The 117,350-nt window shown below is 40.2% G+C and overlaps 8 protein-coding genes and 1 non-coding gene across 9 annotated transcripts; 5 read left to right on the plus strand and 4 right to left on the minus strand.

Annotated features, from left to right (window-relative positions):
* The first annotated feature begins 388 nt into the window (after positions 1–388).
* Positions 389–2,190, plus strand: LOC134791240 (protein FAM234B-like). Its single transcript, XM_063762220.1, has one exon. The coding sequence runs from the start codon at positions 503–505 to the stop codon at positions 1,832–1,834; it is 1,332 nt and encodes a 443-aa protein (XP_063618290.1). The 5' UTR covers positions 389–502; the 3' UTR covers positions 1,835–2,190.
* Positions 2,191–10,688: 8,498 nt separating this feature from the next.
* Positions 10,689–12,649, plus strand: LOC134791814 (bone morphogenetic protein 2-like). The gene is made up of 2 exons (XM_063762950.1): positions 10,689–10,950; positions 12,142–12,649. The coding sequence occupies exons 1-2, from the start codon at positions 10,843–10,845 to the stop codon at positions 12,613–12,615; spliced, it is 582 nt and encodes a 193-aa protein (XP_063619020.1). The 5' UTR covers positions 10,689–10,842; the 3' UTR covers positions 12,616–12,649.
* Positions 12,650–23,509: 10,860 nt separating this feature from the next.
* Positions 23,510–28,581, plus strand: LOC134791215 (zinc finger protein 595-like). The gene is made up of 6 exons (XM_063762189.1): positions 23,510–23,701; positions 23,771–24,338; positions 24,977–25,175; positions 26,023–26,112; positions 26,262–26,408; positions 28,095–28,581. Exons 1-6 carry the CDS (start codon positions 23,579–23,581, stop codon positions 28,237–28,239), a joined length of 1,272 nt encoding a protein of 423 aa, XP_063618259.1. The 5' UTR covers positions 23,510–23,578; the 3' UTR covers positions 28,240–28,581.
* Positions 28,582–28,931: 350 nt separating this feature from the next.
* On the minus strand, positions 28,932–56,720 carry LOC134791213 (coiled-coil domain-containing protein 40). Its single transcript, XM_063762186.1, has 22 exons — positions 56,597–56,720; positions 55,527–55,730; positions 54,901–55,016; positions 54,454–54,592; positions 53,809–53,895; positions 45,220–45,352; positions 44,947–45,104; positions 43,106–43,219; positions 42,623–42,753; positions 42,140–42,282; positions 36,248–36,348; positions 35,800–35,982; positions 34,938–35,105; positions 34,412–34,489; positions 33,737–33,905; positions 33,261–33,469; positions 32,820–32,939; positions 32,234–32,329; positions 31,514–31,717; positions 31,122–31,280; positions 30,377–30,519; positions 28,932–30,009 (listed from the first exon to the last, which is right to left on the minus strand). The coding sequence occupies exons 2-22, from the start codon at positions 55,722–55,724 to the stop codon at positions 29,829–29,831; spliced, it is 3,030 nt and encodes a 1,009-aa protein (XP_063618256.1). The 5' UTR covers positions 55,725–55,730; positions 56,597–56,720; the 3' UTR covers positions 28,932–29,828.
* Positions 50,214–50,317, minus strand: LOC134791926 (U6 spliceosomal RNA). Its single transcript, XR_010144372.1, has one exon. It is a non-coding gene; the product is annotated as a U6 spliceosomal RNA (small nuclear RNA).
* On the minus strand, positions 51,194–51,811 carry LOC134791540 (major centromere autoantigen B-like). Its single transcript, XM_063762588.1, has one exon. It carries the CDS (start codon positions 51,809–51,811, stop codon positions 51,194–51,196), a length of 618 nt encoding a protein of 205 aa, XP_063618658.1.
* A 79-nt stretch (positions 56,721–56,799) lies between the features above and the next one.
* LOC134791815 (intraflagellar transport protein 56) lies at positions 56,800–74,798 on the plus strand. Its single transcript, XM_063762951.1, has 13 exons — positions 56,800–56,857; positions 59,425–59,547; positions 60,192–60,375; positions 68,073–68,128; positions 68,462–68,637; positions 69,493–69,555; positions 70,036–70,182; positions 70,809–70,932; positions 71,410–71,589; positions 72,197–72,394; positions 72,719–72,874; positions 73,436–73,542; positions 74,580–74,798. The coding sequence occupies exons 1-13, from the start codon at positions 56,855–56,857 to the stop codon at positions 74,779–74,781; spliced, it is 1,719 nt and encodes a 572-aa protein (XP_063619021.1). The 5' UTR covers positions 56,800–56,854; the 3' UTR covers positions 74,782–74,798.
* Positions 74,799–84,093: 9,295 nt separating this feature from the next.
* Positions 84,094–89,529, plus strand: LOC134791214 (cuticle protein 7-like). Its single transcript, XM_063762187.1, has 4 exons — positions 84,094–84,173; positions 84,787–84,966; positions 87,885–88,118; positions 89,008–89,529. The coding sequence occupies exons 1-4, from the start codon at positions 84,162–84,164 to the stop codon at positions 89,116–89,118; spliced, it is 537 nt and encodes a 178-aa protein (XP_063618257.1). The 5' UTR covers positions 84,094–84,161; the 3' UTR covers positions 89,119–89,529.
* A 3,969-nt stretch (positions 89,530–93,498) lies between these two features.
* On the minus strand, positions 93,499–110,117 carry LOC134791216 (sodium/potassium-transporting ATPase subunit alpha-4-like). Its single transcript, XM_063762190.1, has 2 exons — positions 109,957–110,117; positions 93,499–96,432 (listed from the first exon to the last, which is right to left on the minus strand). The coding sequence occupies exons 1-2, from the start codon at positions 110,101–110,103 to the stop codon at positions 93,541–93,543; spliced, it is 3,039 nt and encodes a 1,012-aa protein (XP_063618260.1). The 5' UTR covers positions 110,104–110,117; the 3' UTR covers positions 93,499–93,540.
* Between the last annotated feature and the right edge of the window lie 7,233 nt (positions 110,118–117,350).

Below are 117,350 nucleotides of genomic sequence, written 5' to 3' on the forward strand. Positions count from 1 at the left end.
TGTGAAAACGTGTTTTTAATATTGTCGCTTTGCTTATGTTTTGTCCCTCACGGAGGCACGCGTATAGCTCATCTATGTAATACTAGGTCTATGGAAAACAGTAATAACCGAACGCATTCGTATTTTGAAGTGCGTTCTGAAACATACATTTTGATCCTAGATTTCGTCCAATCGTAGGTAACGCTAGAGAAGAGACAAGAAACAAAAATTGCAGTTTAGTTGAATGTTATTACTTAGTATAGCTTAATATAAAATAGCGCTATCCAATAAGCTATTAAGAATATTATTTGAAATACTCAACTACTTTTGTGAGAGCATCGGGCAATATACCAACGCGTTCTTCAGTTGTCATCTGTCGCGGAAGGAAACGTCAAAGTCAGCCGTATGTATTGTATTGATCCGCAGCATTTTATTTATTCATCAATGCTATACATAAATTTGCCGATTTAACCAATTCGCGCTTAAAATAAACAATGTGAAAAATACCGTTAATGTTCACGCCATGTCAGTCAATGGTAATAGCGGTATCTACGCGCCGCTGAAGCAAATACTTACCGAATCTGATTCTGATGATGAGCGAAAAGCGGATGCGACAAAAGTCATCGGTAGCAGCGATCTGGACATCAACAGTGGTCTTAAACATGCGAAGAATATCAGCTTGAGCGATATGGATGACTTCAACACAAATGAAAACACAGTAGAAAGCACCATGGACAACGTAAGTTTTTTGCAGTCCGATACCTCGGATAAGATGTCTTTTCCGCGCCGCTGCGCCTTCATAGCGTCTATTCTGGTCTGTATATTCACTGTGGTAATATTCTTGTGGGGGATTCCGTGCTCGGAGCTTAATAGTTGCACGAATAACGAGTGGCAAGACAAAACTACTAGTTGGGAGTTGCCGTACGAAGACATTGAGCTGTCCGGTGCTATACAGGTTGTGGACGGAGTCGCACCCAACACGAAGAACTTAATTTTCATCTATAGAGGTAACCATATGGTGCATGCGGAAAAAAATAACAAAATTGTGAATGGTGTGTTGTTGATTGTTGGGAACTCGGGCAAGGTTGGTTGGTATACTCGTGAGGAAAGGATTCCGACTGAAATCAACTGTCACCTTATAGATGTTAACCGAGACAAGCAGAAAGATTGCATTGTATCAGGCTCCCAAGGATTGCTGGCAGCTATAAACCCCACCTCCGGGACTTATTACTGGTACATACATAAACATGGTAATGTTTTTAGTAAAATTGTAGCTATAGACTTCCCGATTCTTATGAAAGACATGGATAAAGACAAGGTTTATGACCTGTTGACAGTAGCTACGGTTGAGCCTAACACTAACCACAACTCGTTGCTTATCATCTCCGGCGCTACGGGGAACATCATAGGTGAACCAATGACTATAGAAGACTGCTTGTCAGTAAAATTACTTACCGAGTCAGATTTGGTAAACATCACCTATCTTTGCAAAAACGGGTCTTCGGAAGCCTTCAGATGGACCTCTTATTCCGCTCTGAGCAGGAAATTGTCCAAGTTAGACCAGACAGTGGTCAGTCACGTTTCACCGATAACAAATGCTACTAAGAAGCAGAAAATAAGCTTAAAGAAAAGTATTGGGAATACGAGAGAGATATTCACTAACGGACCTGGAAAGTTGATTGTAGAGAATTTAGGAGAATGCCCAAACGACTGCCAAGTCAAGCTTAAGCTATTCTTAGGTAGGAATAATTCTACAAACACTAGTTGGGAATACACTGCTCATCACGTATACGCGATGAGACCTAGTTCTTTTGCCTTCGCAAACTCTATACGAGGATTTGTACTCAAGTTATGACAGTGGAACAGCGCACACCTGGCAAAGGGTGCGCAGAAAGTCGATGATATCCCGTACAATGTGCAGAATCATAGCCCGAAGAATACTTATGATATTTTCTACTACCGGCCCATGATTAACATTGCTTCTATATCATCATGTATCAAATACGAGAACTTCACAGCTCATGATATATCGGAACGGATTGTGTTAGTGTCATTTGATAATATGCAGACACATAATGTTAATGTAAGTCAGACGGATATCATTCAAATATGTGTGCGGGGTTCAGTGGACACTCCGACTCCTCAGCCAATATGCCAGCCTGATTTACAGTATCAGGACAACTCACTAATGATTGCAGATTTAGACGGTGACCATTCCCACGAGTTGATATCGTATTACAGTACATTTGTGGCGCCGGAAAGTTACAGTCCCAAAGACATTCCTATGGAACCTAATGATTTACATTTGACGTCGGTAGTTAGAGTTATTCGTTTAGAATCTGAATTGCCTAAGTTGTTTGTTGCTAATAATGTTTAATTATAAGAATATTATGAGTCACACCATAGAGTAATGTAAGTAAAGAAAGAGTGGTAACTCCATACATCAGTTTTCTTACCAAAACGCGCGTTATTTCGTAGTCGACATCTAGCGTCATGTAGCGGAATTTATCAGTACTGCTCGTTGACAATAGATGTCTTGGCGAACGAAAACTCTAATGCTCAACAATTTTCAGCTAATATTATAACCGGATTAATTGGAAGTCTATTTTCAACCCCTTCTGCTTATAATATTAGTTGGAAATTGTTTTAGTAGTATGTACATTTTTCGTCAGTAGCTACACTTGTGACATCTGGTGTCAAGTAGGGGTACTGATAGTTCCACTACTTGACGTTAGATGTCGACTACGAAATAACGCGCGTTTTGGTAAGAAAACTGATGTATGGAGTTACCACTATTGACTATTCCTTTAGTTATATTACTCTATGGTTTCTAGTGACTAAAAAAATGTAAGAATACGAACTCTAACGTGTGTTGCTTGACAAAAGAAGCATGTTCAGATATTTTTAAACGCATTGGACGCGCTCCGATATAACTGAAAGCGATTTTATAATTGTTCAATATAGTGGAATAGTCACATAAATCAGATAATCATGTCCGTATGACGTTATAAGCACTTGAAATGTATTTTTTACTCGCAATAGAGGAAAAAAATCCAAATGTATCAAGTTTCAATAATAAATTAGGTATCCATTTTAGTGAGATTTGTAAACCAAACTAGTCATTTTACACTGTAAATTGTATTGTAATATAATACCTAATTTTAATATTTACCTAATTTTAATATTTAGATTTAATGTTTAGTTTAGCAAACATATTAAATTGTTTAGACGACAACGGTTTCACTCACTTGAATTTTTAGTTGCAGTCGCCGCGAGCACTCGAGCCCGAGGAAGGACCCCCGAAGGGCCCGAACCGAACATGTAGCCAATAGCGACATAAAATTCAAGTGAGTGAAACCGTTGTTGTAAATTACTAAAATATAAAATGTGATCTGTAATGACTAATGATAGACAATTAAATTTAGAACATACGCCGATATACTTTGGAAAAATGATGTTTTATTCTAATCTTCTTGCAAAAATAAAAATAGGTATGACTGATATTCAAATGGGTTTGATAGTTGGAGGGTCGAATGGAGATTAAGTGAAAGGAAACATTACCGAAGGTGTGTTATATTTTCGGTATCCAAGTATAGAGAGGTTGTTAGGATCCTAGGAATGTCACATGACTAACGTGTGTTCTAATATTTTTTCATCTCTCCTGTTCGGAAAGTTCACCTTTCATAGGTTGATAGCAGGGTGGAAAATTGCATTTCCCACCCTAGGGTGGAAAGTATTTTTTTTTTTTAATTTGTACTTCGAGCAACGACTGACAGCAATATTATTCAAATAAAAGCTCTCATATTAGCTTCGGCATTTCAGACCAAGTATTATCGAAATTGGATGTCAATTGCATTGCATTATTAAGAAAAATTATACTAGTATTTAATACTTACATATATGAAATAAACATAAATATTTACTTAAATGACTATGAATGTTTAAAATACTATCATTATCATTACATTACATTTATTGATTTAGTTTCATTTTTTTTAAGGCGCATCTACATTAAGACCATTTCGGACTCATCCCAATTTAAGATCGGGTTGTCTATGGTTTTAGATTTTTTTCCGATCATATTGGCGCCAATTCCAGTCCCTAATAATTATCTTAACCGTCAAAATATTTTCTTGTGTTTCACTTTCCTCATAGTCCAAATGAAAAGTAGAGTGTTTAAGAGCGCTATTACATTTCGGCGTTGAGCGAGTTTAGGTATTTTACGCGCTGCGGCAGGCCGTGCGAGCTCAGTACGCCGATCCCTTCTACCACACTCGCACTACAATGATGGATTAAACATTCTTGATCCTTCGCGAAGCATATTGAAATCAACCATAACAACACTAACTGTACTTAACTTTTAAAGTTCTAAAACTGTTATTTGGTAAGTACGAAAATACTAAATGCAGTGCAAATGTACATAGGGGCTGTTCATAAATTACGTCATCTATTTTTGACGATTTTTGACCCCCCACACCCCTCAAATCATCCAAAAATCAAGCTTCGGATGAATCTGTTTCCTCCTACGTCATGTTACCATCATCCGATGTCCAGACCCCCCCCCCCCCCACTCCTCCCATTTGAAACGACGTAATTTATGAATAGCCCCATACTCGTACTTATGAAGGTATATTACTCGAAAGAAATTATAGGTACCTACTCGCTTATTTACATGTTTCGTCATTGCATTTGGTACCTATAGGTTGTAAAGTTTGTATCAACGAGGGTTTAAAAACGAACTGGTACTGAGGATCTGATGATGATTAAGGTGGTCACGGATACCAATCAACCATGTAGTAACATGATTAGGCTCGTTTGATTCGTCTCAACAAGATCTTTGACACTGAAGATACACAGGGTCTGATGATGGAGCTGGAAGGTGGCCACGGGTACCAGTCTATCATGTAACTAAACAACTTCGTGTTTGGGCTCGTTTGATTCGTCTCAACAAGATCTTTGACACAAGACAGTACTCAGGGTCTGATGATGGAGCTGGAAGGTACCATTACCAATCAACCATGCAACTAAACCACATCGTGTTTAGGATCGTTTGATTCGTCTCAACAAGATCTTTGACACTAGGTGATACTCAGAGTCTGATGATGGAGCTGGAAGGTGGTCACCGGTACCAATCAACCATGCAACTAAACCACTTCGTGTTTAGGCTCGTTTTATTCGTTTCAACAAGATCTTTGACACAAGATAGTACTCAGGGTCTGATGTTGGAGCCGGAAGGTGGTCACCGGTACCAATCAACCATGCAACTAAACCATTTCGTGTTTAGGCACGTTTTATTCATCTCAACAAGATCTTTGACACAAGGTAGTACTCAGGGTCTGATGATGGAGCGCGAAGGTGGCGACGGGTACCTGTCTATCATCATCAGCTCCATCATCAGACCCTGAGTAGTATCTTGTGTCAAACATTTTATTGCGACGAATCAAACGAGCCCAAACACGAAGTGGTTCAGTTACATGGTAGACTGGTACCCGTGGCCACAGTCCAGCTCCATCATCAGACCCTGAGTACTAACTTGTGTCAAAGATCTTGTTGCGACGAATCGAACGAAGCCAAACACGAAGTGGTTTAGTTGCATGGTTGATTGGTACCGGTGACCACCTTCCGGATCCATCATCAGACCCTCAGTACTACCTTGTGTCAAAGATCTTGTTGCGACAAATCAAACGAGCCCAAACACGAAGTGGTTCAGTTACATGGTAGACTGGTACCCGTGGCCACAGTCCAGCTCCATCATCAGACCCTGAGTACTAACTTGTGTCAAAGATCTTGTTGCGACGAATCGAACGAAGCCAAACACGAAGTGGTTTAGTTGCATGGTTGATTGGTACCGGTCACCACCTTCCGGATCCATCATCAGACCCTCAGTACTACCTTGTGTCAAAGACCTTGTTGCGACAAATCAAACGAGCCCAAACACGAAGTGGTTCAGTTACATGGTAGACTGGTACCCGTGGCCACAGTCCAGCTCCATCATCAGATCCTGAGTACTATCTTGTGTCCAAGGTCTTGTTGAGACGAATCAAACGAGCATAAACACGAAGTGGTTTAGTTGCATGGTTGATTGGTACCGGTGACCACCTTCCGGCTCCAACATCAGACCCTGAGTACTATCTTGTGTCAAAGATCTTATAGAAACGAATAAAACTAGCCTAAACACGAAGTGGTTTAGTGGCATGGTTGATTGGTACCGGTGACCACCTGCCGGCTCCATCATCAGACCCTGAGTACTATCTTGTGTCAAAGATCTTGTTGAGACGAATCAAACGAGCCCAAACACGAAGTGGTTCAGTTACATGGTAGACTGGTACCCGTGGCCACCTTCCAGCTCCATCATCAGATCCTGAGTACTATCTTGTGTCCAAGGTCTTGTTGAGACGAATCAAACGAGCCTAAACACGAAGTGGTTTAGTTGCATGGTTGATTGGTACCGGTGACCACCTTCCGGCTCCAACATCAGACCCTGAGTACTATCTTGTGTCAAAGATCTTATAGAAACGAATAAAACTAGCCTAAACACGAAGTGGTTTAGTGGCATGGTTGATTGGTACCGGTGACCACCTGCCGGCTCCATCATCAGACCCTGAGTACTATCTTGTGTCAAAGATCTTGTTGAGACGAATCAAACGAGCCTAAACACGAAGTGGTTTAGTTGCATGGTTGATTGGTACGGGTGACCACCTTCCGGCTTCATCATCAGACCCTGAGTATTATCTTGTGCCAAAGATCTTGTTGAGACGAATCAAACGAGCCCAAACACGAAGTGGTTTAGTTGCATGGTTGATTGGTACCGGTGACCACCTTCCGGCTCCATCATCAGACCCTGAGTACTATCTTAAGTCAAAGATCTTGTTGTGACGTATAAAACGAGCCTAAACACGAAGTGGTTTAGTTGCATTGTTGATTGGTACTGGTGACCACCTTCCGGCTCCATCATCAGACCCTGAGTACTATCTTAAGTCAAAGATCTTGTTGAGCCGAATCAAACGAGCCCAAACACGAAGTGGTTTAGTTGCATGGTTGATTGGTACCGGTGACCACCTTCCGGCTCCATCATCAGACCCTGAGTACCATCTTGAGTCAAATAAATACATATAGAATGTCAGGTCGTTTCAAATATTTTTAATCCTGTCCGGTAGTTTATTAAACTGTACCATTATAAATTATAATACTATAAAAACAGTGCTAGGATCAAAGTCTCTCGTTGCGGTTTACACGCACACAGTATAGCGTTTTACACGGCGCCCGCCGCACACAATGATAAAAAACCTCGTCGTCGCCGTTGAAAATGTGCGGAGCCGACCGACACACGTCCTGCCTCTACAAGCTCTGCCGCGGCACTGAGCTGGCGCAGCGCGCGTCATCGGTAATATAGAGTAGTTTTCAAAAAATTGCCAAAAAATTATAGTAGAATTTCATAAACACTAATGTATACCAACAGTATAAGCAAACGTTGCAGATTGCTTGAGTATGAAAATGACTTGGATATTAAGTAGATTTTCGTAGGAATTGACACTTGTTTCGGAGAGAAAATCGAGTTCGTTTTACTTTGATTTTCTCTTTCTCAAAGGTATGTAGGATAAATATAGTTTGATATGCCTAAAGTACAGGGTATTAGTAATACAAAATAGCCAGGTTTAGCAGAGTAAAATTCTCAACATTTCCAAATAAGAGCTCGCCATTCAGTGCTTCACGGGGTTTTTCGGAAACGACCATCAGAAAAAAAATCATTACTAATTTAATAAGTCCTTTTTCTAATATTTACAACGATATTTATAAAGATAAGAAGACGCTTTTACTGGAACAAGTACTCATTGTTTCTAATAATGAGCGCAAAGTCCTGAATTTTGTCGACTAGTATCATCAATTTTGCATTATTTCGACTTTTCTTGTAAGAGCGCTCTTAACTCGGGTAAAAGTAATCATCTCATCAATCAATATTTCACTTTCCACCCTTGGTTATCAATCTACTATTTAAATCTTCACTATTCATAATACGAGTACGAGTGTTCATCGTCATTAATGTAATTATCGGTTTTAAACAATATTGCCGAGAGTAATGGTATTCTTGCGTGTGGAGGTTTGGTAGTGGTTTGCGGGGTGAGGGGGTTTATTAGTAGCGAGATCCACTGAACGCGAATAATTATCCATAAAATTCTTCGCAGGATCCCATGGATAATCAGGATGCCCTTTAATACACCCTCCATCGCAATTGCAGCCGAAGATATTGCACGGGCCCTTCCCACAGTAGACGCCGACCGTCGGCTCGCCGTCGTTGCATACTCTGACCTTGCACGGACCGGGACGGACCCGGACCGGTTTGCCATTGGTGAATTCCGTGTGTCTGACGGCGAATCGTACGTGGGTATCGCACTTGCCGAATTCATTTGTTTTTGGTACGAACGAAATGGTGTGAGTGCCGCAGCATTCGCTTTTCACTTTTATGAATATGAAGTTAAGTAAGGAAAAATATATGAAAACAATCTTCATTTTTTCAACTGATCAGAAGCTACCTATTTAAATGATTGTATATGGCGAATGTTGTCTCGTCTGGCTTATATAGCAAGGTACCGTAAATAATAAATAAAACACCATTTATTCTCACAATGCCTATTTGTTCATTAGAATCGGCTTGTGTACGTAAGTATTATATATTTAGAAAACAATTCCTTTATGATAATAATATGTTTTTACTAAGAATCGCTGTTGGCGATAAGCATTACATGTCACTTTCAACCCGGACGTGTCGAAGGTTCGAACTCCCAAGATTCTTCGAACTCATTTACGGAATATTAATTTGATATTCGATGAAAAACAACGTAACGAGGAAACCGGACTAATCCTAATAAAGGATGACTCACCCTAGACCGGACCGGGGCCGGAGCTTCCAAAGCTTCGTTTTCTATGGAAAGCACCACGTGATCACCGATCAGCCGTCATAGAAAATGACATGTCCGACGCCTCGGCCCGGCCCGGCCCAGTCTAACGTGAGTCATCCTTTAAGCTTCTGGTAAAAGGGCCTAGCCAAGATGACAATCGTACATCGACACGAAACTTGTGCCTGTGCCAATTTTCGATAGAGATCGGAAGATAAGGTTGCGATTGCGACGGACCCAGCAGTATTGAAATTATTTTGCAGAGCTGACTTTTTAACCGGCTCTTACAGGCCTGCGCAAACCGACGGAGCGCAGCGCAGATCACCCAGGAGGATAATATACTCCTCGCAGCGCACACCGACGAGGTAAAATATATCCCCCGCGAGTGCCCGTCAGCACGGCGCCGGCGCCCGGCACACCAGAGAGCACTTCGGCGCACGCCGGAGGATGCCGCGGCATGCCGCCGTCTACCGCTGCGTGTACCTACTCTATCAAAAGTGATTAGTGACTATAGTGTGCACCAGTTATCCCCCGTCGTCTCAGCGCTACCCTGGCGCACTCGGGAGGCCTCGGCGCATACCGGGGGTAGCCGCGGCATGCCGCCGCCTACCGACGCATGTACCTACTCTATTAAAAGGGATTAAGACGAAACAGGAGCTGAGTTTTAAATATTTTAGGTAAATATACCCGTCTCGCTAACGGAAGCGGCACCTAAAAGTAGTGCGATAAGGACAAGGCGAAAAATCCTGCGTAAAAAATCTCAAAAATCGAGGTTTCGTACTCCTCTGTTTCCTCCTCCAAAACTTAACCAATCGTAACCAAATTTGGAAATCTAAATGATTATGAAATTATCTGTGTCGGACCGTTTTGCTTTTTTGGCTAATTGATATCAGTTTTGAATGCCACGCCTCTCATTGCGGCATAGTCAATTAGGCCATTTTGGCCATTTTTGAAGGGCTCTAGCGCCTTAAAAAACATAAATATCAAAAAAAGAAAAACGGTCCGACACAGATATTGACAATATTAATCTGTGTTGAAAAAATCATTGCTCTAGCTTCAAAAACCACGGAGGAAAACGAGGAGTACGTTTGTATGGAGAAATGACCACTCCCGTTGGCATGAGTTCTCCCCTGTCGTCCCGGCGCACTCGGGAGGCCTCGGCGCACTCGGGAGGCCTCGGCGCACTCGGGAGGCCTCGGCGCATAGCGGGGGATACTGTGACATGTCGGCGCCAACCTCCGCGGTATCCTCTACAACGTGCTCCTCGATGCCGCGGAGTAACAAATGCTTCGTGATTCTCCGGGGTCGGTCTCAGAGCATTCAAATCTATGCCTGAATGTAATTGAAATAGGAGAGATAAATTCATTGATAAATTTAAAGTGATCTGCGCTTGCGCTCCGCCGGTTTGCGTAAGCCTTAAGCCATCAAGTCAGTGTTATATGATTTTGTGAGCTTCTAAGAAGTTATCCTAATTTAACATTTTGTTTGGCGAGATATAATTATAGTATGTATAGTTGACGTCAAAGATATGTTTACATTTTTCGCCTTATTACCTACAAAGGAGTAAGGTGCAAAAGTGTAAACATATCTTTGACGTCGACTGTACAGCTATTGTATAGAGCTTAAATTTCTACGTCGTCACACTCTTGGCAACCGTTCATTCCAATTAAAATTATCGTTCACGGGTAAACCCGGATAAACAACAGATAAAATGAGTTTAATAACAATGATAATGATAAACAACGAGATGAACACAGTTAAATAAAGAGCGCTTTTCTCGCACAGATCACGCTTGCACGGCTAGTGTCACATCTTGTCCGTATTTTAATTAAATTTTCCGGGTACATTTTAAAAGAAGCCCCGGGGTCGCTATAGCCAGTACTCTTCTGGACACTCCTCTTAGCGGTTTTCCCGTTACCTTAAAACCCGAGATCCAATTCCAAATTGGCGCAGGCACTGTGCGTCCGACATGAACAAGTTGAAGATGCGTACAAAAACTTGCGCGTGCGTCGTGATTAGCGTGCTGCTTGCACTGTGTATAACTGCAAATGGTGCTCCACCGGGCCTTAAGAAACCGGTAAGTCCTTACTTAATATGCTGTTACCTCTTCACGTTTAAACCGCTGAACAGATTTAGTCTAAATTTGGCATAGAGATAGTTTGAGTCCCGAGGAAGACATAGGCTTGTTTTTATGTCGGAAGTCATGCCTAAAGATGGTGAAGAGGAGTGGAAATGAGAAAATTAATGAATTGCCTGTTAATTGGTGTAAGCATTAAAGCATATCATGCTCAACATTAGATTTTATCCAGGCGCTGTACTTTAACTACGGTACCATCCCACACTGTACATAGTGTACATCGGTGACCTTATGTCTTGTAATATTAAGGTCCAGTCCAACAATGTACAGTTAGGAGTGTTGCTATTTGTACTAATTCTACGCAGACGAAGTCGCGGGCAATATCTAGTAATAATATTAGAAAGCTTCGAGGGTTCCGTACAATTTTTTCATTTTTTTGTAGGTATTATTTAGAAAAGTCGCTGCTCTTATATTTATGACATGCATGTTCTGATGTTATTGACCATAACTTAACTAATTTAAGTATTGAAAAGTTATGCTGCTCCGAAATATTTGAGTAACTCGCCGGCTACAATTTAAATATCCGGTGGCGACTGTATACAGTCAGCAGAAGAAGTTGCTAAGCGGGCGAGGCAGTGGCGGATTTGCTGTCTTTGCCGCCCTACGCCCCAGGCCCTATAGCCGCTCCTTTCGCAACACCCATCATATTGACTACATTTTAAGTTATTTCTTGTGACCATCAGCGAATTTTTTTGTCACAATTTGCCGCCCCTAATTTATTGCCGCCCTAGGCCCGGGCCTAAGGGCAAATCCGCCACTGGGGCGAGGTGCTCAAAATGATCTTGAGGCGACTTTATTGTTAAGAGAATAAGCGCGTGTCAAGGTAATTTTGAACATCTCGCCCGCTTAGCAAGTTCTGCAGCTGACTGTACATAAGTAGTATAAGTACCTACATGAAACTAATCGTCTAACGATTACAGTCTCATAAACATAACATAAAAATTTTCTTACCATTTACAAAAATCTCGTACAGTCGCCATCAGATATATCGGAGCTCAAAAATATCTGAACACGCACTCTAACGCCTATACGCCTTGGCAATAGAGACGTGTTCAGATATTTGTGAGTGCCTTGGCTGGATATACGGCGACTGTACCCACTACTATTTTTCAGCAAGTCTTCTATTTTCAGGCTGAGAACCTAACGTATCCACTAGAAGTTCCAATGCCCTGCAACTCCTGCAAGCCAGCCGCGCGAGTCACCGCTAACCAGCCAGACAACAAGTTCGCTAGACCATTCGTCCTACTGTCTCCACCAAAGCAAGTCAAGCAAGTGACCGCAAGCATGCCAGCCCACGTGTGCCAACGCCGGCCGCTGACCGTCCAATTCGAAGACTTAGGATGGAGCGAGTACATACTCGCTCCGAACGACTACGACGCCGGCTACTGTTCCGGCGAGTGTCGGCCTCAGAACCTCCCGAACGCGACCAACCACGCCATCATACAAGCACTCGTGAACAGACTGGAGGACGCCGTCGGTGTGCCGAGGCCGTGCTGCGTGCCGACCGAGCTCGAACCTGTTGCTTTGTTATATATTTCCGAGGAAAACAATGTCGTGCTTAAAAATTATCCTAACATGAAAGTTAAGAGTTGCGGTTGCCTATAAACTACATATACCTATTGTTACCTACTAAAATATCTACATTGCGATACAGCGAGGAAATGCCGCCAGCATCCTTTAGTTTTAACGTTTTGCTATTATCGAATTAGGGGTCATCCCTTAATTACATCACACGTTTAGGGGGAGGGAGGGGGTCAAGAAAATGTGATATGTTGTGACAAGGGGGAGGGGGAGTCATAAACTTTGTGACGTCACTTTAACTTCATCAGTAACCGAAAATGTATTTAAATTATTTTATACGCTAATTATCATTCAAATAACAAAGGTTTTGAAACGATAATCGTTTTTATTCGTTTAATTTTATTTCTTAATCAGTTTGGGTTATAAAATTACTAATATTTCTTTTTTGTCATAAATATTTTGATAAAATATTAAATAAATATTTGCCGATTTCGTTGAAGAAATGTGACGTCACACCAGGGGGGACGGGTTTGCCAAATGTGACCAAGTGTGACAAGGACGGGGGAGGGGTAAAAAAACCTAGAAATTCGTGTGACGTAATTAATGGATGACCCCTTATATAGTAATTACCTACACCGTTTACCGGGGTAGGCATACCTACTTGATACCTACCTACGCCGATTTTGTCGAAATACATATGTTGAATCAATAAAAGCAATATTTTAACAGTAGATAGGTATGTGCTAAAATGTTTATGAATAATTATATACAATAAAGTCTTCAATCAATCAATTTTATTCATAATATAAGTATATAAAAATATGAATTACTCTTGGGTTGCACAATCTCCAGTACATAATTAAACAATCATAATAATTAAATGTAATAGGGCAGCTTGTGGCGAGCTGTTGGGGAGTAACGACCCCACGGACCCGAGTGCTCCCGAGAGTCGGTCAGGGTCTCCGTCTCCGGCGTGTCTTCGTCGGTCGGAGTGGACCCCAAGGGGACCCGCAAGACTCTCAGCTCCGGCTTACCTTCATTGGCCGTCCAGAGAGGAGTCGCTAGAGCTATATGCTCCAGGGGTGGAAGTGAAAGATGCATAAGACGCGAGTTGGCACAGTGTCTGGTAACAGCCACTGGGTAGAAAGCGGCGCACACCTCTCGACACCCCTGAGCCGCTCACACCGGTGTTGCTCCTGGTCGTCTTTACGACGGCAGTTTCAGGGGCCCATCTAGTCAGCGGCGAGTCACCGCCTGCCTCGATGACGGTGTTAACATTGTTATGGCAGGTGTCCGGACCTCTTTTACAATAGCCCAGTCTCATTGTCCACCCAAACATCAATCCATAGACCGGCATACTGTTCACTTTTTCTACTATAGTCCCAATGCCTGCTGAGACCGGTTCATGGGTGTCTATTGTTGCGCCTGTGAACGGGTTCCAGCAGGCGTTCTACATGACATTAAAGCTCTCCAAAGGGTCTCTACGTGTTGGATCTATATCCCCACGCAAGCCTATCAAAAGACCGGGATTTATAGGCCCGTGTTATCTAAGGAGATACAAATGTAATAATACTAACACTCCCAAGCACTCCCCTTCTCGAGATTCTTGCGACAATGCTCGACACCATTGTCTTGACTTGACACGTCAGCACGTCACCCAACTTGTTGGATTATATCCTTTGTAGATAGTCTCGATGCCTATGACTACCACCAGCGTCAAAGTTATCAAGAACGAAGAGAAGGCACTGTTGTACAATAACCCAAACCACTGTAAATACACAAAAACATTATTTCCCACTCACGAACAGCTAATAGACTACGTCAACAAAAATTCACCTACCTTTGCAACAACGCAATATTTCAGCAACCACGGGTTTCATAAGGTTTACCTCTTAAGATTTAAAATCGTAAATAACGACCACTGTCCCTGCGACCCTCCAGAACAAATCAAACAAACATTGGAACACTTATTAAATGAATGCCCAAGGTTTGCAGCTAAACGAATTAATCACGTTATAACATGTCAAAACTTACATATAGACCCTAGCAATATACAAGAAATCCTCAGTAAAGAATCAACAACCGAAAGCTTTCACGAGTTCCTTGAGTATATAGTTAAAAATCTGAAAAAATTCAACGGTACCTAATCATAATCACCAAATAGACAAACCTTGATATACCTTACCTTTTCCTTGCTTATCCAAATTACTCTTCGCAGTGCATATAGCAGGAGATCTAAGGTCCACCACCTTGCATTTTGGAGACAAAGCAAACCGCTTGGAACAGGTGTTCCTGGGGGTGATCTGAGCTGATTAAGCCCGGTTGCCAAGAGGTTCCCCCCAGCAGGTGGGCAGGGGAGGGGGGGAAAAAGTGCCTCCGGCGCGCCTCACTCTAAGCTTTATATCTGCATACATCTCGCAACTATATCAAGTTTGGTGTCTTTTTCGTGTAATTCGAGGATGAATAATTCATTTCTGTGACTAAATTTTCACTCACCCATACTAAAAATTCGAGAAATTAAAAATTCAAAAAAAATCGTTTAATTTTTTTTTGTAAATCCTCTAAAAAATTTAAACAATGAGGATTTGCTCTAGAAAAAAAATACCTGCGAATAGCCCAGTTACCCTACTATACAGAATAGTAAACTTCTCCAACATTTTTTTTTCATAACTCTGTTAAAAAAAATGTTTTGTGTCGCGCGGGGTACCTGCATTGTAAGAACGGTATGCAGCGTTTAGGATTTTTAAGTATGTTTAGATGATTTCTGATAAGTTGTTATTCTTCTGGTTGTAGATTGCATTAATAAATTACTTCTGGACGTGATATATATACAAATATAAATTAAATATATAAATGTAGATGTTGGGAAAACCTTCGCCAACAGAGTTAAGTATTATAAATGTGATAAAATTAACATTATTATTTGTATGTCTTTTCCATATCTCGGGACCATGGGGTCCCGGACCTTTGGGAGGCGTACGTGGGGCCGAAGCCAACAGCGCAGAGGCCCTTTAAGGCACTTTAATCTAAAAGCAAGGGATACATGTGGTGGATACTATCCCCGAACGCACAATGTGATACATCCGGAGATGGTCCCCGCCAGGTGCAAAGACTATTGCAGTGCAGCACTTTTGTGCTGCGATGGGAACTAAGGTCATGGGCTATAGATTTGAAAGTTGGATGGACTGGATAATGGGCTATGGGAGAGACTAGCGGACACCTGCCGTGACAATCAGTCTCAAAAGTGTAAATGACAGGTGGTGACTCGCCAACTCCTTGAGTGGGCCCCGCAATGGCCGCACGCACAATGCGACAACAGGGCAACACTTTAGAGTGGCTGTGAGGTTGTCGAGATGTGAGTCTGCGGTAGCCAGATCCCGGTAATCCGTTCAGCAGGCCGCTGGCGTTATGACATTTTACACTTCCAACCTGGAGCATAGGTCCCGCTCTTGCGACTCCATTCTGGCCGGCCAATCAAGGCAAGCACAGAGGCGAGGGCCAGATGACAGGGCCCTCTGGAATAGGGGTCCGCGGTGTCGCCACTCACCGTCAGCTCGCCACAAGCTGCCCCCGCGGGACATTATTATTATTATTGTGGTTTTGTGGGCCTTTGAGTGATGCATTGACCAGCATTGATCTATTGTGACGGCCCTTTAAGTTCATTACTAATGCCCGTTGCATCCAGAAAGTTCCAGATTCTTTGGGCCGTAATGTTTTGTACCTCATAGGGTTGCACTACGTGTCGCCCTATGTAGGTACTCCTTTTTGACATTAGTGGTCCACAAGAACAGAGAATGTGCATTGCAGTCTCCTCTGACTCCTGACAGAACCTGCATGTCGCATCTTGTTTCTTGGCAATTTGAAACATATGTTTGTTCAACTTGCAGTGTCCAGTCAGTATTCTGGTCACCGCGCAGGTTTTGTGCCTTTTGAGTCCTAAAAGCTCCTTAGCAGTTTTGCTGTTGAACCCTTTGATCAGAGCTTTCGAGTGTTCTTGTCCTTTAACGAACTTCCACCAATCGATTGCTCTCGTTTTTTCTAAGTTGCTGAGCAGAGAATATGCATCTCGTTTTGTGCTTCCACAGAACGGTTCTTCTGGGCCGACCAGGGGTGTGTCTGCGCCCTTTCTAGCAAGTTCGTCCGCTTCTTCGTTTCCGTTAATGTCGGAATGCCCTGGTACCCATCTAAGTGTAACTTTGTTGGAGTAAGCCAGTGCATTTAGGTTTGTTTTACAATTCTGAACTAGTTTTGAGTTTGACTCAAGGGATTCTAGTGCCAGCGGAGCAGCCTGGCTGTCTGAGTTGATGTAGAAATGCTGGTGTCTTAGGTTTCTATCCAGATTGATCTCCGCACATTTGTTGATGGCGAAGACTTCTGCCTGGAAGATTGAGGCCAGTGTGCCCATGCTGACGCTAGTTCTGAGCTTAGATCTCTCACCATAGATCCCACATCCTACATCATTGCCTTTCTTGGAACCATCTGTAAGTATACCAGATGTGGCTTCCCTTTTCGACGTACATTTGGTTGTTGATCCATTTGTCTCTAGGAGGTATTTCTACTGTGTACAGTTTGGTGAGATGACATTCGGTGTGCGTGTCATCAGTGGGTATGCTAAGAGTTCTATTCGCAAAAACCCAGGCCTTTAGATCGGTTAATGCCTGAGAGCGCCATTTTGGCCTGTTTAGCGTGCATATTCTGTAGACGCACTGCTTGGCCTCCTTTTGCACCTGCAAGTGGAGTGGTATGATGTCCAGCAGTGCATCTAGGGCCGCTCCCGGTGTCGAGGAGTAGGCGCCTGTTACTGTTAAAGCCGTGCGTTGCAGGCTGTTTAGAGTGTCTATTGCTGTCTTTTGGCTGGTTTTGTTACACCAGACTGCGGAGGCGTAGGTGACAATTGGCCTCACTACCGCTGTGTATAACCACATAGCAATTTGGGTCTTAAGCCCCATCTTGCTCCTGCCATTCGACAGCATGACCACATGGCCATTTTCGCTTTTTGTATAATGTTTCTCAGGTGAGGGTTCCAAGTTAACTTTTGGTCGAAGGTGACCCCTAGATACTTGACCTCTGCCGAGAACGGTATTATTTGTCCATTAAGTCTTGGTTTTGTGAGTTTATCGAGCTTCCGTTTCCTTGTGAATGGTTAAATGGCTATTACAGTCTTGCTCGGATTAATGGACAAGTCATTTTCTCTACACCATTTGAATATTGTGTTTAGAGCTCCTTGCATTAGGTTGGATATTGTGTTGAGGCAAGGGCCTTTGACGATGACTACAAGGTCGTCGGCATATCCTTGTGTATCAAAGTCTTGGCCTGACATGATTGCAAGAAGTTGGTCCACCGCTAGGGTCCATAATAGTGGGGATAAAACGCCTCCTTGTAGGCACCCTTTAGTGGTATACAATTCATGCTCTATATATAGTATTGATGGTCAGAGTGGCTACTCTGTTCGAGAGCATGCTATGTACCCATCTGGTGGTTTCGTCTACTCCCTTTGATTTCATACCATTGAGTATGGTCTCTGTGGGTGTATTGTCGAAAGCACCTTCAACATCAAGGAACGCACATAGAGCGGTTTGCTTTTCCTCTAGGGTTTTCTGCACCTTGTCAACCAGGTTGACATTTCGGCGACACGGCGGTTTTCAGTTGTGTCGCATGTTCCGGTGTAGGATTTGGTCTATGTTTGGGGACAGATTATAGCCCCTCAGCAACAGCCACCATGCCCTGCTGACTGGGGCTGGTCCAAACAACATAGTTATTCGGAGCCCATATGGACAAGCCTACCTGCGGCGGCTGCTGCTTGTTTAGAGCTTATTCGTTGCCGCTGCAAAACAAAATGCGCAGGGAGGTGCAACTGTGTTAAAAAAAACCTAAAATGCACAGTCCCATGGGCATGTAATGGCAATTACGAACAATATATATCTTATTTTAACAAGCATTTCTTGTCAAACATCTCCTATGTTAATTTTATCACATTTATAATACTTCACTCTATTAGCGAAAGTTTTCCCAACATCTTTATTCATATATTTAATTTATATTTGTATATATATCACGTCCAGAAGTAATTTATTAATGTAATCTACCACCAGAAGAATAACAACTTATCAGAAATCATCTAAACATACTTAAAAATCCTAAAAGTTGCATACCGCTCTTACAATGCAGGTACGCCGCCCGACACAAAACATTTTTTTTAACAGAGTTATGAAAAAAAATGTTTGACATGTTTACTATTCTGTATAGTAGGATAACTGGGCTATTCACAGGTATTTTTTTTCTAGAGCAAATCCTCATAGTATAAATTTTGTACAGGATTTTCGAAAAGAAAAATTAAAAGATTTTTTATAAATTTTGAATTTTTCGTATTTTTTGTATGGGTGAGTGAAAATTTAGTCACAGAAATGAATTCTTCATCCTCGAATTATACGAAAATGACACCAAACTTGATATAGTTGCGAGATGTATGCAGATATAAAGCTTAGAGTGAGGCGCGCCGGAGTCACTTTTCCCCCCCTCCCTTGCCCACCTGCTGGGGGGAACCTCTCGGCAACCGGGCTTAATCAGCTCAGGTCACCCCCAGGAACACCTGTTCCAAGCGGTTTGCTTTGTCTCCAAAATGCAAGGTCCCCTTAGAAAACGGGACCTTAGATCTCCTGCTAATAGAGTTGATCACACGATCGCTTCTTGCACTCATGCACTGTAAACACATAGGTACACTCAACACACACATAACACTTCACAACTCATCACGTACTCTACACTGAAATCTTTCCCGGATCACATAACTACACACCCAGAAACAACGCGTATACCGATAGCGCCGAGTTTCTGGGAACAAACACTTTACAGGGTGGAGGGGTTTAGTCCGTAGGCGGCTGGGAGGAAAATCTCCAACGCAGCCGAGTCGGGCATGCTGCCGGATACCGGGCGGGCAGTATCCAATGAGGATTACCTCCACCTCTGACAAAAAAAAAAAAAAAAAAGTTATCAAGAACAGCTTCATTGTGTTTGGAGCTTGCCGATGTTTCGTGAAAATACGATGGAAAATAATTATGCACTACAACTTGTACTGCGTCCTAACAACAACTGACTATAAACGTACGCAGGACGCAGTACAAGTTGTAGTGCATAATTATTTTCCATCGTACTTTCACGGAAAGGTACGAACGTGTCTTGCTATTTCAGTCAGTCTCGGTCCAAAACGTACTGAGGTTGACTGAAGTGGCATGACAAATACGAAGGTTTCCGAGAAAATACGATGGAAAACAATTATCCACTACATCTGCACTATCTGTAGGTAACCTCAATGCTGTCATGACTGGGTGCCGCCGCTTTTCAATTGGAATCCAGAGCTTCCCGTACTTTATTCGTCAAATTGATAATGCAGTCAATTGATTGAATCATATTTTTATTTAGGTACCATTACGCTCCGCGATTTTTACGCCAATGGTCCTAGCTAAATTGGTTGTTCAATACTTACGTTATGAATGTCCAATTTAGCTAGATTAGCTAGAACCCTATAAAACGGCAAAACAATCACGGAGCGTTACTGTATATTTTTGACAGTGGAAGTCCTTCATACAACAGATAAAGGTAGGTAATTGAATAAAAAACAAAACGGCATGAATAAGTAATATCTGTAGGTATATATTTAGTAGAGAAATAAATTTACATATTTTCATCTAAGACTGTCTCCAAAGCCACGCCTTGTGTACATGTAGTGAATAATGATTCATAAAATTCCTTACAGGATATTCCGGATACTCCCGATTTCCCTTGACACATCCTCCGTCACAGTTGCAGCCGAAAATATTGCATGATCCCTTTCCACAATATAAGCCTTTGGTGACTGCTCGACCATCATTGCAAATGTCGACTTTACAATAAGAAACATAAATATTTCGAACGGTGACCGCCTGAGAAACAAACTCGTTGCATCGCCCTTCATCGCAAATGCTACGGTAACTGTTTTACAGCAATCACTTTTAACTTTGATGAAATATAGTAATAACGAAATGAATAAAAGGAAAGATTTTTACCCGACTACGGCAACGCAAAAGGAGGGTTATGATTTTGACCGGTATGTATGTGGGTATGTATGTATGTATGTATGTTCATCTGTTCCCTCATAATTTATCTGGTAGGTAATTCGAACTACGAATCTACAATATAGCTCTGGATTCTATCTATCCGCGTGTTACGCGACTACGGCGATAAAAGAAGGATTTTTCAAAAGAAATTTGTTTGGCCGCTATATACATGGTGTTTTTTAATGACCTGCAAATTCAGCAAATTTTTTTACGAGATCGGGTTTAGTCCCATGGTAAAAGTTGCTTAGTATATTCACCTCGTAAAATTCGCAGTGGTCAGGCGAAGCATACTGAAACGTACCTATATATGTGACGCACCGGACTCGGTCCAAAAGAAGACACTAAAAGGGTCAGGCGTAGCCCGATGTACGTGGCGCGCTGTACGCAGTCCAAAGCCGGGCGCCTTCGGCATCCTCATACTAAAAGAGTCGGATGTAGCCCGACGTACGAGGCACGATGTACGCGGTCCAAAGCCGGGCGCCTTCGGCGCCCTCATACTAAACGAGTCTGGCGTAGCCCGACGTACGAGGCATGATGTACGCGTTCCAACGCCGGGCGCCTTCAGCGCCCTCATACTAAAAGAGTCGAACATAGCCCGACGTACGAGGCACGATGTACGCGTTCCAAAGCCGGGCGCCTTCGGCGCCCTCATACTAAAAGAGTCGAGCGTAGCCCGACGTACGAGGCTCGCTGTACGCGTTCCAAAGCCGGGCGCCTTCGGCGCCCTCATACTAAAAGAGTCGGGCATAGCCCGACGTACGAGGCATGATGTACGCGTTCCAAAGCCGGGCGCCTTCGGCGCCCCAATACTAAAAGGGTTGGGCGTAGCCCGACGTACGATACGAGGCATGATGTACGCGTTCCAAAGCCGGGCGCCTTCGGCGCCCTCATACTAAAAGAGTCGGGCGTACCCCGACGTACGAGGCATAATGTACGCGTTCCAAAGCCGGGCGCCTCCAGCGCCCCTCATACTAAAAGAGTCGGGCGTAGCCCGACGTACGAGGCTCGCTCTACGCGTTCCAAAGCCGGGCGCCTCCGGCGCCCTCATACTAAAAGAGTCGGGCGTAGCCCGACGTACGAGGCACGATGTACGCGTTCCAAAGCCGGGCGCCATCGGCGCCCTCATACTAAAAGAGTCGGGCGTAGCCCGACGTACGAGGCACGATGTACGCGTTTCAAAGCCGGGCGCCTTCGGCGCCCTCATACTAAAAGAGTCGGGCTACGCCCGACGTACGAGGCTCGCTTTACGCGTTCCAAAGCCGGGCGCCCTCATACTAAAAGAGTCGAGCGTAGCCCGACGTACGAGGCTCGCTGTACGCATTCCAAAGCCGGGCGCCTTCGGCGCCCTCATACTAAAAGAGTCTGGCGTAGCCTGACGTACGAGGCACGATGTACGCGTTCCAAAGCAGGGCGCCTTCGGCGCCCTCATACTAAAAGAGTCGGGCTACGCCCGACGTACGAGGCTCGCTTTGCGCGTTCCAAAGCCGGGCGCCCTCGTACTAAAAGAGTCGGGCATAGCCCGACGTACGAGGCACGATGTACGCGTTCCGAAGCCGGGCGCCTTCGGCGCCCTCATACTAAAAGAGTCGGGCGTAGCCCGACGTCCGAGGCTCGATGTACGCGTTCCAGAGCCAGGCGCCTTCATGCCAAAGGTTGTCGGGCGTAGCCCGATATATGCGGCGCTCTGCGTGCATTTCTGTACTGAGGACGCCCTCGCAAAAGTAATATAAAGTGACTTCAAATATTATTAGTAAGTAACGAAATCCTGACCCCAAAATTAATTAAATAAAAAATAAGTTCAAAAACTAAAACCCGACTACTGCAAATCGCGCTCTAAGTAGTCGGGTTTTAGTTTCTGAACTTATATTTTATTACTTGTTAAGGTCAGAATAAACTAAACACGTGAGACTGTTCAAGCGAGCGTCTGTATGGTAAGTGAAGAAGATAACATATTCGTATATTCGGACTCATAAACCAACGAATCATTCTATCTAAGAGTGATTTAGGATCTTGATCATTATTATCATTCTCCTCTGGATTGGAAAATCCCATGACAGCCGCTTCGTAAAAATAAAAAAAATGTTCTTACAATTGGGTAATTGAGATGCTACTAGAACTATGCTACTAAGTGGAACTAATACTTTAGTTAGCCTACTGATATGCCGAAGGAAACTTTATGCGAATGTTCCTCACAGGAAAGTTTCAGAAACTTCTCACATTTTTGTATGAGGATTGAAAATTTCCGCATTTAATGCAAATGTCCGGTGACATTAGGTACCTTATCTGGTACCTACTGGCAATACATTTATGTATTTCCCTATTTAAATAAGATTCGGGAAGTAGGTTTGTCTTCTTATGGCTTAAACCACAATCATCGGAAGCCGGTGTTGCTCGAAGACAATCATACATCGTCATTGGTAATAAGAAACCGAACAAAAAAACACAGAAAATAGTTATTTACGATACAAGTGCGGAAAAGAGGAAATTCGAAACGAGTGGCGATAAATTGACACGAGTTGCGAATTACCTATTCGCACGTCTATCGTACAACGTTTTACAGTACATATGGCCCTTTAAACTTTTGACATCGCACGAAAAGTGCTATTTTACGCACTGGTGCGGGAAAATAGGACTATATGTACTGTAAATAACTATTTCTAATGGTAATGTACTTTTAACAAGGCAGTATGGTTTAAGCCGTCGTATCGCCGGAGCGCGGATCCGCGTACGAGGAAAATATTAGAAAAAAATAATCACGGCACACGAGACGTTAATGCTTTAGCCTGTCCAATTTGGTGCAATTAAAAAAAACTCAGTGTGTCAATGTCATTGCAACTGTCAAACTGGTGGTTACCAATTTGATCATAATAATAGGTCCCGTAGCCGAGAATAGTTTCGTTTTTCTGATTTGCAGTTGTTTTAGGCTTAAATATTCAACACGGAAATCAATAGGAATGAATACTTGTAGAACCTGCCTTAAAACTCCAGCCGACAAAGATATTTCTAAGCTGAATAAAAGTGTAAAAAACGACAACAGAAAATGCATTGATATCATAGAGTTTTGTCTGGATATAAAGGTAAACAATAGTGTTTGAACTTTCATATAAGATTTATTACAACTATAACATGACTTAGTACCATTACAGGTTACAGAAGACTCCAAAATAACAACGAAACTATGCAACAACTGCTATAGAAAAATCATATCGTTTTACAAGTTTAAGGCTCTATCTTTGAAAAATGATGCCTATTTGAGGTCTCTGGAGCCACCTGGGCAGTTAGTAGACCAAAAACAATCTATTTATGTTGACGGAAATGGAATTAAACACGAGAATCCCTTGGAAATTGATGAATATGGTCCATGTATAGTTGAAGAATACAATAGAGAAATCAAAATAGAAATAGACTTTAAACATGAAGAAATAGATGGTGAAAAGTCACTCAGTGGAAATTGTAAAGAGAGGAAGAAGAAGGCCAAGAAACTAAGCCTAGTAAAAGCAGAAAGAATTAAGCCAAAAAAACTAATATGCGAGGAATGTGGGAAGACAGTTCTTAATCTCAAGCAGCATTTGCTGCAGCACCGACCGAAGGAAGAACGGAAAATGCTGCACTGCCAGGCCTGTCCAAAGGTCTTCTCGTCTAGAAGCGGTAGAAACAAGCACTATGCGGTCGCACATTTAGGACTTAAAATGAAATGTGATATTTGTCATAAAGGTAAGTTATTTTGGTTTAAACAACTTATAACTTAAGCAATTATTGATTACACTGGCAATATTAGTCTAGTCTAGCTAGATGCCAAGTAAATCTGACCTCTCTGTGTCATAGTTCGTTTTTAGGGTTCCGTACCCAAAGGGTAAAAACGGGATCCTAAGAATCCACTGTCCATCTGTCTGTCTGTCTGTCACCAGGCTGTATCTCATGAACCGTGATAGCTAGACAGTTGAAATTTTCACAGATGTTGTATTTCTGTTGCCGCTATAACAACAAATACTAAAAAGTACGGAACCCTCGGTCTGATCGGCACTTGTCCGATTTTTTTTTTAGCATTAAGAAGAACTTTGTGGAAGAAAGCATGAGAAGGAAATTTATCAGGTAATGTAATGTAGGTGTAAAACCTAAGAAAGTTTTGTGGTAAATAAATTGTCAAGCATTAATATAAAACTTTGTTTTTTCCGCATAATATATAGGACCGTACAACGCCATCTACTTCAGCTGTCAAATTCAAAGGAATATTATTTAAAAATAAGGTTTATATATACTTTAAATTGTCACCTATAAGTGACCATCATTCGCGTGACGTATAGTACAATTTAATAACTCCTTGATCCAAAGTTGAACTACTTGTGTTCCAGAGGTATCAAGTGTGAAAACGCACAAGATGCAAGTCCACAACCGGCATGAGTTGCCTTTCAGCTGTGTGTTCTGTTCAAAACGCTTCATCTCTCGGACCGGGCTCGAAGCGCATGTAGCCGGGCACACTAAACATTTCTCATATGAGTGTGACGAGTGCCACAACACATTCCGCTCTAAAATGTCCATATCTACTCATATGTAAGTACTAGAATCCCTTGTAGAAGTTAACCCTTTACCAGGCTAAGGGATATATATTTCCCACATACAGCACTTCAAACATGGGTTCTATTTTCGATTAGTAAGACTGACATTCGATTGTCATTTTTGAACTGTCAGCCTGGTAAAGGGTTAAATGCTACACACACCTTACTTAACCTTTTCGACGCCAACGACGGATATATCGGAACCGCAGGTCCAACGCCAAAGACGGATTAATCCGTCACAGACCACATAGCAACATAGACCTACGTGCATATGCATATATAAAGTTCAATTTCAGTTTTGATAGGTACTTCGGTGACGTGGCGTCCGAGTGACAGCTTTTGTGTTTGACACGACGTCGATAAGGTTAATTCAGTCGGCCTAATAAAAAGGATCCTAAATATTAGTTCCCAGATTGTCCAGTCAAATTACACATACTGATTACTGAGCTTACTGAGGGACTAGGTCGAACTGTGTAAAATTGTCCTATAATATTGACGACCGGTCTGGCCTAGTGGGTGTGACCCTGCCTATGAAGCCGATGGTCCCGGGTTCGAATCCTGGTAAGGGCATTTATTTGTATGATGATACAGATATTTGTTCCCGAGTCATGGTTGTTTTCTATGTATTTAAGTATTTATATATTATATATATCGTTGTCTGAGTACCCACAACACAAGCCTTCTTGAGGTTACTGTAGGGCTTAGTCAATTTGTGTAAAAATGTCCTATAATATTTATTTATTTATTTATTTATTTAATATGTATTTATTTAATTATAAGACTAAATAAGAACTGATTAGGTGTGTACTTTATTTACTTTTATGTCTATATTTTTATTCCAGTCGGATGGTTCACATAAAAGAAAAGCTCTATCAATGTCATCTGTGTTCAAAGGCTTTCTTCAAAAAGTATTCACTTCAAAAACATGTATGGTAAGCAAAGATACATGTTAGAACATATTACACTTTTTATGTCACTGTCAACAAAAATGTTTTTCAAATCTCACCTAAGACAGTATATTTTTTCACTTTTAAATGTAGGTATTCTAAGATATAAGACATACTGTTCGACTGATCGGCAGGTCGCACACCAAAGAACGTCCGTTCGAGTGCGAGGAGTGCGGCAAATCATTCGGCGACAGGACAACGCTGAGGAACCATCGCTTGACTCATGCGGACGTCAAGAGCTTCCGCTGTGAGGTCTGCGACATGAGTTTTGCGAGGAAAGGGTAAGGACGCCGTTTGCAATTTCGTAGTTTTTCGACCGATTGCGTAAGATTACATGGCACGATTGTAAATCTCAAACTGCCAAAGACCGAAGCGAAGAATATAATCATATTCTTCGCTTCGGTCTTTGGCAGTTTGAACAATTACAAACAATACGCTACAACAATACAACAACAACAACTTTCACTGTGCCGTGTGCGATATAACTTTTGCAACTTTGTATTTTTTAGACCATTCCAAGTTGCTTGGTGCATGAAAAGAAGAAGTAAAGCTCAGAAAGTAGAGACTAAAGACGTTGTCACTTTGTAGATTTTTGACCGCTTGTGCTTTAGTAAACAACTAGCGCCCTGCCCCGGCTTCGAACAGGTTACACAAAACCTTTACAAATTATACACTTAAACCTTTGTCAAGAGTTTCTATTGTTTTTTTTTTATTAGCTTGTTTGAGTGTCCCACTCAGGGCTCGGAACCGGATTTTTTGAAAAACTCGAAATAGCCCATTATTTTTAATTATTTTATGCTCTTTATGTATTTAGGTAACAACTTCGTATTATTAGATTGTCCCATTAAAGATGAAATAATTAACCAAAGAACGAAAAAGAACGTAATAATACCGGTATTTTTTGTATGAAGATTAAACCGGTTCCGAGCCTTGGTCCCAGTTAGGGTTGCCAGATGGTCGGGATTTGGCGGGATTCTCCCTTCGAGCAACACCGGCTTCCGACACATCGGAAGGGAGGGGCCCAAGCGATATCTCACCGTACACATTTTTCTGCCATTTTTCGCGGGGGGAAAGGTGCACACAGTCGCACTTCTCACACACTTACATACAAAATCCAATCTGTAATGACGACACAAATACATAGGAAATGACATACGTCAAAGACAAATCTTGCAAACCTCGATCTCTTTTTGTGTACGGACGAGTGACTAGTGTCACAACACGCACACTAACAAATTTTCGTTGAAGTATGTTATTGTATTCTGAGAGATGAGAAGTCGGATTTGTCGCGCGACCGATCCGCAATTTGTACTGAGCGAGCAAAATCGATAAATCCAACAATTACATGAGACTAAAATATAATATTATAATAGTGTTTGAATGTAATTAAACGTATGATATGTAAAAAAAATGTTACATGTGAAATGTAACACTTTCTTTTTGTAAATTTGATGTCCCCGACCTCTTTTTATAACAAAAAACCGAGAAACTGGCATTTTTGTGCAGCAGTGTTCACGCGCGCGTCTGGACTCGGTCTAGTGAAAAATCCAAGTGCAACTAGTTTTATTACCCGCGCTAGATTAGATTGACGCGCTAATCTTGTACCTCGGCAGAGGGGAAATAGTGCGAATGCCGCCTCCCTTCCGTGTTGCTCGAAGGATTCTCCCGATTTTTAGCATGTGTTCCCGATTCCCGACAAAGTGAAAATTGTCCCGAAAACAGCTTAACGTTATTATAAAACAATAATTTCAAGTGCCGAACTATCGTCGAGCGTAGTGCCAATAATGTACAATATAGTTGTTTTTAATACAATGAAGTACTTTAATTTGAATGGTTTTTTTCCCGACTTTAGTCCCAAAATCCCGAAAAATTTATATTTTTTCCCGATAATAGCGCCTTTCGATCTGGCAACCCTAGTCCCAGTGCTGAGCAAAAAAAAATTACCTCATGCAAAAATATCTTTCCAGGTATCTATCTGCGCACATGATCAGCCACACGAAGGAGAAGCGCTACCCGTGCGGGTTCTGCGGCGTGCGCTTCGGGCGCTCCGACCACCGCCGCCGGCACGAGTTCACCGCGCACAAGAAATTTATAAACGCGACAAACGATTGAGGACTTTTATGAAGAAGGATTAAGGTTGAATTTCCCTCCGCAGCCGGAGTTCATTGCGTACAGAAAATCTGAACGTGTGAAACGATTGAGGGCCTTTAAGCTCTAAGAAATAAGGTTGATACTTCCTTCGAGCAATGCAACGTTGCACAGTAACTACCGGACAAACGTGTCAAAGGGTTAAGGACCTTATCTCCAAGCAATAGGGTTGATATTCCCTAGCACCACCGCAACCGGCACCACCTCACTAAGCACAAGAATTAAGAGTCAATCCCAAATTGATTTTATCTCCAAGAAATAGGGTAGAAATTCCCTACGCAACCGGCATTTCAATGCACATAAGGAATATCTCGTGAAAAGATTGAAAAGACTTTCATCTCCAAGAAATAAGGTTGAAACTCTGTCCGCATCCTTAAAATTTATCGTGACGGCTAAACGGGACGTTTTCATAAACGTTCACGGTAAAGTATAATAATTACTAATGCGATTAAGATTAATTTTCTGTCTCTTATGTTATGATCTCCAAAGGTTGAAAAAAAACATATTTTTTGGTTTATTGTTTTAAGTCTCTACAAAACTGCATTGTTTGACTAAGCTATCTTATCAAATGAATATATGTATATGGTTTTATACAACATAACATAAGACTAATTTGTTGAATTATTAAGATTCTTTATAAACAATAAAACTCCACATTCCAAAATACTACAATATTTATTTGAAGTCAAAATCAAAAACACTAAGTACTCACACATAACAACTAAATGTATCATAAATATTGAGCATAAAAAATCACGATCAAAAGATGTTCAGCGAGTCTTTATCCTATGCTATTAATAGTTAAGTGTAGTTAAGGGCACAGTGGTTATCAGCGACATCGCTGGCTTCTAGCTCGCTAGTGATGCAATCCCCTCCCTCGTCGCAAATTTGAGGCATCACGCTGGGCTTCAAGATGATCAGCGAGTCTTTATCCTATGTTACTAATAGTTAAGTGTAGTTAAGGGCACAGTGGTTTCTCAGCGACATCGCTAGCTTCCAGCTCGCTAGTGATACAATCCCCTCCCTCGTCGCAAATTTGAGGCATCACGCTGGGCTTCAAGATGATCAGCGAGTCTTTATCCTATGTTACTAATAGTTAAGTGTAGTTAAGGGCACAGTGGTTTCTCAGCGACATCGCTAGCTTCCAGCTCGCTAGTGATACAATCCCCTCCCTCGTCGCAAATTTGAGGCATCACGCTGGGCTTCAAGATGATCAGCGAGTCTTTATCCTATGTTACTAATAGTTAAGTGTAGTTAAGGGCACAGTGGTTTCTCAGCGACATCGCTAGCTTCCAGCTCGCTAGTGATACAATCCCCTCCCTCGTCGCAAACTTGAGGCATCTCGCTGGGCTCGAGGATGATCAGCGAGTCTTTATCCTATGCTAGTAACTAATAGTTAAGTGTAGTTAAGGGCACAGTGGTTATCAGCGACATCGCTGGCTTCCAGCTCGCTAGTGATGCAATTCCTTCCCTCGTCGCAAAGTTGAGGCATCTCGCTGGGCTCGAACATGATCAGCGAGTCTTTACCCTATGCTACTAATAGTTAAGTGTAGTTAAGGGCACAGTGGTTTCTCAGCGACATCGCTAGCTTCCAGCTCGCTAGTGATACAATCCCCTCCCTCGTCGCAAAGTTGAGGCATCTCGCTCGGCTCAAAGATGTTCAACGTGTTGGAGATAGTCTCCAGTCTCTCTTCTAGGTGCGGGTATTCGCGGCCGAGCTTGGCTACTATGAACCTGAAAATTAAATATTCAAATTACATGTTAAAACGATCACTATATTTTATATATAAATAATGTTACCTAGGTCACGTTTTAAGTAATAATCTTAATTTTAAGATATATTATTTATCTGTTCGAGACTCATTTTTTATCTGGAGCTCGATAAGTCAGTAAAATTCATTCATAATGAATTTCAAAGTGAGCCTAATATGGATCCTTTGGGAACGCCTGTGTTTCGTCAGTAGTATTGATTGTGTGTTTGTCTGAACTCTAATAATGTTCGGTCTACAATCTACCCTCTTTGACCGAAGCTTCTATAGAAAATTTTCATATATTAGACTCACTCAAAGGCCTTTGCCTGTTCTAAAAGGTCCAGACTTACCTGATTCGTTCATTCAGCTCAGTAGCCTGCTTATACTCAGCCAGTACGGTGGCTTTAGGTTTCTTGACTCGCAGCGACTGCCGTTTCACTGCCGTCCCCAGCTCGGCGCCGAGCCGCTGAGCGCGCACCACTCGCTCCAGGAGCTATGGATGAACATAGTCCAATTTAAATATGAATCTGGTGACATGAGAGAGAAGAGAGACAACCCAGGCACTTTTAATTTGCATTATTATTCATGTGGATGCGCCTTATGTATCAGATAGTAGATTGGCACGGCATAATTTGTTGGTGTCCGCTGTCTGCCGAATATTACATCTTTGAATGAGGTATAGCGAAAAATCTCTCGTAATTTATGGGGTAAGCAATGTCTCTTTTCTTTGAGTCCTGCCATGTCCACTATGATGAGATACAGGCGACGTACAGTCGAGATTGCCTAGGTACTTTACTTATAACTGCTCTTTGGCTGCTATTCAACATGAAATAGATATGACTGCTAAAATAGCCAAATATATCAAAACACATCGTTATTTCTATGGTAACAAAGGTGTGTTACTATATATTTGGCCACTTCGACCGTCACTTCGATGGTGACTGTACTATTTCTTAAACCTCCAACCGCACTTGATCCTATCATACAAGTAGCACTGACCCATTGCTTGTCCCGCTCTGCTAGAGCTGCGTGTTGAGAGCCCTGTTCTCCGTCTTTCTCTACAGCCTGCTGTCTCTATCTACATCTAGAACTGACCCACTGCTTGTCCCGCTCTGCCGCGCGGCAGTCGCGCAGCAACGCGGCAACTTGCTCCTCGAGCTGCGCGTTGAGAGCGCTGGTTTCTTTTGTCTCTTTCTCCAACCTCGCTTGTTCTCGTTGAAGACTCTTCATTTTTGCAGTCGCGTCTGCTAAATCCTGTAAATTCGAACGAGCGAGAGATTAGAAAAAACCTACCAATTTTTTTGAATTCAATTCCCTCAAGTTTAGTAAGCCGGAGGAATTCTAGCTCTTCCAATATCTAAGTTTCAGGTTGCACGTCAGCTCTCGCCACTCTCCACATACTGTCTGTGATGTAGTACCATGGGAACTATGGGCGGCCTCCAAATAGCTTATGACTTGACCTTCAGTCCTAGACCTATTGTTTTTACCTTGGTGACTCGTTGTACATCAGCCCTCGCCAGCCTCAGTTTATGATGATACTGCGTCTGTGACGTGGTCCCATGGGACCCGTGGGCGGCCTCAAGAGCAGCCTGCGAGCGGCTTTTCTCCATGGCGGTCTCGCGGCGGGTGACCATCAACGCCAGGTCATCCGACAGTTTCTCGGCGGTGCGGCGAAGTTGGTCGCGTCGGACCTGTGCAATATTTTTTGAGAGTGGCTTGTCTTTTGGCACTTAAAAGTGTCACAGTGAATGGCATATTATATTTGACTGTCGTTTATAAGTTTATTATGGGAAGTAAGTATCATAGTTCTCTTCTGAGTGACGTTAATCAGTGCAACATTAGTGGCTGGTGGTCATTTAGTTAAAGTGTGCTGGTTCAGCAACGCAAGCAACCCTGAATTGGAAACGTAAACTCTACGTTGACACTTCACGCCAAAGGAAGTGCTGCCCTCTACAGGTCACGTACGTTTTCTTGTGCATTGTTGGTTCTGCCATCTTGTGAGCTACATTGGAAGATTAAACTTTAGTTTTACACTTCGCGCCAATAAACAGGGAGCTCCTGTGCTGCCCTCTACAGTTCAGGCACGTTCCCCATTCTGAGCCTCTTCACAGTAGTTGGCATTTTCGAGGACGGTTAAATTATTCATTCATCCATTCCAGAATCTAGAGTCGGAGAATTTAAGTGTTTATATAGAACACAGTTCTTACTTCCATCCTGTGAATCTCGATCCTCATTTGACCGATTTCACCGGCTGCGGACTTGGCGTTTTGCATGTTTTTCTTCAGTTCAACAGCCATAATACCCTGTCAATACAAAATATTTAAGTAACTAAATCTTCATGGAATCGAGGAAAATCCAAAGCAATGTCAAAAAGAAGTACCTACTTAGGGCGGCACGTATTGCAACCTTATGAGGTACAGAACATTACGGCCCAAAGAATCTGGAATTTTCTAGATTCAACGGGCATCAGTAATGAACTTTAAAGGGTTGTCACAATAGATCACTGCTTGGTCGACGTGGCAATCAAAGGCCCACTACAACCCCAGTAAAAATAATAATTTGGGTAATGGCATCAAAATGTCTTAATTCGGCACTGTAGATAAGAGAACCGGATATACGAAGAGTAAAAAAGTCTGCACTAGGGCGTCGCGAGCTGATGGGCTAGGTGGGGGGGCAGTTCATACGGCCTATGGCCAAGGGGAGGAACATACATTTTGTTAGAAATTTTGTTCTCTAGCCTGCCCCCCCTTTGCGATGCCCATGAGTCTGCAAAAGGAGGAAATAAGAAATCACCTTCCGTTGCCAAATGAGCGCTTCCCTCTGCACGCGGTCGAGGCTCTGCGTCAGGTTCATCTTCTCCTTGTCCATGCTCTCTATTGACTCCTCCAAGTCGAACACTTCCGCTTCCGCATCCTGCAAGTGAGTAATGGGTAACATGTTTGCTCGATGTTTCACTTACCGAATTTTCATTTGACCGAACGTGTTTTATTAAAAAACCGTAAAATTTCCAAACTTTTGTACAAAGCATCCTGTAAAAGCCATTGGCTTAGATTAGGTTAGATTGGTAACCCTTCTAAAAATTCAACGGTTCTTAAAAAAACGTGTTAGGTCAAATAAATTTTTTTTCTGGATTTTAATAATCGCGGGTTTAAAATTCTCGGAGACGACGTTTCACGCCAAGAAAAGAAAGGTGGCGTGAAATAAGTAGTCGACCCCTATGATCTATGGACGTACCTTGAGCTTGGCCTTGTATTCTATAGCCAGTGAATCGTGTTCAAGCTTCAACGCTTCCCCTCTCTCTCCAGCCTCCTTTCTCTCTCGCTCCAACACGACTAGTCGCCCGCGCAGCTCACGCAGCGAGCGATCTACGCTTGCGCGCTCCGCGGCCACGCTCTCGACGTTCGCTTGGATGCGCATGCTTTTTTGATCGCAGATTTGGATTTCTGGAAAGAAAAACATTGATCACTTTATCAAGTACCATTTGTGGCTCGAGTTTTAGGTTACCGTTAAAACTTAAAACTCTCCAGGAGTGAAATTAGTAAAATTACTACCTTTTGATCAGAGCCTTGTAACTCTAGAGACAGCAATTATATAATTATGCGCGTTCGATAGAGACGGGAAATGGCGGGTCAATGTACGAAATTGTTCGTGCTTATGTTCCTAACTACCTAAAGTATATAAATATACCTAAATATTGCAATTGCACTCACGCTTGTTGATGAGGTTGACGTCGGCCACCACCTTCTGGTGCTGCTGCGACAGCTTGACCACGTTGCTCTGCAGCCGCAGCCACTCGTGCTGCATGCCCTCTGTGCGCTCGCGAAGCCCCTTGATCTGCATCTCCAGCTCTTCGATACGACGCTCTTGAGGGGATTTACTCTGCATCCAGAAAAGGGTAATAATTTGTAAGTACTTTAATTAACTCATCATCTTCCTCGCGTTATCCCGGCATTTTGCCACGACTCATAGGAGCCTGGGATCCGCTTGGCAACTAATCCCGAGAATTGGCGTAGGCACCAGTAATTACAAAAGCGACTGCCATCTCATCTTTCAACCCAGAGGGTAAACTAGACCTAATTGGGATTAGTCCGCTTTCCTCACGATGTTTTCCTTCACCGAAAAGCGACTGGTAAATATCAAATGATATTTCGTACATAAATTCCAAAAAAATCATTGGTACGAGTCAAGGTTTGAACCCGGCGGGACCTCCGGATTGAAAGTCGCACGCTGTTACCGCTAGGCCACCAGCGTTTTCAAGTACTTTATACTAACTAAATACTTTTAATGAACTAAGAGCAATGAAATATTTTGTATGGTAATTATTGGCGCATCCTACACGGAAACCTCTAGATCTACATTCAAAATCATCACTCAAGAACACTTACGTCAAAGATCTCCTTCAGTGCGAAGTATTTCTTAGTGATGATATCCAGTTCTCTTTGTTTTCTAGTTGTAACCATTGTCTGAAAAGTGAAAACCATATCAAGTACCTGCTTAGAGACAAGTCTCAGAAACTTTTCAAAAAGATAAGTTATCGGAAACTAGAAAATTGTGTAACAAATAGAGTGTGAGAGGACGAATGGGAGAAGTTTACGTACTCCATACATTCCTGAACAAAAGACCATCGAAAGCAGTTTTCGTGATTGGACCTGGGACATTCCATAAAAGTGTCAGGCACGTGAAGCTATTTTTTAACACTTAGCTAATATTATCATGCCAAATATCGGCTGATATTTGGCATGATAATGTTTAGTAACTCAGGTTTAATTTCTGCAGATTATTAAGGTTGCTGCCGTACTCCACATACTCGTCTTGTACCCGACAGAATAGACGTTTTTGTGGAATGCGCAACCTGCTTCTCATACTTCTTTGTTCATCTTAAATCGGTGAAAAATTAAAGGCAGTGGTCACCTTTTGGCTATACTTCTCTTCCAGCTGATCGATCTCCCTCTCCCGCTCGCGCACCTTCTCCTCCACCCCTTCCAGCACCTTCTGGTTGCGCGCGGTCAGGCTGCGGTACACCTCGATGTCCAGCATCACCTTGGCGTGGGCGTTCTCCATATCGACTAGACCTATTTCCTGGAAAACGCGAACAATTTTATGAGCTAATGAATATTTCATGGCTTAATTTGTTCTAGAATTTCCTTGAGTTGGGTCTACAAATTCGGCACCAAAACATTTGCAGTCAGAGTTTAAAAAAAAACTTTACTGCTGTGCGACGTTGATCAGTCCACCAGTTGTGGTTGGTGCAACTGGCCCTGTGAGAAACTCTGACTATGATAAACATTAATGTTCATGTTTTTTTAAATCAATGTAGGTAAATAATTTATTTGTGTGTCGTTGGCGTAATACGTGTCGCCATTCAATTTTAGATTAAGTCAGGTCCCCACAGAAAACCAGCGCCACGGTCTGCCGCGGCATCATGCTGAGTGGGGATCCTATTTTAGCGTCCTAATCTCTTTTATGTCTGCATACTCTTCTTTGTTTTTTCATGTACTATGTTGTGAACTTGTGACGTTAAAATAAATGTAAAAAAAAAAAATATTCACCCACAGCTTCCAAATAGGAACCTTGATTTAAGAAAACGTTACAATTATTGTAGTAAGTAGGTAGGTACCTGGATATTTTTGCCATTATCCATGGATTCAACGGCCTTGTCGTACAGCAGACAATCCTGTATATTTTGCAGATCTCTGTCTTCAGCTTCTCTTTAACTAACCTCTTTAGTATCGCTCGCAGACGTTTCTGCTCGATAAAAAATAGTTTAACTAACCTGTTTCCTGGAAATCTCTCTCATCTTCTTGATGCCTTTGGCCATGGCTTCCACGGCCTTGTCGTTGAGCAGACAGTCCTGTATATTCTGCAGGATCTCCGTCTCCAGCTTAAGTTTCAACTCCGCCTTGTGGGCGTAGTCTTTCTCTGTACTCGTCAGGATATTTTGCATTGTTTTGTTTTCCTGGAAGCAAACGTTAAATTGCTGTCTGTTGAATATAGCACTTAATATAGTGCGCTAGTCTGCCTAGGCTAACTCTGCGTCGATATTGCAGTTACAAAATTTGGAAATGTGGAAAGTCTGGGAGGTCTGTCGCTTGTCAAGGTGATGCAGAGTTACCTTGGATTGACTGAATCTGAATGTATTTGTAAGTAACTATGTGTATCGTTGACAAGCTTTGCTCAGTTTGGAGCTTGCTTGATCTGTGTTAGATTGCCCACAAAGATACCATTGTAATAAGCTCTTGGTCCCTCTCGGTCATCTCGATGGATTCGGTGAGTTCATGTATCTGCGTCTCATAAGCCAGGCGCTTCGCTTCCTCCCCGTCCACTGTAAAAGTAACAACATTATATTAAGAAAACGACTTTAAAAATTACTTAAAATTTGCCATATCCATATTTTCCATCACGGTTAAGTATCCACGGGGCCGCCAACCTCTTCGAACTTCAGGTCGTCTATATTCCTCTCTATCGCTCTTGCATATTCATAAATCATAAATCATAAATAAATCATAAATCATTTATTTTTCGTGATAAACTTAGTGTACATACAAAAGTAAAATTAAATGCTTAATACAAACATAATTACAAATTGTTTACCACGAAATGGGCTCGCCTCAGCATAATGCTGACCCGAGAGTCGGCGCTGGTCTTCCGGCGAGTCCATTTTGGTGGGCCACGAACGCAGCTGTACGGCACGGCCTCGTAGAACTGAACGCAACCACTTGCGGCTGCCAGCGCCATCTGGCCTACGGGTGTGACAAATGACAGATAACCTAAAAGGCAATGCCGTACAGACAGGGTGCTAACAATAACAATTGAGAATACTAGAACATTTCAAGCATAAAACACATGGAATAACTGTGAAAACATTACAAATATTAAGATACAAACAAACAACATAAATAATTAAGACTACATACGTGATTAACGTTTAAAAAGTTACCAAACACACTGTTTACTCTGTTTACTTTACCAAAGTGAGAAGTGAAGGAGTGATCAAAAAATATCTTACCTTACATAAAAGATAGATAAAACACACGCGCAATTGTGTTAACATACAGCGAAAAAGAAAGGATATGACAGCAAAACTATACATACAGACGCATTGGGTTACTTACAGTGAGGAAAGGACATAAAAACAGGTATTTACTTTTATACAATTGCTTGCTATTTAGAACATACATATTACAATTTAATCTAAAAATATTCTATTTATAATTATAATTACCTTAATATAATTATTGTCGAGTAGTTATATTCGTCAATAATTACATTAAAAGCAACTAGTGTCATGCCTTAAAGTTTCCTGTTGCAGCTGGTGTTGTAGTGTGAATATTTTGAGTTTGGCTTTAAAACTTATAATACTTTCTAGGTTCCTGAGAGGGGGTGGAATGTTATTCCAGCAACGGGTGGCCATGTACTTGAAACTGCCACGGAAAGCAGCTGTAGCATGTCGAGGTGTTACCAACTGCACGCTGCAATAACGTGCGCCAAGTGATCTACGAGTGGACATCCATGACAACTTCTCAAAAAGATATGATGGAGATTTGTATTTTACAATGCCGAATAGAAGACCCGCTAGATGAAGCTTGCGACGGTGCAGCATTTTAAGAACACTGTGTTTATTCAAAAATGGAGTCACATGGCCTCGTGGTGGGATATTGAAGCAGAACCGGGCGCAAGCATTTTGCACCCTCTGTATAAGTCGCTTTGTTTTTGATAGGAGACGTGGACCATACACTAAATCCATATAATTTAATTTGGAAAGAACAAGAGCTTCAACTAACTGAGTGCGCAAGGTTTCGTTGATAAAGGGTCGTATGTTATATAGTACTTTGAGCCTGTAAAAACAGTTTCTAACAGATTCAGCAACATGTTTCTCAAACCTAAGTTCACTGTCCATAATTAAGCCTAAATTTCGAGCCTCATATACTCGTTCAATGGGTTCACCTGATAGGATTAGATCTCCATAAGGTCTGATTCTGTTCAGCTGATTTTTGGTGCCAAATATTAGATATTTTGTTTTAGAAGGATTGAGCATCAAACTGTTATCTGAAGCCCAAGACGCTATACTTGCAAGGTCCACATTAAGTTTTTGAATTGCAGTGTCAATTTCAGAGGGTTTACAAGTTATATATATCTGAATGTCATCTGCATAGATATGATACTTGCAGTGTGTAATGTGAGTTGTTATGTCCGCTGTATATAAGATGAACAGGATTGGGCCGAGTATCGACCCCTGCGGAACACCTCTGGAAAGGGGCATTTTTCCTGAGATTTTGGCCGGTCCATCACTTGAGGACAGCTTTACATACTGGTGCCGCAATGTGAGATAACTATGAAACCAATGCAGAGCACTATTATCAAATCCATAGTAACTTAGCTTTGATAGTAACAGGTCTATATTAATACAGTCAAATGCCCTGGAAAAATCAAGTAGCACAAGCAGTGTACACATACCCTTATCTTGTGAGCAAAGAATGTTGTCTGTGACATCAAGCAGGGCCGTCACAGTACTGCGCCCTTTCCTGAAACCTGATTGTACATCTGGTAAGATCCCATTGCTCTCAATGTAATCGCTTAATTGTGTGCATACAATCTTTTCCAGTATCTTAGACATACAGGGTAGTATGCTAATAGGCCTCAGCTCCTTTAGTTCGGATGGATTAGTGGTTTTTGGCAGTGGGCGCACAATAGCCACTTTCCAGGTGTCAGGAAAAGTGGATGTTAAAATAGAGGTATTTATCACATCAGTCAATAAGTCTACAGTATATGGAAATGTCATGAGTAGCATATTTAAATTAATTAGGTCATGTCCCTCTGCATTCGATTTGAGTTTAGACACAATTTTTAGCAAATTGTCGGAGCTAACTGGTCTAATGTGAAATATAGACTTGTTATACCTGTTGAATTCAAAGTAAGTTAACCGCGAAATACTAACTTGTGATGCAATTGGTAAGTCCAAAAAATGACTATTTATAATATCGGGGTCACTGAAAGTGGGTGGCAATTCTATATTATTTTTAGGCAGAATAGTAGATTTAAGATTTTTCCAAAGTGATTTAGGCTCCTTAATTTTATTATTTATATTGTGGTTAAAGTATGCCGATTTTTCATTGTATATAGCCTTATTTACAGTTGACTTTAGGTCCTTATAATACAGTTTTTTGCTCTCTGAACCTGTCTTATGATAATCTGCGGCAGCCTTGTCACGTATACGCATCATTAGTTTCACTGTGTCAGTGATCCAAGGATATGAGGGGCCTTTTATTATGGATGTTTTGATGGGTGCGTGCATATCGAATAAATAAACTATGTGCCTGCCTAATGCTTCGACCTTATCATTTACGTTGGGCATCGCAGACATCAGATCCCACCCCACACCACGCAAATCAGTATCAAAGAGTGCGAGATTAATATTATTAAGGGGCCTGTACAGTATAGTGTAGGGCTTAGGTTTGTTCCGCCTTATAGTGAACTCGCACATAACAATACAGTGCCCAAAAAGTGACCCTACGTGCTCAATATTTATTTTTTTGGCATTTAAATCGGTGCAAACCACGTCAATCAGTGTTTGGCTGGTATTTGTGAAATGTGTTGGCTCTGTTACTATTTGTGCTAAATTAAAGGTAGATAAAAAGTTGTTAAGCTTTGTTGTTTTAATGTCGTTTGCAGTAAATAAATTAATATTAAAGTCACCTAGCAGTATTAAATGGTCATAATTATTCATTGAGCTAATCGTGTCAGATATGGCGTCTAAAAATAGGTCAACGTCCTGCCAAGGTGGGCGATACGCTGTACCTACTACAATTTTTTTACCTTGCACAGTCATGTGTATCCACATTTGTTCAATCGTCCTATGTTTTGGATCTACGGGATGTGGTAAGTTACGAGCAGTGACATTACGCTTTATGTAGAACCCAACCCCCCCACCACGTGACCGTGGACCATGTGGTCGCGGGGTGTGACGCAACCTGCACCCCGGGAGCACAGGGGCCCGACACTCATCCCCCCCTCTCAGCCAGGTTTCATTAATAGCTAACACATCCATGTCCAATCGAGTGCAAGTCGCTATAAAATTATCGTGATTTGTGCCCAATGAGCCCGCGTTGAACAAACCGATTTGTAATTGATTTCGAGCTATCTTGCAATAAGATAAGTGGCATAATAAATAAGCGGACAGCAAGACAGGACCGGTTTTGCATTGTAAACAAGCGCGGTGATCGGGAACGAATTTAGTTTGAGGTTATTAGTTATGCAAAAGTGTTTTTCGGCGTGTAGTTGTATAAAATATGTAGGGAGTCGTGTAAATACAATAGAATGTGCTACAAAATGTAATGTGCGGAGTGTGAACATTGTGTTTTGATTAAAATAATGAGTGCAATGCGTGTATGTATTGTTTTCGTGTAGTGTGCGTTTTTCAATGGTGTGATAAGTGTGTGGCGGCAACAGGAACAGTGGCAGACAAACAATGGTGGTTGACAAGAGAACTAGCAAACTACAGGTCAAGCTAAATAACATGAGCAAACCTATCGTGAGCCAAAAACCCGATCCAGATCCAGCTCGGTGCGTATGCGGTGTCGAGGCGAACTCGTGCCCGCCTGCTGCCGTGCGAAGATTTTTCCGTCTCGGGTCCAGACGTACCGCCAAGAACGCTGCTGCTTCAGCTCCCGTGCCTTATAGAAAAGACGTCGATTGTGAGGAGTCAACCGTTCGTTGACGTAGAAGTTACACGTTCGCCCGGGGATGCCGGTGCCTTCCGTGGTGGCACCACGGCGCACCCGCGCAGCCTGCAGCAGACGGTCCCTGACGGCGCGGCGCGCCAGGCGCACCACGAGCGGTCGCGGCCGCCCTGCGGGTCCCTGGATACCTTCCTGCAGCTGAGGCGCGCGCCCCACACGCGCAGCGTCGACGATGTCGTGCTCGGTGAGTTCGACCCCCAATTTCTTGCTCAGGGTTGTTACTAAATGCACCGCGCTTTCGCCGCTACTCTCTGGCACACTAGTTATCTCAAGATCATTTAATAACAACTCCTGGTCGCGGTCATTAAGCTCCAGCCTGAGTTGCGACACAGTTTCGACGAGAGCGGCGTCAGGGGCGGCGTCATTAAATTGGGGTCTGGTCTCCAAAGACTCGACACGGGCACTAAGCGCGTCGACGCGGCCCTCGCAGCTGTCGATCCGCCTGTCGCAGCTGTCAATCCTTGCTGTTAGACTTTCCAGGGAAGTACGAAGAGCGTGTATCTCCTGGCTCATCGCACGCATCTCCTCGCGGAAAAGTCGGAGCTCGGTGACCAGCAGCTGCATGTCGGTGACACGGGTCGAGTCCATCCCGTTATCGCGCGGAGTGGTGTTGTGTGGATGCCCGTCCGTATAGGACACCTCCATGACGGAGCTGTCACCCACGGTCTCCGCGGGGCTCATAACGAACTGGGCCCGCCCGCCCCGGCACATATTTACATTATCACACCGTGCGGGCGTGTTTGTGTTGTCCATCTTAGGCTCGGCACATTTGCACTCAATACATTTCCACGAATTTTTTTGTGCCGGTCCCATGCTACTATAAACGACTTCTGCAACATTCGCACAAATAAGGTCGTACGGTTTTTGGCAGTTGCAGCAGTTCAAAAATCTCCCGTTGGTTACTTCATTCAAACATCCTCCACAGCTTGCCATTGTGAATTCTACTGTACGCCTTGGGAATAAGGTTCTAGTTCCAGCGAAAATCACTAACACACCGTTCTTGCGCACGCGCAGTTACTAACAGCTGATTCGCTGTCAGCGGGCAGCTGACCCGCACTGTTGATGTTATAAAGTTACAGTTGGTTCACTAAACACCGATTTTAAAACTGTGATTTCTTGCCACTACAACATTTGCACACCATACAATTATTTAATTTGAGTAAGCACTGATACTAGGCTACGTGTTTATATCGAATTAAGGTTCCAAAAATTACGTTTTAGTTGGTTTTTCAATAAAAATCACGGAGCGAGCGAAAAGTGCGTATGACAGTTCTGACGTTCGTCACGTGACCCCTTCGTGCGGAAGAGAAGCAAATAGACGAACGATTGAACGAAGGGGTTCGCGGTTATTTATGGCCAACTATGGCCAGTACCCACCGAGCTTGCTAATGGCGCCGATATCATACAGCAGCTTGTCTTTGTTCATGGCCAGCTCGGAACTCTTGGCCATCTCTTCCATCGTGACCTTCTTCGTGATCTCCAGATTGTTTAGGAGTGTGCGGTAGCTCTCCTTCAGGGTGCTGAAAGTGAAACGGACGTCATTTAAATTTCCAACACGAAAACGCCCTACTCTGATTCAATCTATTTTAGAATAGGTACATATTGTAACATATACTAATAACTAAAACCATTTATTCAACCCTGGCCCTGTTAATGTATAGGTCATACTGAGCAATTTTTACTATGGGACCAACCCCGAAATCACGAAAAGAGATTTGGCTGTTTCATTCATTTTGGCTGGTCTGATTTGGAAAATTTCTATGGAAGAGTATCTTTATATTCGCGATTTCGGGGTTGGCCCAATAATCTCGCTCGAGGTGATGTTTTTTTCCATTTTACTTTATACGAGTATTCACTCACTTGTAGTCGTCCCGCACGGAGTCGAACACCTTGTCCCGCTGCGAGATGTTGACGAGCACGGAGTTCCAGAGCGCCACTAGACGCCGCTTGTCCAGCTCCAAGTCTTCCAGCTCCGTCGAGTATGCTGTCACCTGGAAAGGCACATCGAGACTGTTGAAAAATCTAGTGTGTTAGAAAGGCAGCGTGTTAGAGGGAAAGGCAACTTTGAAAACTCTGAGGAGAATTGCAATTTGCTCACTATGCTCGGTGATGAATGATGTGAAACCTTCTATCTGCCACAGAAGACATCGTGTCGTACCATTCAAGTTTCTGTTTAAGATTGCTTGTAACACAATATCGCTATTCGCGGAAAAAACTAATTATAACTTAATATTCTGCAGAATGCCACCAAACATTTAAATGTTTTGTTTTTCTTTAAGCTCTAAAAATTAAATGATACGGGCAGATCATCTTGGCTATCGTTAGGCAAAATTCTAAGCGTACCCTGTCATTAATAATTTCCATCTCGTTGTTCTTGATCTCGAACTGCTTTTTGAACATCTCCAGCTTGGACTCCAGCTTCCAGACCTCGTTGCTTAGACCGTAGATCACCATGTCCTGCAAATATATAGGTATTAGTTCTTCTTCTTAACATATATGTGACGTTCCACGGGAAAAGGTACCTTATGAGGGTTTCTAGTTTCGGAGATATTAAATGTTTTGTAAAGAGGTGAAAAAATGCTCATTTTTTTTTTATTATGTGATCTGAAACCTTAATGCGTAAGGTTTGTTTACCTGTTTTTATTTTTGTTATAAGTTAGTTATAAGCCTAGTAATGTCGTCTCAGAGTTTAGTAGAAAAGGTACCTTATGGAAAAAAGATTGAAAATTCCCAAAAAAACTAGTCAATACGGGAAAAGAAGTATGGTAGAGAACTGTATTAGCATTCTGCAAAACTAATTTGATAATTTCAGTTCTGGTTGGGGCGCCTCGCAAATATTATAACCGTACATAGACCGACATCACAAATCCAAGTAGACTGCTATTATACCAAAGTTACTCTCGTCAAGTCTTTCTTAACTAGAATAATCTTCATTTGGTTTGGTCGCATGCAGTAAATCAGCCATTGGTTTGCTGAAAAATGCCAATACCCGACGCATTACCTTATGGAATATCTGAGGTCATTGAACCTCAATGCCGCTTATCTTCAATAGCAACCGAAATATATTATTGATAAGAAATAGACGATTTATACCATCTTAACCCCAAAATATTATTAGTTTATCCTAACTGTTCCATCATCATCATGCCTCATCATGTAACTTGACTACAAGGTACCTTTTCATTACATACAAATTATTGGTCTTTTTTAAGATTATTATGACGAAGAACTAATTAAATTGGGGGCAGTTTAATGTAAATTAATATTTTCTATTCATAAAAGATAAACTATAATATGATTGATATTTTGTAGTGATGTATTATTAGATTTATTTCCATAAGGTACCTTTTCGTAAATGTATGGAGCAAATACTATTATTGTTATGTAAGTTTAAAGTGGCATAAGGGGTTAAATATAGTATTTAGTTGGGGTTTTAGGATTTATTTCATTTGAATGACAGAATTTCTTTCATATGTGCTCAGAAAAATTGATTGTGTGTCTCATTAAAAGTAAAAATATTCAATTTTGTGATTTTATATGAAAAAGTCAGAAAATACATTTTCACCTCTAAATCGGTATTGTTTTTTGCTTAAACTGTCTGTCAGTGTCGTTTTCTAATAGATAAAATTTAAATCTTGAGAGCTCATTGCAATCAATCGTGAAAATGAAATAAAACTTTATTTTCAAGAGAATGGTTAGTATACACATAAATCAGTCGATATCAAAAGTTTCTATTTGCATTACAGAACAAGTCGCAATATTTTTTTAATCTCAGATATATAAGGCATTATTATTTGTAGTCAACTATGTAACTTACTTCAGGAACATAGTTTTTTAGGCGGCTAAACTTAAAACTTCTCTATCGTAAAGTTGCTCATTTCACAACATTATTTTCAAAAAATCATATCTCTGTAACTACGCAACCTAGAAGGTTGATCTTTTGTGTTATCGATAGCTTATTTATTGTAGATTACTGGGGTATGCATAACTCCATACCCGCCATAAGGTACCTTTGACCGTGGGACGTCACATATAAGTACCTAATTCAAACTTAGATTTTTAGTAAAATCCCTCCTACAGCCTGAAACTCTCGATCTTACAATCTCTAGTTTCTTGTGAGTGTGGAGTATGATGTATGATACCGTATCATATTCATCATCATCGTACATCTCTCTCTAACTCACCAGCTGTCTCTTCTCGTCGGCCATCGTCTTCTTCTCAGCTCTCATCTTGTCAGACATTCGCTGTTTGACTGTGAGTTCCGACTCTGTCTCCCCGCGCCACGCTTCCAGCTGTCGGCAGAGCGATGTCAGTGCCTCCATTTCTTCCATCGCTTCTCGTTCTGTATTAAAAACCATATTACTGAGAAATGTGTTATTCATTACTTATTACAATGTGACAGTTACGTAGGAAGTGGCGCCCTCAATAATTTTCTACAATTTCTTGTGGGACTATACCTGCGATCATGTTCTGTTCCAGCTTCTCCTTAGCTCGCTTGTAGTTCTCCGCGGACCCTTGCGCACGCTTCTCGGCCGCGATTCTGAGCTCCCTGTTCTTGGTGATAGTTGCCTCGTACTCTTCTATCAGGGTCTGCAACATTGCATCAAAGTAATCTACATATTTTGGTGCAACGATCGATAGTTCTTACGCCTGCAGTGAAAGGCACTTGCAATGTGTAAGTTGCATTGGGTTAACTTCGACTAAAGGGTAATTTTGTAAATGGCTAATATCTACTAACTCTGTATCTTTAGGTATTTAAATAAAAGTAAACAAATTCTACCCTCAAATGGCTCCTTATGCCAGTTGAGGGTAGATGAAAACATTACACGATCAAATAATGTAGGTTAAAGTTGGTCGTCCAGGCGGTTTTGTTATTGGTCGGTTAACCAATAAATGTTATAACTACCCGAAATATTACAAATTGTTCATAATTATAATAATGACAGCGTTTTACACAAAAATAAAACGCTAATTAAATAACTTACCATATTCGAAACCTAAGAATAATATTGAGAGTGGCAACATTCTGTTGTCGGTCGTATTGTCCTTTTCTAGCATATACGTCCCTCTCTCTCTCTCACATTCCCACCACAGAGCAGTTGGTTTTGACAGGTGTTTGACAGTAACCGCCAAAACAAATTTCCAAGTCATTGTCTCAAAATTATATATATTTACACCAGGCAGGATTAAAACTTTAGGTTTCGAATATGGTAAGTTATTTAATTAGCGTTTTATTTTTGTGTAAAACGCTGTCATTAAACAACTGTACCGATATTCGAAACCTAAGAATAATATTGAGACGTGTTTGTTATCGCCTGGTGGTGGGAAGACGCCAAGCCAATGTGATTATACATGTACTTATTATGTATATGTAATATTATTATATTACGAGTGTTTAATTAATTATGTAGTACATCCTTTATTTTAACACCTGTGAGGAGAGAGGTATTATGTAAAGCATACAATTTGATATACCATTATATTATGTTACTAACTTTACATTTCATATACGTACTTAATGTACTTATAAATGTTCAAAGAGAAAAAATGAGTCACCACAATGGTGCTATACTTAACTATATGTATGTGAAAACTAGGTAAAAGAAGATGAGATAAGTCAGTCTACTCTTCAAGGAGCATACAACATCTGTGATAAGGAGTGATGTAATTCAAGTATGAAAAGAATAAAATCATAAAGTACTCGAGTAGTTTTTATTATTTTATAACTCCCAATTATTAACAAATTTGATAATAATTATCTAGTAAAGTAAGCAGTTGCAGGAATATAACAAGGACAAGACCTTTCTTATTTCCAGAATCCCTCGGGATTAAGTAGACGAATATTTTAAATATTCGTTATAATTCACTATCACTACCCACAAAGTTAATATTGGGTACCTACTTACTAAAATGTGATAGGGAATTACTGAATTCCTTTAATGACTGTGAGTCAGTGTGAGCTATATACTTGGTTATAGCTATAAAATGCATTTAATCCTTTGTACGCTTTACTAACGCGAACGCGAGCGAATGTACCTAAACAAACCTTACATAAAATTGTGAAGGTTACTTTGAGAGCTTAAGCCATAACATAACACTCATGTGGGCACGCCTAGTTATGACGCTTTTTGGTGCTCTTGGCGTTCAAATGGTTAATATAGAAATGCCACAGAACCTTATCAATTATATTTGTAAAGGTGCAGGCTCATTCTGCTTATATTCATGTTTAGCTATCATCAAGTGACCTTAATTGTACTCATTAATTTCTATATATGCAATAAGAGTAGTTTACCTTATCTGGTGCCTACTAGTAGGCATAAGCTTGATTGGTTCTGAACGCTAAAGTGGTTTAATTTATGTAAACCATTCATAGCATTGCTTAATTCTGAATATTCAGTTTCCTCTTTCCAGTGTGTAAATTATTAAGAATAAGGTACTTAATTCGAAACCTTAGCTCATCGCATATGTGTTTTTAACCAAAATGCAAATTTGTGTGTTTATTTAGTGATCATACATTATGTGCAATAACTGTGCGGACCATGGGGTCCCCGACCTTTTGCCGGCCACCCGTGGGCCCAAAGCCAACAGCGCAGAGGCCCTTTAAGAGGGACCTATTTCATCCAATGCTAGTGTCAACACTTTGTCGAATCTATTTGATATTTATGTATACTTATCCTCCTTATGAACTAAGGATAATTGTAACTTTTTGATATCAAATATACGCCGAATTGTCAATTATTTTATATTTTGAAATACATATAATATTACTGGATTTGGATCAGTGTGCTTTTGAATACTATATCTCTGGCCTACTATATAGGCTAGTCTATTAGCATCCCGCCTCCTGGAAGGCAGTCTACAGACTTTTTAGATATATATTCACAGTAGCGCTAAGTGTGTGGACCTAGTTTTCCGACACTTGACTGCATGAGATTATAGTGAACATTTTTTCAGGTCTCGGGCAAGAAGGGTACCTAGATAGGTTGAGGTCCTTAACTTGTGGATTTGGTTAGAGCAAGACACAGGCGGGGTGTAAATTAATTAATCCACCATGTTTCAAGAGATTCATGTGCATTGATGCCTTCAGGTAACGCTGTTCAGACAGACTAACACTTTGGCAGAGTTTTTCCAACATATAATAAATGACTGCATTTGTTTGGGTGTACATGTTCCACACCAAAGACATATTTATATATTTCAATCCATTTTTGAAAGTTTGGCGTTTCAAAATAGCTTCGCCTTTTCGCAAAGCGTGCTCCTGTTTCTCTATTTTATTGTGCAAGCGAACAGTATCACAATGCTATAATTTTGTATAAATTGAGAACTAGAGGGTCATGCCCTAGGCGTGACCGCCCAGAAGTTGTGCTAGAACCTTTCGTGCAAACCATTCAGTGACTGTTTTTAAAAACCTTTTGTAGTGGGTACATTCCACGTTCTTAAATTTGTTAAACGTGTAGTATCAAACTATGACAAGTCATGATAAGTGAGTTAAGTGGTAACAGTATCTGGTCCGTGCATAGAAGCACTTGCCCTTGAGGTTAGGGCATGGGTAGTTTATAATAAACTTAATCCGTGCATGGGAGCACTTACGATACAGGTGGTTTAAAACTTCCAGGGTCACAATACAGACATAAGGGTGTAAAATACATAATTCATAAACGCCCGTTAGGACAGTTTTGTATATTTTATTTCAAACATGCTTGTGCAGCACCGCCAGCACATAATAATTTCCCATACCATGGCAGTCAGGGATATAATAATTAAATAGGTAGGTAACCTTGGTCATATCGTGTACATAGGTAGGTACTCGTAAACATGTTAACTGAAAGACTAGTGCTCTCGAGGCAAATATAATTTATGCAACTGTGAGCTGCTCTTACATTGGGATCATATGTATTTATTTCTAGTCTGCCTTAGCAGGCCTAGACTTCAAAGGTTTTTAGATATTCATAGGGCCGTTAAACGGACCTTTTGTACACCTTGAGCAGGCTGTTTGTTTCACACTATGAGTAATATATATTGTAAACATAGCTTATTTCAGAATGGAATCGTAAGCTCTGTCGTGTCGTGAGCTTGCCGAGCCTGATTTAATTAGAGTCCACAGATTATCTGGACCTTGGAGGATTGACCACTCCTTATTCTAATTATCAATATTCTGCCTGGGCTTATAGTCGAAATCAGCGACTAAATTTCTTAGTATTATCTATGCCGCCCAAGTTATGAGGCTTAGCGTCTCCAGACCACAATTTTATTTATATATTAGGTTGCAAAGATTTTATCATCTTTAAAATAAAAATGAGTCGAAATAGGCATGGAATCTTAGGTTATATTTTACCTTTTATGATTTTAGAAGTGTTATTGTAAATAGTAAGTAGTTTTCACTTTTACCACAGTTAATTAGCCCAATTTTGGGTTTAGCCAACAGGGTGTTCGGGACCCTTAGAATAGATTGGTAAACAGAAATGAAAACTCTAATAACGAAGCCTTGTCTATTTCGACTGATTTTTACCCAAAACAATATTTTAAACCCTTTTTACTTTCTCTAAGAGGAGATATTTACAAATTCATCTTTGTAATATTTTTCTGATTGTGGCCTACTCGCTCGCTTGTGTTATAACCATATCATTTATATTTCTGTGAATATGTCTGACATGCCTTGCGCAGGCTTACATAGGTTATAATATCATCATCAATAACTTGACGTCAGTTTGTGAACGATTCAAAGATTCTTTGGCACACCTTACGCAGGTGGAAACATGGCAGCCTTGCGCAGGCTTAGATAGGTACATAATATATTGGTTTTATCACAAATAACATGACGTTAGTTTGTAAACGAATAAAAGATTCTCTTAGGCACACCTCACGCAGGTGGAACCATAACAGACGTAGGTTTAAGAATATCATTCAAATCAAATACCCTGTGGGTAATATTCCCTTAGTTGCGGGTTCCTTGCTCGACCAGGTGAAAGGCTTTAAGCAGGCTTTAACAGTCACTTTTAGAGAGTGTCATTCACGGTGACGCGCAGATTTGTCAAAACTAAACTTTAACTCTACAGTTAACTAATATAATTTGACAATATGAACCAAACCATGCGTCTTCGTCAATGACTCAATCTAAAGATTCCCGTATCGTTAATGCCTTTCCAAATCACAGGCTTCCGATTTTATTTGAAACGTTTACAAGTGTACTATTTATGTAGGTAGGTAGGTAGGCTTAAGAATTGACCCTCTTGTATGTAGTTACATATAGAATTAATAATCAAATTATTCAAATCCAAAATAACACAAGCACATATAGCAACTACATGCAAGAGTTCTTTCCTTAACCTTTTTAGGCTGTAAGTACCTGCTAAGTTATTTATTTAAGTAGGTACCTACCTACATTTTAACCATTTTTTTTTTTATTTTTTTTTTTTTCAAAGATCTAGTTGGAGAGATATAAGTTGGTAGATAAAGAGTGAAATACTTCACGATTTCGCATGTCATTCTTGCGCAGACCCATGCTAATCTCTCTATATGTCTAGTCAGATTTAAGTTTATGTACTGCCGAAGTACTCACTTTCCTCAAAAATAAATGCAATGTTTGCGATGTAGGTTTGTTCGTTACCTTGTGTCCCTCAGAGCGGAAATAGAAGCCCCGCGAAGCGGGGCTTCGTCGACTCCTAAGCGGGTACACATTATTTATCAGCAAGTTTATTACCAAAAAATAAATTTTGCAATAAATATTATATTAACCCGGAACGGGATAAAAAGACAAATTGCTGATAGATACTTGGACAGATAAAACCTACACGTCTATAAGCTTCTACCTTCATACGTAGGTTCTACGTAACACGTATTAACTATCCGATCCTTTCGTATTCGAAAACACAAATCACTTGAAAACTGAAGGGTATGCCTCCACAGATCACCATTTAAGTATTATAATTTCAACCGTTATTACACATACACACACACAAAGATTTAAACTAACAAGACTCTGAAGAGACTTAATGTAGGTATAAAATTAAATTATAATGGTGACACGTGCACGCTTTACCAGCTCGATGTGTTTTCTAACATGTGTTTTTAGTATTTTCATTGGCATAGCCACGGTGCGCGCAGGCAGCCTTTGAAAACACTTGCACATCACTATTCCGGATCGTTTTTATTTGCTAGATGGTTTAACGGACAACTAAATTTAAATATTTATTTCGAACGGCAAAAGCCGTTAGAAACTGTTTTTCAATATACAGTCAAAACCGTTTATAACGACATCGAAGGGACTACTCATATTTGGTCGTAAAAACCGATAGTCGTAACAGCCGATGACGTACCTAATACTTATTATTACCTAAATGTGTGATTAATATACTCATCTATAAAATAAAACTAAATTTTATTTATTTCACATGAAAATTATAATAAAAAGACATTACGTACATATAATTCTCATTTTTCTACATTAACAAAATCTGTTATTTTAGTTTGTTTGAAACACTTCTGTAGTACGTACGCACTTTGTAGTTCACGCTGAATTTTAATTAAAGTATTGTCATAATTTCCCTGCATGTGAAACTGTTCATTAAAAAGAGCAATTTTTCGTAATACATTGACAGCATTGAGACCATCATTCAAAGTTGGCACTGTAAATTGTTCTTCAGTCTCTTCCTGTTCGTCATTTTCCTCTTGAACTTCTTGTACAATATCTTCTTCCGTAGCTGGTGCACAAATTGCGATAGAGTTATCCACATCAATAAACTCCTCTGCTTCAGTAGTAGATAAAGCAGGTCTTAAATTTTGGGCTAATTGAGCCAAAGAAATATTGTCCTCTTCATCATCATCAGTCACATCATCTGAGGATATTGTCAAGAGGTGTTTGAAACCTGCATGTCTAAAGCAGTTCGCGATAGTTTTTGGTGAAACTTTTTCCCATGCTTCTGATATCATCAAGATGGCATCAAGAACCGTAAAGCTTTTCTGGTCGTTACTGTCAAGGTTTTGAATTAACTTTAACACTTGCACTCTTCTATAATGAGATTTTAAACATCTTATTACACCTTGGTCCATTGGTTGCAGTACAGATGTAACATTTGGTGGTAAAAACACAAGTTTAATGCACTTCAAATTAGTAACAGCCGGATGAGCAGGACAGTTATCAACTAAAAGTAGAATTTTCTTATTGTGTGCTTTTAATTCAGCGTCCCAGTTTCGCAACCATCTTTCAAAAATTTCCGATGTCATCCATGATTTCATATTGTTTTCATACGTTACCGGCAGTGAGCGTATGTTTTTAAAACATCTTGGTTTCTTAGATTTGCCTATAACTAAAAGCTTCCTTTTACAGGATCCTGTCATATTTGCTGCAACCATGATCGTCAGTCTCGTCTTAGATAATTTTCCGCCAGAACAATTCTCTCCTTTGAACTTTAAAGTCCTGTCTGGTGTCATATTATAAAAAAGTCCGGTTTCGTCAGCGTTAAAGATGTCATCTGGTCCGTAGTCTTCGTATAACGCAGGCCACTTTTGCGACATCCATTCTTCTACTACACCACTATCAACACTGGCAGCTTCACCACTCATTTTCCCGCCGACGATACCGTGCCTAGCTCGGAAACGTTGAATCCAACTGGACGAGCAAACGAAATTTTCACCAAAACGCTGAGCAAAATCGTTTGCTTTTTGTTGAAGAATTGGTCCATTTATTGGCACATTATTTGTCCTTTGATATTTAAACCACTTTAGCAAAGCTTCCTCAATCTTCGTATGCTTCGTTGTTCTTGCTCGTTTCATTTTCAATAAATTGTTCTCAAAAAGTGTTTGAATTTTTTCTCTCTCTTTCCAAATGGTTGAAATTGTCGAGTGTGATACACCATATTCCGCGGCCAAGTCTTTGTTTGGAATTCCACTCTCAAGTTTTGATATAATACGCGATTTTTCTTCTATAGTAATTTGTTTTCTTTTTCTTTGCGACATGTTAAAAGTTTCACGAATAACTCAACAATATGTTTAGGTGCGTCTGTCTTGTGTTCGGATAAGTAACAAACTGACTGAAAAGAAATGAGAAAGCGGGCTTTGGGTTTCGATTATACTGCATACACGTGTACCGATTTTGTTTCTGAGAAATACAATAGACACTAAACTCGAGTTGTTTTTGTTTACTTTTGCGATCTTAATGACTTTAGTGTGCCAGATGTGGGAAGGGGATGCTGCCCTCACCTATTCAAATGTTTAAAATACGGCTGGTCGTTCTAACAGATATAATTCTCCGAAAATATCAGTTAAATGTAGTCGCTTAAAGAGATATGTTGTAATAAGCGATGTCGTAAAAAGCGGTGTTTTTTATAAGGCCGTCTAATAGAATTCAGCCGGGACCTTTGATTTTGGTCAATATAACCGGTATGTTGTTCTAAACGATGTCGTCGTAAACGGTTTTGACTGTAGTCAGCTAAACTGGGGTACAAATTCAAAAACTCACCAGCAGTTTAGCTTCACGACCTTCCAGATGGAAAAACAGCAAGCCAATGACTTGGAAATTTGTTTTGGCGGTTACTGTCAAACACCTGTCAAAACCAACTGCTCTGTGGTGGGAATGTGAGAGAGAGAGAGGGACGTATATGCTAGAAAAGGACAATACGACCGACAACAGAATGTTGCCACTCTCAATATTATTCTTAGGTTTCGAATATCGGTACAGTTGTTTAATGATTATTTATTTATTTGCGTAAGATAGTACAGTATGCAGAAACGGCTACCACCAGTTTTGGCGTTGACATAACGCTCACGTCTACGTAATTTACTTTCTGTACATCTCGCTTGCACTAATATGCCTGTACGAGCGAGATGCATAGAAAGTAAGTTACATAGACGTGAGCGAATATGTCAATGTCAAAACTGGTGGTAGGCGTACAGGTTGATAATGTTGATATAAGATTACACATAGGAATCAACTACCTCGTCGCATAGAGACATGCAAATAATATTGTTGTGTGTTAATTGTTTGTTTTCTTTTATTTAAATAGGTACCTAAATATACATACCATAGGTTTAATAAAACAATATCTTACCCTTTGCGCATTAGTGTCGTGGTCGCTTCTGTAGATGTTTTCCAAGTCTTGATCATACGCCAACTTACTCAGGCGCAGCTTGTCTTTCTGTCAATAAACTTTGTGTCATATGAAAAAAAAAATGTTTATTGTGTTAAACAGTACAATTTGAATACAATTAGACTTGATCAATTAATTAATCAACATAAGTGACTAAAAGGAGGTTACGGCCTTTCTGAGCTAGCTTTACTAGTTTTGTGTAAGGGTGATGGCATTCCACCTGTCCAATGTGTATTTTGTCTCACATTTTGCTTATTGATAGAGTGAGACGCAATGACATTGGACCAAGATATTGGACAAATGTAATACCGCCCTTAGTCAGTCTTCTACAATACAAATGGGAATCATGCCTACTTATCGGTAAACTTAGGGCAGACCTGAATAAGCGATCTCTTTCCTACACTCAGTGGAAAATTGGTCATTCTCATCGTGCCCATAAACATACCAGCTCTAGAGATGTTTATGTATACTAGTATCTTCTATTCCTGAGGAACTGCTTGAGTGAGGCCTGTAACTTCTGCATCAGGGGGTGCGTGGACTCGAGCACAGCTGGCATATATGGCGCCCATGTCGCGGTGTGACAGACAGAAGTATGATTATACATACCAGCTCCAGAATCTCCTCGGCAGCGATAGCGTTCTCCTTCTCCAGGAACTGCTTGAGCGAGGCCTGGAACTTCTGCATGAGCGGGTGCGTGGACTCCAGCACAGCTGGCATGGCGCCCACGTCGCGGTTCCTGCGCCATCTGTTGGTATCAAAAAACGTTACATGAGAGTCGTTATCGTAGCTAGTTAATAATCAATCACACAACAATCAATGTACCTAATAACAATCATCGCATGTCCCTAGCAGAACCGTATATCTTCACCAACTCAGTATAACTGGATCATCAAAATAGCTGCCACCGCCCTTCTACGATGACACTGGTTGGATCGCATCGTCGCCAAAGTCGGTTTTACAACTCGGCAGCTGAATCCTTCAACTAATAATGTTTTAGCTGCTCTGACCTCATGAGCATAAAGCTCTGTTCTCTACAAATGTCAGAAGACCCACTCATCGACCGCCTCTCTGCCCGCCTTCCTGCAGTGGCATTGCTCCGGAGGGCAGCTGCAGCACTTGCACAAGCCGTCTTCGAACTGCGGCGTCACGCACTCGCACACCTCTGGCTCCTGAAGACACAGTAAACAATTGACGCACGATAATGTAGAAGTATCATCAACGTCTTATAATACCTAACATTTAGCAGCAGGCCATTGGCTTTTAAGACGGATCACTCACGTAATTTTGATAGAATCCCATTCGACAAATTTCGATCAATTGGGTACAAATGCAGGGGGATCCAGGTGGAAATGGGGAAATGGCAGAAGATCATAATTGATCGAATTTGGACTGAAAATACGTGTGATGAGAACGATTTAAATTTTCGTTTATTGAATGAAACAGATCCGTTACTTTAGATACGTATTTTTTAAAGACCATATTTCTTCAAATGTTGTCAATCTCTACTGAGAAAGGCCTTATGAAAATTCAACCCCTAAGAAAGTAAAAAGGGGGTCGAAAGTGATTACCGCCAACAAACTGTTACACAGTGTGTATTTCATGATAACAATAAAAAAGTGTTTCATTTTCATCGAGGGGGCTTACTAAAATAATATTTTAGAGATGCGATTAAAGCTTACGTGTGGATAAATGAGGGTGTCATGTTTATACATGAGACAGTGCTCGTCATGGATCACGATGTCCAGATCATCCCTGGGGCACTCGCAGTGCGGGGACAGCAGAGGCGGCGTCGATTGCTTGTCTTCAGTACAACCGCAGTCAGGTGTGGATGGTCGGCTTCGGCTTGTGCCGCTTGTGCCGCTTGTGGACTGAGACATGGTGATCTATGAAGGTTTATAAAACATTTTATTTTATTTTAGATATCCCGAAGGCATAAATAGAGTAATATTCCTCAAATAGCTATCGAAATAACCTTATTACTCGTACCTACTTAATATCTTGCCTAGTGGGTAGTGACCCTATGAAGCCGATGGTCCCGGGTTCGAATCCTGGTAAGGGCATTTATTTGTATGATGATATAGATATTTGTTCCTGAGTCATGGTTGTTTTCTATGTATTTAAGTATTTATATATTATATATCGTTGTCTGAGTACCCACAACACAAGCCTTCTTGAGCTTACCGTGGGGCTTAGTCAATTTGTTTAAAAATGTTCTATCATATTTATTTATTTATCTTAATGCATAGTGCCTGTATTTTAGCAATAGCACAATTAAGTAAAACTTCGATTTGCCGTGTCTGTGGACTCAGCACATAAGCGCTGCGACAGAATTTACGAAGATAGCAATAGTAACTAGTTACAGACAGAATCTTGCGCGCGAGGTAGACTACCCGTCTTTTTTTAAGTGTAGGTATATATATTAATTAGAAAAGGACGGGTAGCCTAGCTCGCGGGCGGGATACTGTTGCGGCGCTCCTGTGCTAAGCATACTGCCTAGCGTACCTATGTAGGAACTTACCTAAGCATTACAACTAGGTGAGACACATAAAATTGCTTTAAAAATACCAATCAATTAAGGTACCGTTGACTGGCAGAAATGCCTTATGGCCTAAGTCATCCATTTTTACCCTTAATTTTATTTTAACGAATAAAAGTAAATTAAATAAATCACAATGTTATTCCTAAAGGTATGACGGGTATTAATGTTAAATGAATAATAAAACAATACACTCCTTTTTTGGGTACTTACCTACAGTTATATGAACACAAATCTTCCAAATTACTACAGTAAATAACACACAAAGAAATAATCCACAATTTTATCAAAATGATTTTCAATAGCTTCTCAACGTGCGTTTCCCAGCAACTGTTTTTGTTCAAATTGACTAAACTTTTCGCGCGAAGCGTTGCCATGGCAACGCGGGAGGCGACTTTATGTCAACAAATTTCTGTCAGGGGTGAAATTTTAGAAGTGAAACGCATGTAAAATAGTGAAATCTCGTGAAAAATGGTATGTTTTTGTATCTTTAGTACCCACTAACCTACCTCTACCTACCTACTAAGTTACTAACTACACTTCAATTGATTTAGGTAGGTACCTACTTATTCGGTCGATAATTGAATAATGGAAAGTGGAACCTGTTTCTGGGAGTTGAGCAAAATTTAAGGTCCTGGCAAGCCACCATCAAGATCCCACAATTTTTTTTCACCACACCAAATCGGAAAGGCATTCTTTGCACTTCAAAAACTTATAGCAAAGTTGCATTTTATTCACATGTGAGGCAAAGTAATCTTATGTTTGCTGGTAGAATTGACTTTTAAATGATGATTTTGTATGATAAATATTTAATAACATTCATTTGGATTTGATTTGGTTTGATTTTGTTTGATATTTTACATTTAATATTTGCTTCGGGTTGGTGTGGTGAAAAATTTTGTGTTTCTCTCGGGCACAAATTTTGTTCCCGAGCATTCCGAGCAAGCGAAAGATTCTAAAATTGAACCACGAGCATAGCGAGTGGTTCGAAAAATGGAATCTTGAGCGTTGCCAGGGTTTCAAAGGACGAGGGTTAAACAAAATTTGCCCCCGATAATATCGAACAAAATTAAACCCAATCAAATCCAAATGAATGTTATTAAATATTTATCATCCAAAATCATCATTTAAAAGTCAATTCTACCAGCAAACATAATAGTCTGTTCGAGAAACGGAAAACGGTAAAAAATAGAGATAATACTCCTAAAAATACGTATGATACCTCATTAGATTCGTAATGATGTCTAGAAAAATGTATTCGAAGCGTGTATTAGCACACAAAAAATATCAACAGTTATAAACAAAAAAGGGGGAAAAACGTAGATTTTTTTTATTTCCCTAATATCTCAGAAAGTATTAATATTTAAGAAACCAAAATTAATATTATAAAAGAGGAGGATATTTCCAATCAAACATTCCATACTTGCAGAACTGTATCTCCATTATTTATACTTTTTATTCAACGCTGAACACAGCCCTCCGCGCCTCATTTTCGAGAAACGCGCGCGGCGTGAAAAAACGATTACGTAACATTAAATCTAATTTTAAAGATGTAAATATTGATTGAAAAATATGGTGTATTTAGAACATGTCAACAAATGTAATACTTGTAGAAATTGATCTTAAAGTTATTTTTTCAACAAGTTAGGCAATTGTTAATGAACAAAATTTTCTCGAAATTCCTTCTTTATAGAAAACGAAAAAAAATGTATAAATAACTATTGTAAAATGTTGTCGCTTTCTAGAGGTCTTCTCATATACATGCTTAATAAGATCACATTATAAAAGTTTCAATAAAGTTTATACTTTGCTTAAAATAAGTTTTAGAATAACATAGAAAATTGACGAAAAACGAAAAATAAAGGTAAAATTGTAAAATATAAAACAATATTATAACCAAACTATTAATTTTTTCAGAACTTTTAAAACGTGATCTTATTAAGCATATATATGAGAATGGCTCTAGAAAGCGACGAAATTTTACAATAGTTATTTATACATTTTTTTTCCGTTTTCAATAAAGAAGGAATTTCGAGAAAATTTCGTTCATTAACAATTACCTAACTTGTTGAAAAAATAACCTTAAGATAAATTTCTACAACTATTACATTTGTTGACATGTTCTAAATACACCATATTTTTTTTTAATTTTTCAATGAATATTTAATACCTTTAAAATTATATTTAATGTTACGTAATCGCTTTTTCACGCCACGCGCGTTTCCCGAAAATGAGGCGCGGAGGGCTGTGTTCAGTGTTGAATAAAAAGTATAAATAATGGAGATATAGTTCTGCAAGTATGGAGTGTTTTATTCGAAATATCCTCTTCTTTTATAATGTTAATTTTGGTTTCTTAAACATTAATACTTTTTGAGATATTGGGGAAATAAAACGTAACTACTTTTTCCCCCCTTTTTTGTTTATAAATTTTGATATTTTTTGTGTGCTAATACACGCTTCGAATAAATTTTTCTAGGCATCATGACGAATCTAATGAGGTATCACACGTATTTTTAGGAGTATTTATCTTTATTTTTCACCGTTTTCAGGATCTCGAACAGACTATAAGAAAACAACTCAAAATTTGCATTTGATTGCTTTGCCTCACATATTAAATAAAATGCAACTTTGCTATCAGTTTTTGAAGTGCAAAGTAAGCCTTTCCGAGCTGGTGTGGTGAAAATAACTATTTACTAGCTCCTGCCCGCTTACCTTGCCTGCGTAGAGTAGGTATAATGATGATTTCCCCGGACTCCATCTTCATACCTAAGGTCGTCTAAATCGTTTCAGCGGCTTAAGGGTGAAGAGATAACAGTATATTAGTAGGGATTAGGTACCTACAGTACCTATCTAGAGGTTCTGGAGAATTTGTATGTATTCAGTTATAAGCCGCTTATTATTTAAGTAAGTAAATCTTAAATGATTTATAATGAATTCGATTGAATAAGAAAAATCTATATTATTATTTTATTTTAATGACATTTCCCAACAAAGCCTCAAGAAAAACGTAAGAGGTTTATTCACACTAATAATTCCAACAGATCCTGTCAAGGTCGAAGCCCGCGACGGACAGCCGCGCCAGCAGCAGCTCGGCCAAGCACGTGCCACAGCTTGAGGACTTCGTCATCAAGCGGGACTACGTTGGGGCTCTCACGATGCTTGAGGTAAGCCACACCGAATACATGCGCAGCTCCTCCAAACCCCAGGGGTGTCGCATATGCGTTGTCATCCTTTAACAATCCTACCGACTGCGCCATGTAATGTTTAGTAATAAAACCATTTTGTTGCTGACTGACTGAAAAATTAACTTTTACACATGTGCCTTAAATCAACATCTATCTACCAGTAAATCCGATATAGCTTATATGGCTAACCCTATGAGTTAGTTGTTCTGGGTAAGTTCATTCTTCTTCAACAGCCTCTGTATTACTTAATTAACAAATGCCGCTCGCTATCATTGTTACTTCCATATGCATTGGGTCATTAGTCTATTTTAAACAGTCTGTAGTTGCGTTCTGTTTCAAGCATACATTACATAGTGCACACTTTTTTGAAGAACTATGTACCATCAGCCGTAAAAGTGCATGGCGACTTTATCAATGGATTCATTCGTAATTTCTCATGCAATTTCGCAGTAGGTACTTTGTCCCCCTCAAGGAAACCTCGGCATTACTAACCCGTGAGCATTTGCGGGCAAAAAAATATCTTAAACCTCACAGTCTGTTGTAATTTCTATGCTCAGTTAACAGAATTCCATGTGTAGCCTGATGTAATTGTCTACATTTTATCTTCAACAAACAAATTGCAGTTCCTTAAGCACGAAGGCAACACGGAGGTGTGGCCTGACGTGTGGGCGGCGTGGTGCTATTTCCACCTCGGCGAGTATCGTCATGCACTTGACGCGTATAAGCGCGTGTTAGCGCGCAGTCCGCTGGACCCGCTTATAGCTGATACTGGGCGAATGGATCTCGCTGTCTGCTACTTCTACCTGGGTTAGTGTACAATGATGCCTTTACTACTGGGTGAATATGAGCGCACTTCTCGCCGCACACATCCATACTAATATTACTAGTGGCTCTGTGAGCTGTAGACCTCGCGAGCAGAGCTTTAAATAACATGATGCTAAGAGCTTTAAATATAGTAAATTAAAAAAAAAACAATACGAAATTTATGTGTAAAAAAATACTAAAAGTTATAATATCCCAGCATACAATTACTGGGGATCGAACCCAGACCCTCTGTGCAAACAGAAAAAGCGAACGTTTACAAACTGAGCCAAATAGTTCTTAGATGGGTTGACGAAATTTAGCTACTCCTTCTCAAATTAAAATTTGTTAAAATTAAATATCTTAATACCTCCGAAACCAGCGAAATAATTTTTCTGAATTTTTGGCCATTTAATCTATAAACATATCTCAAAAAGAAAACACTCGTATGGTACCGATACCACTATTTGTTTAAGCGCGAGCTATCACGACTCCAACATTTTAAAAAAATTCAAAAAACCGGAAAACAAAAAAAACATATTTAGACATAGAATCCAGTCACAAAATTTCACGAGATTCGGTTAAGAATTGCGACCTGTAGAGGAGAACATCCGGACATACAAAAGCAAAATGCTCCATTCGAAACGTAGACCTTCGCTACGCTCCGGTCAATAAATGCGAAAGTGTGTCTGTCTGTCTGTCTGTCTGTTACCTCTTCACGCTTAAACCGCTGAACCGATTTTGATGAAATTTGGTATAGAGATAGTTTGAGTCCCGGGGAAGGACATAGGGTAGTTTTTATCCCAGAAATCCCTCTTTAAGGGGGTGAAAAAGGGGGTGGAAGTTTGTATGGGGAATCAATAACCGCTGAACCGATTCCGTTGAAATTTGGTATACAGATAGTTTGAGTCCCGGGGAAGGATACAGAATATTCTAGAACATTCGAAAGTATTCTGGAATGTTCCACAATGATATAGAATGTTCTCAAATATTCGACAACATTCCAGAATGTTCTGAAATGCTGTGGAATGCTCTCGAATACTCTCGAATGGTCTGGACTATTCTAAAAATGTCTAGCCTCCTATACCCGAGACAGCTTCGAATGTTCCTGAAAGTGTTCTGGAATGTTCCACAATGTTCTAGAATGTTCTCGAATATTCCACAACATTCCAGAATGTTCAGAAATGCTGTCGAATGCTCTCGAATACGAATACGAATAGATATTATACCGATCGTCAGACCCCGGTGTATGCCTGCTTCCTGGACCTCTCTAAGGCCTTTGACCTCGTGTCCTACAAAGTACTATGGGAAAAGATGGAGAACATTAACATGCCCAGGGAATTAATTAATATCTTTAAGTATTGGTATGGACACCAGGTCAATAGGGTCAGGTGGGCAGGTAAAACATCGGAGGAGTATGGGTTGGAGTGCGGGGTGAGGCAGGGGGGGTTGACCTCCCCCGCACTGTTCAATCTGTACATGAACGCACTAATCGGCGAGCTCAGCAGTCAGCATGTCGGCTGTCATGTGGATGGCGTGTGTGTGAACAACCTTAGCTACGCGGACGACATGGTGCTGTTGAGCGCGTCAGTGTGTGGTCTTAGAAGGTTGTTAAGAATCTGTGAGGAGTACGCCATGAGCCACGGCTTGAAATATAACGTTACTAAGAGCCAATGTATGGTCTTTGAGGCCGGCAGTAATCGACCATTGCATGTACCTGAGGTAACTCTGTATGGAACACCACTAGAAAGGGTAAAGAGTTTTAAATATTTAGGGCACATTGTTACTGTCGACCTGAAAGATAACGTTGATATTGAACGGGAGCGGAGGGCATTGTGTGTAAGGGCGAACATGTTGGCTCGCAGGTTTGCTCGGTGTTCCAGCGACGTGAAGTTGACGCTGTTCAAAGCCTACTGCACGTCGCTGTACACATGCAGCCTGTGGGCTAATTACACGCAAAAAGCATACAGTGCACTCCGCGTCCAATACAATAACGCGTTCCGGGCAGTGATGGGGCTGCCTCGCTACTGTAGCGCCTCGGGCATGTTCGCGGCGGCGCACACGGCGTGTTTTCATACCACGATGCGACTGCGCGCCGCGTCCTTGGTCCAGCGGGTGCGAGCCAGCCCCAACACAGTCCTAGCGATGATCGCGGACAGACTGGACTGTCCTTACATCATGCACTGCTGTGACAGGCATGTAATTAAGACTGGGATAGGATAGGATAGGGACTGAGTATTTTATAGCTTTTATTGTATTATTTATTGTTTTATTTATTCCAATTATAATAGTTCAAATTCAATTTTAATTTTAATTTTTAATTTTTGTTTATATTTATTTTATTAGTATTAATTAATAGGAATTTTTAAATGATTATTTTTGACATTTGTACAGTATTTTTAGGAATGACATATTTATTATACAACTGTTGACAACCAATTATGAGCCTTGTAGCTTGAAATAAATGAATTTTATTTTATTTTTAATACTCTCGAATGTTCTGGACTGTTCTAGAAATGTCTCCGAGACCCGACACCAGGTACAAATTTTTGTAGGTATATATTTATTTAAACATTATTGCACAAAATACAGATACAATGTACAAATGGCGGACTTAATGCCTAAAGGCATTCTCTACCAGTCAACCATAGCCAACCATAACTTCAACTACTCCTACTTCTTCAACTTCAACTTCAACTTCTCCTACTTCTTCAACTTCATCTTCTCCAACCTTTTCATCTTCTTCAATTTTAACTTCTTCAACTACAACTTCCTCAAATTCTTCAACAACTCCAAGTTCTTTATCTTCCTAACCTTCTTCGACTTCTTACAAATTCTTCAAACCTCCAACTTCTTTTATCTTACTAAACTTCTTCAATTTATCCAACTTCTTCAACTACAAATTCTCTATTTCAAGTTCTTCAACTTCGACTTCTCCAACTTCCTCGACTTCTCCGACTTCTTCAACTTCTTCAACTTCTACTTCTATAACTTCAACTTCTCCAACTTCTTCAACTTCATTTTCTCTAACTTCTTCAACTTCTCTAACTTCAACTGCTCCTACTTCTTCAACTTCAACTTCTCCAACCTTTTCAACTTCAACTTCAACTTTTTCAACTTCTTGAAGATATACTTTTATTTAATATTAGTGCATACAAACTTAATACCTAGAAACAAAATAATACCATAAGTAAAACATAATAAAATAACTAACCTAAAAACTAAATCTAAAAATAAATAAAACTAATCTAAAAATAAATAATTACAAACTATCCTGCGGAATGGTGCCGTAGATGCTGGCAGCATTTCCCCGCTGTATCGCAATACTTATTCTTTGTGCGAGGAAGCTGCCAGCTCTACGATCACCAGTGGCGTCTGCTATCCTTTTGGATAAATCCTTAAATAGCGTAGACGCGTTCGGACCCCACGAGCCAAGGGTCTCGACACCGAAAGGTACGAAATCGTATTCGGGGCCGAGACCCTTATATTTGGCCTTTTTTAATTTTTCGGCCGCCTCTGCCGCCGCGCCGGCTTTTGCAGTAGTGCCGTGGAGATGAGACGGGGCTAGGGTGTCCACACAGGTGGCGTCCCACACCAGCACCCGCCCCATCTTCCACGGAACTAGTGACATTCCGTCCGGTCTCTTACCATCATCTCTTACAATGCCAGGAGGCTCGAGAAGAGCTGGTACGTTGACGCTGGCAAGAGACCGGCGGAGAATATCGTTAAGCGCGGCGTGTCTAGAGAAGCGGCCGGCGCTCCTTTGGCAGGAGAGCCCGTGGTGTCCGAGGGCGTCGACGTCAGTGCCGCAGGGGCACCTATGTGGAGCACAGACCCGGACGCCGAGTCGCAGGCAGGCCGCAACGCGCAGAGTGTGCGGCTCCAGGAAAGTGCCGGTATGCACCGACGGGAAGGCGTGCAGCCAGGCGCCGGACTCCCTGGAACCGGCTGCTAGCAGTCTGGCGCGTGCAGAACCTGTGCTGCGGCTTAGAAGACAGTCATAAATAATTTTGCATTGTATGTCGTCCCAAGCCCTTTGCGAATTTAGATTTTCGGGAAAATCCTTACCCGGGCAGGCGATGGACCAGGCGTTTTTAGACTCCGTTAAGCCAGTAATCTCATAGTTTGGAGGACAGGCCCTCAGGATTTTTCCTATGAGAGTTGCTGAACTATGAACGGAAGATAAAAACGCCGGTGTAGACACACTTGAAATTTTGCGGATCCCTAACCCACCGTGGCGAATGGGAAGGGATGCTTGGGTCCAGGACTCTTCGCTAAACTGCAAGTTCAAAATAGATTCCAAATTAGTTTTTATCAAGTCGTCCAGAGGAGTTAATAAATTTAGAAATTTTGTAAAAGGGCAGCAGCGAAGTACATACATTAATTTTGGTACGAAAAGGCAGAATTTGATAATACATAAAGCGAAATGCGGACTAATTTCGAGAAGACGACTTTCATAAGTTTGAAATTTAGAGGTAGTATCGCATGCGAATTTCGAATAGGATTCTTCAAAGATAGGAGACCCAAGGAGGCAAAGAGAGTCTTTGTCTGTTATTTTAATGTTTGGTGTAAGCAGATCAAATTTTGGTTTTATATCCGAAAAATTTAAAGAGGTGTTGTTAATAAAAAGTTCACACTTGCTATAGTTTAATTCTAGACCAATTGTTTCAAATTTTGATTTGATAGTTGAGAGATCTGACAGTACTGATTCGAGGTCGCCTCCCAGGGTTCCGTCGTCTAAGTACCAGACGTTAAATTTAGATTTTAGTTTTTGAATAATTGGATTAATAGCCAAACTGAATATTGCCGGCCCGAGAGGATCACCTTGCTGACAACCGACTTCAGAAGATAATTTCATTTTCACGGTAGATCAAATTTGTAGGGTCAGCATAACAATGCAGGAGATAGTTGTAGATTTCGGGGATATTGTTCTTTATTTCAGTCAGCAAGGTGTCCCTGTTTACTGAGTTAAAGGCGTTCCGAACATCAATTTTGACCAGCACATCACAGGGTGAATTTGAGAGGTAAGTACGTAAGGCATGGACGGCTGCCTCACAACCTCCTTTTATACCGAAACCGAGCTGAACAGGTTCGAAAAGTGGTTTTAATTTGGAAATTATATACCTGACTGCAATTTTGGAGGCGAGACGTCTTAAAGTAGAGCCAACGGCAATCGGTCTCACCCCTCCGTCCTTTTTGGTGAGTGCGATGAGATTTGCCCCGTATAGAATCGGGACTATTTCTGGGTTCACGTTGCCTGTGTACATGAGGTTGATCAATTTAGTAAGGGAGTCGACGAGACGCTCGCTAGCGTCGTCCACGGAATGGGAAGTGAGGTCTTTTAAATGTTGGGGTGAGAGTCCGTCCAAGCCTGCAGCAGAACCGATTTTGAATGACAATATACCCACAATTACGTCTCTGTTTTTTATTTGTAGGCAGGCCTGGTTTGCCGTTGGTGGGTCCAAGAAGTGCGGGGTGGTGGGACCTGGGGGATGTTTTGTCTGTAGGGCCAGAAGAGTGTCGGGGGTATCCGGCGATAGCACGTCGCTAGAGAAAAGGAGGCGGGCGGCACCTTTAAGGTCGCCGTCGCTTATTTTGTTTTCTATGTGTTTTTTTCGATCGTACATTATATTTGACTTATTTTTATATGTGGGCGGCGGTGGATTGTTAATGCAGTTGTTTTTTATTTTTTGGGTCAGGCATATGCTCGGGTCATCATCTTGGGCGTGGAGGGTGTGGTAGGGAAAAAGGAGGAGGTTGTGCCAGTCTGCGGTAGTATTGTTTTCGGTGCATTTGTTTATGAGATGAGAAAGATGTGAGGCGACAGATATTCTAGCCCCGCGGAGTATTCTTTTGACTATGGAGACATTATTTTTCAGATGGCTGAGGTGAAGGTGAAATGGAGTGGTAGGTTGGGTGGCTGCGAGGAAGGGAGGCTGATTAATTTGGCTGTTGTCTATTGGAGGGATATTTTGTGTGAGACAAGGTCTGTGGACTTTTGTTGTGTGTATATTAAGTCCTTTAGTGCTCTTAAAAGATTTTTGGCATAACTGACATATGTAAGACGTGCTATTGCCGGCAGGTTGCGTCGCGGGCTGCATTCACGCTTAATTAATATATAGAATATTGAAACAAAACGCTACTTATAAACAGAAATGGCTTATAGATAAAGTAGAATAAAGTATGAAACTTACAGTAATATGTAAAGCATGTAAAAAAATAATCGTAAATTAAGATAACACAATTGTCCTGTAAGATCTCCTGGGGTCGTGGGGTAAGGGCACCGGTCGGTCTGTGGCGAATTAATCCTTTGCAAAACTTCCAGGTCTTTTGTGCGCAGCAATGTGATTACGGTGTGTCGGAAGAGCACAGCACACTTTATAGAATAAGCACGAAGAGAAACATGTCTTAAAGATATATCTTGTTTATAAACATTTTGTTGACAACCAGCTGTCATGCCGACTCAGCAACGCAGAGGCGTAGGTATTATGTGCGCTCGGGCTGCGGTCCCGACGCGGAGGTTTCGCCGCGGATTGCCTATTGCGGTATAATCTCGGTTTAGCTAGGTACTGAAACAAGAATAGTCGCAAATATGCTGGAATAAAGTAAATTTCCAGGAGTATCTTTTAGGTTCGTGTTTATCCGTTGACAGAAGTTTTTTTTTTTTTTTTCTTTAAATTCAACTTCAACTTCTAAACTTTAACTTCTTAAACTTTTTCATCTTCTTCAACTTCTCCACCTTCTTCAACTTCTCCAACTTTTTAACTTCTCCAACTTTTTCAACTTCTCCAACTTATTTATCTTCCTAATTCTTCAACTTCTACTTCTTCAATTTATCCAACTTCTTCAAACTCAAATTCTCCAACTTTTTCAACTTCAACTTTTCCCTTTTCTTTAACTTCAACATCTCCTACTTCTTCAACTTCAACTTCTCCAACCTTTTCAACTTCTTCAACTTCAACTTCAACTTCTCCAACTTCTTCAAATTCAACTTCTCCAACCTTTTCAACTTCTACAACTTCAACTTCTCCAACTTCTTCAAATTCAACTTCAACTTCTCCAACTCGAACTTCTTCAACTTCTCCAACTTCTCCAACTTTAACTTCTCCAACTTCAACTTCTCCAACTTTTTCAACTTCTCCAACTTCCCCAACTTCTACAACTTCTCCAACTTCTTCAACTTCTCGAACCTCCAAGTGGAGGTGGAAGTGATACTAAAATATGGTTGTCTGTAAAGTCGGTTTACGGACGATAATTTTGCGTGATAACGTCATAAGAAAACATTACCATTACATTACGTAACGTTACCATGGAGATCTGTCCACAACGTTACCATGGAGATTTGGCCAAATAAAAGAAAATAATATCTTAAATTAAAAAGGGCTCAAAATTCTATCTAAAAAGGGTTAATTTTTGACTAATTAGTCATCCATTTTGGGGGTGAAAAGAAGTATGTAATAAAAAGCAGATTCGTTTATTAATTATGGTACCCAAATTACTAATTCCACGCAGACGAAGTCGCGGGCAAAAGCTAGTATCTTTATAAAGATCTTAATACACTTACCTAGAGAAAATGTGTTGGACCTAAGACATTTCCTTGTGGTACTCCAAAAGTTTCTGATTCAAAGTTTACCTCCACACGATTTTATGAAATAACGTGTATCGTATGAAATAAAAGCAAATAAACACTTCTTTTTGCGTAGGAATGTACAAGGAGTCACAAGAGGCTGTAGAGGAAGCACCGAATTGCGCACTCAAGGTAAACGAATTACCTAAATTAATGTGTATATACCTAACATTTTATCAATACACAAGTGATTAAAGTCGGGTGGGTGGTGGGTAAGAACAATGGGAAGGGATGGATACTTGTAAGGGATTGTCATGTTGTTTGTATACCTAAATAAGCTATTCTATTTCTTTTACCTCTTCATTCTTCAATAAGTAATTGTGACGAGAAAAACTTAGACAGTTCTTTAATAAAGAGTCGTCACATACCTATTGCGAATTATGTAGCAACAAGTAGCAATGTTGCACGTTCCTATAACATAATGCTTCGATCCTGCACGTATTTATAAAACTCTTTAATCCTCAGACCCGTCTCCAATTCCACCTGGCCCACAAGCTCGGCGACGAGGAAACACTCATGAGTGCGCACGCGGCACTCCGTGACGTGCCCGAGGACCAGCTCAGCTTAGCCTCTGTGCACTATCTGCGCGCGCATTACCAGGAGGCCATCGATGTTTACAAGAAGCTTCTGCTGGAGAAGAGGTATAACAGCTTTCATTCAGAGTCCTATCTTCATCACCAGTCTACGTGCCAGTGCTGCTGTGAACAACCTACAGAAGAGGGTTTGAGGTGTAGAGCTATATGTTGTCCTCGGGTTTTGAGAGTTTCAACGAGAGCTAATTCTTAAGGCTTATCTTAACAGGCATTTTAAGGTTTCTTTACGATGTTTTTCTTCAGAAGAGAGTAGCTTCTCAAACATCGAATTCATTCTAAGCTTGTTGATGCTAACCGAACAATCTACTTCCAGTGTTTGAAGCCGCACGTATTGCAAATCGGCTGGTAGTGTTTTAAAACAGTAATGGTAGGTATTTTTATAATTAACACACTACCTAATAGATAGCACTTTTATAATTAACGTTAGGATTTTTTAGGTTTCCGTAGCTTAAATGGCATAAACCGTTGCCTTACAGTCATTTTAAGTGAAGATACCTACTAATCGTTATTTGAAAGTACGAAGGTTAGATTATGACATCATAGTGGTAGAGGGCATTGCATTGACATTGTTTGTGCCTAATTATTATGTCTACAGTGCATGCCCTGCATAAGCAAATAGGTATAATGGCTATCTAAGTAATATAATCTAGTTCTTTCATAGACTTAGGATCTCGCGCTAAAGCATAGAATCTATATCTACAGATTTGAAGCAATGATGTTCATTACTTAAGTATATTATGTTTTTGTGAGTGGGAAGGACTTATCAATTATCAATAATAGTCAAACCATCTTTTTCAAGGTCTTTCAATTCCCCAACTGAAGATGAAGATACCTACCTAACGTTCATCTTGTAGCCCATGCAGTGTCTCGGCTCCGTGCTATTAATGATTATAACATTTACAGATATTATAAATACCAAGACGATGACGAAACGGATTGGATTAAACTATTGCCGTATGAATCAGGGTAACTTAAGCTTACATAGATAAACATCTATCTAATATCTACAAGGTTCTATACAACACTGTAGATGGGTCAAACACATCTTAAAAGTATTTCGACTAGTTACAGTATTTTTTTCCACTACACCCTGGTTACGCAAGCGGAATAAATTTTTCAGTAATTGAGACTCAAAAGTAATATTTGTATTTGTACCCGGATCGTGAACTTTTTTCCACAAAAGGGAGATTTTTCTAAAATAACTATATTTGGCCCTAATATTGAAATACTTAGGTATCCGTAGGCACATTATTTAGATTTAAATATAAATTTAGTAGAGTCATAATCATAGCTAGGTACATTATTTAGTAGGGTAGGGTAGTTTAGAGGAACCAGAAAGTAATATTCGATGTAAAGTAAATCTTCCGTAGTTTGAGACATAAACGGCGGTTGCATAATGTTAACCAATCCCACTGACATATTTAAACGATTGCGTTGTTCTTCTAGGGCATACATGGCCCTGAATGTGTACGTGGCCCTGTGCTACTACAAGCTGGACTACTACGACGTATCTCAAGAGGTCCTAGGGGTGTATCTGGCGCAGCATCCCACGTCCACCGTCGCCGGCAACCTGAAGGCCTGCAACCTCTTCAGGTGATGGACCAATTTTGACCCGGATGATTCAATAACATTTGATTATTTCATTTCCTTCCAAAAATTTGTTTGGAAGTGATGTATTAAAAAGGTGGTAAAGATGTAGTGCATAATTGTTTTCCATCGTATTTTCTCAGAAACGTTCGTATTTGTCATGCTACTTCAGTCAACCTCGGTACTTTTTGTACCGAGACTGACTGAAATAGCAAGACATGTTCGCGAGTACGGTTCCGTGAAAATACGATGGAAAATACGTATACAATTACTTAGGTACACAATTTTTTGCACAATGTTTAGATAAATACTTACCTACTTACTCCATATACCTAAGATGGACTAATTACCTACCTAACCCTTATAGTATACCTAAGAACTGATGTAAAAAGTAATGAAATAAATGCATTTGTACCTATTTGTATTTAAAAATAATTATGTACTATACATCTACTGTACCCAAGTCGCTGGCCCGAAATCAGCGCATGTCTAAAATCAGAATCATGCACTCAACGCTAAGAAAAACAAAAGTGTTAAAGATTTGACAGCCATGATTTCGAAATTCGAAATTTCTCGGTAGGCCTGCAATAAAACACTGTCCTTATACATTTTTTCAACCGTTCTTCGAATAGGCTGTACAACGGGAAGGCAGCCGAGAACGAGTTGAAGCAGATCGCGTCGGAGCAGCACACGTTCGGACAGGACCTCGTCAAGCACAACCTCGTCGTGTTCCGGAATGGAGAAGGAGCTTTGAAGGTATGGTTCCTTTTTTACGTAAGAGACACCAGTAGGTATAAGTAATTAGATTTTCTCAGCTATTGTCATGTCACTTTCAGAATTTGACTCAATCCAAACCCTTACCTAATTAATGGCAAACTATTGGCACTAAAATAGATAGAAGCGTCGGTAGACTAGCGGTTAGGGCGTGCGGCTTTCAATCAGGAGGTGGAGGGTTCAACACGCCAAACCCTGGCTCGTACCAATGAGTTTTCTGAATTTAATGTATAACGATATAATTTGATATTTACCAGTCGCTTTTCAGTTAAGGAATTTAAACATTGTGAGTAAATCGGACTAATCTCAATAAGACCTAGTTTATACCTTCTAGGTTAGGTCAGATGACAGCTGCAGCTTTCGTAAAAACGAGTGCCTACGTCAATTCTTAGGATTAGTTACCAAGGGGACCCGTGTCCGGGATAAGAGCAAGCGGCTGATGACTGTTCTGATTTCCAGGTGTTGCCTGAGCTGGTGGACGTGGTGCCCGAAGCGCGGCTGAACCTGGCCGGCTACCGACTCCGAGCCCGCGACGCGCTGGAGGCGCGCGCCCTGCTGGAGCCCCTCCAGCCCACCTCGCCCCTGCACTACATCCTGCGCGCCGTCGTGGCCGTGCGCCTCTACAACGACACCGGGGATGTGAGTACCCGGCCGGTGACGCGATTTTTACACTGATGCGTTGGCAGCTTAATGGTAAGGCGACCTTCAAACCGAATGATCCTGGCTCGTACATATAAGATTTTCGAAATATATGTACGAAATATCATTTGATGTTCTCCAATCGCTGAAAAAAAAAAACATCGTGAGGAAACCAGACTAATCCAAATGAGTACTCATACTTTATTCCACAAAACAAGTACATAAAGAAAATACATATTACATATTTTATTTTGTAGTATTTTTATTTTATTTTATAGTATTTATTGCAGTTAATGCATGTTAGATAATACTAAGTATTAATGTAATGCCAATTAGCACGTAAGGTTTATCTGTAAGTGCTGTTTGATTGAAGTAAGTGAATAAATGAAATGAAAAAATACAGTAGGTAAATGTGTACAAAAACAGATGTGTTACCTACAGTAAATGTGTGTATGAGGTCTCCCCTCTGGGTTGGAAGGTGAGAGATGGCGGTCGTTTTTGTACAACCCAAACGCTTTTGTTATTTGGTTGGCTTGTGCCAATTCTTGTTGGTTGTCGAGTGGAGCTCAGTCTCCCTAAGTTATGAAGACGTTTATGTTCCATTCAGGAGGAGCAGATGAAGCTGGCCCAGCAGAGCTACCACCTGGTGGGCAGCTCGGCGTCGGAGTGCGACACCATCCCCGGGCGGCAGTGCATGGCCTCCTCCTACTTCCTGGCGGCGCACTTCGAGGAGGTGCTGGTCTACCTCAACTCCATCAAGAGCTTCTTCGTCAATGATGACACCTTCAACTTTAACTATGCTCAGGTTAGTTTATTGGTGTCCTGATTTGTCATTCTTTCTTCGGACCTAGCTGTTAGAAGCGTTAAACATACCCTACGAGCCTTTTATGACTGTTTTATGGGAACGAAACGCTCTGTTACTTATCTCAAACTAGGTGGCGAACCAGTAAAAATATATCCTGTGAAAGCTCCAAAACTACTAAATGTCCAAACCCAGGTGGGATATTTGAGGAAGCATCCCCAGGCAAAGTAGATAAGTTGTAGCCATTGTAGGCGATGTAACGCTTTCGATTATCCTCTGTTGCTTCTGATAATTGTGTTAAAACAGAAATAGATTCTTTGTTAATAGGCGAAAGTGGCGGCGGGATTATACCGGGAGGGCGAGGAGTGTCTCCTAGCCATCCAGGACGACGCCATGCGGAGCTCCTTCACGTACTTGGCGTGCCTGTGCCGCTGCCATATCATGAACAAGGACGCTCATCTCGCCTGGGACATCTGTGCTAAGGTGACATAACACACAGAGACTCGTGTCACGAGAAAAGAGACGTGATAAGCTGATAAGGTCAAATTGAACCTTTTAGGCGGCTGTCAGCGGATACGATTATCTAGCGATCGGACAAGTTTTTCATTTGCTTGAGAGTCGATATCTGGATAATCAGATTATGGTCTAGAGCAGCGGTCGGCAACCAGCGGCCCGCGGGCCGCATGCTGCCCGCAAACCTCTCACTTGCGGCCCGCGAGCCTCCCTGCCTATTTTGTATGTATTATTGACAAATGACAATGTCTGATAAAGTCATAAATATTAACAAAGTCTATCTACATTTAATCAATTGTTGTTTTCTTTTGTATCTTTTTACTGAGGTGTGCCAATAAAGAGTATTCTATGTATCTATCTATCTAAAGTGCGGCCCGCGTCCACTTCGTTAACTGCTATGTGGCCCTTGGCTGCTAAAAGATTGCCGACCGCTGGTCTAGAGTCTAGACATACTTAGCTTAGGGTAATAAAATGTCTGACACTGCACTTTCTCGTCGCTCGCGTGTGTTTTTTCATCCATGCGTGTTACAGGCGGCGGGCACTCCAGACAGCTTCGCCCTATTGCAGCTGGTGGCCAACGACAGCTACAGAATGGGGCAGTTCCTGGTCGCTGCCAAGGCCTTCCACATGCTTGACAAGTAAGTACATCACTCCAATCATACACTTATAACTTCACCTCGCATTTTCTCATTTCTCCATTTATTAACTCGATTTTTAATTGACTACAAAATCAACCAACGCATAATATAACGCAGCATTAGCGTTTCCCATCACTAATGGTGGTCCCACCAAACCAAGCGTGTCATGTGAATAAATCGTTGAAATATTTATATTCTATTTAAGGAAACTGTAGGTCTATTCTATAGGTACCTAAGTCTGATAACTCTTCATTGTAATAATTTATTATTATAAGAGACTGTTTGTTTCTAAATAAAGAAAAAGAAGACATTTTTAAACCCACGGGTACCTAAACTAAATTCGGTCTTCGAGATAGGTCTTAGGGAATATGACAAGGTTAGGAAGGTAGATTCTACAACTACAAATTTGTTAAGATTTTCATTTTGTTTTGACAAGACTCGGACTAACAGAGTCGTGTCATTACGCGTTGCGTTTGCCAGGGCCGTCTTAAACTATGCAGGGGCCCATGTGCATATAAGAATTTGGGGCCCTTTTGGAAAGTAAAGAAAGCGAATTAAACTAACATTTTTCTACTAGTTATTACGAGTAATCAAATATACTGTTACTGTCTGTCCTTCGAGGCCCCCTGAGAATGGGGGCCTTGGGCACGGGCCCCGTCTGCCCTTATGGTAAAGACAGCACTGGCGTTTGCGCGAAAGATGATTAATGACATCAATAACAATTTTTTTTACTCAGAATCGGCCTCAGGATCTATTTGTCTATTGATTTAATAATTAGAAGATATAAATCCATTATTTTTATTTGTCCGGGTTGCACCAGCATCAGCAACTTCACTAGAAAATGGAGCGCGAGGATTTAAAGTGTTACCTACCCCGTATTCAACTTTACGGGACTGATTTCGTTAAATTATGTTTTATCCCCTTCTTACAAATATGTACATAAGTCAAAATGACAGATAAGGACAAACGATTATTAGCTAATTGAGGTTTGTAGCGCGTTTATGGATAAGGGAGTTAAACGTTAAAATGACTTTCAGACTGGACGGCGGCCCCGAGATGTGGGAGGGGCTCCGCGGCGCAGTGTGCGGCGTGGCGCAGGCCGCCGCCGCGGGCCGCGCGGGCGCCGCCGCCGAGCTGCGCGACGCGCTGCCGCTGCTGCGCGGGACCAGGGCGCCGCGCGCCGACCACATACTGCGCCCTATAGCGCGCTGGGCGCAGCAGAATAGGATACCTGTTTAATAAATGTTTCTACAGAAGTCTTTTTTTTATTTATTGACTTAGGTACAAAACTGCAGAACAGTTTGTTGGTGAAATAAATAAATATAAAATCAAAATCAAAAATTTCTTTATTGCAAGATTACGAGTATGGTACATTTACAATAGTAAAGATGTTACAATGTTTATCAGAACACATAATCTACCCGTCAGAGCATGCAATAGGTTCATCTCCTTCATCTCTTCAGTACTGAATAATACCTATAATAATATCTAGCATTTTTACATTATCAATGTAACTTAAATATAAAGTTCTAAAAAACAAATTATCTTAAGTTTTTGCATATACTACTTGTTTACGTCTAATACGGCCCGGCAACGGCCGCAGTCCAGATGTTAAGAAATTGTTTTGCTATTCATCTTTTGTTTACCTTGTCGTCATGTTAAATATTACGTTTCTATTATCTTGTAATACAAATATGTAATATTATAATTGCTAAGCATAAAATAAATGGATTGGTACCTGTGTTGAAAATAAAATGTAAGGACGGTGAATCCTGACCCACCGTGATACAGTTCACACTAGTACGGGGGTCAGATGACACTTACTTGCCATTTGGTTTTGTACCATAATACAATGTAAGTTATGTAAGTAGTTTAAGCACCTTTATTAACTCAATAAAATATCTTTATCTTTATCTTTATTATTTAGAGGAACATTAATTATTACATGAGATCGTTAAAATTATAATCAAAATATTCATTTCAATTATAAAAACTTGCTTTTATGAGTACGTTCTTTAATGTAGTTTTAAATACTTATGACAGCTGATTTAGATTCCTATAACAACCCTTTGCTTCTTTCCCATACTGCACGTGCACAACGAATTTTGCGCAAGTAGGAATAATTAATGGATTATAGGACGCCGGGCCGATAATGCTTAGTGTAATGTAATGAACGACCGATAACATATCGCCAGGCGTGGACCTGTCCTTGCAACATACGGGACTGATGCAGGTTATCGGTAGATGTGTGAGTCTAGCCAAAGTGTGTATAGCTGGCGGCCGCAGTTTTAAACTTGTTTGTCAATCTTGCAATTGGCTGGCTGTTGAATGTACACAATCATCATCATCCTCCTCGCGCTATCCCGGCTTTTGCCGCGGCTCATGGGAGCCTGAGGTCCGATTGGCAACTAATCCCAAGCGACTGCCATCTGAGGAGAAACTAGGTCTTATTCGGATTAGTCCGTCGGCCCGGTGTCGGATCGGCCCGGCGTCCGATATGAACAGCCTGCGCGATCGGCGACGAATGTTGGACCTCTGTTTTCTGCACAAGGTCGTAAATGGACAAATCAAATGCAGCAACCTGCTTGAGAGAATCTGCATAACTGCACCTCATAATTATCCTCGGCGTCCCATAACGAAACCTTTCTCGGTGCCAGTAACTAGGACCAACCTCGGACTGCAGTCTCCCATGGTACGAATTTGCGCTGCTTACAATGCCTTTATAAAAGAAAGGGATGACATCGACATTTTTCATGACCGTTTGCCCGCGTTCAAAAACAAAATAATGGGCGAGAAAAAATTTAATCAAGTAAATAAGTAAGTAAATAATAAATAATTTTATATCTTGTTGCTCATTCTTTCATTATAAATTAAAAAAGAAAAAAAAAAAAAAGTTCCGTGTTGTTTGTAGTTTTATAGTTATAATTAATTAGTATAATTCTTAGATTTAATTGTATAGTTTTAGGTTAACTTCGATCTCACTGTAACACTTTATCAATGTTATGTACTCCATAATTGTCATATGTATCAGTATTTATTACCTTGCAGTAGCGGCGGCTTCATACAACCCGATTCCCACCGGCTTGCCTAAAATTTATTGCTACATATATATCCATAACGAAAACACTACGTATTACCTTGTAATCGATAACACGATTTACTAAAGCTTCACTATTGATTAAATTTCAACTAATCATAGCGGGCGCGCGGGCGACTAAGTTTAAGCTTGAGTATTCATTCATGAGCCACCACACACATACGAAAACTCACGCACACGCTCATAAAGTTTGCTAAAGAAAGTCCGCGTATTTACGCATCAAAATAACACGGTTTTGTATCGAGTTATTCATTTAAATAAAAACCTTAAACGTAACATGATAAGGTTTATATTGGAAAAATGCACGCACACAGTCAATTTGTTTTTATTAGAGTTTTATAGGTTTTAATGAGATTTTACTTAGTTGTGTGCATATATTTATATATAAAGACTAAATCAGTGAATTTTTGAGTGTTATTAGTGTTGCGTATTGTTCGTGCAGGTGTTTCAAGGTCAGTCCTTGTTTTTATTAGGTCGATCTGTATGTAACTAATGTAATGGAATCTAAGGTAACTAATTTAAACACCTTCCAAGGATCGTAGCGTCATGAAAATCTGTATGTAGTTCTGCTGACAATACAATAATATCATACTGTCGAACTGATCTGATGATGGAGACAGGAGGTCGCCATAAGAACTCTGTGATGGAACAACGCAACCTAATTGTGTTAGGGGTTTTTAGAATTGTCTCGATGAGTATTAGTTGTCTGTCGTAAGAAAAGTATAGTCAGCGATAAAAGCTTGTACCAAAAATGAAATTTTTGCAAAAAACTTATTAGTTAGGATTGATAGGAATTTAGGAGTAGGAATCCGCTTTTGTCATACACGACATACACTGTTTATGTGACGTCAGTGATGACAAGTATGGCAAAGGTGGTTATACACTAACTGCAAAAGAACGAACTCAAGGACACACCTAGCGCTTTACTTTACCTTCGCTTATCATGAAAAAATAAGTACATAATGTAGGTGTTTCATGTAGGTGTTTTTTTTGCTCCGAGTTGTCTAGAGAAAAATTCCACGCACCGCCACTGTTACCTTGTAAATGTTTTAGCGTAAGTTATAATATGTATGATGTGGTTGTACTTTAATAAATAAACAATAAACAAAGTCCGGTTTCCCACGACGTTTTCCTTCACTGAAAAGCGACTGGTAAATGTCAAATGATATATCGTACAACAATACCTAAGTTCCGAAAAACTCATTGGTATCTGCAGTAAAAATATGGGTGCATATAACTTACTCAAAAATATGTCCCATAGTTCTTAATTCGCTATGTAAGAGGTATGGGACATCTTTTTGAAAGAGTATGAAGTGTGCACCTACATTTTTACACTTGACTGTACGAGCCGACCTGTTTTAGAATCTGGGACATAAAAATGAAGAATAAACTGGACAAGTGCGAGTCGGACGCCCACCGAGGGTTTCGTACTTTTTAGTATTTTTTGTTATAGCGGCAACAGGAATGAATCATCTGTGAAAATTTAAACTGTCTAAGCTATCACGGTTCATGAGATACAGCCTGGGGGCTGTCCATAAATTACGTCATCGATTTTTGACGGTTTTGGACCCCCCCCCCCTATAATCATCCAAAAATCATGCTTCAAATGACCCCATTTCCTCCTACTTCATGCTACCGTCATCCGATGTCCAGACCCCCCCCCCCTAATTTGAAATGACGTAATTTATGAATAGCCCCCTGGTGACAGACATGCCGCATCTACGCAATACTGTAATCTCCCTAAGCACTAATCCTTGTGCCGGCGACAGGGCGCGGCAGATATGAATTTAAGCACGCACCATGTGGCTTGCACCGGAATCGAATGTGACCCACTTCTATATATACAAACCCCACTACTAATATCTCCGTACCTGTTTACCGAAACTGCACTTTATTACCAGGGATTAAAGTATAAAACGACACAGGATCGGGTTGATTTCAATTGATACAGTTAGTGAGATTGCGAAATTCTTTAGAACTATGTGGTGCAATTATATGCTGTGTTTTAACTAAGTCCCACTAGTCTAAGCTTAATTTATGATATTGAAGGAAAAAGGAAAAGTCTCAATTTAACCCAATCTAACACCTAAACAGTCCCCGTACAAATAAATAGTTTTAATTTCCTCGTAAGTCCAAGCAAATTACTTCAATCACATACGGGTCACCACCACCACCACCACTCACCAGGTGGGGGTTTTCATGTATGTGAAAATGCGTTACAAAACTGAATTTTTTTGGGATAGGTACATTTTTTTTTAAATCGATAGTCCTGGTGATTCTGAGTAGAAATAACCCAAAGGTTGATGGATTTTCGAAAAAAAGTTAATGTTAACCTACGCACTCGGATTAGTACACTATCTTTCTGAATGCTGCTACGGGGTGTGGGAACGTTTATACGAAGTAGCCCACGAACATACAAATTGGTTATTTTCTTAGCTAACTGAGCTCAGTTATGTTCTCACATGACCTTTATATATATTGACCTTTTGAACGCCATAGACGGCAATTGACGTCAACGCAAAATCGTGACAACGACGCCAAAGACGGCATTTGACGTTGATCGTTTTTTGATGAATATCTACTGAAAAACACCCCACTTTTAGGTTGGCATTATTTATTGACAAAACTAAATTTCACCCCCGTGGCGTCAGTGGCACGGCAAATGGATGCGCCGTTTGGCGTTCAAAAGGTTAAAACCTTTTAAGTTTTTAGCTATCTAAGTACATATAGGTAACTATTCGTTACTCGCAGGTCACGTGTAACACTATGTGATTGGGCCCTCGGAACTGTGTGAGCGGCCTTCCCGCCGCAATTACCTGTGACAGCAACGCCCGGCATTTCGCTCCGGACCATGCGCCATGCCCGCATTACATACGTGAAACGTAAACTCACACCTGGGGCTCGATTCTGATTTAATAATTTGTTATAGTTTTGAGCTGGTTTTGATACTACCTAGAATTGTTACAGTTTTGAGCAGAAGGCAGGCAGAAGGGCTAAGATGGCCGCCAGCTCTTTATCATTTGTCACCATGCCTGTCACGTTCTAACGAGTTTGTAAGTGCGAAAGTGACGCATAACATGACAGGCGATAAAAACACTTAAAAACGCGACCATGATACCGCTGCAGGTTTTAATACAACCTATCAAAACAAGTTCAAAAGTTTCAAAACCAAAACAAATTCTTAAAACAAAATCTGTCTTTTGGAAGCGGATTCGGAGTTATGAAATGTGATTTGATTACTTGCAGTTGCAGCGGAGTAAAGCTAGCCAATTATCAAAACAAGGATTTTTAACTGCAAATAGGCCTCCACAACGAGGAGCTTCAACGGGTGCACGCGTTGGCGGACCGAGCTACGCAGACCCATATAATACACTTAAAATTCTTGATCCAATTTAGACTGTCGGCTGTCATACTATGTAATATTAAGCTTTATACGGTCTAACTCAGACTTTTTAGTCACTCACGTATTTTTAATCACTCGCGCGTCGCATGACTTGTTTCCGATAGCCTAGTCTCCATTTTCAAGCATTAACAGTGAAGCTGTGACTAAAAATACGTGAGTTAAACCGTAAAATTAGCTTAACGTGAGTGACCCGAAATATATTTAAAGAGTAGGTATTCACAAATATTTATGCGAACAACTGTACATGTCCATACCACACGCAACAATTGCGTAGGCTTTAGCAAAATATATTTTCACCACACCAGCTCGGAAAGGCTTACTTTGCACTTCAAAAACTGATAGCAAAGTTGCATTTTATTCACATGTGAGGCAAAGTAATCAAATGCAAATTTTGAGTTGTTTTCTTATGTTTGCTGGTAGAATTGACTTTTAAATGATGATTTTGGATGATAAATATTTAAAAACATTCATTTGGATTTGATTTGGTTTGATTTTGTTTGATATTTTACATTAAATATTTGCTTCGGGTTGGTGTGGTGAAAAATGTTGTGTTTCACTCGGAGGCAAATTTTGTTTAACCCTCGTGCTTTGAAACCCTCGCAATGCTCAAAATTCCATTTTCGAACCACTCGCTACGCTCGTGGTTCAACTTTGGGACCTTTCGCTTGCTCGGGTATCAATATTAGCACGAGCGGTTAAACAAAAACTTTGCCCCCTTGTAAAACAAATAACTATTGTCCCAGGAACACGTTACACAGGGCGTAATGTTTTTATTATAAAGAGCCTTGCGACTGTTCGTAGGCAATTTGGATCGTAAACTATGTAAATTGGCCCGTATATGTCGCCCAAACCAAATATACGCACGGTATCAAGTGGTTAATGTTACGTGTAGTATATCCTGTCTAATACTTATGTGGTTGTAGTGACAGGGCATGCAATAGTTTGCAGATATTGTGTCAGATTTACTTAGAACAAATTTTTGAAGGTGGCGCCTTGAAGTAATAACTTTTTGTATTCCTTGAAGTAATAACTTTAACCTTTCGTATCGTATGTGTGGTGTCGTGTGGTTCAAACCTCGACTGTGCTATATACCTAATACTTACTGCCGTGGCGCGACGACCCGAAGTGGATATTGGCTTGCGACACCAAAGACCGCCAAGGTTCTCTGTCCAAAGCCGTTTCTGTCCAGTTAGGCCGCGATTTCACTAAGGTCTTTAAGTACTTCGTCTCTCCAGCGGCATCTGGGACGTCCAGACGGTCTTCGGCCATTTGGTACTCCAGAGTATGCACTCTTGACTGCACGAGCGCCACCCATCCGGATTACGTGCCCGAGCCATCGGAGTCTGGCGGCTTTCGTACGTACGTAGAGAGGATGGAACCTGGAGACTCCGCAGAAACCAGGAAATTGAAGATCTGGTGTTCGAGCTGAACATCATTGGAGAAACGACTGTGTTGTACCTCATCATTTTCCTCGCGTTATCCCGGCATTTTTGCCACGGCTCATGAGAGCCTGGGGTTCGCTTCGCTAGGGCAACCCCGAGAATTGGTGTAGGCACTAGTTTTTACGAAAGCGACTGCCATCTAAGTTTCCAACCCAGAGGGTAAATTAGGCCTTATTGGGATTATTCCGGTTTCCTCACGATGTTTCCCTTCACCGAAAAGCGACTGGTAAATATCAGATGATATTTCGTACATAAGTTCCGAAAAACTCATTGGAGCCGGGGTTTGAACCCTTGACCTCCGGATTGAAAGTCGCACGCTCTTACCGCTAGGCCACCAGCGCCACCTATAAAGCAAAAAGTGATATTACTCAAAAAAAATGAAAAAAGTGAATTCGGTCAGGATTCTTATTATCAAACATAGAGAAGTATGGTGTATCTAGTTTAGGTACCTAAACCAAGAGTATTAGGTGTTAGGGAGGTATGTAAATGTCTAAATTAAAATAAAATGTAGCCAATAGATGCAGATATTTGATTGCAAACCCAGAACTAGACTCATGTGGCCAATCAGCGTCAAACATAACGAGTAACGAAGCCCGAGAAATGTCTCAATATTTTATAAAGTAAGTGGGCTGTGAGGCCTTAATAATTTTCTAGATTGCATAGCTATTTTCTTAAGGTCCTTATAATTCTTATAAATCAACAAAAACGTCCTAGTCTAGTCGGTAGGGATGACCTGTACCTAATGTAAATTTGATACGATAGAGTGACGTGACATATGTATATATTACGCGTTTGCGTTAAGTATCATTTTGTATGGGATTTTGAGTTTATGAGTTTTCAAAACGTCCTGCTTGGCGCGCTGTTCAAAATCCCAAACAAAAATAGTAACTTTTTCGCTATCTGGACATATACGGCACTCTAGTTAATAATGTAAAACATGGAATATATTTCGATTAGTTGAGATTTCCCGCAGTGGAAATTGCTCCCTGCACCGGTGGGAAAAGCTTTTAGTCTAAAGAAAATTAAAGCTAATGATACAGCTATATTCCTAGCTATACTAAGTTATGCCAAGTGCACTTTAAAGAAGAGGTTTATAAGAACAAGCCATAGTTTTGTAAGACAATTTAGACAGACACAGTCCTGCCTGTTGTATGAATTAATGAATATCTAGTCCCCCATACGACCCAAGTTCTGTCGCTACCCAAAGCACAGTACTTACAATAAAACAGTAACTCAACTAATTTATATTTCTCCGTTTCTATTTTTATATTACAGACAGATATACTAAAACTAGGGACCCGCCCCGGCTTCGCTCGGGTTAACAAATTATACACCTAAACCTCCATCAAGAATCACTCTATTGATAGGTGAAAACCGGATGAAAATCCGTCCAGTAGGGTCCATATTGGGTTGCATACAATTTTAAGCCATATCTTTGTTGCGCATAACAACTTGTGTCATAATCATCATTGCGCATACAAATGAAAAGTCATATTATATTGTGTCATACATTTTTAGCCATAATATTTGATGACATACTCAGCAGTTGTCATATATTTTTTGTGCATAAAGGTTTTAATTATAATGAATCAGATGTCATACCAGCTAAAAGCATATTTATCGATACTTAATAATGTTTTTACGTATAATGTTTTGTAGCATAATAATTTTCAACCATAATGGTTTAAGGCATACTTAGTTATTGATAGCCCTAATCTCCGTCCAAAAACAATTCGACGGAGCCCCGCTCACGCGGGGCTCCTATTTCTGCGTAGTTTGCCCTTCGGGCATCTAAAGAAACCTAACGAACCTAACCTACCTACTATTTAAATAAATCTCATATCTATGATTAATTTCTTTTATAAAACCGTTTCTCCTAGGGAGGAGGAGGGGGCTCCTCTCCTTGGATCTCCTCTTTTATATGGTCGTTCTGTGGTTATGTTATGACTAAAGTAATATTTGCTTCATAGGTGGGTCACAACCATAGGTACATTTTTATTATTCATGCTTTGTAACATTTATGAAAAAAACATTATGACTCTACAAATATGACTTATTTTTTTATGTCTATATTAATACTATGCACTGCAATACTTCGAACGAAAAACAATTATGGATATCAAGCAGATGACTTAAAATGTTATGCGAATTAAATTAATGACTATAAAAAATATATAACTCATTTATGACAAAAATCCAGTTATGCTCAGGAATAATTCTGACTAAAGATTTTTATGACTTACAATTTTATGAATAAAGTGTTATGACAATTAAAAATATGACAAAAGTTGTTATGCGACCAGAGGGAGTCCCCGTCCAGTAGGTTTTGAGTTTATCGTGAACATATAAACAAACACAATCAGACCAGACGTGGTGGGGGACTTTGTTTTATAGGTGTAGTGATGAGAGTCCGATGGCCATGCACTATTGACTATCCATCACTTTCTGCCCAATCGCTTTTGTAACAAATTTGAACAACCTAAAGACGATGTCTCCTTAGAGGCATTTCATGTTGATTCACACAGAAATCAAATTCCTTGAGCGTGCACCTTCGGTTACTGCCTGTAGCTTTATACTGTGCACGTTGCGAAATCTGTATCAAGTGCAACTCCTGCGCACATATATAGCATGCGTGCGCCGGTCCAGCCACACGTGCTGTCTACCTCCACGCAAGATCATGATCGCTAAGGTACCATTTCTGTATTAAATTGTTTTAATATTTTTATCAAAAATTAAAGATATATTTAAGAGTAACAAAATTAAAAAAGGTCAATAATAATTATTAAATTTAATAATGATTATTAAATTAAAAATGATTTTTTTTACGGGTGGGAGGTGGAATGGGACATATATTTTAGAAAATACGTATATTATAATATTATAAACCTATTTATTACCTACGTCCAACCAAGTAAAAAAAAATTGTCGGTTATATCATATCGAACAACATTCACTGTACCTACTGTAGAGCCAACCGTGAAATAGTGAAAAATTCTAAAATCTTATTCCAGCTTCCAGCTCCCCAGCTGTTATTTTAATTTTTTACTTATTTTTAATACGAACTTGCAGTTTTGTGTACAGTACTGTCTGTATCTTTAGGTATTTAAATAAAAGTAATCAAACAATTAGTACATTTTCGGGTAGTTACAACATTTCTTGGCTAACCAACCAAATACAAAACCGCCTGGATCAGTCACTGAACGACCTGACACTGGAGCCATATGAGGGTAGATTTTGTTTACTTTTATTTAAATACCGAATGATACAGAGTTATAGTGATTACCTAATTGTGTGTTGTGCAGTTGTTAGTGGCGGTGATGGCGCTGGCGGCGGCGGCGGCGGTGCCGGTGTACGCGCCGCTAGGACACGGCCTCGCGCCCGCTCTCGCTCCCGCCTACGCGCCCGCCTATGCGCCCGCCATCGCTCCCGCCTATGCGCCCGCCATCGCTCCCGCTTATGCGCCCGCCATCGCGCATGCGCCGGTGAGTCAATTATCATATTTGTTTTTACTCGACTTTATTGTATGAATCAAGGCTTCGTAAACCAAACATAAGGGCCATTTTAATTAAATTGTAAACTACACTTTATTTTTAATTGGGAATTTTTATGTTATTTCTAACCTGTTAATAATTACGTTACTGTCATACAAAGTCTATGAAAAATGGTAACGTAAAAAATCTTGGGAGACTTTTATTTCTCCTATCAGGATCGTAAGAGGTCGTGATTCTTAGTAGAAAAAACATAAAAACTCCTAAAAATTAAAAAATCTAGCGTACAACTGGAAATAAAATGCCCCATAATCGGACAATTTTCTCCATAGAGTTTCCAACTCAAATAATATGACATAACGAAATACTTTAGTGAACTACATAATATGAATTAGGTACTTAGACCGATTACGCGCCGCCGACACAGGGCCAAACCAAACCGCAGAACAAAACACATCAACGAACGTTGAACCTTGTTCCTTTATCGTTGTTCGTTTAACTCGCTGTAAAAGTATTGTTGTAAAGTAGGGTGGCCAGTACAGTACCGTCTTTACCATAAGGCACACGGGGCCCGTGCCCAGGGCCCCCAACCTCAGGGGGCCCCGAAGGACAGACAAGTAACAGTATATTTGATTACTCATAATAAATAGAAGATCATAGTAGAAAATGTTAGTTTAATTCGCTTTCTTTACTTTCCAAAAGGGCCCCAAATTCTTATGTGCCCAGGGGCCCCAGCATAGATTAAGACGGCCCTGAGGGTGGCCCAAAAAATCAATGACTAGTTAAACTTTTACTGCGGCATTTAATAATTGTAAGAAACCATTGCGTGTGTGTAACTGTGTATCGAAGCCGTGTGTGTGTATCTATTAGTGTCCGACCGAAACATGTTTTTTTGCCGAAACCGAAACCGAAACCGAATGTTCGGCTTTGGCTCTAGTTTCGGCCGAAACCGAAACCGAAACCGAAACTTTTGTAGACTTGTTAAAATCGTTGAAAAAATGACATAAAACCGCTTTTACGCACTATATTATGGGGCTGTCAACACCCGTTGTCCTTGAGATTGATGTTACTTAAGCAGTTTTTTAAGAAAATTACTAGAGTTAGACCAAGATAATTCTGCAACGATTTTGATAACACACGCAGTGCAAGTGTTATTTTAAACGACAAAACTTCTATGAAATGATGACGTATAAATAACATTTGCACTAGTTGCACTGCGTATGCTATCAAAATCATTGCAGAATTTTCTTGGTCTAACTCTATTCATTCACCAGTCAAGCTAACATGTAGATACAGGGTCAACCAAAAAACCAACTAAAAACGCGAGCGCAGCGAGCGCGAAATTTTTTGTTAACAATATCGCAAGGCCGAGTACCGATCTAAAAGTCCTCCGACCTGGGTCTAAAAGTCCGAAGTGCCCCAATGAGGCGAACTTTCATGCGAAGAAACCGTGCTGCAGGTTTCAGGATAAGTATTTGAGCACAGACTCCAACTAATGTCCATTATATTAAAAGGCGAGACCGCAGGCCGAGCATGGCGCAGCGAGGCCAAAGGCGAAGCTGAAGTAGAGGACATGTGGAACACAAACCAATTGTAAATTGAGGTAAGTGAGGCTAAGGTCGAGCATTCGTATGAAAAACTGTACTGGGGACACTTAAGGTTTTTTTCTTCATTTTAATCAATAGTCAGCTGTTTAGCCTCGCAAAATATTAACTATTGAGAAAATCAACTTTGCGGCACAAGTTGAGCGTAGCCTTTAGCCTCGCTTAAAATTTGCCATTAGAGGTAGATAGGAAAATGACTGAATAAGTGAGTGAATAAGAGCGAAAAAGACATCGTTCGATTAGGGCCGAGCTGATACTCGGCCAACGCTTGAAGATTGAAATTAAAAACGAAAACTTATTTCCCTGTACTGAACAACAGAACATGCTGTATGCAGAATTTGATATATTACTATTTACTTTTCGGTGAAGGAAAAACATCGTGAGGCAGCCGGATTAGTCCCGATAAGGCCTAGTTTACTCTCTGGGTTAGAAGGTCAGTCTGATGGCAGTCGCTTTCGTAAAAACTAGTGCCTACACCAATTCTTGGGATTAGTTGTCTATTGGATTCCCATTGCCACGGCTCGGCAAAAATTCCGGGATTACGCGAGGAAGATGATGAGTTTTCTTATTATTCTCTTGCCCAGGGCCCAGTAACATGCGACAGTGCTATCTCATTCACTCCGATACAATTAGACAGTGTGCGCGTTATAGGTATTGACAGCCTCTTAAGACTGCGTCTACCGTCCAGTGGTGCCCTTATTAGTGGAATTGTTTTATAATAAACCATTTAATTTCTGTACCTATACATGAATCAGTATATGTACGTATTAATATTGATGTCCTACTTATTCCCCAACTTTGGTCTTTGTCCAAAGTACCATTTCGTAAGTTTCGGCCCGGCCGAAAGGTTCGGCCGTTTTTTGGCCGAAACCGAAACTACAGCCGAAACATGATTTTTTGGCCGAAACTGGCCGAAACCGAAACCGAACCATCGGTCGGACACTAGTATCTATGTACATAATGAGAATATTTCCAAGATAATACCTTTTGTTTCGAGTTTGATTCAGTTAAATTATTGCAATTTGAATTTTTAATGAATAGATGTGTGTTTTTGTGAGTAAAAAAGCTAATAGGGATATCACTACACCTTAATAAAACAAAGTCCCCCGCCGCGTCTGTCTGTTTGTGTGTTTGTATGTTTGTTCGCGATAAACTCAAAAACTACTGAACGCATTTTCACCTAGAGCGGTTCTTGAGGAAGAGGTTTAGGTGTATAATTTGTTAACCCGTGCGAAGCCGAGGCGGGTCGCTAGTAACTATATAAATAAAGTACTTAGAAATTATCCTAATCAACCAATTTTTGGGCAGATAATCCGCGCGGAGCCAGTAGACCCCAACCCAGCCTACAGCTTCTCGTACGGCGTGGCGGACCCGTCCACGGGCGACCAGAAGAACGCGGCCGAGACGCTGCAGAACGGCGTCGTCCACGGCTCCTACAGCCTCGTGGAGCCCGACGGACATGTCCGGAAGGTTACGTACACGGCCGACAAGGTTAACGGGTTCAATGCTGTTGTGGAGAGGACTGGCGCTGCTGCTCATGCGGTGAGTTACAGTGACTATTTTTTTTTCACATCACCTATTCGGAAAAGGGCATTTTCTTCCCCGCTATTAGGAGGGATCAAAGTGGCACTTTTCCTCCCTGCTAGGGGGGATCAAAGTGGCACTTTTCTGTTCTAGGACACTGTTTTTGTTATTTTTTGCATTCTTTTTTTAGCTTGAATAATATTTTAAAACATAATAATTTCCTCATAGATTAAGATTTTTATATTTTCCTCATGGTTGATGTGAAAAGCAGTATGTGTCACACGGTATCAAAATTATTTCGTCTTGGGCGTTAACACTTGAATCCCTCATCACGCTCAGGATTCAATGTACGCCCTTGACGAAAATATATCATTTTGATCCCTTGTAACACAAACTATACTATTAATAGCCTAATCTTGTGTCCCACTGCTGGGCAAAGGCCTACCCTTTTTTCCGCCACTCATCACGGTTTGGTGCATGCTCCCGCCAGTCGCTGCAAAAAGCGTCGAGGTCATCCCGCCATCTCTTTTTTGGTCTGCCTCTGCCCCGGCCAATCTGCGGTGTCCATTCGGTAGCCAATTTGGCCCACCGACAGATTGCACAGATTTGGCTATTATTGTTACTGAAAAAATATGACTAATTTAATTGGAGAAAGTGAACCTTCTGAGATAATCTACAGGGTAAAATACCTGAAAACTAAAGACAGTTGTCCATTCAATGATAAGGTAGGTACTTAGCTAGATTTAGACTGCCTTTTTCTCTGGACCAATGATGATAATGAAGGCCGCTGACGATGAACGATGACAGCAAAAGTTAGTAGGTAAATTTGTATTGCAAAACGGTCGACGTTCTCGCACTCCTTGCGTGCCAGTATGTGAAAACCTAAAACCTTTGCATTTGTTCCCAGGCCCCCGTGGCAGTAGCGCACGCGCCGGTGGCGCTGGCGCCGGCGCCGGTGGCCGTGGCCGCCCCCGCCGCCCGCTACACGCTCCCCGCCGTCGCCCACCCCTGGGGCTAACCGACCACCCGCCCTCGCATTGTTGACCAACACCCGCTCTAGTTATAGCAAAGGTTAAGCAAGGTTAGTCTGTGATATTTTGAAAATGAGGCGTTTTTTTCGACTTCGCATAAATCAAGCGGCGTTTTTTCCGTTTGTGTTTTGTTTGAAGTTGTAAAAACGCCTAAGTTCTGTGAGAGCGAGCGCAGAATAGAAAGAAATTGAATGGTTTTTGAATTTCGTCGGTTAAGTTTAAAAGTATTATTAGTGGTTGTTGGTCAGCAATGCTCGCCCATGCCATGGACCGAACGACACGAATATTGTTTATTTATTTAATGCTTTGACTGTTGCCTACGAACATGATCTTGACGCGTTTACGTATGTAAATATAATGTACCTGTAGTTAATAAATAAATGCAAGTTTTGCACCGACTTCTAATATTTTTCATTTTCCTCGAATTTTTACCTAGTAAGAGATACCTGTTAAGAACCTAGGTTCTATTAGTTTTAATACTTAAAAAATATTTCATCATTATCAGCGTATAAACAGGCAATCAAAAGATCCAAGTGTATCCGGCGATCTGAGTAACAGATGTAACCTACTAATCGTTGAATCACTCAAGGAAAACTAAATATTTGAGCAAGATCTTCCAGCAGTTACGTTACGAGTGATAAATCAATCAATATGTCGGAATCCTGACTAATTACAGCATTAAATTGCTGTCAACTTGCGTGACTGACGTCGCTGACCTAAAAATTATCACAATTTGCTTCAACTTTGTCATCGCTTCTTAATTTGAGGTAGTAATAAAGTGCATTTGAAACGTGTTTTTGTACAGTCGACGTTAAAGATTACCATATACCTACCTACATTAGGTTACCTACACTCCTGCACCCACTCGATTAGGTACCTATAGATAATAAGGTGAAAAATGTAAACATATCTTTGACGGTGACTGTACCAAGGTACAGCCACCAAGGGATGCCATGTTTGTAAACGCGATCGAGGTTTGAATTGAATTCACGATTTTTGACCATCAAGACATACCTATTACGAAATATTAATATACTGCTCCAATCAATGGCGGATTTGCCCTAAGGCCAAGTAGGCTCGGGCCTAGGGCGGCAAGATATTAGGGGCGGCAAATTGTGACTAAAAATTCGCTGATGATAACAAGAAATAACTCATAATGTAGTCAATTTGATGGGTGCTGAGAAAGGGGAGGCTACAGGGCCTGGGGCCTGGGGCAGGGGCGTATTTACCCTAGGGCCAACCGGGCCATGACCCGGGGCGCCAACCCCCAGGGGCGGCATGAGGCGGCATATGCCGCCCCTAGCGGATTGCATTTTGTTTTTCTTCCTTGACTTCTGCGGCGGCGCAACGTCAATACGGGCCAATGCCCAGGGCGCCAAATTTCAAAATACGCCCCTGGCCTGGGGCCGGCAAAGACTGCAAATCCGCCACTGGCTCCAATGCGAGATAGGTACAAGAGATGATGCCCGTACGGCCACATCTCAAAATTAATCATTTTTGGAGATTAGATCGTAAAATATGAAAAATATATATCGTGAAAAGTATCCTAGAATGTGGTGCCCAAGTGGCCTTATTGCTGGAACCATGTTAGGTGACATGTGGTCGAAACGACTAAAAGTTTATAAACTAAGACAGTCCTAATTCAACAAGCCAGCCCATATAAACAATTTCAATAGGTAATAAAATAATGACCGAATGGCTTGGCTTAGTGAAATATAATAATATAAAATAAGCCATTGTAGGTATAAATGGGTCAAATAATTATCACCCAGGAAAACGGTCGTTTTCGTGCGGACAAGAATAAACAATTTGGTTATACATATACATTTCGAGTGAGCGTGTTGTCGCCTTCTTAAATACCTACTTATGTATTATTAATATTTTTACCTTAGTCCTCATTATGTTACTTGTTAATTAGTATCTTTGTTACTTTCAAATTATCCTTATTAGATATAATTTGTATTGGCTTTGTGCACATATGTGGTTGCGATAGTGCGTAACCTTCGTATAAGTAGTACCTGTTAGTTTAGTATTATGTTACTACCTGTGAGTTCCTATAATTGGCTTCCTGTATCTACTATAATCTCTATGTTATTGTCATAGCTGTTGGATCTCCAAATAAATAAAATAAATAAATAAATAAATATACATATTAAAGCTAGGTTACTTATGCCTCCATTATACAGTGTTTAAGAAGTAATTACATCTGTGTATGTAGCACATGTCGGTCAGTAGACGGGGTGAAGTTTCCGTTCGCCTAACGAGCTATTACCATGCGGTTAGGGCAAGACTTCCTAACGTATGTTAATCGAGGCAGCCCTGTAAGGCAGCTAGATTACTACGTTGATTATTATCGGATATACCTAGGTACGTAAATGTTACAAAATAATGGATAAGTAATTTTCATTTCACTGGAGACTATAGATAGAAAACACATGTTTACGCACTTACCTATTTAAAACTCTGCTAAGTACTTACTTAATGTAGCTCGCAACGGCTTTTAGTTAGCTTAAGTCAGTTTGTCCGCGGTGTATTTTAAATAATTTGAATTACTTTGAAGTTTTAGGACAAGGCAGACCAAAATAATAAGTTTTTGGAATAAAAACATTTTTGGTACAAGCTTTTATCGCCGACTGTACTTTTCTTTCCACAGGCAACTAATGCTCATCGAGATAATTCTAAAAACCCTAAACACAATTAGGTTTCGTTGTTTTATCACATAGTTCCTATGGCCACCTCCGGTCTCCATCATCAGATCAGCTCGATGACACCATAATATTGCATTGTCACCCGACTTACGTATGTATGCAAAATTTCAGCTCAATTGGAAACCGGGAAGTGGATCAAATCTAACTTGCAAGATTTGATTACAGACAGACAACGGTCAGGTGAAACTAAATAAAAGCTTGTAAAAATCGGGCAAGTGCGAGTCGGACTCGCGCACGAAGGGTTCCGTACCATATAAAAAAAAAAAACAAAAAAAAAAGCAAAAAAAAAAACGGTCACCCATCCAAGTACTGACCACTCCCGACGTTGCTTAACTTTGGTCAAAAATCACGTTTGTTGTATGGGAGCCCCATTTAAATCTTTATTTTATTCTGTTTTTAGTATTTGTTGTTATAGCGGCAACAGAAATACATCATCTGTGAAAATTTCAACTGTCTAGCTATCACCGTTCGTGATATACAGCCTGGTGACAGACGGACGGACGGACGGACGGACGGACAGCGGAGTCTTAGTAATAGGGTCCCGTTTTACCCTTTGGGTACGGAACCCTAAAAAGCTTGTAACAAAATATAATGTTATAACATACCTGACAGTTCGAGTACAAACAGCAACACTCTTAACTGTCCATCGGTGGACCGTATTACAAAAAAACCGGGCAAGTGCGAGTCGGACTCGCGCACGAAGGGTTCCGTACCATAATGCAAAAAAAAAAACAAAAAAAAAAGCAAAAAAAAAAACGGTCACCCATCCAAATACTGACCACTCCCGACGTTGCTTAACTTTGGTCAAAAATCACGTTTGTTGTATGGGAGCCCCATTTAAATCTTTATTTTATTCTGTTTTTAGTATTTGTTGTTATAGCGGCAACAGAAATACATCATCTGTGAAAATTTCAACTGTCTAGCTATCACGGTTCGTGAGATACAGCCTGGTGACAGACGGACGGACGGACGGACAGCGAAGTCTTAGTAATAGGGTCCCGTTTTACCCTTTGGGTACGGAACCCTAAAAAGCATAAGGTCCACCGATGGGCAGTTAAGAGTGTGGGCGATGGTACAGTACAAATACGTGATACATACTTTTTTAAGGTACTACGTTACTCGTAAGCATTTACTTACTTCGTAGAAGTCTCTCCTCTGCGATCTCAATAATGTGCAATTAAATCTATTTCAACGTGAACCTGTGCCATATGCGTCTACAGTGTTGCAATAATAAAGTCATTAATAAACCAAGAATATATTCAATTAGCTTTTAATTAGTTGCTAGAACCCTACTTCCAGGGCAGCTGAATACGCGATTAAGTTTTATCCGCAAAAAACGCCTTCATTGAAGCGAGAAACAAATTTTCTAAATAGTCTAATTTTAATTTGCTTTATGTTCAAGATAGACCTTGTTCATAAGTAATTAAAGTTTACACTTTACGCAGTAAGCTTTATATAAAAGCGGTTTGAAAAAGAGTTCATGTCGTGTTGGTAAAAACTTGCTCAGGCCATATCGAAAGCCGGTCAATTACAATGTTACACGAGCCGACTCGCAGGAAACGCGCTAACCAACTAGGCTTTGGAGGTACCTAATAAACTAGAACTCATTGCTATGTAAAATTAATTTAATAAAACTTAAACAATAACTTTCACCATAAATTAAAACTTAAACAGGAATTCAAATACATTAAAGAGCTAAAGCTAATAGTAAAGCTCCGTGGAGACCCAGTCGCTCATGTTGTTCCTAATGATGTACCTCCTCAGCTCATCGAAAAAAATCATCAGCACGCAGAACGGGATCGCGAGAAAGAAGTGGTGCGCGGGAAGAGACTCCGTGCCGAACACAATGTTACAACCGGGCACGTACGTCACTATCACCGCCGCCAGCAAATCCACCACAATACTGGCGTTCAACACGTGGTTCCTCATGCCCTTCTTGAACAACGAAATCCGGCGTGTCTTGCAAATAATCACGTCAGCGATCTGGGCCCAGCAAGTAGCCACGAAGTAAGCCGTCTGCGCACGTTTCTCTATTTTTTTCCTGTCATCAAAATGCCAAATTCGGCCGAGCGTATCTTCCACGGTAGCGTCCTTCTTTTCCCAATTGTTGCGAATGAAGAAAAGGCTCGACGGGAAAAATCCGCTCTCTGCGAACACTATGAAATAACTAAATATGCCAGCAAAAAATTGGATCAGTCCGATCTGGAAATAAGCCATATATATCAAGTATTTGTTGACTAGGTGATCGGAAAGCTTTCGCGGTGGTATGGACATAATGTCTTCCTCGGAAGCCTCGTAAGCCAGGCTGATGGCGGGGAGCAGGTCCGTACCCACATTGATGACCAGGATAAGCATCAGCGTTAACGGTAACGGTATCCCCAGGATCGCATACAGAACAAACGGCAGCATTTCTGGCGTATTCGACGTTAGCGTGTAAGCGATAGTCTTCTTCAAATTATCGAATATTCTCCTCCCCTCTTGCACGCCCAGCACAATGGATGAGAAATTGTCGTCCAAGAGTATCATGTCTGCGGCTTTTTTGGATACTTCAGTGCCGGTAATCCCCATCGCTATGCCGATATCGGCCTTTTTCAGCGCCGGCGAGTCATTGACGCCATCACCGGTCACCGCTACGCAGTACTTCAGCGATTGGAAGGCTTCAACTATCATCAGTTTCTGCTGGGGACTGGTGCGAGCGAACGTGATCTCGTCGTATTTTGTTAAAGTATTCTTGAGATCCGATTCCCCCATTTTCCTGAGGTCGTCGCCGGTGATGACGGTGGCGGTGAACAGCTTGCGCACGTGAGGCGGCACGTCCGCCACCTCGATGTGGTGCTCGAAGGCGTAGTCGTAGGCGGTGGGCCGCGTGATGGTGCCGCACCTGCGCGAGATGGCCAGCGCCGTCACGGGGTGATCCCCCGTCACCATCACCACCCTGATCCCCGCCTGCCGGCATATATTTATGTACAGGTCGATATCCTCCCTCGGGGGATCTATCATTGATATCGCACCGATGAATGTCAAATTCTCGAGAGGAAAGTTACGCTGCTCCGTGTCGAATTCATAATCGGCAGGAAATTCTGACATTGGAAGCTGTATATCGCCGTAGCCTATGACGCGCTCGCCCATGTTGGCAAGTTTTATAAAGTTGACTTTCAGATCCCTCTTGAGCTGCACGCTCATCGGCACCCGCCCGTCGTCGGTCGCTATTTCCGCGCAGCGCTCCAGAATTATTTCGGGGGCGCCTTTCATGATCAAAGCAAAGTGAGCCAGACGCGGGTGCCCGGGCACTTCTTGTAGGCGATGAATGGTCACTTGATATTTCCAAACCGAGCTGAACGGTATTTCAGCGACTTTCGGGTTTTCCTGCTGCGTTTGGGTCGCCGAGCGGGCATCCTCCATGTATCGCAATATTGCACATTCCGAAGCGTCTCCGATAATCTTCCTCTTTGCAATCGGTAACATGCGGGTCTCGTGAGCGAACTGAGCTCTAAGATTAAGGGATGCATCTAAACATAATTCTGCATAGGTAGGGTCAGACACGTGAGTGTGATCCGCCTTTTCGTATATACGAAAGTTGCAGAACAGATGAGATACACTCATTCGGTTTTCAGTTAACGTTCCCGTCTTGTCAGAGCATATGACGGAGGTCGAGCCCAAAGTTTCTACAGCTTGCAGACTCTTGGCGAGGCAATTTTTTTTCTTTAACTGCTTGGCGGATAACGTCATGCAGACTGTCAGAGTGACGATGAGTCCTTCTGGTACGTTTGCCAGGATTATGCCGAGCATGTACTGCAGGGCACTGAGCCAATTATTCTGCGCCAAATACACCATGATGAAGAAGATAATTCCAAAACCAAACGCAACTATGCATATTATTTTGATGAAACGAGTGATCTCTTTAGCGATGGGAGTTTCGACTTTCTCTAGGCCGGTGACGAGGCCGGCAATTTTTCCTATCTGCGTGTTTTCTCCGGTGTCGACGACCATGGCCCTCGCGCTACCTTCCACAATAGGACAAGTGAAGAAAGCCATGTTTTTCGATTCGAGGGGGTTGACGTTGGTGAACTCGGTGCGGTGGACGACCGGCTTGGACTCTCCGGTCATGGACGACATGTCGGTGGAGAAGGTGGTGCAGGACAAGATGCGCACGTCGGCCGGGACCGTCTCCCCCGCCTTCATCTCGACGATGTCACCAATCACTATATCACTGTTAGGTATTATTTTTATAATTCCGTCCCTAACGACTGTAGCGTTCGGTGGGATGAGGTTTTCGAATCCGCTCATGGTGGCCACGTTTTGGGCTTCTACGTAGAATCCGAACGCGCCCGTTCCTATGATGGTGACGGTGATAACGATGCCGAGATAGAGGTATTCGTACTTGTTGTGTCCGCCGCCGTGGCCCGTGTCGATCAGGTCGGAGGTGCCGAAGGCGATGAAGTTGAGGATGGCGCCGGCCCACAGGACGCACTGGAACCACCCGAAGAAGTTGTGGCGGAAGAGCTTCCAGTAGCTGGTGCCGTGGAGGTCCTTGAGGGCGTTGGGGCCGTGCAGCTGCAGGAGCTCGGCCGCTTTGCCCTCGGAGAGCCCATCCTTGAAAAAAAGTCAAAAACGGCATTTTATTTTATTTCGGCTCAAATCCGGGATAAGAAGCGTGCACCGTGCACAAAGCAGCTGAGGGCGACAAGAATCTGAAATAATTAGGTACCTACATACCTTACCTAAAATCACCCACTAACGGTTACGCGCTTTAAAATGGAGACCTAGGGTCCCTGATACATGTATTAAGCGAGTGACTTTTATAGTAGGTTGTGTTACAAGGGATCAAAATGATATATTTCCGTCAAGGGCGTACATTGAATCCTGAGCGTAGTGAGGGATTCAAGTGTTAACGCCCAAAACGAAATAATTTTGATACCTTGTGACACATACTGCTTTTCACATCAACTATGAGGAAAATAAAAAAATCTTAGTGTTGACACAAAGTATTATGTTTCAAAATATTAATCAAGCTAAAAAAAGAATGCAAAAAATAAGAAAAACAGTGTCCTAGAACAGAAAAGTGCCACTTTGATCCCCCCTAGCAGGGAGGAAAAGTGGCACTTTGATCCCTCCTAGCGGGGAAGAAAAAGTCTTTTTCCGAATAGGTTATGTGAAAAAACTATATAAGTTAAACCGTAAAATTAACTTAATATAAAGTTAAATGGGTAGAAACACACTGAGACACTCTAGAGATGCACTTGTTTTCCATACCTACTGATATCCTCATACTGTTTCTCTCGCCCCCGACCAAATTACTTAATGTTCCTTTTGCCCCACATGACCCTTCTCGTGTCGATGGTTTCAGAATGTGCGAGACCAGAAGGTAGCGAACTCGCATCACGGGCATTAAAATTATTACCAGTAGGTAATAACGTACGTAGTAACGTAGTAACGTAAAGACCGGTTGCTTTCTACGGTCAAAACTCGAATCCTCAACTTCTTTGGACACGTGTCTCGGCGAGATGGAACATCCATAGAACGCCTAGTTGTGCAAGGAAGAGTGGGAGGTGACAGGGCTAGAGGAAGATCGCCAATGAGATGGACCGACCAAATCAAAGCCAGTGTGTTGGCCACAGTAAGCGAATGCTCACGGAAAGCAGCTCTACGGGAGGAATGGCGACGTGTCGTTAAACAAGTCGCTCAAAAGTCTACATAATGGCCACGACCACTCTGTCAAGAGTGTAACGAAGAAGAAGAAGATATAACCGGCACAAAGAACCAGTATTTAGCGCCATGAGTTGTTGTCGGCCGACAACTATGGAAGCAGTGTGAATCTCGCGACCTAAAAGCGGAAGCACCGTGAATTTCTCGGCGCTTGGCGACGTTTGGTTCTCGTGGTTCTTGCGGGCGTGCCCCGATTGCGGCAATTTCATTATTTGGTATGGCTTGGCTTGGCTTCTCTATATGAAGTAATAATAACTCAATAATCACGGCATGTGTATTCTGCCTAACCTAACCTATGGCGCTCAAACATGGTAATTAACGAAGGCTCTAAAGTCCAAACTCAAGGTCTGCCAGCGACTGATGGAGCACAGTATACTATATATACTCTAAATCATAATTAGATTCCAAAAAAAGTAAGACAATGTTGCCACTTTTTACTAGCGCGTCTTGTATTTATGTAAAAATAAGTAAATAAAAGTACTTTTTTAAATCGTCGGAGTAAAATCTATATACATACATATAAATTATATGATATAATAAAGCTGAAGAGGGTCGAAAGTCTGTACATGGAAGATATTCGAAAAAAAGTTGGCTGGGGATACTTAGAATCGATAACAGAACACGTTCCAACAGTTTTTAGAATTTTTGTCTGTTTGTCTGTTTATTTGAACGCGCATCACGTGAAAACGGCTGAACGGATTTTGATGCAAACTTTACTAATCTATCGAGAATATCCCCGGCCAGGTTATAGGCTATAAAAAATTCAACCCCTAAAAGGGGGGGGGGTAGCCACAACACTCGATTGACTTAAGTTTGCCCCTGAATCTTATGGCGCTACTTAGGAAGGAGGGGCAAACTTATTTCAAATATGTGCTACCACTATAGAGTACCCTGGTAAACTAACAGATGGCGCTGAATTTAATACGTGTTGACATGAATAAGTCACCGAGGAAGGATTTTGCCAAATTAACTCTAAGTTTAGAAGAGAGGGTACGGATATCAACAAATTTAATTGAATAATTATGTTGATTTAATAATACAACAAAATTAAACGACAGTAAATTAATTACCCCTCATTGCACAGTGCCATCTTTTGGGGAACTCAGTAAACATTAAGTAATCAAGAAAACTAAAAATTAGTTTACATAGTGGTAAAATAAACACACATTTCAACACGCGTATAATTGCATAATTATTTAAAATGATTAATTTTCTCCGTCATGAATTATACCTAATCGTAATTATATCGCATCCATATCAAATCCATATTCATACGTATACAGCACTTAATAATGGCCACGAAGGGAGGTACTTTGAAAAAAAAATATTGACCTCTGTCATTTGCAGTGCCGGATTAACCCTTTTAAGCAAAATAAGCACTTGCTTAGGGCACCACGTCTAGGGGACACCAAAACGGTAGGCAAAAAAACGCACAGGCTGCATCAGCATTGCAGTCGTCGTGGAGTAGGTACCTACATGAAACTTTTATACGTGTACAAGTACCCATCTAATAACGAAGGGTCGTAGGGATTAAGGGGCCGGTATATGACGTTTTCGATTTAGACCTCACTTTGTAACCATAATTTGTTCAATAAATGTTTGATAATTGCATTAAATTACACGTAAATTTATTCACGAAGAAACCGTGTACCGACTCTTTATGCCATTATATTTTTAATTTGCTGTTGTTCTCTACAAATCGACACTAAAAGTGTCAAAAAATCAAAATATGGAGTTCCGTTTGAGACAGAAGCAAAACAATTTTGTCTTTGACAGTAATTGAATTATTGTATGATTTTGGAAGCTAGATAGTTCAGCTACCAATTTATTATCGATTTATATTTTTACTCACAAAGACAACACAGAAATTCAATCTCAAATGTAAACTTTCGAACAATTTCCATACATTGACGACATCACTCAAAATTCTTCTTCAAGTCAGATGCCCGTTGGGGCTACACCGGAGCACACGTGTACTTCTTCAAATGAAAATGACAGCTTGATTTTCTTGCTTTTGACAATTATATTGACATTAAATCATATACGCACACGAGAAAGCATACCAGTAGATAAAATGTATTTCAAAAAATAGGGTACATAAATATCAGCTCGCGTCTCATTTAAATTTCATTTGCTGTTATTTACGGGTCATTATTGTTGAAAACCGCAGTAAACTATCTTAAAATAATACGATTACAGTCGAATTTAAGTATTATCTTCCTTCAAAACTCGCTTAAAATGAAAAAAGTTTAAAGACTCATCTTTACTGATTGGGATCAATTTTTATTATGCTGGTATCATTTTGCGTCATTTTAAAAACGTATTTGACTTCTGTATGTCAATGAATTTTGATGACAACTGTAATCTTGTATTATATTATAGAACTTTTATATTAAAATATTGCCTATTAACAGGAAGAGTTATGTAATTCGTATAAGTAATACCTGAAAGTCTTGTAACTAGATCTGTAATACCATGGATTGCGACGAATAAATTATTATGATTATGCCGTTCGTTCCGTCTATATGTATAATGCGTGTAAGGTGTATTCGGGTAATACCGAATGTCGGATAATTCCGAAATTCAGATGAAAATCACCCTTAATTCCATCATAATAAAAGTCTCTTTTCGGAATTATCCGACAGTTTTCGACATTCGGAATTACCCGAGTAAACCTTACGTGCTGTTCTCTGAAAATCTTCAAGAAAAAATAAAGGCTAGACCAGCACTAAGTACTAGCAAGTTTTTGCGGCTTTGGAGACCGAGATGAAGCTTACAGGCCAATAGCGTTGTGGCCTGGTTATTGTTATGTATACCTATGTATCGAATGTTTTATAAATTTACTATAAAAAGCAATGTTTTATTTCGATTAGGTCTACATTTTGTGCATATTGCATATCTGAAATATTTTCGTACTAAACTTGAAACTTTCGTTGAAACTAAATAAAATAATTATTCCAAATGTACAGTCACCTGCAATTTATGTTACACAACGAAGGCCGCAAAAATATCTGACACGATCTTATTTGTAGAACCATAAGAGCATGTCACATATTTTTGCGACCTTCGAAGAGTAGGTACCGTCATTACTCATTATCATCAACTTTGCCCGCTTTTTTTTTAAACACGAATTTCTCAAAAAAAATCACATCATATGACTTTTTTTTGCTCAGCACGTCCATTGTGATCAAACGCATCAGTTTATGTGAAGAAAACATTTTTTTATCGTGTTTTTACCCATTTTTTTGCGTTTTAGAGGGCGGGCAAATAAAAAAATATCCGGGGTTCTCGCCAACATTGCCCACGTCAATTTGGTATTCAAATACAGCTCGTATATATGATGATGATGTCTAAGGATCACTTAAAGGTTTTGGGCAATCCTACCATTCCCTGTTAATAACTTAGCGATAAGTGAAATAAAAACTTTTAAATAAATTTGCTGGGCAATGTTGCCTACCCGTTTTTGCCCATTTCCAAATAAGGCTCGCCTAAGCATTTTACAAAGGCTAGGGTTGTCACTTTTGAGAAAATCTGTTACAATAGTTTAAGGACCAAAAATATGATTTTTGTCGTGTTTTTATTCGTTAACGGGATAAAACATCTAAATAAAGGATAATAAGACAAATTAAATACAGTATATATTTATAAACTTATTTTAGTGTACAAACATAACCTTCTTTTACTTGCGAAGTTGGGTAAATTAGATGAAAGTGACAACCCTAATCCGTTTTTGGTGGTGGGCAATGTTGGTATGGATGCCAAATTACCGGATTACTTTGCCCACCGCTAAAACTTTTGTGTATTTAGGCCTTATTAGTTTAAATCTCAATAGACATAATCTATGCTTCATGTGTTATAACTGAAACCCGGAAATATTTGTCAAAGGGTTCTCAATTTTTTCTACTTGCATTCATTATTTATCAATTTTTTGCCCGCCGAAATATACCCTATATTAGACAACTCGCTCAAACTCAAAATTCCCAAGTCAAGTTATGCACAAGTTTGGCATATACTTTGTCAGAAATATAACCAATTTTCTACTAAAAACAGCAGGGTGGCCATAACTATTATCAATTTTTCTACATTAACGAATTTGTTTAAAATTGTCGTTTTGGGCAAAGTTTCCCTGGAGGCAAAGTTGGCGCTAATGACGTAACATATTATTGCAGGTACACAAATGTTTCGGTGATTTTGAGATTATTTTCCAGGTTAGTTTACTAACAATCAAGTTATGCAGATACCGATTTCGTGAACGTATTAAGTAGTAAGGTACCGCTATTGTTTAGCGATACCGATTATTTTTGAAGGTAAAACTATACCGGTTGAAATATAAAGATATTAAAATTACAGCAGGGACAATCATTTTTTATAGGTGTACCTAAACCATCATTGGCCGAGCGTTAGCAAAGGTCTCCGTTTCAGCTTGGGCAAAAATGCTTTTGTATGTTCTCCTTTGCAGATCACATTTCTCAACTGATTCTCGTGAAAATTTGTAAGCAGGTTCGATAGAACTATTCTGTTTCGCTTTATCCGCCAAAATGGAATTGCCACCCTGCTGAAACTTTATTTATTTAAATTCCTATTGAATGGATTTTGCACCTTATGAAAAACCGTAAAGAGTAGTAAATAACATTTTACATCTGACTTAATGACATCTTGTTTTATTCGCTTTAATTGTACAAAACGCGTATCTCGACAAAGCAATAGTACGTAGTAAAACAGTCAACAATCAAATGAATTAAATAGGTACGTCACGTGTGACATGAACAGACAAGGAAAGCAAGATTAAATGCATTGTTTCTCTTTCATCTTTAAATGGAATGCTTTTACGCTCAAAGGAGGCTAGTGGTCAATACTAAACTAAAAGTCCAATCTTAAAAAAACATGATGGGTCACTGACCTGTCCCAGTAAAGTGAGGTAGTGTGCGTGAAGTGCGCTTGTGTGTGAAATGGGGTAAATTGACAGAATCTGATATTTTACCCACCGCTACCGTCGCCTTAAGTAAGAGAGTGAGGGTACGTAAGAACATCTCCAACGTAGGCTTTCGATTTGACCTTACGCGGAGGCCCTTAAAGTCATGGAAAAATATCTTGCTTTCGGGCTTGCGGCCAGTCGATTTTTTCGACATAGGTTACCGATTTTATAGCGAATTTTGCTCTCTTGCACGCCAGATTTGTTGGCCAAGCCGAGTTGCTCCTTAGCCGCGATCCTGAGACCTAACTGTCAAAGTGTTATAAGGGGCCCCGTGAAAGCCGAAAACTAAAAGCATCCTATCAAGTAGCGCTTTCGAGTGAAGCCAAAGAGCGAGCAGTAGAAGAGTCGTGATTACATGCATAGATTCGATTTCAAGTCACTCTTTTGCAGTTCGGCGTTAGGTCTTATGTGAGGCCTTCTGCCTTACGGCAAAGTTGATCTTCTGCCTTAATTACACTTGGGCGTGGATCCAAATCCAAGCTTTCCTCTTTCGCAGCTGGGCCTTCTGCCTTGCTCACACTTCGCCAATTCAATTCACTTGGTCAATTCCAAGCTCTGCTTTCTTGCATCTTTTCACCTCTCTTGCATCAAACAACCTCGCTGAGACCCTTAAATATCGAGCCCTATGCGAAGCTAGGCCAGGCCTCCGTCACACGCTCAAGGCCACGCGCTATATGCCTACCGCTCGGCGTATCGTCGACGATACAACCGACAGAGGGCCGCCGAACGCCCGCCTGAACGCTCGCACCGCACGTTTCCCGCGCTTACGCTTCGAAATGCCGAAACCGCGTAATTATTGTGCAGTAAATGGGTGTAAAAGTCAAAAAACAAAGGAAAAAGCCTATAATAAAGATTCATCTTTTTATGGCGGGCTAAAGGTCCCACCTGAAACGTTTAAGAATTATATTGAAGGGTTAGAAAAAGTATTTTTAAATAATTTTGACGACGTAATAATTAATCGGCCTGGTAGCACCGAATTACAACTTTAAAAACCGTTGATTTTCCGTTGCTTTGCTCCTGAGTATTTAATAAAATTATTTACGCAATTTAGGATATTTACAACTATAAAATTTAATAACAGAGAATTCCGAGAAGGGAAAAAAATATAAATCATTATATAAAACTAAAACATATTTGATTGACTAATAAAAAATATGGTTGATCCGCAACATTCGTTTTATTACAATAATCATCATAGGTAGATGCCTACAACCCTAGCGCATTCTTACGATGACGCGTTAGCACGTGACTCGCACGGCGGGCAACACAGTCTCGACTCTTTGTGCGCGTACTTATGGTACATTTCTTCTTGTCCTGAGCAGCAGGTATTATTATTAAGGTTTTGTAGGCTATTATAGCGTAGGTATTTTCGCTTTTGTTTGGGAATGAAGTATCTGTTACGTAGTAACTATTTATTAATCTGTGGCTAGGCTGATAAAAAACTGTCCCATCCCTTCTCTATATGAAATACTGGATTCGCGCCTGGTTGGGACGAAAAGTAAAAATGTACAACTATCTATCAAATTGTGTTTTTTATATCGAAAAATTTTCGCGCTCGCTTCGCTCGCGTTTTGAATAACTTTCTAAGATATGATAAAGGTGACATTCGGGTGGCGACTGCAGCAGAATTATTCTGTTGCAACGTTACTGCTGCAGCACTGTCAATTTTCAATGTGACTGATTTCCATGATAAAAGTAAAAATGTACAACTGTCTATCAAATTGCGTTTTTTTATATCGAAAAATTTTCGCGCTCGCTTCGCTCGCGTTTTCAATAACTTTCTAACATATGACAAAGGTGACATTCGGGTGGCGACTGGAGCAGCATTACTCTGTTGCAACGTTACTGCTGCAGCACTGTCAATTTTCGTGATAAAATTATGTGACTGATTTCCATGATAAAAGTAATAATGTACCTACATCTGTCTATCAAATTGCGTTTTTTATATCGAAAAATTTTCGCGCTCGCTTCGCTCACGTTTTCAATAACTTTCTAACACATGATAAAAGTGACATTCGGATAGCGACTGCAGCAGCATTACTCTGTTGCAACGTTACTGCTGCCACACTGTCAATTTTCGTGATAAAATGATGTGACTTATTTCCATACTAAAAGTAAAAATGTACAACTGTCTATCAAATTGCGTTTTTTATATCGAAAAATTTTCGCGCTCGCTTCGCTCGCGTTTTCATTAACTTTCTAAGATATGATAAAGGTGACGTTCGGGTGGCGTCTGCAGCAGAATTATTCTGTTGCAACGTTACTGCTGCAGCACTGTCAATTTTCGTGATAAAATGATGTGACTGATTTCCATGATAAAAGTAAAAATGTACAACTGTCTATCAAATTGCGTTTTTTATATCGAAAAATTTTCGCGCTCGATTCGCTCGCTTTTTCAATTACTTTCTAAGATATGACAAAGGTGACATTCGGGTGGCGACAGCAGCAGCATTAGGTACTCTGTTGCAACGTTACTGCTGCGTCACTGTCAATTTTCGTGATAAAATGATGTGACTGATTTCCATTCTCAGCTGTAATGCGGCAATGAACGTCACTCAATTTACCAAATAATTCAATGTAATCTTGATGACCCTAGGGAGAGGGGGCACCATGGTCTAGAAATGCTTAGGGCATCAAAATATCTTAATCCGGCACTGGTTGTTTGCGGAGTCAAACGATTTGGGACTCGCATTTTATACGCATTTCCATGCCTTCCCGAAAAAAATTGAATCATTCGCGAAAGTCTCGCAACGCATTGAGGTTACAAGGGGCACGTGGTCTTCCTCAGGAGTCTGAATAAGGCCACGGTGAGTGGCGCTCTAGCCAGGCAGGCCGCTTCGCTTTCGCTCGCGCGCGTATACCTTACTGTATCGTCCGATATACACCTACTACTTTGTCGTTTAAATCACGTGTAACATTTTAATAAGGGCGAATAAACCTATTGATTTTGGAGTGTAGTTTTATTTAGTGGTACCTAACTGTAAAATATTTTATCTGGACTACAGTCCTCTAGCATATCCATCTGTCAACTTTACTTCAAGTTCCGCCTCCAGGGGAGAGGGAGAGAAATTAGGATTAGAAATTAGCCGCTTACTGACACAGACCGAATTCCACGCGGGCGGAGCCGCGGGCACAGCTAGTTACCAATAAATAAATTATCTTAGCGTATTTATTTATACTAGTAGTTCGCCCCGAACTGAGAACTCGCAGTTAACCAAAAATTATTATAGAGCGATTGACTTTGTTGCACCTACTTAGGTATCGTATAGTGCGTCATAAAATAGTAGAAAATAAATGAGAGCACCACTTTCTACGTAACTGTCATATTTTTGACGTAAAATGCTTACACATGGCAACAATTTAGTATGGACATTTTTGAGTTCCATTTTATTCAATTTCTACTATTTCATGTCGCACTATAGGCTGCAATGGATCAAAAATCGCCTGGATTTATTGCAAGGTCTGTGGAGCCCTTGACTAATCGATTTAAGCATAGAGTAGTATATATAATATATAGGACAACGAGAACCCTCTCGTGGAACTTTGCATCCATTTTGAAGTGCCATCTGTAATTCTTAACCAGAAATACGAGGGTCGCACTGAAATATTCGGGAATGGGACACTTAGAAATAACATAATAGAAACAGGCATATAATTTATAAAAATGTAACTCTTTATAAAACTTTTAAGGTATATTCCATTTGGTTGTCATTTATATTTAAGAATTACTGGCAATTTGAAAATTGTATGTCGAACATTATTTGAATTTTTGGCCAAGTGATTTTTCGGATCATATTTTTAAACGGTTTTCAATATGCCCTCAGCGAACAAATAAAAGTTACAATGGGCTTCTGTTATTTTTTTATGAACTAGAGTTCATCGTACGCTCGTTTGCAGTTAAAATTAAATATGAAAGTCACTTTCATTTTATCCCATGGGTGATCTTAAAGAAGCATGTCATTCCAAAGCGACGTCAAAAATTAAAATCGCATTTGTGCTGTTAATTAAAAAGACTGCCAAAAAAGTTGCATATCGGCAGATTTCGACATTCCTAAATATTCATATGACAACAGTAAAAAAATCTTTTATATATATATATATATGTAAAAAAACTTCAATTCCGTTGGCTACTCCACGAATTTCATACAAAACCACTAAGGCCCCAAAATCGCCATACAAAAAGGACTTTGGGATTATGAGCCGTGTGCATTACAGAATGATTACTTTCAAAAGAAAATTTATATGCGTGGTCAGTTTGAGTTTAAGTATGTATTAAAATAAAGATTGACCGTCTAGATGCGACAGTTTTCTCTATTCCCGACATTTTCAGTGCAACCCTCGTATCAACGTCAATATCAGGGGGGGAGAGGCATAAATAGCGTCTAAGTATGTTGCGAACGTAAAAAACTTTGACTTTGAAGAAAGGCTTCAGGATATTTATTAATACACGAAAACAGATTAGATACTTTTAACTTGACTGTTGATGTAAATAAATTACCTATCATACACGGCTGGAATAACACACAATTGACCACGAAAAACAATTACACGCAGCAGGTTGTGAATCTACCCGCCATAATTTTTCTAAATTTTTTGGTAATAAAGTTCTCAGCGACTGTGATGGCGTATGAAACTTTTTTCTTTTAACATTGTAAAACTGAAAGTATTTTTATTTATCTGAATTATGTCGTAGTACAGACAATAAATGGGGTGTTTTAATAACAAAACTTCCGTGAGTGACCCGTATTAATATATTTAATAAATGGGATGTTATAATATTTTGAGTTTTATTTGACAAAGTTGTTTTTTGTGACAATCGCCTCCATGGCAAAGATGTTCATAAATAATCTGTTCTAACAGATGTTTTTTTGTTTGATCCATGCCTTAGATACAAGACTTTTAAGACGTTCTGACGAATTAAGTGAAGCCATATTTAAAAAAAGTTTAGCGTTAAGTAATATAGATGTCGCTATTTTTTCGAATAAAGTGCTTTATATACGACTGTCCCTCCCCTAGATTTAAGTCATCATATATTCTTTGGTCATCATAGAAATCATAGAGATTAAAATAAACTGTATCTGTGCTAAGCCGAAATATTTCCTGTCAAATGTCAAATACCTATACTTATTATATTTATATTATTTTATTTTTATCTTGCTAATTATTTCAAAAAGGTAAATTTAAAAACGATATTATTAAAGTGCAAACCGAGCACTTTCATTTGATACTAAATTCGACCATGTTTTTTGCAAATAAAATGACCAGAATAGCTAGGCCTCTCACAAACAGCTTTTTGGCCTTCTATGCTCTTCTACCTCAATAATCCCTTAATCGAGCCTGCTCATAATTTAATCACTAAAATATAATGCCCTCAATTACACGTTTACCCAATTTCATTTAAATTAGAACAAATTTACTTAAGTTCTTGAGTATCAAACTATCTTCTGACAGTTCAGCTTAAAAACATCGAAATGCCGGGACGTGCCGCTAGCCAGCCGCGTGATCCAAGTCGAATGTAAGAACTTCGCTTCGCTTCGCTCGCTCGTTCGATAAGAACTTCGCTTCGCTTCGCTCGCTCGTTCGAAAAAGGAATTTACTATTTTACAAACAAATTATTGCAGTGGCATGGCAACATTGTCTTACTTTTTTTGGAATCTAATTATGATTTAGAGTTTAGGTGTTCGCAGATCTGATAGAATCAGAAACACCGGAACTGCGCTCCAGAACTCGAGTTGATGTAGGTGTCAAGACCGCTAAGCTTAACCCATTCATGGCCACGAACCGCTGAGCGTACACAATACGCCGGGCCACCATACAAACCGTTTTTAGCTAAAACGTATGACTCAGCTTATGGGTCTCGAGCCTGGCGCGCACGGTAAATAAATCGCCGCTTATGAAGCCGGCCAGTTGAACAGCATTATGCTACATTTTTACTAACCACCGTTTTTCTGTGCCTATCAAAAAAAACTAATTACTTATTGCAGTTTGGTTAGGCGGGTTCAAATTCCGGTAATCCATAGCCATGGTCACAAAATACGAAATCACAACAGCACACGAGGAGTATAAAGTCGTCCACGAATAAATCGTGACTAAATAATATTTATTTCCCATGTTACTCCAAAATACATCTCTAATAGGGGGGATGGGATGAATCACTTCTTGAACTCTTGTGACAAATACGTCAAATACCACATGAAAAATAATACCGCCGCCGCCGCTCGGATGCATTCCTTGTTTATTGTCCAAGTGTGTCCGATAAGCTTACACCTGGTCGGTCATTTATCTTTGTTTTGGTAAACGCCATTATATTAGTAACAATAGAGAACTTAAAATGTATTATAGTACTTACTTTCTAATCTGCCGTAGAAACCACGACGTTTTAAAGAACTTGTAAATATTTGTCACAAACTATTTGTAATACAATACATATTAGTTAGTGATGACTGTTTCAACCGCCTTGTTTTATATTGAAACGAAAAAAAAATTAACCTTAACATCATTGTTAGTAGGTAATTGCCTAAGATACAATACAACGATCACCAAATATTATGACATAAAAGTACAGTGGGAGAAAATCCTAGTTGCCTTACCCCTTATACAAAACAAAATATTATTATACTACGGTTTGGTTCCTACAAAATGTGGCTTACCATCATCCAAACAGTAATCGGTTGTAAAATGGTACAATATCAAATAGCTTCAACATGAAATAAGCTTTAAAACAAGCCAATAAAGTTTATTTTAGCCTGCTACGGAAACATTAGTAGTTTTTACAAGTAGCGCCAGGCCACGGTGACCCATACCTTGAGCCATGTCAATAACTTCTGAAATATATATATTTTTTGTATTTTTTAAATATGGATTTTTCTGTTTGCTGGCATCGCATATGTATCTAGAATTTCAGTATATTTACTATATTGCACTGATAGTAAACCAAACTTGAATATTCTAGACCCTGTTTTCATTAAAAAATACGTGTTTATAATTTTTTTACCTAATATACCTTGTAGAAATGGTTGTTAGCGTATATGATACTTACGTTATTACATCAAATTACGTTTCGTTTAAGTTTAAATCAGAATTTATTCAAGACACACATGTGAGTCACTGGGGCCCTGCGGAACTGTTTGAGCATGACCCATACGCTGAGTCGCTGGCCCTGAATGGGTTAAGCGGGACTGGGCGGGACATGTCTGCCGCATGCACCCTGAAAGGTGGGCCAAAATGGTTACCGAGTGGGACCCACGGACGGAACACCATCGATGGCGCAGGCCGGGGTTCAGACAGACCGAAAGGAGATGGCGGGACGACTTGGACGCATTTTATCCGGATTGGCGCGAAAGTACAAACCATAGGGTTGAGTGGAGGAAAGGAGGGGAGGCCTTTGCCCAGCAGTGGGACGGTAAACTAGGCTATTAATGTCATCATCATCCTACCTTAATGCTGGTACAGTAGAGGGCCTCCAGCTGCTGCGGCGACAGACAATGGTCCCCGTGGTGAGTCTCCTCGAGTGCGTGCGCCATCTCAGGCCCATGCTGCACCGACGTCACGCTGTTCCGTTTTGGTCTCTTACTGTCTGGCATTTTGGACCAATTCACAGTTCCTGTTTAATAACCCACTGCAATAACACAGCAACTGGTTATCTGACAATGAACTTGACAAAAACTGACGTTATATTTTTATAGTTTTCTAGAAATGTTATGTCCGTGTCATTAGTGATAGAGGTTTTAATAAAGACTCTATGAGAGTATTTCTGCAACATGAGCGCAAAATAGGTTGGTATTCTACCTGTCCAATTTAACTTAGTCCAATGTACATTGCGTCTCACTCTCTCACTAAACAAAATATGAGACGCAAATATACATTGGACAAAGAAATTGAACAGGTGGAACACTACCCTTATTTACGATATTACAAGTGCGGAAAAGAGGAAATTCAAATTGTTTTACAGGGGGGCAAGTTGTTGTTTAATATTGATAGCCGAGCATGCGAAAGATTCCAAAACTAAAGCATGAGCGTAGCGAGTGGTTCGAATTGAGGAATCTTGAGCGTTGAGAGGGTTTCAACACACGAGGGACAAGCAAACTTTGCTAGCAAGTGAAACAACATTTTTCACCAAACCAACGCGAGGAAAATACTAACTGTGAAACATTACAAATCAAATCCAAATGAATAGTATATAGGTATTAAATATTTATTATTCAAAATCATCACTTGAAACTCTATTCTCACTCTACTGGCCAACAAGTTCGAGGAAACAACTCAAAATAATTGCATCAGACTACTTTGCCACTCTTGTACTCGTACATAAAATTCAACTTTATCATCAGTTTTAGAAGAATAAAGACAACCTTTACGAGCTGAAACCACCAGGTGGAAAATAAGTTTTCTAAGAAATAAAACGTGAAGGTATAAGTCTAAAAACATTTTATTGCAAAAAATACCATTTATACAATTACGGTGATTTTACAGGTTGCTATTTTTACATAGTTACAAACATACGTACAATGTAGGTACATACATATAAACAGGACTCGTTATACTCTGAGAATTAATCGTTCGGTTCGCGTGCACTTGAAATAATTATTTTGGCATTTTTTGCTATGCATCTAGAACAATCTAGTTCGGTTCATTCGCAAACCTGGCACAAAATAAACATTCAAGTTATCCAATCAATTTATTTGTACAGCTCCCAGGGTTCGAAATAGTTATTTAGTTCGATACAAGTGCGAAAAATAGGAAATTCGCAACGAGTAGCGATAAAGTAAAACACGACCGAATGGAGTATTTTTAATCGATACGAGTTGCGAATTATCTATTCGCACATGTATCGTACAAAATTTTATAGTACATATGCCCCTTTAACTTTTTGACATAGTTACGTAATGTGCTAATTATCGCACTAGTGCGGTAAAGTAGCACCAGATGTACTGTAAAGATAATTATAGTCTTGATAATTAAATTAAGGACGCTTAGCACGAAGAATTACGTGCATTGACCTGTTCCTCTATGTCTAACGCACGCGCTTCATTATATAGCTGTCCCGCGCGCAGTGACATTAACGGGTCTCTATTGTTTCCCAAAAAGTTTTAAGCCATAATGTATTGTTTGTCCTCATTATCGTTAGTCATTATTTGTTTTTCTCAGAAACGCGTAACTTTTCAGGATTGCCATAAAACAAACCTAACCTGACCTAATCTATCTATATTCTACAGGATAACCTTACGAAAATCCTGAAAAGTTAACGGTTTCAGAATTATGACTAATGATAATATGACAAACAATACATTATGACTTAAAACTTTATGTCAGAACAAAGGGACCCCGACATTAACCGCCATCATCGTGGGCGGGACAGCATACCTATAATTACGCGCGTGCGATTAGATAGAAACAGGCGGGTCGATGTACTAAATTCTTTGTGCTAAGCGTCCTTTCTTTAATTATTTTGAAAATAACCTCCCATTTCTATATAAATGTAATTCTTTGTGAGGCAAATAGGTATTTCAGAGTCACACTAACCCGCCGCAAAAAGCCGCTCCCATACAATTGAAGTCACGCTCTCATTTTAAAACGAATTTTCTTTGTATAACATTTTTTAGCAAGGAAATCTAGCACCAGACACGATATAAGATAAGTGTTACGTAAACGTAGAGATTCGCGTAATTTAAATATGTCGTTTTAATATTAAAGTGTAACTTTAATTGTATAGGAGCGGCTTTTTGACGGTGGGGTTGTGTGACTCTAACATTAGAGTAATACATTTCCTAATTTCAAAAGATTCCTGCCAGGTTCCTTCAAGGTTCCAAGATTTGTTTACATTATTAATATTAACTTATAATTTATTAACAATAAAATACATTCAGGTTCATCTTAAAACTAAAACTGCTTACATAGGTACTTTATTTCATCGTAAATGAGGAGTTTATATTCAAAACCTGATTTGTCGGAAAAAAATCAAAGTTAATGTCATAGTTCATGTTATGTGTCTCTAGAAAATTCAAAATAGCACCTATATAAAATGTTTCGTTACCGCATAAATATTATTTTCACCTCATCAGCTCGAACAAGGGTACTTTGCTTCTTAAAAACAGTGAGCAAAATGCGATTTTGCTCACTGGGTCATTTTGTCTCACTCAGTGAGCAAAATCGCATTTTGCTCACTGATTGTGTCTCACTCAGTGAGCAAAATGCGATTTTGCTCACTGAGTGAGACAAAATGACATTCAAGTGACCTTTATAGTCATTTCAACATGCGGGGTCTAATACAAGTTCGATATACTTGGGTTCTATTATCTCTGTCCCTCTAGGTATGTTCTCACTGCTTAGGGTGAAAAATGTTGTGTACTACACGAGATCAAAGTTATTTACATCTCGTGCGCTTTTGAATCCCTTACTACGCTCAAGATTCTAAATTAGATTCACTCGCTACGCTCGTGAATCTATTATAGAATCTTTCGCTTGCACGGGACTCAAAATAAGCACTCGAAGAAATATCAAACTTTGATCTCTTGTTGTACAAATAACTATTCCCCATAGTATTTTGATTTTGTATATGAGTATTTTATCCAAAGAGTGTTGTCCGCAAGAATTTCTCATGCAAAAAGTGATTTGTCGCTTCAGCCGCTAACAGTCTATTTCCGCTATTCGTCTAAGGAGAAACCCTTTTTGTTTGGTTTGATGTAAACTTTTTCAAAGTAGGTACCTACCCTTACGTCAAACCGAAAAAAAATTTGGTGTTGCGAACATAATATGATTTGTCCATATAACGTTCGTGCATAAAAGGTTTTGTCCAATTCTCTAAGTCTAAGCAAAACATTATTTTCCCATTTTTAAATCGCAAAAATCTAAGTATAGGTATTTTGTATAGGTAGTTATTCCGTAACTAATACCATTTTGAAAATGGTATTAGTTTACAATATTCTTTTTAACTAACAGTGCAAAGTTTCAGTTGAATAAATTAGAAATATTAGGTTTTTCAGTTTGACATCACGGTGACAAATCAGAGGGCCTACCGCGAACCACGTTCGACGTGTTGCCCCTCTGTCGCACTTGTAAATTTGTACGTAAGTGCGACAGGGAGGCAACACGTCGAACGTGGTTCGCGGTAGGCCCTCAGGTTTTGAATATAACCTCCTCAAATTAAAATTTAGGAACTAACATAGATACATGCCTACAGTTTAAAATGCTACTAACAATAAACTAGTACATAAATTGTTCACAATATCACATAAAACATAATTTCTACAGTGATGTGTCTTGTACAGTCAGTGAGTTTTGCATTTTGTGTCATATTCAGTGATCGTACATTTGCCAGCGTTTTTGGTGCAGCAGAGTGGTGTTAACGGAATTGGTATAGATAATTTCAGCTGAAATGGTAAATTAAGGTTAATATTAACGTAATAAACGCTAATTAATCATTAAGGTTGAAATTATTTATACCAATTCCGTTAACAACACTTCGTGCACCAAAAATGCTGGAAAATGTACGATCCCTGATCATATTACAGGGACCATAAAGATGTTATTTTAGAACATGCAAGTATTAAGCCAATGTGCCAATAAACAAATAGTTATTTGTTTAACAAGAGGGCAAAGTGGTTGTTTAACCCTTCGTGCTCAAATATCAAGGCTAAGGGTTAAACAAACTTTGCTACAGAGTGAACACAAAATTATTCTCATCGGTTTTAGAAGAATATAGAGAGGCTTTACGAGCTAGTGTGGTGAAATAGTTATTTATGATACAAGTGCGGAAAAGAGGAATTTCAAAACGAGTGGCGATAAATTAAAACACGACCGAAGGGAGTGTTTTTAATCGACACGAGTAGCGAATTAGTTATTCGCACGTGTATAGTACAATGTTTTACAATACATCTGGCCCTTTAACCTTTCGAACGCCACAGACGGCAATTGACGTCAACGCAAAATCGTGACGACGCCAAAGACGGCATTTGACGTCGATCGTTTTTTGATGAAAATCTACTGAAAAACACCCCAATTTTAGGTTGGCATTATTTATTCACAAAACTAAATTTTACCCCCCGTGGCGTCAGAGGCACGGCAATTTATTTATTTATTGATATGTACTGTAAACAATATTTTCTGCGACCTAACCCAATACAGTTAAAATAATCATGATACAAAAATACACTGACTGCTAAATAAAATGTATTAATATAATAAGAACTAGGAAAGTATCCATTAAAATATCAATAATTATTAAACTTTACTTTGGTAACAGGATATTTTGTACTTCTAACTGTGATTCTACAAGAGACCTAGCTATGATGACAATCGTTGATAGCAAACGTATAATCAAAGAGAATTTGAAATAGAGGGATATTGTCAAAGTAAATTATGTAGTTGGTACATTTACTGCCATCTTTCGACACAAATGATTAACACTTTTAGAACGCCATTTGACTTTGATCCTTATTCTTTCACTGATATGTGTTAAATTTGTTAAATATCAAAAAGTATCGCCATCTATAGTCTGTATCTTTAGGTATTTAAATAAAAGTATACAAATAATTTGTACATTCTCGGGTAGTTATAACATTTATCGGTTAACCAACCAAATACAAAACCGCCTCGATCTGTCACTGAACGACCTGACTTTAACCTACATTATTTGATCGTGTAATGTTTTCATCTACCCCTAACTGGCTTAAGGAGCCATTTGAGGGTAGATTTTGTGTACTTTTATTTAAATACTTAGGTATTTAAATAAAAGATACAGACTATAGTCGAGAATAGGCCAAAGGTATGGCGCCATCGCTCGAAAGGATGGCACCATACCTTTGGCCTATCCTCGATATAGCTTCAGATATTGATAACGTTTTGTAATAAGGTTCACGAACTGACAGTTGACAGTGTGGGCGATGGTCAACTGTATAAATATGGGTGCACAAATCATCTAAAAATATGTCCCATAGCTCTTATATCAGCGAATTAAAAACTACGGGACATATTTTTGAATAAGTTGGCTACACCCATATTTTTACAGTTGACTGTACCTGCGATTGTCGATGTACCTAAAATTGTCATCTTGGGTAGACCCCCAGTAGTTGAACTAGTTCTACTAACAAAGTAACAAGAGGTCGAGTAAATCAATGTAATTTATTGTAAATGTGTCGCTTAACTTCAAACTCGGGTAAATCCATTCGACCCTCTCAGCAAATCTCTACCCTATTACCTTTTCTTAATACCAAAATCGCATAATCTGACAGATGGATTTACCCGAGTTTGAATTTAAGCGACTCAAATAGCCGCAAATTTCGCTGCTCCAATATTACAGGGTTCTATGTTACATTTTCAAGATAGTTGAAATTCGACTTAATGTCACTATGACAATGTTCAAATTTTAGTTCGATAAAAGTGAAACATAACCCTGTAATATTGGGGTAGCGATTTGACAGCTGCAATATTTTATGACAGATTTTTGTATATAAAAGCTTATTAAGGAGCTTATTTTTATCATTGAAGTATTCATTGGATATACAAATACCAACCTAAGTTAGGTAAAGGAAATACCATTAAAGTATTATGTTTACAACACATTTACATTATACATATATTATTATATACTACTACTTATAATTAATTAAAAATAATTCTTTACTTATCAATGTGTACTAGACGTATAAAGGAATGTTTTTAATCATTTTTGTAAGATTTTGAGATCATTTAAAAGATAAAAAAATTTAAAATTTCGCAAGACTGCTCATATATTTTTTTCCCTTTACAAGTTTACAGAAAATCATGATTAACATTATTTAGCATTTTTATAATTAGTAGGTATCAGGTATTCCCAGGTTTAATATTTACTTTGACTGTACAACGTTATTACATCGACTTGTCTATATAAATGTAACTATTGTAGTTTACATTAAAGCTCTGCATTATTTCCAACACATCGCATTAAACCACTAAAACGTACGGGAGTATTTAAACATCGCTAAACTTTTTAGTTAAAATAAATCTAATTTTATAACTAATTTACCTTGTATAGCCTCGTAAGGCAAACCGTACAGTTTCCCTATATTAGGGTTCCGTACCTCAAAAGGAAAAAACGGAACCCTTATAGGATCACTCGTGCGTCTGTCTGTCTGTCTGTCCGACTGTCCTCCCTCCTATATCTCAGAAACTACTGGGTCAATTTTTTTTAAATACACAAAATAGGTCGTTATCTATAGATGACAAGAAAACCTTTTAGAAATGGGCAGTTAAGCGTGCGTCGGACTTAATTACTTAGGTTTTGATCCGACCCCTACCGGGTTTGCAATCTTAGGTTTTGTATTCTCATGTGATGAGCAACTATGAGTGAAAATTTTTTTGTTTTGCATTTGATATTTCACAACAGTATGTGCCAAGTTGGCAGTTTTCAGATACTTTATTCAATTAATCATTTTTTTTAAATCTCAGAGGTAGCATATGCGCGTTATTGACAGTAAACTTCCCTCTGGTACCGGGAGAATTATTTTGGATCTAGCGACCCGCCCCGGCTTCGCACGGGTTACCCTTAACAAATTATACATATAACCTTCCTCAAAAATCACTCTATAGATAGGTGAAAACCGCATTAAAATCCGTTCAGTAGTTTTTGAGTTTATCGCGAACATACATACAGACAGACACGGCATAGGACTTTGTTGTGGTGTTGTAGATCGTGATGTGCATCTAATGCAACCTTCTTCTCGTTTGGCTTGGTGCCATAGCTGATGCCAAGAGAAGCGTCGCTCGGCCAATGTTACGACATAAAGATTGCGCCAAGCGAGACATGCTCGCCTTCAACATCCCGGTTCACAAATGGGAGAAACTTGCCGAGGAC

This window comes from Cydia splendana, chromosome 6 (assembly GCF_910591565.1).
Source record: "Cydia splendana chromosome 6, ilCydSple1.2, whole genome shotgun sequence".
NCBI lineage: Eukaryota > Metazoa > Arthropoda > Insecta > Lepidoptera > Tortricidae > Cydia > Cydia splendana.

What these genes read in the sequence shown, in the direction of transcription:
- LOC134791213 (XM_063762186.1), bottom strand. Translation starts at nt 55,724, where the DNA reads ATGTCTCAGTCCACAAGCGGCACAAGCGGCACAAGCCGAAGCCGACCA. An exon ending in GAGAGATTTCCAGGAAACAG is followed by an intron (nt 35,106 to 35,799) that starts GTTAGTTAAACT and finishes CGCGTTTTCCAG; the next exon opens with GAAATAGGTCTAGTCGATAT. An exon ending in AATACAAGGCCAAGCTCAAG is followed by an intron (nt 32,940 to 33,260) that starts GTACGTCCATAG and finishes ACTCACTTGCAG; the next exon opens with GATGCGGAAGCGGAAGTGTT.
- LOC134791214 (XM_063762187.1), top strand. An exon ending in CCGCCATCGCGCATGCGCCG is followed by an intron (nt 84,967 to 87,884) that starts GTGAGTCAATTA and finishes ATTTTTGGGCAG; the next exon opens with ATAATCCGCGCGGAGCCAGT. An exon ending in CTGGCGCTGCTGCTCATGCG is followed by an intron (nt 88,119 to 89,007) that starts GTGAGTTACAGT and finishes ATTTGTTCCCAG; the next exon opens with GCCCCCGTGGCAGTAGCGCA.
- LOC134791814 (XM_063762950.1), top strand. Translation starts at nt 10,843, where the DNA reads ATGAACAAGTTGAAGATGCGTACAAAAACTTGCGCGTGCGTCGTGATT. An exon ending in CACCGGGCCTTAAGAAACCG is followed by an intron (nt 10,951 to 12,141) that starts GTAAGTCCTTAC and finishes TTCTATTTTCAG; the next exon opens with GCTGAGAACCTAACGTATCC.
- LOC134791815 (XM_063762951.1), top strand. An exon ending in TCAACTTTAACTATGCTCAG is followed by an intron (nt 72,395 to 72,718) that starts GTTAGTTTATTG and finishes CTTTGTTAATAG; the next exon opens with GCGAAAGTGGCGGCGGGATT. An exon ending in GCCTTCCACATGCTTGACAA is followed by an intron (nt 73,543 to 74,579) that starts GTAAGTACATCA and finishes AATGACTTTCAG; the next exon opens with ACTGGACGGCGGCCCCGAGA.
- LOC134791215 (XM_063762189.1), top strand. Translation starts at nt 23,579, where the DNA reads ATGAATACTTGTAGAACCTGCCTTAAAACTCCAGCCGACAAAGATATT. An exon ending in ATGTCCATATCTACTCATAT is followed by an intron (nt 25,176 to 26,022) that starts GTAAGTACTAGA and finishes TTTTTATTCCAG; the next exon opens with TCGGATGGTTCACATAAAAG. An exon ending in ATGAGTTTTGCGAGGAAAGG is followed by an intron (nt 26,409 to 28,094) that starts GTAAGGACGCCG and finishes ATATCTTTCCAG; the next exon opens with GTATCTATCTGCGCACATGA.
- LOC134791540 (XM_063762588.1), bottom strand. Translation starts at nt 51,811, where the DNA reads ATGGACCAAGGTGTAATAAGATGTTTAAAATCTCATTATAGAAGAGTG.
- LOC134791216 (XM_063762190.1), bottom strand. Translation starts at nt 110,103, where the DNA reads ATGCCAGACAGTAAGAGACCAAAACGGAACAGCGTGACGTCGGTGCAG. An exon ending in TCTACTGTACCAGCATTAAG is followed by an intron (nt 96,433 to 109,956) that starts GTAGGATGATGA and finishes CTTTTTTTCAAG; the next exon opens with GATGGGCTCTCCGAGGGCAA.
- LOC134791240 (XM_063762220.1), top strand. Translation starts at nt 503, where the DNA reads ATGTCAGTCAATGGTAATAGCGGTATCTACGCGCCGCTGAAGCAAATA.